The sequence below is a fragment of the Triturus cristatus genome, chromosome 4_2 (genome assembly GCF_964204655.1).
Source record: "Triturus cristatus chromosome 4_2, aTriCri1.1, whole genome shotgun sequence".
NCBI lineage: Eukaryota > Metazoa > Chordata > Amphibia > Caudata > Salamandridae > Triturus > Triturus cristatus.
The window spans coordinates 880340803-880484981 of record NC_140586.1 but is presented as its reverse complement, the minus strand read 5'-3'; positions in this window follow the sequence as shown (position 1 = coordinate 880484981).

The following is a 144179-nucleotide window of genomic DNA, read 5'->3' as shown; positions in this document are numbered from 1 at the left end:
CACAGCGTCTCTGACCCCCTGAAGATGCAGAAGTGCGCAGCGGAGCGTCCGGGCGTCAGGTAGGTGCCTCTGTTATCCACACAATGCCCCCGCTCCACCGAGGGAGCCTCTCAGTTTTAAGCGCCTCCGGGCGCGCAGGAAAGCGGAAGCAGGAGGTGCCGCTAGGGACTCTGGGGGCTGTAGTCCCCCTGCAAAGCGGCCAACAAGAGAGATTGCAGCGAGGGAGACCACAGCGTCTCTGACCCCCTGAAGATGCAGAAGTGCGCAGCGGAGCGTCCGGGCGTCAGGTAGGTGCCTCTGTTATCCACACAATGCCCCCGCTCCACCGAGGGAGCCTCTCAGTTTTAAGCGCCTCCGGGCGCGCAGGAAAGCGGAAGCAGGAGGTGCCGCTAGGGACTCTGGGGGCTGTAGTCCCCCTGCAAAGCGGCCAACAAGAGAGATTGCAGCGAGGGAGACCACAGCGTCTCTGACCCCCTGAAGATGCAGAAGTGCGCAGCGGAGCGTCCGGGCGTCAGGTAGGTGCCTCTGTTATCCACACAATGCCCCCGCTCCACCGAGGGAGCCTCTCAGTTTTAAGCGCCTCCGGGCGCGCAGGAAAGCGGAAGCAGGAGGTGCCGCTAGGGACTCTGGGGGCTGTAGTCCCCCTGCAAAGCAGCCAGCAAGAGAGATTGCAGCGAGGGAGACCACAGCGTCTCTGACCCCCTGAAGATGCAGAAGTGCGCAGCGGAGCGTCCGGGCGTCAGGTAGGTGCCTCTTTTATCCACACAATGCCCCCGCTCCACCGAGGGAGCCTCTCAGTTTTAAGCGCCTCCGGGCGCGCAGGAAAGCGGAAGCAGGAGGTGCCGCTAGGGACTCTGGGGGCTGTAGTCCCCCTGCAAAGCGGCCAACAAGAGAGATTGCAGCGAGGGAGACCACAGCGTCTCTGACCCCCTGAAGATGCAGAAGTGCGCAGCGGAGCGTCCGGGCGTCAGGTAGGTGCCTCTGTTATCCACACAATGTGTCTTTGTTCTTCCTAAATGCTGTCTTCTGACTCCTTCATAGGCTTGTTAGTCCCTCCTTAGTACGGCCATGTCGTCTTTTGTATCCTCCCATGGCTACTGGCCCCTTTACTTGGTTGTTACAAAGTGTGTGTACTATTTATTTTCAGAGATTCCACAACGGGTGGCTTTAACAAGGCTGTTTACGATTATGTGCGCTTCTGGGAGAGGTCAGGTGGCAAGGACTGGGGCTTTGAAGGTGTCTGTTTACAGCGCAGGGCTCTTGTTGTTCTTAATGAAGGGTCAACTTGCTCGGCTGCCTCCCACAAATGTGCATGATTATCTGTAATGGAACTGGATTTATTCTAAGCTCCACGGCATGTGCATTCAAGGTGGCTCCAGTAACCAGTGTTTGGTGCATCAAACGTACTTCACCCACCCGGACTGTACCTTAGCTTTCATACGTCACTGCTCCAATGCTAGCAGGGAAGCCACGCCTATGCCTCAACTTCGCTCGCCAGGGCTTTTGCAATGCTGTCGCCCACGCATCCAGGCAGCTGGGGAAGCCACTGATCGAGGACAAGATTTTTAACCAAATCCTCTACTACCTGCCCCAGCTCTACAAACTCAACCGGGATGTACTTGTAGAACTTAAAGACAGGATGGCCCATTGGTAAAAACACCGCTATGCTGATAAGTGGGCGTCTGTAAATTATGTTTAGTATTTCTCAAATTATAAGTGAAAACATCTCACCCCTCCTCCCAGTCGAGTGCTGCTTTATGCATTTTAGTTAAAAAATAAAACAAAAATCAAGAAAAGGTATGTCGCTTCCCTTCTAAGGAATGCTTTACTCCATTACATCCTAATTTATAGGACAAACACCATAAACGCCTCTGTATTTTCCTTTGCTCCCTCTCCCCTCCCGTTGTCCGCATTCCCTTTATTCCCGTCCCCCTCCCCACTTGCGGTGATCCTTGAGGTAACCACCCTCCTCCCCTCCCGTTGTCCATATTTACCAGGCTCCCGCCCCCTCCCGTTGTCCGTGTTAAACATGCACCCGCCCCCCGGTTCTGTCACGTTGACCCAAAACTCGGATTCAGCCACTTGACACACTACTAATTTATTTGCCCACCCCGGGGATCCTGAACCCAATGAATTTCTAATAATTGCAGTCTGGAAGAGTGGGGGCAGAGCTGTCACCCCACAGCTCTGTCATGTCCCCGGGTCAGCCTCATTTGACAATAAAGTGTGGCTCGGTGCAGGCCTGATGGCCGATGGGTTATTGCAGTGCAATGGGAGAGAGTCCATTTTGCCTAATTGGAACTGCGGCTGGAAGCTGCTTCACAGTCTCCAAAGAATGGCTGAGGTGGGGGGCATTTCACATGGTGAGGGTCTGCCCTTCTCCCTGGCAGGGCTTTAATTTCTTAACCGCCCGCTTTGTGTTAGCAGTGCATTGCAGTGATTAAAACAGCCTTGTTTGGTATCGAGCCTCAGTGGCACACTCAAAAGTGCACTGCGCAAACACAATGACCGCACTCCCACACCCACCTATGCACCCGTCACTTCAGACCTTGGGGCAGATTTACAAGCCCCATGCGCCACATTTAGGCTGCCGCTGTGTCATTTCTGTGACACAGAGGCAGCATAAACCATGCGCCACGTTGCGCCTTATTTACAACGTGACGCATCTAGGGACATGCGTCACATTGTAAAGCCCTGCTCCACATGAAACCTGCATTAGGTTTCATGTGGGCGTTCCGGCGCAGGGTAGGCGTTCCGTCGCAGGAACGCCTCGTAAAAGTGACGCAGTGAAATCTACAAGATTTCACTGAGTCACTTTTACGTCCATGCTCGTCAAAACCCTGCGCCTGCTTGAAGCAGGCGTAAGGAGTGACGCAGCATGTTAGGCATAGGTCGCCCCTGAGCATTGCTGGAGCCGCGTCGTGCTTGCGACACGACTCCAGCAATGCGCCGCCCTTACACCAAAGGATGCAACACGTATTGCCCTATCCTTGCGCCACGGTGCGCCGCATTGTAAATGTAGCACATTGGTGGTGGCGCAGGGAGGGAATTGCGTGTCGCATCTTTTCTGGCGCATCCCTGCTGATTTGCAGAGATGCGCCAGAACTCGTAAATCTGCCCCCTTGTCCCCAAGTGTTTTATTAGAAGGGATGCGCCTAGAATCCTCGCTTGTATCTAGCGAGCGATCCATTTTACTTTTGTTGCGAATAAAAGCAGAGTAAAAAACAAAAAAGGCTAAAATTGAGTATGAAAAATGCTGACATGTGGTGACAGCGTGGTGTGGTTATCCAGGTACATGCCATTTTTACTTCTTTATATGCAATCTTTATTTATACAATATTCACGTTGTGTGTGCGTGGACGCATGTTTAAATAACTGATAAGCTAGAACGTCAGGGTGCATGTTAAAGTCACGCTTGAAAACGTCATCTGAAGGGGACTGCAGAAGACAGCCGAAGCCTGGCCGCGAAGCTGTAGGGGTCATGCGGTTGCATGGGCAGGATCAAGGATGACAACTTTCTTAGTCCAGCACCTGTCTAGGATCACACAGCGTACACCGAGTGGCGCCTTCATTTGCGTGTTTCCACAGCAAATGGAGGTCTTGCGCCGTTAATTATTCCAAAGGAACTGCCCACAGGATTGCAAAGTTCAGTAGGTACAGCAGTCTGAGGATTTCCAGTGTGCTTTTGATATTTTCTTTTATATTTCACTTAAATGATTTTAAATTAAGGCAACTGAAAATTATCTTAAATTAAGGCCACTTTTGCGTTGAGTTTAAGCTATTGGCATTGTAAATGACAATGCCTTTTATTTATGTTTTAAAAACCAAAACCTAAATAAAAGGCATTGTCATTTACAATGCCAATAGCTAAAACTCGCGTAAATGCGAGACCTAGTGCATTGCAAATGCTTCTTTGTATTGGTCTGACCAGTATATTAATATCCCAGCATAAAAAAGCCTTCATTTTATCCTCATGTCAGTGCACATTTAAAACCCCAAACATAAGGTTAAAGCACTTTAAAATGTGTCCCAGGGCTGCTTTAATGGTCCGTAGCTATAAATAAATAAATTTAAGCAGGAGTAAGGAGTAACACAGTGTATTGGGAATAGGCCGCAACACGCATTGCTGGAGTTGCGCCGTGCTTTGGACACAACTCCAGCAATGAGTGACTTTTCCGTCAACAGATGCTTCAGAATGTCTGATGCATCTGTTAATCCTTCCGCCACGATGCGCCGTATTGTAAATGCAAGGGTTTTGCATGGTGGCGCAGGGAAAGTGACGCATCTCTACAGATGCGTCACTTTCTTGTAAATCTGCCCCTAAATGTGGGACTTATAAAAAAGAAACAGCATCAAACAAGAACAGAATTGACCAAAAACACTACTGCCCATAATTGGGGTGCTGTGGGCGCCCATATACTCCACCAGCGCCACTAATGATAGCTGAAGCCCTGAGAAGCAGGCTGTCTCCTCTTCTTTCACTCCTTGCCCACCATGTCTGACCACCGCATCAATCTCGAAACAAGTCTCCTTCTGAAACAAACTACAGCATGCTACCCCCTTTTCTGCTCCAGGAGCGCCATCTGCCCTGATACTAGCACGGAAACCTAGTCCCCATGTCTTCTTTTTATTGTAAAACATTCCTAATTGCGCTGCAATGGGCACCTGGGCAAAAGTGTCACTGCACCTGTTTCACTAATGATAGCTTCTGCCTTCCTGTCGCCTAACAACACGGGCTTCTATCTCACACCATCCCTCTCCTCTCTTCTATCATCATCCCTCTCCCTCCCTTCTCTCCACATCCCTCTCCCTCCCTTCTTTCATCGTCGCTCTCCCTCCCATCTTCGTGATGCCCAATTCAAGGTGTCGTCTCAGCTTCATTTTTCCCCTCCCTTGGGCCATTGCTGCAAGGCTCAAAGAAACCATGGCAGAGGAGGCATGCCCTGCGCTTCTAATGCAACAACAGCACCAATGATACCGGCAGCTCTGCGAAGCAGGCCGTCCACTCTATCTGCTCCACAGGGCGTTACTTTGAGGCAGCACCAATGATACCGACAGCTCCGCGAAGCAGGCCGTCTGCTCTGTCCACTCAACAGGGCTGTTACTTCAAGGCCAGATGCCCAAAGCAGGTTTTATGCCACTTTGTGTAAAAAACAACAAAAAAGCCCATTTAGGCCCCCTGTTGCTTGGTCCCTGTTCCGTGCGCAACAATGGTGCACCCCATTTTCTTTTCCATAGTGAGACTGCTATAACTGGGGTTCAGTGCCCACTCACAGAGGGCGGGGAGGCGGGATCATGTGCTGTGAAGCATATTAGACAACAAAAGAAGAAATGTCTTCTCACCTAGGTGCCCGCTACCTGAAAGAAATGTAAATATGTGCAATGGTTAATCAACAAATATAAAGGCTGCTTTCGAGCCAGTGTAGCTTTAAATTAATGGAGTTACTCAAGTTAATGGTGACAGATATTTAGGGGCTTATTTACAAGCCCCTTCTGCCGCCGGTGCGTCAGCTTTTGTGACGCACTGGCGGCGCATTTTCCTGCCCCATATTTACAAGAACAGGAAAAGCCACCCTGGGGGGCTTTGCCTGTCCTTATAAATACGGCCCCTTTATACGCGACACTTTGCGTGAAAGGGGCATTCCGTGAGTGTTGCTATTCGTTCGCACACAACACCCATGGAACCTGACACATTTCCATATTTACGAGCAATAATAAACCTGGAAATGCGTCTGAATGCTACACCTCCCCAGGGGAGGCGTAGGAAGGCACAACAAGGTGAAATGTATTCATTTCTCTTTGTTTGTGTCCTCTTTCTATGCATGCTGCATTCTGCAGTACACATCGAACAAGGGCATCACTTCTGGTGATTGTTAATGTGCAAGAAGGTGTCCCTTCTTTCACATAAACAATAATTTAAAAAAATTATGTTTTGCAACTTCTATGTGTGCTAATGGAGCACACATAGAAGTTTCAAAACGCCATTTTCAATTCTTTATGTGCAGGAAGGACCACCTTCGTGCACATAAACAATCATTCCCATGACGCAGGCATCTTTGCACCATGGTGCATGGGTGCCTGCGTCATCGCTGGCAGCTAAGTGTGCGCCAGCGCTGGGGAGAGCGAAGGGATCCGTCATATTGTAGTAGATATGACACATCCCTCTGCTTCTGGATTAACGCAGCGTGGCACAGCCAAATGGCTCGCAGCACCACGCTGCGTTCATTCTGTGTAAATAAGGCCCTTATTCTTCTAGAGAGGTAATATATGTGCCGTCAAAAGGAATGCAAGCTTTCAATGGATACATTTAGAAATATTTACACTAGGAATAGTCTAAATTCTTATCACTAAAATGTGTATTTTTAAAGCACTAAGGGGCATATTATCAAGAAACGGCGTTAAAATTATCGCTGCTTTAGCAGCAGAAAACTGCCGCTAAAACGGCGATAATGGGCTTGATACTATTCCCTTGAGAATTCCCATAGAAGCCAATGTTCTGGTGTCAACATGGGCTTCTATTGGAATATTCTGCGGCATATTATCAAGCCCATTATCGCCGCTTTAGTGGAGTTTTCTGCAGGCGATAATTTTAACGCCGTGCTTGATAATATGCCCCTTAGTTTTTCTTAAAACATTATTTTACAAATGTAATGAATGCACTGTATATAACAGGCTGCTGCACAATATTAACTTTCACAGGGGCATATTAGCAAGAGCGGCGATAAAATTATCGCCGTATTAGCGGCAGAAAACTGCCGCTAAAACGTCGATAATGGGCTTGTTAATATGCGCTCTAGAATGTCCTGCACATCTAACCTTGGCTTCTATTGGAATTCTATAACGCATATTATCAAGCCCATTATCGCCGCTTTAGCCTTGATAATATGCCCCACAGTGTTTTCTGTCACAGGCTCGGACCTCGTAGCTCTATAAACAAGTCACTGTTCCTCACTGCACCAATCAGGATGTAATTCTGTGACTCTGGTGACACAGACCATCTGCAGTGATTACATCAGCAGGGGCGGTGGGTGAGATTTTAAAGTGGTGGGGCGCAAATGAATTAGCATACAGCACCGTAGCGAGCGAGCGCAGCGAGCGAGCCCGAACCCCAAAAGGGGGGTTTGGCGGGGTTACCCCCCCCAAGAAAATTTTGAAAAAAAAAGAAGAAAAATCGTGCATTTTCAAGCAAATTTGAGAAAGCAGGAAGGTTAATAAAGCAATTGTGAAAGTGCAGTTATTACATTAATAGATGGCATAACATAGGTAGCTGCTTATTCAGTATTACCACAGAGCTTCATACATTCTGTCCTATTATGCTCAGGTGCTGAATTCAGACTATAAGACTCATGGAAATCTCAGCTCTAAGAGTAGAAGAAGTTGCACAGCAGTGTAATGGATGCCAGGCTCGTCCCGCAGGAGCGTCAGGAACTTGAAGAAAAGTCCACAGTCTTCCCCTACGGCCTTCCGACTCTATTAGACTCTAGAGTAACGAATGGCACGCAAGGGGAAAACAGGGAAACAAAACAAGGAAAGGCGGGGGAAGAAAAACAGTCTTACAACATACTGAATATTAGACTCTAGAGTAACGAATGGCAAGCAAGGGGAAAACAGGGAAACAAAACAAGGAAAGGCGGGGGAAGAAAAACAGTCTTACAATATACTGAATATAAAAGAGGCAGCGCAATGCGCTGTTACCGTGATTCTGGTTGAGCTGAACTTTGTACACACACTTCACATAGGTCCACGCAAGTACCCCAAATATAAATGGTATAAAGGTTTTCGCAATTTGCCAAGGGGAAAGGTTTGATAGGCAACACAAGCAACGAATCGTTCACCCTGCGGGAGACAGGTCCGGCCAGTGAACAAAGGTGAGCAAATCTGTGTAGTCTCCAAATAGAACAAACACTACAAAACTTTTAAAAACAGAGATAACAATGCATTTCTTACCTCAATCAGAATTTTTTGTATTCAAACAAGTAGCAGCATTCACTTTTTGTAGATGAAATCCGCACGTCTGTCTTTCAGTGTAGCAAACTTGTCAATTACTTTCATGTTGAAGTCCGGTATCTTTTGGACTAGCTTGCTCTCTACAGATAGCATCGCCAAAGCATTTAGTCTTTCCTCTAGCATGGTGTTCCTGAGGAATGTCTTTATGCGCTTTAAGGCTGAAAAACATCGTTCAGCTTCTACTGTTGTCATTGGAGTCGTAATCACAATTTTTAGTAAAGTCACTGTCTCTGTAAGTGAGTTTTCCATATGCAGTTTATGAATTAAACTCAGCAAAGTCAAGGCGCTTGTGGCCTTCCGGTACACAGGCATTCCGTAGAGTACAGTTAACTCAGTTCTCAGCTGCTCTTTTTTGAGCATAGGATATGCTTCCACAGCCTGATTCAGAGCACGCTCAGGGAAGGATTCATCATATTGTGCAAACTCTTTACTTTGCAATAAAGTCGCACTCACCAAATGTTTTGTGAACGAAAAACGTTCATTCGCCTGCACAATTACAATGTCACATATCTCCTTTCCAATTCGAACCAGAGAGGTGATGTTTTGTCTGCGGTTTGCAAAAACAGAATGCTGCGGCAGTTTGCTCTCTAAATCTTCAACCCCATCTCTCACTTTCATAATCTGTTGTACAAATGCAGATGTATTGGCTTTCACAGAGACAGTATCTAGGTCTTTTCTTTGCAACTGATCGTATAACACATCAACAGGAATCAGTATGTCATGAAATAAAAACAGTAAGAACTGAAACTCTTTGTCTTGTAGTGTTCTAATAAAGCCATGGGCTTCATTCTGACTTGTGTGATCAAAGTCTGCTCTGGATGCTATGGCGACAAAACATTTCTCAAGGCCCTCCCTCTGTTCAAAGATTAAGTTGACTGTACGAATGTGAAAGTTCCAACGAGTTGAGGATCCCCTTGGTACGCTTTTGTCCACAATCTCATGAAGGGCTTCTGTTCTTTTGGGGGAACGTGTGAAGAATGCTGCTATGCCTCCGATATCCTGAAAGAAAACTCGTGTCTCTCTGATCTTTGATACCGCCTGTTGCATAATAAGATTGAGTTGGTGGGCGTAACAGTGCACAAAATGAGCATTAGGGTACACATCTCGAATTCTCTTCTGAACTCCACTAAGGCTCCCACTCATTACGGATGCACCGTCATAGCTTTGTGCGATAAGCTTTTGTTTTTGAGGCAGGTCCGGGAAAATTAAGTCCAGTTGACACAGTATTGCTTCAGTGATGGTTGCTGCACTAGAGTCACTTAAATGCGTGAAGCCATAAAATCTTTCCACAATGTTTCTGTCACTGTCAAGGTACCGAAACACTAACACGGACTGTGTTTGAGTGGACACATCAATGGTGTCATCAGCCTGAATAGCCACAAAGTCTGTGTTTCGCAACTCTTGCACAATATGGCTTCTTATAATTTCAAGCATACAGTCAAGGAGTTCATTTTGTATTGTATTAGAGGTGCCCTTAAAGACTGTAGCATGTGCTAAATGTCTTTCCAAATCCTGGTCTATGGTTGACATTAAATCCACTAGGCCTCGGAAGATCCCAGGTTTTGAGGAAGTTTCTGATTCGTCATGGCCTCGCAATGCCAGTTCAAAAGCACCACAGAAACGAATGCAATCAATGATCTTGGATAGATTTTGTCTGTTCTTATCAACAGCTTCATTGTGTTTTTGAATGGATTTGCGATACGCATCATTTATCTGCTGCTCAATTGGTGCGTCTTCCCCCAACATTCCCAGTCTTGTCAGGTTTTCCAGATGATTTCTTGTGAGCGCATGCTTCTTTATTTTTTCAGCGATGTGCTTCAGGTCGACCATTCCTTGCCGTGTCCAAGAAAAGTCACCGCCAAACAGCAAGCAGGGGAAGCAGAACAGAGAATTTCTTATAGGGCACCCTGTAAGCCAATCAGCTTTTGTGTACCAGGCATTTGAGAATGTACGTTTTGACATTTTTCCTCTGTCCTGGTTAGTTTGCTGTAGGTTTATTTCAGGCTGATGAGGTCCCAATTGTTTTAACTGTAGTTTTTGTTCAAGTGGCCGTGACTGGAATGACTTTGTAATCAGCTCTTGTACTGTATTCATGATGGGGTGTTGCTGGCCTTACCAATATATATATATATATATTAAAGAAACCTGTCAATAATCAAAGTACAACGTATAAGGTGCAGTGCAATAATATGAAATTCCAGTATAAATACATTATACATATATCTTGTGCATTATCCTAATACATCTCAAATGACTGCTAAAAATAGAGCCGTACTGCCTCCTGCCTCTCTGTGCCATAGTGGTTGCTGGAGGCACTGAAAGACACTGCTTGAGGGCCTTGAGAGTGACCACATACATACATAGCCCTAACTCCCATGTAAAAAAATATATAGCATCAGTTTCCTTACCTTTAACACTGGTGTTTGCTGGGTTGTAGCCGGGGTCGGGTGAGAGAGCAGCAAAGGAGGTTGGGGTCCTCTTGTTGTTTGCTGGAAAATTGCCCCAAAAATGCGGTAATGTTTCAGGTTGTCAGGTGCTGAAAATGAAAAGATAACAATTTATTTTTGAAACAGTAAGGTAATGAAACAAAGACTGTGGGGAAAAAACATAACGCTCCAATTCTTTCCTTGCAGTTTGCATCCAGCTCTTAGATGACAGTTAATAGCTGTCTGTTGTATGTTAGGATTTTAACTTAGAAACTGCAAGTAACAAAAGGATCTCTCTGACAAAAGCAGTGCCTCACTGACCTATTTACATCATATGCATTTTGTGATCTGCATCAGGTATATATGTTCTTTGCAGCAGGCACATTAAGCTTCTGCGCTGCCGCCTGCTGCTAGTTCACTACTGGGACCACAAACATAGTCTGGCAGACTGCCAACGCTCCTATTGATGGCCTATATATGTAGGAGGCTCCTACATATATAGGCCAACAACTGATGTTTCTACTTTTTGTTTTATATAGCGAAGAAATTATTTTTGACTGATTTCCAAACAGGATTGGCCCGAGCTTACACCGCCCATCTTTAAATCTCCAGAAATCCCCCTCTTTTAGGAGGGGAAACACTATTTTGGCAAAATCCCATTCAATGGCAGTAACTCTTACATGCTGTGTCCTCTCCTCTGTAATCCCCCAGACTGCAGCTTCTTTCCTGCAACCATGTGGTTTACGCAATGTCCCACACTACACATGCTTCTATAAAACTACCAACAATACTGCCGTTTTTTTTTTTCGTTTATTGTGTCTTGCCACTCTGTCACAGAACGGAAACGAGACCGTATGGTCTCGTTTGATAAATCCTCAGGTGTGTTCCCCTGTCTCTCAGCTTCCACCTCCCTTAGAGGTCGCGTTCAGCCGCAGAAGGTGTTTGGGGGAGTTCATTGACCACGAGCCAAAACACAGCCGCGTTTTTCCACATGACCGAAGCTTCTAACTCGTGGCAAGTGTTCAAGAGCTCAGTTCAACCCCGCAATTCAACACAGAGCAGTCATTTTTCACTTCACAAACAGTGCAGAAGAAACCAAACCAGAAGCTAAGCCCGGGCCACACACGCATGCAACCCAACTTGCGAGTCATTGCAGCTCAAAGACCCATGCTGAAGCAGAAGCTAAAAATATAAAGCATTTTGTTTTACCTGGGACTCTAACCTAAGTGTGGCGTGTTCTGCTTGATGGTCATTTAGCCGCCAGTTGCAAAATGAAACAGAATCAAAGTGATATATATTAGCGCGAAGACAGCCTGTGTCTCACGGTGCAGCGGTGCAAATGTGGCATGGCTTCCGAAAGGGAGTTTAACTCAAGAAAGAAACGTTAAGCAAAGTGAAAAGGGGATGGAAGAGTGTTAGTCTAAGGTACAGAGTAGGGCACAGGAAATCATTTAAGTTTAGATTTACTTGCGGCTCTGGGAAAAAATAATGTATGTCATCAGCAACCGAGCGATCTGTTTCACTATTTGAATGAAAGGAGTGCCAATGACGTACAACTTTTAAATAACTAGTGTTAGGCGTTAAAAAAACTGACGTGGAACGGTTTAAGGTGGCGATTTGACAAACTGGATATGAAGGGTGGGTTAAGGACAGGTGATTTCTAGTATACGGCTTGATTGAAATGTTAGGTGGAAAGGTGCTGAGGGCACATACACAGATCGATGTGGATATTAGTATTACGCAGTTGGAGAGATGCGCTTCTATGACCAGCCCTAAGCACTATGGACTTGACAGCAGCATGTGGAAGCTGCAGCCTTGCTCCTACACCCACCCCACTGGTCCCTTCACTTCCGACTGTGTGATATAGGACCCATCGTTCCTAATAGCAGTGTTGCCAGACGGGGGTGGGTAAGACTCAAGTTCCCCCCCCCACCACCCACACAAGCCCTCCACCGCACATCATTCACCATGGCTTCTATTCAATGGAATGTGGGTATGACACCGAATGGACTTTCAACCAGGAGTCCTCGAGCACAAGTGGAAAATCAAGGCGGAGGCTTTCGCCTGCAGTACTGAAATATTTGCACCCTCTTCGCATTTGCTAATTATAGGAGACCCTACCACTTTCAGTTCCGGTCGTTGAGTTCAGTGAGAGCCCCCCTAAAATTAGCATAGGTGCGTTCCTCCTTCCCAACTAGTTGGCCCAACTTTCTCCTGATGACTCCGGGCGCTGATCTAATGCAACGTGATGCTGGTTTCATAGTCGGGATTGGCCGAATGTGTCACACAGAACACGAGGCGTAATTCAAAATACTGCCTCTACCGCCCCCACCTCCGAAACTTCCGTAGATCTCAGACTGAGTGGGCCCCTGAATGGTTGGCATGGGGAGGGTGTGAGGGGGGGGGGGGGGGGGGGATGCAGCAGACTGTGTTAGCCACTGGCAAGACGCCGTGTCACCCAGGAGCTAGGAAAATGAATTCTCTCACCCATGACTCCCAACACATATTGTATATCACAATCAAAACCTTATTTAAACGACAGCCCTTTGCGGCTCATCTCCCTGCTTTAAATAACTGCAAAGTGAGCCGAGCATGGAGTCGGCATCCATTCCATTACCGTGATTATTTCCACTCTGCTTCCTACTCCTCGCGCTTCCTGGGACGCCCCCAAACATGATGTACATACAGGGAGCGCACTCTGAGATAGGGCATTCCCAGAAGAACAGATGGCTATTGATTCCACACATCTCCTCAGACGGCTGCACCTCGGCAGCCTCTGTCCGCCTTGGAGCTGCGATTCTCACACTTCGGTGCTCAACGGCGCCGTCTTCCTGTTCACGTGGCTCTTGTGCATCTGCTATTAATTATGTTTCTATTTACTGACTGAGAGGATGTGTTTTCTGACCTGTGCCAGCTGAGAAACCTGAAATGAAGGCAGTGCAATAGACTAAAAAGAAAAGAACCAAGAAGGCCAGAGGCATGCAATAGACTGTAGTTGACGACTGAAAAACTATAGTATCTTTCCAAGAAACAAAAAATGAATGACCAACTAGCTAAGAGGCAGAGTGTGCGCTATAGAGAGAGAAACAAAAGGATTCGCAGAGAAGAATAAAGAAAAGACTGAAATGGAATCAAAGCATAAGCATATTAAGGAACACTTACATATAAAGAGCAACAATAATCTAATTGTGATAACGTATGGAGTGAGCAGTGTAGATGCAGAGAACGGAAGAATGAACCGATTTTTATTGGTAATGTACCGTTTTTTTAAACTTGTTGTTATTCAATACTGCACAGGTATCACGATACATATCGACCCATCAGGTCACGATGTGTCAAAAAAGGATAAAAAGAAACCACCAATTAACATACACTTCGGATTAGCAGTGCAGGGTGTCCCAGCAGAATAAATGAGTGACCATGTGCAGAACAGCTCCCAGATTATGCGCAGTAGAAGCCAATATAACATAACATAAGTATTTGTAAAGCGCACGTTCACCACTACGGGTATCTTGGCGCTGAATAACAGATGTAATGAAAGGTATTGTACAGTTCTAAGTGGATGTAGTGCTTTCAATGCCCTCAAGAGTCCTCCTTTCTGAGCATTTTATCAGTGACCACCGTTTGAAGGGGGGGCTGAATGCTATCTGCTATTTCGCTCCTGACCTACCCAATGGGGACCTCATTTTGAACATTTGAAAAATCAACCATTTAATACTCGCAAATTTAAGATTTCCAATTTAAATTCCGAAATTAGCAAATACTACTCATCTCAGTCAACCAAAAATATAAAAGTATAGCCCACGCATTGTTATTTCATAGATTGCTTTGTGTATAAGGTTATATATAATGTTAGAGCTCTGATCACGATTTGACTATGAATCTCGCCTGTGGCACAAACTCCTGTGTTCCCCCAAAATCGGATTGCTAATAGACCACAATTTGGGGATGTCTACACATAGTACAGGCGTTATGAAAACACAAATGCAAATCATTTTTCAACACAATCATGATCATGAATCGCAATTGGTTATAAACCTTGAAACTTTAAAGACCTAAATAATTTGATCACGTTTCTGGCCCCGCCGTAGAGAGTAGTTATGCAATCTACTAAATTAAATAGGGCATGGTGAAAACAATCTCCTTGGTGACTTCGAATCAGGGTTCAAGTGACTTTCAGGCCCTTAGCCATCTGCACAGGTGTCATACTACCGGCCCCATTTCGACTGATTAAACGAACCTCCCGCCGCCCCTCACGCATACGGTGGGTGATTTAGAGACCCCTTGGAAGATAGCGCTGCCCCTTCTTTTATCTCTGCATGCACTTCTCTGCAGGCCATGCAGTAATGGAGTTAGTTTTCAGGTCATCATTCCAAATGACTCCACTCACTGTGACGTGCGCCTGAAATGGCCGTCACTAAGGCAGGTACCTCTGAAGCACATTGCAAAGGCCTGTCAAGCACAGCGGAGGAAGAGTTTCGCATGAGGCCACAGATTTATTTCACGATACCTGGCGGTAGCACAGCAAAGAGAAAAATTCAAAAACATATTTTTGGTTTGATTAGTGAGGCTGGGCGGAAGGAATGAGAACACAGCCATCATTAAGGACCAGCAACAGTCCCAAGAGTACTGTTTGTAAGTATTGGTAATGAATGAGGAAATGGAAAATACATTACAGGGAGCTTCCAGAAATATCAAAACCGCATCTTATTATTTGAAGGTAAACAGACCGACCACGCAGAACATTGATATGTTGTACTTTAAGTTGACCTGTTTCCTAAGATTTGATCTGATTTTCCTCTCTGGAAAAGGTACTTTATTTCTATTTTTGCTGTCACTAAACTTAGGAGTATGCAGTGACTTACTTACCTTTGCTTGCTGGCAGAATCGAAGGACTTCAATCCACGAGGCGACTCAGGCGAGGAGTGAACCCGACCGTTACCTGTAACCAGGCAGAACCCGATCCCAACAGCGCCGCGCGCCGCAAATGGCCAATCACTGCATGACTACATTAAGTCAGAGACAGTGATTGGCCATTGTGCAGGGCGGCTGAACCACCCACGCTCGGCATCCAATATGGATTGCCCCTGCTGTGCTGCGCAGTGACCGGCCAATCCTGGCGCTGCATGCAGCGCCAGGATTGGCTTGGAGGGCACACTAACTGCTCGCCCTGTCACCCTTTTGCTGCCAGGGGCTGCCGCCAGCATAACCTGCACCCCCCCCCCTACTAGCTATGTAATGGGGCCGACTTTAATGCGCATGCTCGGGCAAGTTACTGCCTGAAGCATACATGCGGGAAACCAACTACCGCCCCCCGCGCACTCCCGATTCAGTCGGGTGCGCGCCGGATAAATATCGTGCTAAGCACGTACAAAGCACGCACGTACATTTATTTTAATTAATAGCACGTACATTTCGGCAGCCGCGGCTGGTGGGGCTACGCCCCTATGCCCCAATGGACGCACCGCGGCTATACATCAGCCAACTGAGGTTTCAAAAGGGAAAAGAATATATTTCCCTTTAACTTGCATTTTATTTTTTCATGAGGTGTGTGCATGCTTTTTTATATACAGTTACCTGAAGAAGAAACAATTAAGCGCCGAATTTGCACTTCTTTTTAGCCATGTCTTGAACACTGACCCTGTCCTGTTCCAGTTAGCGCTCTAGCCTTCGGCTAGAGCGCGAGGGACAATGCGTAGTTTGCGCTCACGTCGACGGACGTGAGCGCGCCTGTATAAAATAAAGGGGCGGGCGACCGGGAGGCAGTTCGCGCCCGACAGAGACACTGAGTCCGTGTGTTTATTGTGTGCTGCTCGCGCTAGGCCCCACGCACATGGCGCGCCCACACACCCCCCCAGTGTCTACTGCATAGCAGAGCCCAGAGAACACAACATGTCCCACGGCATCAGTCACACCATCTATCTGCTGCGTGACTGTGAATGAAGACCGCCGGAGGGCGCCTTTCGCACTTCCGGGCATCCATTCACCACTCAGATGTCAATCAATCATGGAACTTATATCGCGCACTACTCACCCGTAAGGGTCTCAAGGCGCTTGGGGAAGGGGGTCTGCTACTGCTCGAACAGCCAGGTCTTGAGCTGTTTCCTGAAGGCCAGGTGGTCCTGGGTCATCCGCAGGTGGACGGGTAGGGAGTTCCAAGTCTTAGCTGCCAGGTAGGAGAATGACCTTCCTCCAGCGGTGGCTCTCTGGATGCGAGGGACGACGGCGAGGGCGAGGTTAGCGGAACGTAGCCGGCGGGTGGGCGTGTAGAAGGTGAGGCGGCTGTTGAGGTACCCTGGGCCTAGGTCGTGGAGGGACTTGTGTGCGTGGGTGAGGAGTCTGAACGTGATCCTCTTGTTGACCGGGAGCCAGTGCAGGTCTCTCAGGTGGCACGAGATGTGGCTGCGTCGGGGGACGTCCAGGATGAGTCGGGCGGAGGCGTTCTGAATTCGCTGAAGTCTTTTCTGAAGCTTGGCCGTAGTACCGGCGTAGAGGGTGTTTCCGTAGTCTAGTCTGCTGGTGACGAGAGCGTGGGTGACCGTCTTCCTGGTCTCGGTTGGGATCCATCGGAAGATCTTTCGGAGCATGCGGAGGTTGTGGAAGCAGGCTGAGGAGACGGCGTTGACTTGTCTGGTCATCGATAGGGAGGAGTCCAGTATGACGCCCAAGTTGCGTGCGTGGTCCGTCGGTTCAGGTGCGGTGCCTAGTGCCGGGGGCCACCAGGAGTCGTCCCATGCGGAGGGTGATGGTCCCAGGATGAGGACTTCTGTCTTGTCCGTGTTCAGTTTCAGGCGGCTGATGTTCATCCATTCAGCGACGTCTGTCATCCCTTCGTGCAGGCTGGCTTTGGCGGTGTCGGGGTCTCTGGTGAGGGAGAGAATTAGCTGGGTGTCATCGGCGTAGGAAATGATGTTGAGGTTGTGTTGGCGTGCGATGGCAGCGAGGGGTTTCATGTAGATGTTGAAGAGAGTGGGGCTGAGCGACGATCCTTGCGGGACGCCGCAGATGACTTCGGTGGCCTCGGAGCGGAACGGAGGGAGGCGTACTCTCTGTGTTCTGCCTGAGAGGTATGAGATGATCCATTCCAGAGCCTTCCCTTGGATGCCGGTGTCGTTGAGGCGTTGGACTAGTGTGCGGTGGCAGACAGTGTCAAATGCTGCGGAGAGGTCTAGGAGGATGAGTGCCGCTGTTTCGCCGTTGTCGAGCAGGGCTCGGATGTCGTCGGTGGCTGCGATGAGGGCGGTCTCGGTGCTGTGGTTGGCTCTGAATCCGGACTGTGATGGGTCGAGGGATCCGTTCGTCTCGAGGAAGGCGGCCAGTTGCTTGTTGACGACCTTCTCGATGACTTTGGCGGGGAAAGGAAGGAGCGAGATGGGGCGGAAGTTCTTGAGGTCGGTCGGGTCCGCTGTTGGTTTCTTCAGCAGAGCGCTGAGTTCGGCGTGCTTCCAGCTCTCCGGGAAAGTTGCTGTGTTGAAGGAGGTGTTGATGATGTCTCGGAGGTGGGGTGCGATGGTAGAGGCTGCCTTGTTGAAAACATGATGGGGGCACGGGTCGGTCGGAGATCCGGAGTGGATGGTGTTCATCATGCGTGACGTGTCTTCGGGGGTCACCTCGGTCCATGTCTGGAGGGTGGCGGCGGGGTGCGAAGGTACGACCGATGGGTGCGGGGGTGAAATGTCGAAGCTGTTGTGGATGTTGGCGATCTTGCGGTGGAAGTACGAGGCGAGGGAGTCGCAGAGGTCCTGTGAGGGAGTGATGTCGTTGTTGCCGGTGCTGGGGTTGGAGAACTCCTTGACGATGTTGAAGAGCTCCTTGCTGTCATGGGCGTTCTTGTCCAGTCGTTCCCGCAGAGATTTCTTCTTGGTGGTGCGGATGAGCTGGTGATGTCTGCGAGTGGCGAGTTTCAGTGCTGTTCTGTTGTCGGCGGTCTTGTTGAGGAGCCAGGCCTTCTCGAGGGTGCGGCAGGCCTTCTTGGAGTCCTTAAGTTCGTCGGTGAACCAGGGGGCCTTCTTGCTTCTGGGCCTGGTGAGGGGGTTCTTCAGTGGCGCGAGGTCGTCGGCACAGGAGGTCAGCCACTGCGTGAGGTCGAGGGCAGCTGTGTTAGGGTCCGTGGTCCTGACAGGTGGGCTCTGGCTGAGGGAGGTGGCGAGCTGGTCGGCGGTGATCTTGCTCCAGTTTCTGAGGGGAGCCTGCTTCGGGTGATGGTGGACCGTGTTCTTTCTGAAGCTGAAATGGACGCAGCTGTGGTCGGTCCAGTGAAGTCCGGTGGAGTGGCTGAAGGTGACGTGCTTGCTGGACGAGAAGAGTGGGTCGAGCGTGTGGCCGGCGAAGTGGGTGGGGGTGTTGACCAGTTGCTGAAGTCCGAGGTTGGCGAGGTTATCCAGCAGGGCGGTGGTGTTGCGGTCATTGTTGCTCTCCAGGTGGAAGTTGAGGTCCCCGAGGAGGATGTAGTCGGCGGAGGGGAGGGCGTGAGGGCTGATGAAGTCGGCGATGTCTTCGCAGAACTGTGCGCGTGGTCCCGGGGGTCTGTAGATGAGGGTGCCTCTGAGGGTAGTCTTGGGGTCGGTGTGGATCTGGAAGTGCAGGTATTCGGCGGCGTTGAATACGTCGATGGAGTCAGTCGAGATGCGAATGGTGCTCTTGTGTACGATGGCGATGCCTCCTCCGGTCTGGTTGACGCGATCCTTCCTGATGATCTTGTAGCCGTCCGGGATGGCAATGGCGATGTCGGGGGCTGAAGAGTCGTTCATCCAGGTTTCCGTGAGGAAGGCGACGTCTGGAGATGCAGTGTCGAGGAGGTTCCAGAGTTCCACGGCGTGTCTGTGGACGGAGCGGGTGTTGAGCAGGATGCACTTGAGGTGGTTGCTGTTGTCCGTCTTGGTGGGCGTGGTGCTTGTTTGGAGGCAGGAGAAGTTGCAGGATCTGCAGGCGAAGGGTCCATGGGTGCGTTGCGGGGACGCTCGGTAGCATCCGGTGGCTCGGGCGGTTTTGAGTGCGATGAGCGTAGCGAAGTCGTAGGTCCTGCGGGGGGGCTGGCGGGCGCGGGGACCAGGGGGTCTGGCGCTGGGCGCGGTCCAGGCGCAGACGGGCTTACCTTTGGCGCACCTTCGGCGCTCCCGCTGCGCGCGTCCGCTGCGCGGTCGCTGAGGGGGCGTCATAAATAAGGAGCCGGGAGGGAGGGTCAGCGGGAGGCGGGAGCGGGGTGGCCAATGGGCAGGGAGGGGGGGCGGGACAGAAGGAGGAGGCGGGAGTGGGAGTGTGCGCCTGGGGCAGCGGCGCCGAGAAAACGGCGGGAAAATCGGCGGGAAGCGACGGAGCCCAAGGAGTGACCAGGTAAGTGGCGGTGGTCAGCGGGCGTGGGGAGTGAAGGTAGCGGCGTGGGTGGCGACCAGGAAGCAGCAGGCGGTACCTGGGAGGCGGCGGAGGCGAGATGCAGGCAGCGGCGTCAGGTAGGTGGTCAGCGGAGGCAGGTAGGTAGCAGCAGTGGGAGGGAGCGTCCGTCTGTGCAGGCAGATGTAAATGCAGGCAGCCCCCCCACCCTCCCCCCCCCCCCCCCCGCGAACACACCCACGGTGGGGAGGGGGTAAAGGACTCGTCAAAAAGACCCGTACATTTCATTTGTCTTTATTAACAATAGAGACCCCTAGCAATAGATAAAAACCTTACATGCCCCCGCCATCACATCGCAACGAAAATTTTTCCAATCCCATTACAATCACCTGAATGCACACTTCACATTATCATCCGCGCTCCCCCCTTGGAGTTTGAACAGACATCCATTTTTCGCCACAATAGTGAAATCTTTCTTCCTACTCAAATACAGATCTTAGAAATATCACTAAGATCTACAAAAATTACGTACAACGACGGCTATTATCGCCACACGAAGTACGATAAACACCGACATCAAATATACGAAAAAGGATAAGAAGGCTCAGTGTCCTGTTTCTTTGTATTATAAAAACACATAGGAAAATTACGGTGCATTTCCATCACAAGTATTAGAGGAAAATGTACGGCTGTCTTACCAAAACCCATGCACAAATAAAATATTTCTCAGTGTGAATGTTAAAAATTACTCTTTTACACATGACAATGAAAGAAAAATGTTTGGTGGCTTTGCAGTGGTTTCTGGGTATGCAAAATTCTGCAAAAGACCGCTGGTTGTTGTCGGGCAGACTGCCCTCTAGTAAAAGCAGATGGTACTGTACCTGATGCTTGGGGAGAGTTCAATTTTATCCCTCCATCCCCTCCTAACTCACCCTCCCACAAGCACACACACACTCTCGCTCTCTCTCTCTCATTCTTTCTCTCACACACACTCTCTCGCTCTCTCTCTCACACACACACACACACGCCCTCTCTCTCAAAAAGAAGCAGCGGCAAAGACCGATAGTTTGGAATTTGAAATGAAAAATTGTGGGGCATATCAGCAAGCTGGCGATGACAGATTATCGCCGCTTTAGCATCCGTTTTCGGACAAAAAGCGGCGATAATGTTATCGCTTAATCATCAAGGTCACGCTAACGCGTGATTCCTTGCTTTAGCTCCCTTTCCCATAATGCCCACCTTTGCATCTCTAATGAGATGCAAAGTGGGCGTTCCGTCCCAAAATAACTGGAGAAATGTCGCTAACCGACATTTCTCCAATTATCAAGGGAATCACTAACAGGCATAGCGATAAGAAAAGTAGCGTTAACCACAGTTAACGCTACTTTCCTTACGCCTGCTTTCACCCTGATTTAGCCATTATATCCAATGTATGGTGTATATAATGGCTAAGTATGCCCTGCTTTATCAGCAAGATAAAGCCAAAATGTGTGAGATTATTGCTGGATTTCCAGCAATAATCTCACTTTTGGCTGTAGCCGGCGATAAATATCCTAGCGCTAAGTGCATTTAGCGAATCGCCGGCCCAGTACGTCTCTTTTTCCCATATTAAAAATGACGCACCGGCTTGTGGAAAGACTGTCTCAGTAAGCGAGGGGGACTGTCAGGCAAAGCCAACTATTGGCTAAAATATCAGGGGCTTTATTTACAACAAAACGATGCAGCATGGAGCGCAAGCCAGATTACTGCGCAGCGCTGAGTCCTTTTTAGAGCACAGGGATGCGTCATATTAACAACAATATTACGCATTCCTGTGCTTTACCCTGCACAGGTGATGCAGCGTGGAATCCAAAATCCTCCCTTCGTCACAGACCGAATATCTCACTAACACATTGAATCAATGCATTCACTGGTGGGGCCCATAACACCAACATTCATACATCATTGGTCTGTTCTTTCCGAGAGATGATTGTCCCAAACGCTGACATGAAAGGAATACCTTATAACCTAAAGGAAAGTATATTTATATAACTATGCATAATATATATATAATCCAACACATCCTATACCTCAATTTCACAGATATCCCTTCCACGTAATCGATGGATCTAATTTAGTTGTATGGTAAGATGGATCTTCAAATCTTCTAATTTACATTTTAGATTTAAACATTCTCTATGAATAAACAACCCAACTCATTTGTCAGTAATCATTAACAAGCTTTATCTTAATTAGTGCAAATTAAAATGAACTATTATTCGAACCACAGATCACCATATTTACCTATTCTGGCTAATTGTCGTCCTCTAAGTCAATCAAGTCGTCCTGCAGCACGCTACAGTCCCATAGATTGGGTGGAGACCATAAGCGCATACCAGTCAATCTCTGCCCATTAAGTCAAAGATTTTCAGATCATCAGGAAATTGGGCACCAATTCAGTCCGTCAAAGATTCAGGGAAACTGCTGTCCTGCAGTGTCACCGTCCTCTCCGTCAGCATAACGTCAGGAAAAGAAAAAGAGCGCGCAACTCACTATTCTATCGGCTTTTTATAATAAAATCGACGTAAAATTGTAACAAATATCAATTTTAGACAGTTCTCATTGGTGGATTTGGGGTCGGTCGGTGAAGTTCTCACATAATTTATTAAGTTAGATCATCGCACTTGCTGTTTCCAGTTTTTAAACACAATCTTTTGTTCGGTGTCTCTGGCAACTCTCCCAGTATGTCCTTGACTAGAACAGCTTGGCTGGGGTCAGGACGAGGCCACTGCTGTCCTTTGTTGCGCAGGCGCACTTCACCCAAAACCTCGTGGAGTGTTGTCAGTCGTGTCGAGTCAAAGGAGCGGCCATCTTAGCGAAGGCCCAAATGGTCAACTTAAGTAAAACAAACACAAAACATAATTAAAACATGGAAATGGCTAATACAATGTTAAACCCTCACTAATTCCCCTATGTGTATGTAATTATCTAGCATAATAGCAACATTCAAAACGTTTATATTCACCCAGTGATGTCATCTGGTGCGACTTACAATTACGTCACAAAAGCAACATATAACATGCAATATTCTAATTTTCTAATATTAGTATGCGTACATATTTTAGTTTATGAATTATTTTGGCCATGCAAATGCAAATCCCACGTGTAATTCATACATTAATAGGATTGATTAGTATTCCACTTCAAACACTTAATATGGTTATAATTAATTGATTATTCTAATTAGTATGCACATGCAAATAGGGGGGGTATACAACATTTTGCATTACCTGCTCCAGCAATCCGCCCTTTGGTGATTTTATCACCACACCATCAAAATTTTGTATTTCTTGCGTACTTTTTAAAATGATTTCTTGCTCTTATTCATAATTCAGTTTCCCCTATTTCTTCTATTTTTGCCGATTCGTACATGCGTTCTTTAAACTTCTAATTCTATCTCATCAAATTCTCTTTCTTGTTTCTTATCTCTTCTCCTTAATTTTTCTCTTTTAACTTTTTCTGATTTTGATTGTTTTTACAACAGATACAACCTAATCTTATCACTAATAATATGAAAATTACACATGTTAATGGAAATAAAATTTTACCTAAAAACGTACTACCTCATTTTATTATGAAATTTTTAATAGCTGATATTTTCTTTCCGATCTTTTCCCAAACACCTTTAACCTCCAGTGGTGCAATTTCATCATGCAATTCTGTAATATTTTTAATATAAAGTTTAAGATGTTTATTTTCATCAGGAATATAAGTACAACAGTCCTGAACTTTCAGCATTCCACAGACTCCACCCTCTTTTGCCAATAGTATATCAAAGGCAAGTCGGTTTTGCATTACCATAGCACGCATGGCAACCATTTCAGTGTTTACTAATAAGAATCCTCCAGCGGTGCTTGTTGACAAGCGATCCACTACTGTTGATAATTTTCTGATTTTGTTTGCATTCAGAGATATTCCCACTGCTGGTATCAATGCTCCAAAAATGTCACCCACAATTTCTGTCCATGATTCTCTCTTACTACGTGCTAAATAACTACCTAATCTATGTAAACCGTCTTCTCCTCTATCCATATGAAAGATCTTTGGAAAAATCAGGCCTATGTAACATGTGCCATACCAATGGTCTGGTGAACGATAATATGCCCTGTTCCCACAGATAAAATATAATCCAGGGAAAACTGTATCTTTTCCACCTTTAAATCCCCATCCACCCATGATTCGGTATGTATCATGGCACACACTCTTACCTAAAAAATAATTATCATATGCAGTTTGATTCCTTCTAATACACAATTTCCCTTTCTGAGGCCAATCTAAAGCTATAGTTGGACTAGCTTCACCTCTTAAGTGTTTTTCCATTTCTACATCCCAGACTGTCTTCTCCACCTTTCCTTCGGATGCCTTTCTTTGCATTTTCAGTCTCCTTTCTTCAACCATATCTAAAAAAGTCTTTTCCTCTTTCTTTAAACTGCAAGTCAGATTGTTTTTAAATATGTATTCTAATGTCAGTTCTTTGGTTTCCAACAAGAATTCACCTAATACTTTAGCAGGTTTTACCTTATTTAGTTTGTTAATTGAAGGTACTTGTGCAAAAATGCTATCTACATCTGGAAAATAGTATTCTAATTTTCCTGTTTGATAAAATAAACTAGCTATTACGCTACATGTTATTCCATAATTTACTGGAAGGTGATGATAAGTCACTCCTTCTGAAACAGAGGCAGGTAACTGCATACAAACGTAGCAGTCCCTTACGTCCATTGTCTTTACGTATTCATACAATAATTTTGAAAACACGTTGTTAGAAAAATCTGTTATAGACCTATCTTTATGTAAATAATTTTTATCTACTTCAGTCGGTACTACCCTTTGAATTTTCCTTATATTAGTTTTGTTCTCACTATATCCTTCTAATGTATCCATAGTAACTTTAAAAGAGATAAAAAGAGCAAGTATGCTCCACAGAAGCATTAGTAATCCTGTACAACAGCAACACATTTGACACCATCTCCTCAAAAATGTACATCTACCTTTGCTATTATCTATGTTTGCCATCTTTGCTAAAATGGACCGTGTCTTTTGACTTAGCCTCTTCTATTTCACAACTAGTTTTCTAACCCAAGGCTCTAATCACCTACTTGGTTCTACCAGTTTTTATCTTTTTTGTCTTATTTTATTGTTTCTTCATCATCAGCTTTCTTGGTTTATTCAGTTCGGCATCTCATTGTCTTTCACTTTCCTCTCGTGATCCAAATACAGAATTTCCTGAATTTCCGTTTCTTCTTCCCCAATGTCGGACAAGAGAACTCTCTGAATTTCTGATTCTTCCTCTTCTTCAACCACTTTCAGTACAGCCTCCTCTGGATTTCCTTGACTATCTGCCTCTTCTCCTCTTTCAGGCAGAGCAACATACGTTCATTCCGGTGACTTATACTTCTGGTTCGGTTTCCTTGTTCTTTTGCTTTCTTTAATTACAATTGTCTCTTCTTCTTTTAATTTCTTCTGACTCGTCACTTCATTCACCTGTTCAGCCCTTGGTGAGTTTACTCGTGTCAGTCGATAGCTCAATTTCTTTATTTTATTCGGCCAAATATCATCTTTTGCAGCTCTTTTTAATTTACTTCCTTTGTCGTTCTTCTCAGTTCTCCAAGCTCTCTTTCTTAGAACCCGACCTTCAGGTATTTCATCTTCGCTTTCTTCAGACTCTGTCTCAACTTGCTTTATACTCTCAACAATTTCTTTTTCCACCACTTGTCTTGTTTTCCCTACATCTGTCCCTCCTCGAATCTCCGACACGTAATCTTCCTGCTGACTACTTATCCCTTCACCTAACTGGATGTTGCAGTTCCCTACGCCTCCTCGGGGGTCTTCCGCAGCAATCTGTCTCTCTCTCTCTCTGTACCTGTCCCTTGTTCACTCAAATTGGTTATTTCAGGTGGAAGTTCTCTCAATCTTTCATCTGGTACTTTCTTTTCACTAATTTCTTTTATTGTCTCTTCACTGTCTTTTTCTCTGTTCTTTCCCTGTTCTTTTCTGGAACATTGTGTTCCCTGTTCGTTTTTGGAATCTGAACTGGTATCAGAAATCTGCAATCTTCTTCTCAGAGAGCTACTTCTGGGGACTAACATTAGACTTGGTTCTGTTTCCCCCCTTTCAGAGTTTTCTCTTGTTTTTGACTCTCCGTCATCTGACTCAGTACTGGATTCTGATTCATCAAAATATTATTTTTCTGTGCTGTCTACTGGATTTAGAATTCTCAATGCATGACTTGCATGGATCCAGTTTTTCAGTCCCTCACACTTTACAGCTGTTGTCGTGGTCAGAATGACTTGTCTTGGTTTTCCCCACCTTGGAACCAAACAGTTTCTTCTTCTGTTTCTTCAGTTTCGAACTGAAGGACTTCGCAGGCACACGCCGGGAGCTTCACAGCGCGAACTTTTAAAAATTGAATATTGTGTGTTTTTTAACCTGTTTGCTGACAACCTACCCAAGCCCTCCTGAAACAGCCGTGAAGCGCTGCATAGCGCCGGCTGCAACGACCGCTGCAAACGCCATTCAGGCGAGTCCCTGGGCCACGCCCACATCGCAGGCCACACCCCCTTCCTCAGCTACATTATGTGTTACTTCCAGACGCGCAGCGGACGAGCGCAGCGGGAGCGCCGTCTACGCGCTGAAGGAGCGCCAAAGGAGGGCCCGTCTGTGCCCGTCCGTGTCGCGGATGCGGCCAGCGCCAGCCCCCTTGCAGCTGCCCTCCTACCCTGTAATCGACCACGTGTTCCCTACTCTCGTGAGTACCTAATTGCACTTAATACTAAACCATGCTCCTGTTCGAGTCAATGGGACCTGGCAGATACTGTTCAGTACACTTGTCAATCATGCACATTTCGCTTTCAACCCACTCTTCCAGCCCCTACACAGTGTGTTACTGACCCGTCATGTCTCCGGGCCGGCTTGATCAACGCCAGATCTCTGGTAAAACATTCTAATGAAATATTCGAGCTACTAAGCGATAACGAGTTTGACCTTCTCTTTGTCACAGAAACATGGCTCAATGACACATGTAACCCAGTGATCGAACTCGCCATCCCACGTGGCTTTAAAATTATCAGACAAGACCGCCCCCTAGGCAGAGGAGGCGGCGTAGCAGCCATTTTTTGGGATAAATGGACCTTTTCTCTAGACCCTATGGGCCCATCCATTGACGCTGAGGTACTCCATTTTTCTCTCACCTTAGGGGCTCATTTTACTTTAGGTGGATCTCTGGTATACCGACCACCTGGCCACGCAGGTAAATTTCTTGAGGCACTAGAGGACATGATAGTCCCACGCGCCCTGAAATACCCCACATATCTCCTTCTGGGGGACTTTAATATCCATGTGGACCAGCTTGATCTATCTGACACAGTTCGGCTAAACGAGGCGTTTGCAATGGCCCAACTGAAACAGTGGATCAAGGCTCCCACCCACTCAGGAGGTCATGCCCTTGACTTAGTATGTACCAACTTCAACATTAATATGTCTGAACCTGAGATTTTAAACTGGTCTGATCACATGCTAATAAGATTCTCCTGGCCCTTGTCCCGCCCTGCTGAGACCAACCATGTTGAGGCTCATACACAGAAAATTAATTTAGCTTTGCTCTGTGATCATCTCGATACCTCTCGCCCCTCACTGCCTTCAGAAATTGAACCAGCAGTGAGCGTATTCAATTCATGGATTGAAAAAGGGGTTGCTCTTTCCACCAAATTAGGTCGCGTCTGTAGAGTTCGCTCCTCCCCCTCTAAACCCTGGTTCTCCAACACCCTCCGCGATCTTAAATCAGGCTGCAAAAAACTCGAAAGACGTTGGAGACAAGCATACCTCCCTGAGGCCAAGAAATAACTCAGAACAGCTCAAAAGAAGTATTATGCTGCAATTAGAGTGGCAAAAAGCTCATACTATGAAGGGCGTATTTCCAAGGCCAATAACAACAGCGCAGAAATCTTTGCTGTTGTCAAAAGCTTTGTCTCTCCTAGCGCCGCTCACCCTCTTCTAGCCTCATCGGCAAAATGGTGTGAGGAACTCTCTGTGTTTTTTGTGGAAAAAATTGATAAAATCCAAGATGATCTACTTACTGTATGCAACAATTTTCCATCCTCCATGACTACTCCTATCCCCACTATGTCCGCTTCTACGGATCAGTTTGCCCTCTTCACTCCAGTGAATACAACCGAGGTCGTGAAAATTCTGGCTACCTTAAAATCGGGTTCCCCTGCGGACCCCTGCCCAGCCAGAGTCCTTGCGGGCCTGGCTAACACAGTCGGCCAAGAGGTGACACATATTGTGAACCTCTCTTTTTCCAGCACCACAGTGCCAGCTTGCTGGAAACAGGCAAAACTGCTACCACTCCTTAAGAAAAATGGCCTAGATCCAAAAACTCCCGCTAATTTCCGACCCATTTCTTTACTGCCAGCTCTAACAAAGATATGCGAAAAAGTTGCATTTTCACAGCTGGACCGATTCGTAGAAAACTCTCAAGCTCTCCACCCTGCGCAATCAGGCTTTAGAGCTGCTTTCAGTACAGAGACGGCCCTAGTTGAGGTCTCTGAGGCTATCCGTGAGTGCTTAGACGGAGGTGGCAGAGCGGCGCTGATTTTATTGGACCTCTCTGCCGCCTTCGATACGGTTCCTCACTCCCTCCTACTTACCAGACTAGCAGACATAGGCATAACTGGCCCTGCTCTCGGATGGTTAAGATCTTTCTTAGATGACAGGTCCCAGCAAGTGTGGATGCCGCCTTTCTCTTCTTCTCCCAAAAAACTTTCAACTGGCGTACCACAGGGCTCCACCTTAAGCCCTCTGCTTTTTAATGTCTATATGACCCCCCCTTATCTATCTAGCGGAACAGCTGGGGGCCAAAATTATGGCCTACGCCGATGATACCCAGCTCTTGTTTACATGGCCCAAAAACAACCTGGACACGACGAGAGTCCAATTCTGCTTATCATCGGTCTTCCGCTGGCTGGCCTTGGCTCAACTCAAGTGTAATGAGAGCAAATCGGAAATTCTGCTGTACGGTTCCTTCCCAGATAATTTCTATGATTCTCTCTGGCCCACCGATTTTCCCAGCCCCAAATCCACAGGTGGACCTGCAAAAAACCTAGGAATCTGGTTTAGCAATAATCTAAGATTTGAAGATCACCTGAAAAAACTTACCGGAATCTGCTTCTCCACTCTTAAAACTCTACGCAGATTCCTTCCTTTGCTCCCGCGAGCAGCTAAGGAGACGGTCATTCGCGCTCTGATATTATCCAGATTGGATTATGCGAATGCTCTCTACTGCGGACTCCCAGCCTATCTGATCCACCGCCTTCAAGTCATCCAAAATGCTGCGGTCCGGCTGCTGTTCAACATCCCCAGAAGATCTAGCGTCCGCCAACCTCTCCGAGACCTTCACTGGCTTCCAGTGGCTCAAAGGATCTTATTCAAGATCCTTGTGTTAGCATATCGTGCACTCCACCTAACAGGCCCTACCTATTTGAGAAAAAGATTTTCCCTTTATGCCCCCAACCGCCCTCTCAGATCAAGCAATCTTCATCAAATGACTGTACCAAAGTTCAAATATAGTAGGCTTGGTGGACAATCCATTTCTGTTAGAGCAGCGAGAGCTTGGAATGCCCTCCCCCTGCAACTGAGAACAGCCCCTTCCATCATGGCATTTAGGAAAGGCCTAAAAACCTACCTCTTTAACACCAACGCCTAATGGCTGTCCCTCTTTTGCATTTATTGTGATCTGCCCCCTTCCTTTTCTCTCCGCGCCAGGATACTATACTATTTAGTAGCAGAGCGCGTTACAAAAGCCTCTATAATAATAATAATAATTCTGTGGAGTTTTATCCTTACCCAGTCCCCTGGGCTCAGATCATGGGCTGGCTTCTTTTCAAGGGTGGTGGCATCCGCTCCAACCTGATGAAACACAGAATGAACTGCGTCAGCCAGGCTTTTACAGTATTCCAACACCATGTCATCAGTTATAGTCATCAGCTTGTTGACTGGTATAAACATGTGCCGCATGGCTCGTCCCATGATGATTACATGGGGGCTTAACCCTGTAGTTCTGTCTGGGATTGATCTAATAGTCATGAGTACCAGAGGCAAGACATCAGGCCATTTCATATCTGTGGCTAAACTAAGCCTGGGCAAAGCACTACGCTACGCTCGCGTAGTTTGCGAAGTTTGCGCTACTAAGCACTACGCGAATTGCACGTAGCACAGTGCGAACACGCATAGCATAGTGTTGCGTAGTGCTGCGGTCATTTTTTGCTTGCTCGCGGTCCTCAACGTCAAGTTGGCGACCGCGAGCAAGCAAAATGACATCCCGGCGAGACTTTTTCCTTGTTCGCGATCAGCAACATCAAGTTGGCGATCGCGAGCATGGAAAATAAACCTCCCGGCGAGATTCCCAATGCGAGGAGGTCAGGTTTCTCATTGCGAGTGGTCGTGTAGAAACTACCAGTTCGCGTTGAGAAAGCTGCCGCTCGAGTAAAAATCTACTCGAGCAGCAGAAAACTACAGCTCGCACTGTGCAAGATGCCATTTTCAATGATTGCACAGTGCCGGGTGCTTGTCCGCACTGTGCAATCATTGAAAACGACATCTGGCACAGTGCGAACAAGGTACTACGCAGTTCGCGAAGTGCTACGCGTAGCTCGCATAGTGCGAACTGCACTTTGCGTAGCTTCGCGAAGTGCTACTTCGCGAACTACGCCCAGGGTTAGGCTAAACACATTTTCCCTATCCTATTTTTGATAGTACCATTCATTTGTTCAACCACACCAGAAGCCTCTGGTCTATAGGTACAATGTAGTTTCTGTTGTACATTTAATGCTTCACAAATCAATTTTATTATCTCATTATGGAAATGTCCTCCTCGGTCTGATTCAATTGTCACTGGGAACCCAAATCTAGGGATAAATTCTCTCAAAAGTAGCTTTGCCACTGTCATCCCATCATTTCTTCTTGTTGGAAATGCTTCCACCCATCTGGAGAATAGGCAGACCATAACCAATACATATCTCAATCTGTTACAGGGAGGCATCTCAATGAAATCCTCTTGCATTCTGGTAAAAGGCCCTTCTTCTTGGCCTATTGTTCCTAGACTCACTACCGTCTTTCTCCCAGGATTGTATTGCTGACATATTAGGCATCTTTGACACAGACTTTCTGCTACAAGTCTGAACTTTGCATTGTACCAGGTCTGTTTAAATGACCTGATCATAGCGTCTCTCCCTATGTGTCCCTGACCATGATACATCCGTGTCAACTAGCAGTCCCTTGACTGTATATTCAAACCAATGTAATTCAAAAACATAATTTTCACACTCTCACGTTTTTAAAAAAAAATATAGTTACCATTTATTATTTGTCAAGCAAGTTATACATCACCATTAAAAACTCCATCTATTCTAGTCCCTACTTAACATTGATCAAAGCAGAGAAAATAATTCCAGCAATATATTCAATTTGAACAAAAACAAAGATAAAAAAGCTAAGATGTCATTTGATATTGAAAATAATCAAAAAATACAGACAGAACAAATTGTTACATTACAAACACCTCGTTATGAACCAGCATAACTGAGAAAACACAACAACAAAAGACAATACACTTTGTCATATATTCACACATCCAAAACCAATACTGGACTTTAACCGCTTTCGGGATGTTTTGGGTTCTTTATCCCTATAAGCATGTATCCGTTTCTATGGATTGTGTGTTTTCCATAAGCGTCGACGTGTTGCGATAGGCTATGTTTTATGCCACTATCTTCCTCAAGACCATAGATAGTTGTTTTCTCTCAATATTCTGTGCTTCTTTCCTGTTTACAGAAAGAAATATTGTTAGAGTTTTTTTGGAAAAAACCATTTCCCCTTAAAGCTGTTCTTTTATTGCCTCTTTTGGGATTAACCTTGTGGGAAACTTTGCCCTTATGTCCGTATTATATTTGATGCTACTTCTTTACGTATAGCGCAGGCATTTTAGGTCCTATTTTACTAGTGACTGATCCATGGGGATTGCCTACAGTTATATACCCATTGCCAGGTATAGGGGTTCTTAACCAAAGAGATAATTTTCTACTTACGTAGTTGATGTCGTTTCTATGCCAACATTATTCTTGTGATTCAAACTCCATCCGTTTATACAGCTAAGATGGTATTGGGGATCAAGCCTGTGTGAAATCCTTCGTATACCTTCCACCCCGTGTTCTGAAAATAGGAATTAAAGAGAGACATTTCTACTTCTGTGTCACCTCCTTAGGGTTTCTGTACCACCCTCCTTGCTAACATGAACATTTTTATGCTGTATCTTTGATTCAGCAGTGGTTCGTAGAGATAACATCCTCTGTATATTGCGTCTAAGAAAGAATCTAATGCATTCCTACCTTTCTTATGTTGCACTAATAATCCCCCGCGTTGTCCGTAGTATATAGATTGTCCTCAACTGCAACAGCGGAAAGCTTATAGACGAGACCGTTATGGATAAATAGTCCTTCGTATTATGGGCCCCCTATAGCCTGAAATAAAGGGGTTGAGAAGATTACTCTCCCTCTTGTTTGTCCATTGCCCAATCTCTCTACGGTACGGAATATAATCCGGCCCGTTATTTCTCCACCCTTCATCTTACCTTGAACACGCCGATAGTTGCATGGATGCGGGGAAACGTCTTGGTTCTGCTTACACTGTTCTACCTCCCGGCCTTTCTTTATTTCCTCACCTTTATGCCATGTGACCCATTTCGGCCAATGCCGAATCGTTATCCCTAACATCTAGTTTCTCCTTTGTGTAAGATGCAGTGCTATTGGTTAATCATTTATTTGTTGTTTTTTTCGTGTGTAACTTTATTATTTTACTTCCTCACGTAATTTTCGCACATAATTCTGATATAAACCGTGTATTATGATACTCCTACTGCTAATTGTTACATTTCATCGTTTCGGCCAGTACCAAGTCGATATTCCTCACATCTTACTCTTTCTTGTGGAGTCCCTTAATTTCCATATCATAAACTCCTGCGCGTTTGACTCTTCTTTTTTTATGTCAATATTTACTTTATTTCTTAGGTCCCTTGCATTTTGTGCACGGATGATACTACCATCTATTTTTATTGTGGTGCTCATGCACATAGTTGTTTTAACAGATCTTATATACCGGTTTTTCTAGTGCTCTTAGTTTACTTTTAATTTTATTCAAAGTATGGCCACTTTTTATTATTGAATGCCTAAGTTGAATTAAACAACTCTTTTGACAACCCATTCGTTACTGCTATGTTGGGGGTGATGTTTGTTTGGGAGCATGCTCAGCTTTCCAATGTGTGCCTAACTATAATTTGGGGCGCGTCATTTATCTGGAAATGATACTCATCCAATCTTCTTTTGAGTTCAGGCCCCTATCCACTGTGTTAAGGTAACACATGAACCACTGTTCTCGTTGTTTCCTTCTGGTATCTAAGTCTCCACCTCGCCTGTCTATTCTGATCTTCTCTAATACGTACCATTTAAATTCATTGCATTCATGTTTCATTTGTTCGTAATGTTCAGTTAGCGGAGCATTTAGTTTCTTATTTCTAATTGCTGATTTGTGCTCTACCAGGCGGGTGCGAAGTTCTCTACCTGTCTCCCCTACGTAACCTAGGCCGCAGGGACATATGAGGAGATAGATAACATTCTTGCTGCGGCAATTGTTTAGAGATTTGGCCCATATCTGTTTATTGTTATGCGTTATATTTTTTGTTTCAATACACTGGGGGCAAATCGAACAGGTCCCGCATTTGTAGTTGCCCTTAACTGTCTCACCTGTCAGACTCTTTTGGATATTGTTAGTTTGTTTGTAGGTCTTTACTAGGGAATTACGAATAGTCTTGTTACGTCTGAATGAAAACAAAGGTTTCTCCAGTGTCTTGTTGGCCTCATGGTTTAAAATTTTCCAATTTCTGTTAACTATATTTTTTATTTTGTTGCTCATATTAGAGTATTGTGAAACGAACACTATTCTATTAATTGCATTATCCTTTCTCTTTTTGTTAGTTTCCAATAGACTATCTCTGTTATAAAATCTGGCTCTTTTCAGTGAGTGTTTTATTAGTTTTTTTGGATATCCTCTGGCTTTCAGCTTACTAGTTAGAACCTCTGCATGATGATAAAAATCATCCAGTGTGGTGCAGTTTCGTCGCAATCTCAGAAATTCCCCGAAAGGAATATTATCTTTTTGAGATTTCGGGTGGTTACTGTCGTACGCTAATAATGTGTTTTTGTCGGTTGGTTTAGTAAAAAGCTCCATCTGTAGGACATTGGCCACATTCTTGATTTTAATATCTAAGAACTCAACATGAGAGTTGCTGAAATGCGCTGTGAATTTGAGGTTTGAATCACCCAGATTGATCCATTCCAAGAAGGATTCTAGATCCTGGGTGGCACCGTTCCAGATGAAAATGATATCGTCTATGAAGCGGTGCCACCCTTGGATATTCTCATAATAGGGGGCCATTTCATTGAATATATGTTTCTCTTCGAAGTTCCCCACATAGAGGCATGCCAGGCTGGGAGCACAGGTAGCCCCCATGCTGGTCCCTTTGACCTGGATATATGTATCCTCCTTGAACAGAAAAATGTTATTTTTGAGCACCATTTCAATACATGACATAATGAAGTGTTTATTGGCCCCTTCCAGATCTTCTTCTTCCAATATATCAGAGATTACCCTGATAGTATCATTCTGGGGAATATTTGTGTATAATGCTTCAATGTCTAGGGTGACCAGGATTTGGGTCACCCCATTGAAGCTCTGCCCTTCGAATATAGAGATTGCGTGGGCTGTATCCTTGATGTAGGATCTTTGTTTTTGTACTATAGGTTTAAGGAAGTGGTCTGCGTATCTGCTCAATGGTTCTAGTATTGAGCCTATGCTGCTAACTATAGGCCTCATCGGGGGGTTGTTGATATTTTTGTGAATTTTAGGTAGACCATATATCGCTGGTGTTATTGGGTGCATGTTTAATAGATATTTGTATTCATTTTCACAAATCCACCCTTCATCGCGCCCCTGTTTTAAGAGGGCAGACACTTCCTTCTTAAGTTTGTCTATAGCTGTGAGGTGAATTGGTCGATAGTGTTCCCTCACATCTAGAAGTTCCCTCATTCTATTGTCATAGTCAGAAGAATCGAAAATAACAACCCCCCCGCCTTTATCGGCGGGTTTGATTATAATATCATCACATTCTTGTAATGATCTTAAAGATGTTTTCTGATTTTTTGTCAAATTGTTATTATTATATTTCAGCATGTTGTTTCTCATGGTTTTAATCTCCAATTCCACAACCCGTTCAAAAATTTCCACATTCTTGTCTACCTGTCCCAAGTGCGGGGTAAATGTGGATTTGGGTTTAAGGCCTGAGACATTAGGTGGTTGTACATATTGTTTATCTTCAAAGAACCTATTTAGCCTTATCTTTCTGAAAAACAGCTTTAAATCACTTTCAAGTTCATATGTGTTGTGAGGGGCCATTGGTGCAAAACTGAACCCTTTTTGTAAAATCTCTATTTCACCTTTCGTTGGTGTCTTTTTGGACAGATTTATGATGGGCAATTCCTCTACCTTCAATATTGTCTGTTTCTGGTTGTCAAGTATTCCTGTCCTGCATTTTGAGGTTGATGGTATCTCGAGGGTTCTTGTCGGTTGAAGTTCCTGAACCCTCTCTGTCCCCGATTTTGGCGCCTGCCTAAAAAAGGTTCCCTCTCTGATGTTGGTGTAGTTCTATTGTTGTGCTCAACCTCTCTTTCTTCCTCACTGCTGGAGCCTGATGTTTCCGAGAATGTAACTCGTTTATTTCCCCCTCTAGAATATACAGGTCTAATTTGTTGAGGTCGTTCCCATCTCTGATCTTGTCTCTGTTTGTAATATTCTTTGCCTAAGTAAGGATACACTGTTTCTTCGTTATATCTCTCTATATCTTTTCTTAATTTTTTCGTCTTTTTATTGGTGAGATACTCTCTGTAACTATTGGCTTCACTTTCCAGTTCTTCTAATTTTTTCTTTGCCTCCTCCAGACTGTTGTTTTGTCTGAGTTGGGTCTCTGAGTCTTCAATTAGTTTTTTTTCTATTTCTAATAGTTCTTGGGCTACTAAGCACTACGCGAATTGCACGTAGCACAGTGCGAACACGCGTAGCATAGTGTTGCGTAGTGCTGCGGTCATTTTTTGCTTGCTCGCGGTCCTCAACGTCAAGTTGGCGACCGCGAGCAAGCAAAATGACATCCCGGCGAGACTTTTTCCTTGTTCGTGATCAGCAACATCAAGTTGGCGATCGCGAGCATGGAAAATAAACCTCCCGGCGAGATTCCCAACGTGAGGAGGTCAGGTTTCTCATTGCGAGTGGTCGTGTAGAAACTACCAGTTCGCGTTGAGAAAGCTGCCGCTCGAGTAAAAATCTACTCGAGCAGCAGAAAACTACAGCTCGCACTGTGCAAGATGCCATTTTCAATGATTGCACAGTGCCGGGTGCTTGTCCGCACTGTGCAATCATTGAAAACAACATCTGGCACAGTGCGAACAAGGTACTACGCAGTTCGCGAAGTGCTACGCGTAGCTCGCATAGTGCGAACTGCACTTTGCGTAGCTTCGCGAAGTGCTACTTCGCGAACTACGCCCAGGGTTAGGCTAAACACATTTTCCCTATCCTATTTTTGATAGTACCATTCATTTGTTCAACCACACCAGAAGCCTCTGGTCTATAGGTACAATGTAGTTTCTGTTGTACATTTAATGCTTCACAAATCAATTTTATTATCTCATTATGGAAATGTCCTCCTCGGTCTGATTCAATTGTCACTGGGAACCCAAATCTAGGGATAAATTCTCTCAAAAGTAGCTTTGCCACTGTCATCCCATCATTTCTTCTTGTTGGAAATGCTTCCACCCATCTGGAGAATAGGCAGACCATAACCAATACATATCTCAATCTGTTACAGGGAGGCATCTCAATGAAATCCTCTTGCATTCTGGTAAAAGGCCCTTCTTCTTGGCCTATTGTTCCTAGACTCACTACCGTCTTTCTCCCAGGATTGTATTGCTGACATATTAGGCATCTTTGACACAGACTTTCTGCTACAAGTCTGAACTTTGCATTGTACCAGGTCTGTTTAAATGACCTGATCATAGCGTCTCTCCCTATGTGTCCCTGACCATGATACATCCGTGCCATGGTAGATATCATGTTATCAGGCATAACTGGTCTTCCATCTCGATAAACCCACACATGATCCTTCTCTCCCGGTGCACATCCTGCTTTTATCCACTGTTTCATTTCCTCATCTCCTGCCTCTTTCTGCAACTGTCTTACTTCTTCCCATGTTCCCACAATGTTAGTAAACATCAAAGAGCAAGAATTCATTTCCCTTTCCTTAGCCCCATTTTTGGAATTCTGATTACGTGCACAATACTGTGCACGTTTGCGTACTTGTTTCCTGTAGCGATATAATCACCACTGTGACTGTGGGCAGCACACTTCACAACAGCCAATTGCCTAGGCAGCTGTATCGCCTCAAGCAGCTTTCCAACCACTTCAGCATTCTTAATGGGAGTCCCACTTGAGGTTAGGAAACCTCTCTGTAGCCATAGTTGGCCAAAATCATGGACGACTCCAAAGTCGTACTGGCTGTCAGTTATCACAGTCACTCTCACACTTTTCCCAATCTTACATGCTCTAGTTAGGGTCACTAGCTCTGCTACTTGGGCTGATTTTACTCCTTTCAGATAGGATGCTTCCATTACTGCTGCGACTGTGCATACTGAATATGCTGCACTTAACACTCAGTCATCCGTTCTCAAACAAGACCCATCAACAAACATCACGAAATCACTTTCCGGTAAAGGTACATATTTTATATCTGGTCGTGGTTTTGTACAAAAATCAAGTACATCCAAGCAGTCATCATCTGCTTCATCTCTGACTTCCACATTCTCAGCATCAGGCAACAACGTTGCAGGATTCACATTCAAGCATCTCACAAGACTTACATTTGTTGCACCTAATATGACCTTTTCATACTTAGTCAGCCGACTATGTGTCATATACTGAGTACGACTCCTTGTTAAAAGGATCGCCACATCATGAGGTACAAACACTTTCACTGGATATCCCATCACAATTCCCTCACTCTGCTCCAAACTTCGACATATAGCAGCTACTGCTTTCAAACACCCAGGTAAGGCCACAGCTACTGGGTCAAGCACTGATGAAAAATATGCAATTGGTCTCCTCAGCTTTCCATGCTTCTGTATCAACACAGAAAGTGCACATCCTCACTGCAACTCTCACTGCAGTACAACTCAAACTCTTTCTCATAATCAGGCATGCCCAATGCAGGTGCTTCACACAGTCCATCTCTCAATCGTTTAAATGCTGCCAATTCTTCCTTGTTCAAATCAATGGGATCTTTCACATCACTTCTCGTCAGTCGTACCAAAGGTTCTGTGATCAAAGACAAATTACGACTCCACTGACGACAATATCCAACCATTCCCAGAAACATTCTCACCTCTCTTTGGGTCATTCCTTTTATGATCCTGATTCGGTCTATCATTATTTTTTTCTGTCCTTTCTCAATGTTATGTCCTAGGTACTGTACTTCCTTCTTACAAAACTGCAATTTTGATGGTGACACCTTCAGTCCTCCATCTGCCAAATTTTTCAACAATGCTATAGTGTCTATTTCACACGCTTCACGTGTTTTCGACGCCACAAGGAGATCGTCGATGTATTGAACCATCTCCGAATTTTCGGGCATTTCTAGACTTTCCAAAGACTTTTTCAATAGCTGATTAAATATTGAGGGGCTTTCTGTATACCCCTGTGGAATTCGGCACCAAGCCAAAATACGCTTGCTGAAACGAAATGCAAAAATGTGCTAACTGTCATGGTGTAATGGGATGGAAAAGAAAGCATGGCATAGATCAATCACTGTATACCATTCTGCATAATGAGGAATATGATATAAAATCACTGATGGATTTGGTACAATGGGACAACATGACACAACAATTTTATTGATCTTTCTCAGATCTTATACTATTCTGAATTTCCCATTAGGCTTTTTCAGTCCCATTATAGGTGAATTACATGGAATACTCATTATTTCTCTCAAAATTCCTTGTCTGATCATTTTCTCTATCACAGGAGTTACTCCTTTAATTATTTCAGGTGTCAATTTATATTGAGGGACATTTGGATAGCTTACTCCTTCCTTTACTGTTATTTTTACTGGATATACATTCCTCATTAGTCCTACATCTTCTCAGGAGAAATCCCAAACTTCTGCTTTTACAGACTGTTTCAATTCTTTAGGTAATTCATCAGGGTTAAATACAGCATAGGTTTCAATAACCTCATTTTCCCTGTTAGCTATTGTCATTTTATACAATACATCATCATCTGGAGTTTAAAATGCTATCCCATCCAGGGTACAAAATATCGTGCAGTTCATTTTGCACAACAGATCCCTACCTAATAAATTCACAGGACTGGTATCGAACACGACAAAGAGGTGCATTTCCGAAAATTTCCCTATGCTAACTTTCACTGGTTCTGTAAGGTAAGTTTTAATCTGTCTGTTGGATACACCAACTACTTGGATCGTTTCATCCGAGAGAGGAAGGTTCTTAACATCAGCTGACCTGACAGTTGATCGAGTAGCACCAGTATCGACTAGGAAAGTAATATTTTCATCATTAACCTTCCCATCTACAAATGGGCCTGTCTGGTCTACTTCTAGAGTTGCGCCAAGTACGCACTCTTCTTCCTCCCTTCGGCACCGTCAATAGCTTTCTTCTGAGTCACTCTCATCGCGTTGTAGCCAATACTGCGAGACAGCGCTAGCGCGTGGCAGCTTATTTACCTGTTCTTCATCGTAGAATCCTGTTTCACTACTATACTTCTGGTTTTGGCACCTGATTCTGGGGCGTAACAACCCGTTGCTGTTGCTGCGGTTGACCACTCACCTCATTCTGCACCTGTGGATTCAATGATGGATTTCCATTGTTAGTACTTGGGGGAAATTTACACTCAGATTTCCAATGCCCTATTCTACCGCAATTATGGCATGGGAACTTCTTCTTAGCTTCTTCTATATTTCCCTTTCCTTTCCCAGGACCAAATTGTTGTCTTGTTCCTGTATTATTTGCTTGTTCTGCTAATTGAGCTTCCTGCCTTTCCGTTACCTTTACCTTGGCCCACATAGCCTTTTCTTTCAATTTTCGCTGTTTTTCTTCAATCTCATCACTAAAGTATTTAGCATGTCTTAGTACTTCGTCTATTTTATTATTTTGCCAATCAACAGTATGTTGTTTTATCATTTCACTGATTTCTGGACGCAGACCATATACAAATCTGTATACAAAATTACTCAAATCCTTTTCACTCAGATTCTCATCTCCACTAAACTGTTTAAAAGCTAGTGTTAGCCTTTCATAATATGCATGCACTGACTTTACTTTCTTGATGTGTTCGGTCAATTTTTACCCAATCTGTCTCTTTAGGGGGTACCTTGTTTTTCAGAAATGTAATAACCTGTTCATATTTCTTCATTACCTCAGGGGTCTGGAGCCCCTGTTTTTGGATCCCTAGGATATTCCTGAGTTGGCCAATTAATTATGACCTTGCACTCTGTCCATAAATCTGCTGGTACTATTATGTCAAATAGACTATTCAGGTCAATTCATAATACTTTAGATAATTTTGCAAATCTATCCACCTGCCTGTGCCACTCGACAGGCTTTTCGCACAGTCGAGGGAAATCATTTGTAAAGGACAAAATGTCCTGTGTCGTCCATGGGACATGTACGTATCCTCCTCCTGGGATCTCTCTCATAGGGCATTCTGTTACTATCTTTTCCTTTTCTCTTACAGGAAATGCTGCAAATGTTTTATCTGAGGCATCATCTTGTTTCCTATACCACCTGCTTCTCCATTTTTCCACATCTCCCCATTTTCTCAACAAGACAATTATTTCCTTAATCTGACTTATCCGTCCTGTGGTATTCAAATTTTCAATATCTTTTTCAGTGAAATCAATTCGATATGGTTTTTGCAAAGCCTTTACATTTTCAATGTCTATTCCCATTTCATTTGCTACTTCTTCTAGTCTCTCATGTAGGTTTTTCGCTCTCCATGTCACACTTTTGCACAAAAATAGTAATTCCTCATCTTGGTAAGTTTTTAATTTCTCTGTGGGGTAGTTCCTACTATTAACTCTTCTAGTACCATTCGTAATTTGGCCACGTCTATTGATTGGGATTCTTTATTTTTTCTCTGCAACCTTCTTATTCATTCACTTAATTCTTCTGTAGATGGTCCTACTGGGTTTTTTATACTACCTTGCTCCGAATTCTTTTGTGTTTCCAATATCGGCTCCACTGTCGTTATACTTTTCTCAGTAAAATTCTGGCTTATAAACGGATTGCCTGACACATTTGGTTCAATCATACTCATTATCTGTCTCCATGGATTTTCATTTTGGCTCGGCTTTGGCTGTTCAACCGGTTTGTGGCTTTTTTAAGGAACTGTTAAACAATGTTCACTATCTTTTTGTTATAGACATTACTGGACCTATCGTCACTGGAACCGTTACAGCTTCCAAATTTTTAGTCAGTTCTCTTATTTTCTCTGTTAATTCTAAGGTTGTCTTTGCTAACTCCGCTGAATTTTCACCACTTATTCTACTCTCTGACTTCTTTTCTACCTCTCTAATGGATTTACTCTTCTCTAGATCTGGTGACATTGGTTCTGTCTTAATAATTCGTAATGTTTCTTTCATTGGGGCACTTGGTGTCAATATCTCTGGTTCTGGTCGATACGGTGGTGGATTTTTATAAAACATGTCATCAAGAACATCATCCTCTGATTCATTCACTCCATACCCTCTCAATTCTACATTATGTCTTTTCTCTGCACATTTTCGTCCTCCATTATCCTCTGCAGTTCTTACAGGAAACAAACCGTCAGTCATACTAGCATTCCGCCACCTTCTCATCCGATCCACATGACTTTCTTGTCCGTACTGTCTACCAAACATATACCTATATCTTCCACCACTCCTCTGTCTCTCTCGTTCATGCATCTTATCTTCCCATTCTGTTAATGCTTCAAATTGTGTTGGTCTAGGTCTTGGTTCTAAATTCATCATTTTCTCTCTTAAATTTCTCAGAAAGGCCAAATTAAATGAACCATGTTCTGGAAAATCCAAGACTCCGTCATTTCTAGTGTACTTTACCCAATTGTCTATCCAGATACAAGTGTGATATCCATATTTTGCAACCATAAAGGATGCGGGGGGTTTTGGTGGAGGAAGTAACTGTCCTTCCCTTGTCACAATCGGTTTGTCGTTTCTAAACCACTTTTTAATTTTTCCCAATCAGGACTTTTTCTCCTTTTCTGGTGGATCATAATACATTTTCTTGTCTTCCGTGTATCGCTAGTCTCTCCTTACAACTGTACTGTTATTTTGTCCAATCGTAGCGTGACTCACCCTAACGTACCAATCCGGAGCGTCTACGTCACCTGTGCAATTCTCCAGTCCCAGCGCGACTCTTTACTATCGCACCAATCAAGAGTGTCTACGTCACCCTGCAACTCTCCAGTCCTAGCGCGGCATACACTAACGCACCAATCAGGAGCTTCTATGTCACTAGCTAACTGGCCAATCCCAGCGCGGTCTTTCTGACGTCAACAGCCGCTGCTCCTACTCCTGCTTCTACTGACCCCTCCTTTACAAAATTTCTCGGTAAGCTTCCAAACTTTTCAAATTTACAAATCTGTTAGTAACTACATGAAAACGCCACCATTGTCTGCTTCACTAACCAAAGAATAGTAAAAAGACCTTTTTCACAAGAATTCCGTCTTTCCCGAGAGCAGCGCTTACCTCTGCCCTACTACGGAATCGTTACTTCCGTTGATAAAAGTAGCACATCTCTCTACTACACCCTTCTAACAAGCATCGATTAATCGCTTCTCTAGAATTAAGACACCTAGTTGGAGACCCAATGCTCCTGAGAAATAAAACCAGAGTTTCGCAATTAGCCGGAATGCCTTTTCGTTCACGCACTTTCACATAGAAAATGTAGTTCATTCACACAGAATCCCGTCTTTCCCGAGAACAGCGAACAGTCTGTCCTGCTACAGGATTATAACACTCGTTAACAAAGTAGCACTTCCCTCTACTCTGTCCTTCTAGCAAGCTCAGAGAACACCTGCTACCTTTTCAGTGATAAGCGTTATCAGAGTACCTTCTGGCCTCCTGGTACCTAAGACCAACATTTCACAGGTAACCTTCGCTATCATACGCACTTCTCTCATACAGGAAATGTCTCTAATGGCAACACACGACGATGCTACCGAATCGAACCCAGACAATGCGTCGTGCAACTTCACTTGTTACACGTTTTCCCTACGGGCAACAACAATTCCATCTTTCCTGAGAGCAGCGCTTACCTCTGCTCTACTACGGTACTGTTACAAACTTCCGACTTCTTACATCCCAGAAGCCATGCAAACAACATAGAACTCGCCGTAACTCAACATAGAGTGTTAATACATAAATCAATACCAATCAATAGTCAATAAGCAATGTACAAGCAAATATCACCAAACCAAATTAATAAAAACCATCATCCTGCTACCAGAAAAACTGATGCAGATGGAATCCAAAATCCTCCCTTCGTCACAGACCGAATATCTCACTAACACATTCAATCAATACATTCACTGGTGGGGCCCATAACACCAACATTCATACATCATTGGTCTGTTCTTTCCGAGAGATGATTGTCCCAAACGCTGACATGAAAGGAATACCTTATAACCTAAAGGAAAGTATATTTACATAACTATGCATAATATATATATAATCCAACACATCCTATACCTCAATTTCACAGATATCCCTTCCACGTAATCGATGGATCTAATTTAGTTGTTTCGTAAGGTGGATCTTCAAATCTTCTAATTTACATTTTAGATTTAAACATTCTCTATGAATAAACAACCCAACTCATTTGTCAGTAATCATTAACAAGCTTTATTTTAATTAGTGCAAATTAAAATGAACTAGTATTCGAACCACAGATCACCATATTTGTAAAGAAGCCCCTTGGCTTCTTAGGCTTTCCTGAATTGAAGAAGATTTCTCATTTCCTTTAGTTTTAGGGGCATTCCATAATTTGGCTGTACAGGCGACAAAGCTTCTGTCTCCCCAGGAGGATTTTGTGAATTTAGGAACAATTACGTTGTTGTGTTACGATTTAGATGCCCGCACATAGGTTTCCATGAATCATGTCCTTTTATAGACTCAATTCGCATTGCCCTTATTTAGGCATAGAATCCCAGTCCTTATTTAGGCTTTAGCCATGCTATCCAAATACAGGCATGGTCACCGACATCCGTCCATCCCAATGTCACAACGAGTTCCTAGAAACCAGACCCTTAAGCCATCAGGACTTTCCCTAGCTAGGATGATTGATTTCTCCAAGAACTCATCTATTATGCATGAACTACTATTCCTTAGGGGTTCATTCATGACGTCTTCCTCTGCCCGACTTTACGTCAATGCTAACATTCCTAAGGACCTTCCAGGTATAAATATACCTTCCCTTACCATGGCAAGTACAGCTCGGCACGGCTCAGCTCGATACGGCTCGCCATGGCAAGTTCGGAAGGAATTTGAGTTCCCGCCTGACGCACTGACCAGACGCTGTCATCCCTGCTCACAGAGAATCCAGCTTCCAGTGTTCTGACTCCCTTCGTGGGGTGTTGGAGTTTGAGATTCGGAAAGAGATTCCCACCTCTCTCATTCTCAGGTATGGAGCTGACTAGAACCTAGAGGGACTCTTGGCATATAAACTTAGTATATGCCATACTATAGAAAACAGCACCTACTTCTTACCTTGTACTACACTTAGGATAGGTACACTGGGGTAGAACTATTTAGAAGCATCAGACGAGTATTCACTTTTTAGCCTGTGTTATTTATGTATGTATGTATGAATATATGTGATAGGTAAAAGATAATGCTCTTGCAGTATTATTTCTTCTTACTGCTTACGCTGTGCGTATTATACCTTGCATACTGTCGAATGATTGTAACAGCTCATATCTCTTACACGAGAAACAAGACTGTTCAATAAATCCTTTTATTGAAATGCCCGTCTATCTATTTCTGTGTAACTCTGGAGAAACTAAGCATGCACGATTGACTGAGTGAAACTGGTATCTATTGTTTCCACGATTCTGAGACACGTTCCGATTCTAAGGGAAACAAAGTTGTCATGTTTTTTGCGGTTATCAGAAACTTCTCCCTTCTTGTTTATTCGAGAAGTTTCCAGTGACCACTGAGTTAGCTGGTACACAAGTAATTAAGTTTAATGTACTCGATAGAGGCATACTGACCGTAGTCCTATGCAAAAACTATAGTGTATATTATTCCAATGCGCAGAGCCTATAATGGATATAGGAACTACACTACAACGTTCTTGGCTGCAGATGAGCGCAATGGCCTATAGAGGCTGTACCAAGAAAAAACGGCATTTATGATACTCAGGGTCTGAATAATGAAGTGCTTTAAAGGCAATGCACAATTAGGGCGGATTCCGTGCTATGTTCGCTTCTTAAGCAAAACTGAGTGGTGTCAAGCAAATTATTTGCATTTATAGAAGAAGCCAGCTCTAGATTCATGGCTTTCTCTGCAATCAGCTCACAGCAACCTCACAGCAAAAGTACTCTACCCTTTTACTATAAACAAACCCTACACACATATTAATTCCTTAGTACCCATTAAAAGTCCACACAACCCACACCTTTATACCCTTCTACCCCAACTACCTCATGTTTGTACCTTCACACATGGACAAAACACCACTCTATCCTATACCACTAACCAATCCACTTATCCAGTGCTTAATGTCTAGTGCCAGGGCCCTCGTCAGGAGGCCACTGGTGCTTGCACCACCCATTGCCCCTGCTACCGCTGCCAATGACAGTACAAACACAACTTCTGATCATCACACTGCTACAAGTGTGACAATTCAGACAATCCCAGGATCCCTAAGCTATAGGAATGGCTTGGGAGGCAGGTATTAGTCATTGTAAACACATATTGTAATAATAACCAGCAGTTGTTGTGTTGCCTAAATTAGATAAACATCACCACCATGTTGCAGCCTCTCATATGCGCTGGTGCTGACAATTATGTGCCGGTACCGAGCACCGGAAACCATCGGCTCAAATAAAGCACTGCACTTATCACAAACACAACCCAAATCCACACCATATTTTACTATATCCCATCCAGATACACACTCCCTGCTCTAATTTATATTAATAATCCCCTTGCTGTCACCAACAAACCTATACTCAGCCTTCCATCTTTTCATCCACCAACTCCCTTCTCCTCTTTTTGCCACAAAAACACAATCACACAACCCTTATACTCCACCAGACATATTATCTCTTTTACCAATTAAATCTAACACAAACACTCTTAACTCTTGTTCATCCACTCGCACACACCCCATACACTCTTTAAACACACCTCCACCCCCATTACTTTGCAACCTCCACTGGCTAACAATACTTTACATACAAATTCTTCACAGAAAACAAAAACATCATCACCTCCTCTCACTACTTCTCAAAATCAAAACAGAACACACACACCAGCACAACAAAACATCACACACAACACCCATAATACTTTCTGTCACAAACTACAAACATATACCACTCCCACCTTCCTGACTAAACAGATAATACACACCATAAACCAACTCAAATGCCAATCTTTCTCTCTTTCCCCACACCTATCACCTGTCACATATACAGCAGCACAGCAACTCTCTTTTAACCGTCTCTTATCCATTGGACAATTTAAAACCTTACAACATGACCCACATGCTGCACCACCACCCCTAACTCATACACCTTCCACCCTAAATACACACAAACAAAAAAAGCAACATGCCACTCTCCACAACTTCCCTTCTCCATGTCTACTGACAACAAGCCTACTCTTCCAAAACAACACAGCTCACCAACTCACTCTCAACCACCGTCTCCATCACCTACACACGCAGACCCATCAATGTGCCTTCTTGGCCTGCTGGACGAGAAACACGGTACAGAACAGCGACACTATTGCTATCTGCATACAGTTAATACCAGCACTAAGGGGCACACTTGCTACAAGTCCACAAAATACTGCTCATTCTTCTACAAAGCAAAATCACACCATCACTAAAGCACATTCTCTAAACTGCCTACTAATAAAGGCTCGATCACTCTAAGAAAACAAGCATCACATCTACAACCTTCTCACTGACACACAGTGGGCGCACCCAAATACGTAATAAAGAGACTTCAGACTGCAAAATGCGGCAGCAAGGCTCATTCTAAAGGTTCCTAGCTATGTCTCCACAAGAGAACCCCTCAAACAGCTGCATTGGCTCCAAATTGAGGCAAGGATTAAGTTTAAATCCCTCTTTATTACTCATAGGGCCATTAATAACAAGGGCCCAGTAAAGCTCAGAGAGTTGGTAACCATTTATGTTCAAACTAGACACCTGAGATCCTCGCATCTTCATTTCCTCAGTGCAACCAGGGTAAAAGGATGCGATGGGGGGGAAGATCATTTGCACACGTAGTACCGAAGTTGTGGAACAATCTTCCACCCAATCTCAGAGCACTGGAAAATGAACTTGTCTTCTGGAAGAAACTTAAGACACGGCTGTTTACCCGTTAATGTACTAGAGCCCCTACTCTCAGCACAGCACTCACCAGCACGGGGAAGCCTTCGGGTAGCCATGCGCTTTACAAAACATAAACATAAACAAAGTGACCTACTCTTCATAACTGAATCATGGTTAGGAGATGACATGTCTCCAGTGTTCCATGAAGCTGTTCCTCTAGGCTATCAAACTATCACACAAAATCCACCCCTAGAGAACAGGTTACTTGAAGAATACATAACTCAAAAGGCAATCTTGTTAACATACAAAATGCTGGTAAACAATGCAGATAATTGATGCAACATGCTGCTATGTTTTCCGAAATGGTGATGTATCAATATGTGGTGTGTATGTATTCTTGCAACAATGCTGAAATAAAAAGAAGATAAAAAAAAAAACTATCACACAAAATTGTATAGGCAAAAGAGGAGGTGGCCTAGCTGTTGTATTCAAGCAAACATTAAATATCACTAAAGCTGACGAAGTCTCCATACAAGGTTGTGAGACCCTCTTCACCAGATGCAACCCCACACCATCTTACTCCTATAACTTCCAGCTCCTATAGGCCTTCACCTAGCAATGCAACATTCCCAGACACACTTCTGGACAAACCATATGACACTACACTCCAACCTATGCATTCTGGGTGACCTAAACATTTGCTTTGACAAATTCAATATGCCCCATCCACAAACAATCATCACTGGTCTAGACACACTGAACCTACTTCAGATCGTCCACAAACCCACACACATCGCTGGACACATCCTAGATGTCATTTTTGCAAATACTGAACTAGTTACCTTTCAAACATTAACTCTAGTCACATGGTCAGACCACCATTTGTTTGCTTTCCAACATAAAACAACACAAAGCAACACACCTAAAACCACCTTCCATGCATCCACCTAGTGACCCCGGAACAAACTCAGGGGCATATGTACGAGGAAGTGGCAGAGTGAGGCGTTAGCTGTCATGGGTTAACGCCTCACTCCGCCACTTCAGAAACGCAAGGCTGCACCATATTTACAAGGATATGGTGCAGCCTTTCAGTTACCCCTGCGCTGGCGTTACACTTAGCAGTGTAGTGACAACACAGGCACCCTTGCACCATAGTGCAAGTTTGTATGCGTGTAGGGGAGGATTGTTTACGTGTAGGAAGGTGTCCCTTCCTGCACATAAACAATCCTAAAATGCCATTGTTCTGCTTCATGCAGCACACATGAAAGTCACAAAATGGCATTTTTTTTACAGATTGTTTATGTACAGGAAGGGGGACCTTCCTGTACCTAAACAATCCATGGCAGTTTGCATTTTCCAGGTGTGCTGCACAAGGCAGCACACATGAAAAATCAAACACCAGGAGAAATAATGCATTTCTCCTCATTTCGCCAAGTTAACACCAGGTTTTCCCTGGTCTTAATTGTGGCACTGCCTCCTATGTACGCTGCCCTTGTACATAGGGGCAGCGTCAAAATAAATGGGTGTTGCAGTGGAACGTCCACTTCAACACCCACTGCCCACCCTTTTCACACTAACCATAGCGTGAAAGGGTGCCTTATTTTCAAGGCAGCGTTAAGCCACATTAAGTGGCTTAACACTGCCTTGTAAATAAGGCTAAGCCCCTATCGCCACAACAACATTGGAAAAAGTGACGTTGTGGTGGCACCGTGGCAATAGGCGCTTGTACATATGCCCCTCAATTTGGAACACTTAGAAACACAACTAACATCCAGTACAAATCTAGACAAAATAAATTCCATTCAAAAACTATGACTGGCTACAGGAAGGAACACAACAGAACAAAAGAAAACAGACACCTGGTAGAAATGCAGAGCAAAAGGAGATAAAACAGCAAATTAGAAAGCTTTAATGTACCTGAATAATGACAACCATCAATCAAGACAAACTTTGCCTACAGAAACTTAGCAGATTTTATAAGTCAGCAATTAAAAAAAGCTAAGAAAAAATACTATTCACACAGAATTCAAAATGCTAAATGTGCAAATAAAGATTTCTATAAAATTCTCACAGAATTTCGTAAAACAAATTGCCTAGAAAGAGCTAATCCCATTACCCAGGAATTCACAGAAAAATTGCTAAATCATTGCACGACCAAAGCAGGTACGTTGGACTCCTATTTAAAATAAAGAAAAACTGCCAGCACCGTCTCTTTTCCAAAAAACACTACAAGGGTAAGCTAACCCAGCTTCTCCATTCCATCTAATAAATATCACAGAAGCAGGCCTGCCGGCAGCCCTTCTGACCCGTGTCTACCACAAATCTTTGAGAAAATCTTTCTAACTACATCTGCTGCCACACCAGTAAGAAGAATCATTAACAATTCCTTTACTACGGGAATATTTCCAGAATATCTAAAAAGTCATACATATGCCTATTACTAAGAAAACAAACCTGGATCCGCTTAACCCCAACAACTACATACCGATTAAAAAATGGAACTTTCCTAGGCACACTGATCCATACCCTCCCTTTCTTGTCCAAACTGTACTTCACAAAAGCAGGTGTCCCTCAAGGCTCTATCGTCTCACCCATGCTTTTCAACATTTACATGAAGTCAGTAGCGGCACTGATCAATCAGTTTCACCTCATGTGCTTTAACTATGCAGATGACACACAAATACTCCTTCAACTGGAAAGCATCAGCGACATACGAAACTCACAAATTTTCAGTTGCCTCAAAGCCGTGGATCAATGAATGATATGAAGCCGTCTCAAATTGAATGCTTACAAAACGGAAAAACTCACGTGTGGTGATTGGAAAGATCATGACCCACTTGCCGACTGGCCTGACAATCTGGGACCAACACCCAAAGTATCAAAGGAAGTAAGAAAACTTGGAATGACCATGGACTCCAAGCTATCAATGAATGTCCAAGTGGACAAACTAGCACGATCAAGCTTCATTACTATAAAAACTCTGAGACGCACCTTCCCCCACCTGGGATATCCACACAAGGTCCAGGCTATTATCTCTCTTGTTCTGTCTAAACTTGATTACGCCAATAGCCTCTACCAAGGATCATCTTTAACAACAACCATGAAAAGACTTCAACGGGTTATAAACTCTGCTGCCAGACTACTCTTACATATAAAACCACAAACCCACATCTCCCCTGCCTTGAAGGCCCTACATTGTTTACCGGTTGCCAGAAGATCCACATTCAGGCTGCTTTGCATCACCGACAAAGCGAAACACTTAACATGACTGCTCTGCATCAAGAATAAAATCACCAAATACATTTAACAAAGGAACCTCCGCTCAAGATCGGCACCTTACCTCAAAATCCCACCATGCAAGAAAAAACACATAGGTGGCACATCCTTCTCTGTTCAAGTAGCCAAACTATGGAACTCTTTACCCCCAAACATAAGATCCACGGAAAACACCCTTAACTTCAGAAAACTACTCAAGAGTTGGCTCTTCCCACATAACCACCATACTCATTCATAAATATACAGCATATCCCTCTGTACATAGCATTTATTTGCACTATCCATGTGTACCCACATATGTGTATTGCTTTGTATAAATGTGTATAATAATTATGTTTTAAATATATAGATATTCGTTAGATCTGCTTAACAAATGTACACATTACTTATAGTTACCTTATTCTATGTTTAACATGTATATAAGTGACTGCATAAATAAGTAAATCTGTTATCATAACCATTTATCTACAATTGCTTCACTATTGAATTACAAAAACAAACAACTTAAAGTACAGCAACACTTGAAAGTCTGAGTTTATTAAATACAACTTAAATCTATATATATTACCTTCCTTATACATTTATACCTCCCATGCACTTATGTAACTTTATATTTATAATTTTACTTATAATTCAGCATCTCCAATGCACTACCCTATATCTCATCCTATACCTCTCTCAATATATCCTCTACCTCCACTCTCTGACTCATCTCAAACCTTATTCTACTACTGTGATCCTCAAAATAACCCTCTCTACTCTTCCCTCCTGTACCCCTCCTTGCAACATCTCATACCTCTTTTACTATTCAGATCTCCCAAACAAGCCTTTCTAAACCTTATCCTCTGACTCGTCCCCCCTCCACCTCCCCTCTACTCATCCCAAACTTCCTCCCACTGCTATGAGCTAAAAAAAAAACTCTTCCTAGACCTTCCCTCTTCTATCCCTCCACTGTCTGGTTCAATTCAACTAACAGACTAACATGCCCACCACTAAAATCTATTTCATATCTCCCTATACTAATTCCCCACTAATCAAATTTGGGCTCCGGAGTAGCATGCTACCTGCCAAAAAGCACTTCAACACCTCATCAGGGAAAGCAAGCGCTACATAAATGCAAACTCTGCCCTCTTCTATCCCTCTACCATCCTTTTCAATCCAAATTACAAACTCATATATCCACTGCTCAAACTAATTTCATATCACCCTATACTAATTCACCACTAATCCTTTTTGGGTTCCGGAGTAGCGTGCTGCTCACCAATAAAAAACTTTGATGTCTCGTCAGGGGTAGTAAGTGCTACAAAAATGCAATTACAATCTTGGCTGGTAAAAGCAGACGAGATATAGGCCCATAGTTGCTAAGATCTGCAGAGAGACTGCCCTTTGTTACTGAGAGTAGGATTGAGGGTTTTTTCCAACCCTTAATAAAATAGCCTGAGTTGAGCATTCCGTTAAAGATGTGAACTAGGTGATCAGATATTGTTTCCGGGACCTGCTGAAGAGTTTTTGGAGGGCATGGGCCGAATAATTCTTTGGTGGTGTTTTGTTCACTGAATATCTCTGTTAATGACTCTACAAGGCAACCTATAACCCGTTGGGGGATTGAAGCCTTACAACTGTTTTCAGGAAAGAGAAAATTAAAACAAGCATTGGCAAAGCCAATAGGTCTCAGCTTTGCAGGGTCTATTGGCCTTGTCAAATAATTTTTTTGTGCTGTGCTGTGCTGTGCTGTTGTGTGGTATGCAAAGGCCTGTCATTGCATAGTGTTGCATAGTGTTGTATTGTATTGCCTGCCATTCTATAGTACAGTGCCATTGTGTAGTAGGGTATGGTATGGTATGGTATGGTATCGTATGATATGGTCTGTTATTTCATTATGTGGTATAACATGGTATGGCTTGGCATTGTATAGTATGGTATGGCCCATCATTTTATGGCATGCTATGGTAAAGCCTGTCAATGTATAGTATGGTATGGCCTGTCATTGTGTAATATGGTATGGAATGATATGGTATGGCCTGTCATTGTAGAGTATAGTGTGGTATGGCCTGTAAATGTATAGTAAGGTATGCCTGTTGTTCTATGGTATGTTATGGTATGGTATGGCCTGTCATTGTGCAATATGATATGGCATGGCCTGTCACTGTATATATAGTATATTGTATATATAATATGGTATGGTAAGGTCAGTCATTGTATAGTATGTTATAGGCTGTCATTGTATAGTATGGTCTATCATTGCAGAGTTTATTATGGTATGATATGGCCAGTCTTTGTATGGTATGGTATGGCTCGTCATTGTATAGTATGGTAAAGGCTGTCATTGTGTAGTGTAGTATGATATGGTCTATCGTTGTAGAGTTTATTATGGTAAGTTATGGCCTGTCATTGTATAGCATGGCATAGCATAGTATGGTATGGCCTGTTATTGGTTGGTAGAGTATGGCCTGTCTTTGTATGGTATAGTATGGCATGTCATTGTATAGTTTGGCATGGCCTGTCATTATATATATAGTATATGAAGGTTACCCTCGCATGAAAATGCATTCACGGGTAGGAATTCCACTTTATTGGAGACAGCAACGAAAACAGCAACCGACTTTGCCTCAAATTCAGGGGGGCCTTATGAGTTTTGGACTCACTAGTCCTTGCTCACAGGCCAGTTCAAAGAGGAAACAGAAACCATATTGTAGCACACCTGCTTAAATACTAAAGTTCAGCCCCCAGTGGGCATTTGCATTTGAAGTGCATTCTGGTACTCGCAGTGCTGCAACATTGTCAAATCCCAAGTGGGTGTTGCCGTGTCTCTAAAATACATAAAAGTTCAATACCCTCAGTGGGTGAAATCAAAGTCCGACATACTGGATTCGTTGCCAATACTGTGTGAGTCAATGTGGGCCTCCCGTTCCGACAACGTCACCAATTACGAGTTGCTTCAGATCCGCTGTTTGTCCTGCGGCGGTGCGTCTTCGTGGCTGGACTAGCCACTGTACATCCAAAATGTAAAGCGCAGATAATCACCCGACAGGATATCAAGGCGCATGCAGGTCCCAGCGGCTCATTTGAACTGCCAGGTCTTGAGGGCCCTTCGGAATTCGGAAGTGAGGGGAGGCTGCACAAAAAACGAGGGAAAAAGCAAGGAAAAACTGTGAAAATGAGGGGAAAGCAAGAAGGCTCCCAAAAAACAGGAAACAGCAATTGGAATGATCTGTCAATGTACAGTCTATTATGGCATGGCCTGTCATCTTATAGTATAGTATGGTATGGCATGGCCTGTCATTGTATGGTATAGTATGGTATGGTATGGCATGGCCTGTCATTGTATAGTATAGTATGGTATGGCCTGCCATTGTATGGTATGGTATAGTATGGTATGGTATGGCCTGCCATTGTATAGTATAGTATGGCCTGTTTTTGTATGGTATGGTATGGGCTGCCATTGTATGGTATAGCACGTACAGTCAATGTATGATATGTTAAGGCCTGTTGTTGTATGTCTCAGGCGAGACTTAAAAAAAGTCAATATGATGTCTGAGTCAGGCCCAGCTCTGAATCACATGATTCACTGAATCAATCAATCAATCAATCAATCAATCAATCAATCAATCAATCAATCAATTTGCAAGGCGCACTACTCACACGTGAGGGTCTCAAGGAGCTGGGGGGGGGGGCGGGGGTGCTGCTACTGCTCGCACAGCCAGGTCTTGAGAAGTCTCCTGAAGGTTAGCAGGTCCTGGGTCTGCCACAGGTGGATGGGGAGGGTGTTCCAGGTCTTGGCGACGAGGTGAGAGAATGATCTGCCACCGGAGGTTGCTCTTCGGATGCGGGGGATAGTGGCGAGGGCGTGGTCGGCGGAGCGAAGCTGGCAGTTCGAGGTGTAGAAGGTGAGTCGTCTGTTGAGGTATGTGGGTCCGGTGTTGTGGAGTGCCTTGCGTGCGTGGGTGAGGAGCTTGAAGGTGATCCTCTTGTTGACGGGGAGCCAGTGCAGGACTCTCAGGTGGGGTGTGATGTGGCTGCGGCGAGGGATGTCGACTCGAGGATGAGGCGTATAGAGGCGTTCTGAATTCGTTGTAGTCTTTTCAGGAGTTTGGTCAAGGCTCCTGCGTAGAGGGCGTTGTCGTAGTCCAACCTGCTGCTGACGAAGGCCTGGGTGACCGTCCATCTGGTTTCAGTGGGAATCCATCTGTAAATCTTGCAGAGCATGCAGAGGGTGTTGAAGCAGGAGGATGAGTCGGCGTTGACTTGCTTGGTCATGGAGAGTGCTGAGTCGAGGATGAACGCCAGGTTGCGTGCATGGTCGGTGGGGGTCGGTGCTGCTCCCAAAGTGGTTGGCCACCAGGAGTCGTCCCAGGCGGAGGGTTTGAACCAAGGATGAGGACCTCCATCTTGTCAGAGTTCAGTTTCAGTCGGCTGTCCTTCATCCATTCGGTGATGGCCTTCATTCCTTCGTGGAGGTTGGTTTTGGCGTTGGAAGGGTCCTTGGTGGGGGAGAGGATCAGCTAGGTGTCGTCGGGGTAGGAGATGAAGTTGAGGTCATGTGATCGGGCTATGTGGGCGAGCGGTGCCATGTAGATGTTGAACAATGTCGGGCTGAGGGATGATCTTTGGGGTACGCCGCAGATGATCTTGGAGGCTTTGGATCGGAATGGCAGGAGGCGGACACTCTGGGTTCTGCCGGAGAGGAAGAAGGTGGTCCATTCCAGGGCCTTGTCTCGGATCCCTGCGTTGTGGAGGCATGTGCGTAGAGTGAGGTGGCAGATGGTGTCGAAGGCAGCTGCGATGTCCAGGAGGATGAGGGCAGCGGTTACTCCGTTGTCCAGCAGGGCCCTGATGTCGCCGGTGGCGATAATGAGGGCAGTTTCGGTACTGTGTTTGCTCCGGAACCCAGACTGGTATGAGTCCAGGATGTTGTTCTCCTAGAGGTAGCGGGTTAGCTGTCTGTTGACGCTCTTTTCGATGACCTTCCCCGGGAACAGGAGTAGGGAGATGGGCCGTAAGTTCTTGATGTCCCTCGGGTCAGCCTTGGGTTTTTTGAGTAAGGCGTTGATCTCTGCGTGCTTCCAGCTCTCTGGAAAGGTCGCAGTATCGAAGGAGAAGTTGATGATCTTGAGAAGATGGGGTGCGATGGTGGCACTAGCTTTGAAGATGTGGTGCGGGCATGGGTCTGATGGTGAGCCAAAGTGGATGGTTTTCATAATTTTGGTGGTGTTGTCGTCGTTTACGTGGGTCCAGGCGAGCAGTGGGTTGTTGCGGACGGTGTGTCTAAGCCAGTGTTGGTGGCTGTCGGGGGGTCTGGTAGTTGAAGCAGTCGTGGATGTCTGCGATCTTTCGATGGAAGAAGGTGGCTAGGGAGTCGCACAGGTCTTGCAATGGTGGGATGTCATTGGTGTTGGTGCTGGGGTTGGAGAGTTCCTTCACGATGTTGAAGAGCTCTTTGCTGTTGTGTGCGTTGTTGTCGAGGCAGTCTTTGAAGGAGGTCCTTTTGGCGGTTCAGATGGGGTGATGGTGCCTGCGGATGGCATTCTTGTGGGCTGCATAGCTGTCCGGTGTCCGTTGGTGGTGCCATTTCTTCTAAAGCTTTCGGCAGGTCTGCTTGGAGGCCTGGAGGTCGGCAGTGAACCAGCTGGCTCTCCTGTCAGTGCATGTGTTGGAGGGTTTTTTGATTGGGGCGAGAATGTGGGCGCAGTCGTTGATCCATTGTCTGAGGTTGCAGGCGGCAGTGTCGGTGTCAATGGGGTCAAAGGGTGGGTTTCGGGCGAGGGCGGTGTTTAGCTGGTCTTCGGTGACTTTGCTCCAGCTGCGGCGGTGGTCCGTTGAGTGCGGTGGTGCGTGGTGGGTTTCTGGAAGGAGAAGTGGATGCAGCGATGGTGGGTCCAGTGGAGTTCAGTGGTGTGGCTGAAGGTGACGTGGGTGCTTGCAGAGAAGATGGGGTCGAGTGTGTGCCTGGCGGAGTGGGTGGGCGTTGTGACGATCTGTCTGAGTCCGAGGTTGGCGAGGTTGGCGATCAGGGTGGTGGATTTGCTGTTGTTGTTGTTCTCGAGGTGGATGTTCAGGTCTCCAAGGAGGATGTAGTCTGCGGAGGCGAGGGCGTGCATGCTGACGAAGTCGGCAATAGAGTCACTGAACTGAGGCCGGGGTTCGGGGGTCTGTAGACAAGGGTTCCTCTAAGGGTGGTTATGGGGTCAGTGTGGATCTGGGAGTGCAGGTGTTCGGCGGTGCTGAGGGTGTCATCGGTGCTGGTCGAGACCCTGAGGATGTTGCTGTGGATGATGGCGATTCCTCCTCCTATTCCGTTGGTGCGGTCCCTACGGGTGATCTTGTAGCCGTCTGGGATGGCTATGGCGATGTTGGGTGCCGAGGAGGTGTTCAGCCAGGTCTCAGTCAGGAAGGCGACGTCCGGGGAGGATGTGTCGAGGAGGTCCCAGAGTTCGATGACGTGCTTGGGGGCGGAGCGGGTGTTGAGAAGTATGCATCTGAGGTGGTTGCATCCCGTCTCGGTGGGCAATTTGGCAGCTCGGAGGCTGGTGAAGCTGCAGCGCCGGCAGGAGAAGGGTCCTTGGGTGTGCCTTGGGGCAGCCAGGAAGCAGGAGTGTGATCGTCCAGCGTTGAGCACGTGGAGGGTGCTGGCATCATAGTGGCGGCGGTTGTTGTGGCATTCGTGGGGGCCAGGGGTTCTGGCGCTGGGCGCGGTCCAGGCACGGATGGGCGCAGACGGGCTTGCCTTAGACGCGCTTTCGGTGTGCCAGCGGCCACCATAAGAAGGGGAGGTAAGAGGGAGGAGCAGCTGGGAGGCGGGGGCGGGACGAATGGGCGAGCGGAGGGTGGTGCCGCAGGGGACGCAGAGGCGGGAAGGGGGGAGAAGGGCACAGGGTACAGTACAGCAGGGGAGACACAGGCGGAAATACAGTAAAATATAGTAAAAGGGCACAGAATCTAGCAGGAAAACGGGCGGAATACATCTCAGGGCACAGAGTACAGCGAGGAGAACGGGCGGGAAACAGAACACAGGGCACCGAATACAGAACAGAAAAGCGGGCTGAAACAAACTAAGGGCAAGAATACAATACAGAAAAGTGAGAAAACTATTTAAACAGCTGAGCAGGGATAAAACAACACAGAAGGCAAAAGGGGCAGAGCGAGCAGACACATACTTACCGCTAACCACTGGGCCACCAGGGATTAGGTGCAGGTGGCATCCTGCGGGTGGAGGAGGTCCTCAAACTCACAGCAGCAGCGGTCAGCAGCAGAGACACGGGCACACAGGTGGTGCTGTGGGGTGTGGGGAGCGACCTGCCTGAAAACAGGGTCAAGGGTCTCTCCGGCTCAGGCTTCACGCAGACATGCATCAAATTGGAAAGTTAAAAGCTGGCTTCAAATGATACTTACTGCTTGATGGCTTTAGTAGCAGCCCCAGGACAGTCAGACTGTATTGAAGTACTGACCTCTATTAAGCTGTGTATCTGTCAGAGCTCGAGGGCCCATTTAAGCGCAGGTGAGCGGGAGCTTGGAAGGGGCTTTCCGTGGATGTGGGCACATAGGACGGGGTGAACTAATGGTGAACAGCTTGAATAACAGCGAGCTCGGTGTGGGGTGGGGAGAAAACAAATCGAGCCAGGCTCACTGATAAATAATAATATGGCAACAAGTATTAATGGTGGATGTCCAGTGCACTATTCTCTAACTGCTTAGATTTTTCATGGCTTTTAATAAAAAATGTGCTGCAATTGAATTTGTGGAACTCCTGTTTGGGTGATTTTCGCTCTTCACTTCTCGCAGGGAGGGTTAGAGGACAGCCATTAGGGTATATTTATGGCTGTTCATTGTTTCATCAGCGGGGTTTCTGCTTCACAACAAAGTCTATTTTTTGTGCAGTTTTCAACAGCGTTTGCTCGACCATGTTAAGAAGTCATTAGGAGATTAAGAGATTTGCCCAGAATCACGGGATGTTGTGCCAATGCCGAGACTAGAACTTGGGGCAGTGGCATAACAAAGGCCCATGCAGCCCCTGCAATGTAATTTGCAGGGGGCCCCCCTCAAGTTTTGTTACTCCACTGACTGGGGGGCTCATTTATGAGAACTGACGCACCGCTGTGGTAGTGCAGAAAAGAGTCAGAAAAAGTTGCACTACAGTACAACATTCGTACGTGCCATGGAGGCGCTGGTAACATGTGTCTGTGCCGCCTGCCCAGTTTCCTAGTGGTCCTGTGTTTATCATCATGCCACCTCCTTTGTCACCTGATACTGTCCCTTTTTGTTTGAGCACCTGTTTATCTAATCTACTTGTGGACTGTTGATGAGTCCTACCTTTCCCTATGGCTCCTCACTGGGATTCTCCCCACCTCTACATGTCACATGACATGTATCCCGTATGTGCTCATATTTGGGCATCCTTTGGTCACCAACAATGTTGGTATGCTTGCCCCAAAAACTGCACATATGTTCACGCTGACCCACACACTTGTAGATTACAACACTCCTATGAACCAGCATGTTGCATGTCTGTTCTTAGCACCTCAAGGAGAGTGAGCCAAAGTCACTAGCACCCCCCCCCCCCTTAGATTCGCACCAACGACAAGTGCATCCACTACAGGGGCATGATGAGGAATGTGTTGTCTCCTAGTGGACCGTCAGGGTGGGAAAATAAGCTGCAGCTACATGAGTGACACACAGTGCAAAGCCCTACGAAGCACACAAATGCCTACCTGCTACAAAGGGGGTCTGTGAGGCATGTGAGCCATTGACACTGTACCACTCATCCACATATAACTAGTTCAGTGACTATGACTAGTTGAGCAAACACACACGACAGCCTCAATGCTCTCACTGAAGACATCCAAAATGTTATCATGGCTGCACTGATATTAGGCAGACACTCATGCACATACGCCTTCATAATTGGCATCATACCTGTGCCACACGAGGATGTACTAGTGCAGTCCTATACCTTGGATGTCAGTATGCAAGAAATGCAAGGTATCATTGTTGGGGTCCTGTGTCAACTAATATAGTGTTTTGAAAGGTACATTGAGATACGAAGCGTAAATGTGTTCCTCTGCCCCTGAGAGGCCTCCCATGTTTTGAGGGTGAGTGTAACCACACATGATAACTATTGTACAAAGTACCCACATATTACTGCACAGGCGCCAGACCACAGAACCAGGAACAAAGCAATGTCTCCCTAGGGGAAGAGGACATGGGAGACTCATATGCATGAAACATAGCAAGTACTCAAACAAAGTGACATGCATGAAGTGCCACACTGAAAGATTTGTCAAAGTCAATGATGATGGCATCTCTCCAGGCAGGAATGGACGCATCCATTACTTGTGACCGGCCAACAACAATGACCCATTTCCACAATGGTGTAATGGTGTGTGCGGTAGTGGCAGGCACTAGTGTGCGGCCCGGCACATCCAGGAACGTGCAATCTGTGGAGACAAAACTATCCCTACTATACATGCAGCATCTCTTACACACACAGTGCTACAGCAGGTGACGATCTGTGTTGGGCTGTGTGTCAGTTCACACAAAGAGGACCACTTACAGTGCCTAAAGAATGGTGACTCAATTGTGAGGTAAGCTATCTCTTGTGCATAGGCCACCAAAGAAGTAACATATATTACAAAGAGTGCAGGGAATTGCTATATCATGGACTCAACTCAACCTAATCATTTATGACAACTCTTAAGTAGGAGATGATTGTGATGTTGTGGAAGTACCTATCCTACACTGACTAACCTTAACACTACCTGACAGTATCTAAACTAAGCCTAAATTACCTTATTCTACCTGCCCTACACACACTAACCTTAACACTACCTTACTCTAACTTAACTTTATCGTAAACTATCTTAAACATTTAACACATATAGCATGTTAATCAAACCTCCCACCCCACTTAGCACACATAGATTGGCACAATACAAACAGCAACTCCACCTAGACATAGATACTAACTACGCATGTAAAGCTAGACAAATATATATTTTCGTATTTTTTTATTTTTGATATATACACTACACATGAACCACCCACCAACTAATAACCATAAAACCCTAAAAATATTTCCTATACATATACCTATCAAAATATCTAAAAGCTAAAACCCAACTACACTAAACCTATTTTAATCATGAACTTAACCTATGCCTAAGAACAATAAATGGTAAAAACAATGTACAATAAGGGAAAGGTAATGTCCACAGGGAGAGTTCATAACAGTTGGGCAACCTGTCCTAGGGCCTCCTCCATGTTTACTACACGTTCCACAGGCTGGCATGCTCCTGCCGGAAGCTGTCCAGCCTCTGGGTGATCTTCCTTAGCTCCCTCACAATGTAGTACTTGAAGACCGAGTCCCTGTGTTGGCTCTGTCTCCTGGGCCGTGTGACTGGGGGCTGAGTGGCTGCTGGTGTAGCCGGGGTGGCCACTGGGGACTGTGGTTGGGGTGGCAGCTGCTGTCTCCGGAGGCCTGTGCTTGCCTTTCTAGCAGCTGTGGTGGCTGCTGTCTCCTTCTGGCCATGGATGTTTCAGGATCCCAACACCTTTTTCTGCGAATGGGAGCTTGCCCATCTTCCGGAATGTCAAATGTCCTGGCATCTTCAGCTGACATGTTAAGTAGTGTGGAAATGAAAAACTACTCTTAGCTCAAGCTGCACATGTACATGATGTGTGTAAATAGGGAGACATTGTAACACAAGCATATGTGCCTGTACAGACCAACTCCAGATTGTGAGATGCAGATATGGACAACCTACTGTAGTTACAGCACCTTGACACCCTTGGGTATAAGTGCGCTTTATTGCAATTAAGTGCACCCGCACTGCGATTTCTTTGGGACTACACTGAACATTTGACTAGTCCACTATTTGAGGCCTGCTACTGCCGCGGCTTGTAGTCACCACGCGGGCGTGACTGGGCCTCCGTGCTGCTGCACAGGTCTGCAATGCGACACTGCACTGGACGGCTGCGCCGGTGTCCGTACCGAACCGAGCTCCTTGTTGTCGCCAGAAAGCAATAGGGGGCACATCTTCACCCGACTCGATGTATGTGTTCGTCCATTTATTCGCACTGCCAGAGCCGATATCGTTGCCGCTGCAAGGTAGCTGTCCACACCACGCTGGGACGGCCTACGCTTCATCCTGCGAGTTGGAACCCTGGCTACCCACAGTACACGGAATTCTCCTCGCCTCCTGTCGCGAGTCAGAGCACCCCTCGCCTCCATAGCCACCTGGGAGTGCAGCTGCAATTGTGGTAATGCGTCTCTCTCCTCTGAGTACATCATGGGCAAACCAGAGAAAAACCAGCCCAGACTGACATTCGACTTACGCAGGGGTGGTAAGTCTTCACAAACTGCGGCTTTGGACTCGGAGCTGGACGCTGCTGCTGCTGCTCCGGCCCCCTCAGCGCTGGAAAAGACCTTGTCCGCCATTCAGGCCAGTCTACAGGCCATTGATGGCAAAATCGAGGCCCTTTATGGCCGGATGGACCACTTTTTATCAAAACTAGACAAGCATGCAGCGAGAATTGGTGAGGCTGAACAGAAAATTTCGGATACCGAAGATGGCCTGCAACAAGTGGCAACAAGTGGCCGGCAAAATCACGGACTTCTGGTGCAATAATGTGTGCATTTTGGGCCTGCCGGAATCAACGAATGTTGGACGTTTGCAGGACTACGTCGAGACTCTGCTTCGTGAGGACTGTGGCGCTGAGAACCTTTCCACTATGTTCGCCATAGAGCGGGCTCATAGATCACTGGCGGTGCGTCCACCGCCCGGAGCCCTACCCAGGCTGATCATTACCCGTCTATTGAATTTCAGAGACCGAGACACAATATTGCATATCACTCGCCAAAAGGGCATCATCAACTACCAGGGTAATGTCTTATCATTTTATCCTGACTTCACGGCCACAGTTCAGGCTGCGCGGAAAGAGTTCCAGGGTATCTAAAAGCTGCTCATGAAAGAGCAAATTCAATATGCTATGCTCTACCGAGCTCGCCTACATATCAGCGCGGAGGATATCGCTAAGATTTTTACAAATCCGAAGCTGGCTCTGGACTACGCCAAATCACTACGACACCAGTGGCACAATGCGGCCACCACTTCCGATGTGGATGACTGATCAGCGAGAGCTTTCAGTGTTCTTGATGGCTTATCCTACTTCCACAGGCAATGTGCTAGTAAATGTTCTTATGATATATTGCTGCATTATGTGTTAAATCAGACGAGCCAGCACAGGGCGACTATAAGATAGTTTCTTGCAATGCATATTCTGTACTATGGTTTCACAATGTTGATTCCCTATCTTGGATCCACTTTTTTCATGTTCATCCACCATGGACCAGCGGGGTGGGATCCCCTTCTGTTACAGGGCTGGCTGCGCTCAGTATTCCTGGTTTGATGCAGTTTCTTATCTCACTGCTATGTTCAATGCCCCTGCTCTTAATGTCGTCTGACATGTTGTTCCTTTTAGGCCCAGCTAGGTGGTTCACAAGTAAATTGTAAATTGATACTTGTATAGCGCACTACTCTCCCACAAGGGTCTCAAGGCGCTTGTACGAATACCGCTGTGGAACCCATCCTGGCTTTCCCTGTGAGGTGTCCACTCCTGGGCACCCCCAAGGTGGAGGCCAGGCATCCTTAGCGTTGTGGGGGCCGTTGTGGAGATTAAGCAAGCTATTGCCCAGAGTAGCAGAGTGTTACTCCATGATTGGAATAGGCACCGAGGCGAGAATTATCAGGTCCGTGGAATTTTGAGCCCAAGTTCCGCCGAGGCGGGGAATTGAACCCTGGTCCCGGGCCAAACTTCTGCATCAGGGTCTGCCGCTTTAACCATTGAGCCACACTTCTCCACAAGTGGGAGATTTCCAAACTACATCGGCGGCCCCCTCCCGCCTTCATCTGGGAGTGGTCTTTGCCATCACGTCCCCCAATGGTTGTACCCCACACTATATTCTGTGGTATTGTTTCAGTTTTGGGACGGTTCATGTTAGTGGGACTTTTCTTTGGCAAATTGGGGTTGCTAAAGTGGGTGGGGGGAGGATATGGGTTATTGTTGTTTACAGTTATAGGTACTGTGATTGACTGACATGCTACAGATAGTGTCCTTATCAATACTCGCACTGACCACTCACAATCTAGCACTCAGGGTGGTGTTGACTATTCCTGGTATTGACAATGAGTGAAACATATAAATGTATAACGTGGAACATACGTGGTCTTAACACCCTCAAGAAAGTCCGCCAGGTGCTGACATATTTAGATAGACATACTGTACAAATCGCTTTATTGCAAGAGTAACACCTGAGTAAATTCACGGAAACCAAAATAGCACACAGGTGGGCAAGTTTCCGCCTGGCGTCATCTTACTCTAACTATTCCAGAGGAGTGCTCATACTAATTAAAAAGGGAGTATTGTTCCGGCCCATACATACTTGCACAGATACGGAGGGCTGATGGGCTATGGTACAAGGCAAACTGGGAATGACCCTACTGATGATTATTAACATGTACGGTCCCGTGGTTGACAACCCAACACCCTTTCTACACATGCTCAATGTGTTGCGGTCATGGTCTGAATCTGCAGTCCTCTGGGGAGGCAACTTGAATACACACCTTAACCCACAAGTTGATAAATCCAATCCATCAGGCGCATGCACTATTAAGGTCGCCCGGTGTGTTCGTAAGGCCATGGCGGAACTGGGTCTGGTTGATGTCTGGCGTTTGCGCAATGCGGGGCTTCAAGTGGGAACGCATATTGCACCTGCATATAATAGTTGGTCCAGGCTAGACTACTGGCTGCTGAACGAGGAAGCTAACGGATGGGTCACGCACGTACATAATTTGCCACGCACTTTATCCGATCACAACCCTGTCAGCTTAAGCATTTGCATCCCCACAAACCCCCATCATCCCTTCATCTGGCGGTTCCGGGCTGAGGCATTACTTGATCCTATCTACAATGAAGCCGTCAGGATGGCCATTTTACAATATTTCGAACTGAATGTGGGCTCAGTGGGTAGTCGGGCCACACTTTGGGAGGCATTTAAAGTGACGATATGGGGGTATGTATCAGCATCACAGTGGGGATTTTGAGAGACATTAGAGGCCAACTGTCGAAAACAGAGAAGGCCTTAGAGGAGCTGGAGAAACAGTATTTGAACACACCATCTGTAGAATATCTAGCTCACGTCCACAAACTTCTAGAAGAATACTGGCTGACACAGAGGCAAAATACATAACACGGCGTCGTGTGGCCCGTGCGTATGGGGAAGGAGGGCGACCTGGTAGGAATCTGGCCTCTAAACTGCGTGCCCGGTCCGAACACCACAAGATTGACCAAATAGTTGATACTCATGATAATGCACATTTCACTTCACAAGCAATAGTTGGTCAGTTTAGGCAATACTACTCGGATATGTACACCACGCGAGGTGGAATGGATGATGCAACACTGGACGACTACCTATCAGACATAGGCTGAGCATGGTTATCGGATACACACCAAGAGTATCTGAGTCAGCCCATAGATGAAACCGATGTTAGAGACGCTATTCTCTCTCTCCCTAAAATTAAGGCCCCTGGGCCAGATGGCCCAACGGCAGAATTCTATAGATCCTATGCGGACCTCCTCGTACCCCATCTTTTGGAAATGTATGCGGAGGCTCACGAGTCCGGGATCCTTCCTCCCTCCCTCAGACAAGCTCTGATCATCACTCTTCTTAAAAAAGATAAATCTCCCACATTGTGCGAGTCATATCGCCCTCTATCACTTATTAATCTAGATGCAAAAATATTAGCGAAGATACTGGCCATAAAATTCCAACCTCTGATGCCTCTCCTTGTGCTCCCTGACCAGTCCGGGTTTATCCCAGAGCGTTCCACCTCCCACAATCTGCGCACCATCTTTGCCATGTTCCACATTCTTAATCCTGAATTAGCTGCGGCTGCGGTCATGCTTGACGCGGCTAAAGCGTTTGACTCCATAGAATGGAGTTATCTGCTACCCATATTACAAAGAACAGGGTTCCCACCTGTCTTGACGGGATGGATACAGATCTTATACACAGACGTGTTGGCAAGGGTGTGGGTGGGTGTACTCACCTCGGAGCCTTTTAATATCGAATGCGGCACCATACAAGGATGTCCCCTGTCCCACCTCCTCTTTGCTCTTGTTTTGGAGCCGTTGGCTTGTAAAATCCGCCAACTTCATAGAGAGTCTGCTCTCAATTTTAACCACCGGCCGGTCGGAATTTCCATGTACGCGGATGACATGGTTTTGTTTATCCGTGATCCTCAACAGCATCTGTCCCCAGTCATCCGTGACTATATCAGATTTGGTCTATTCTCTGGACTCATGATCAATTGGGAAAAATCGGTTATTATCCCTTTGACGTTGGTCACGACTCCGCCCCAGCATTGAATGCCCATTGGTGTGGACAGCAGACCCGGTTAAATATCTTGGTGTCTGGGTGAATCGTGACCCCAACACTGTGTTCCAGGAGAATTATGGCCACGCCTACAACACTTTAGTGCAGCAATTAGATAGGTGGTCACATCTCCAGTTGTCCCTGGCAGACCGCATTCATCCTTCCACGTTTATTATATCTTTTTTGTAACATCCCGATCAAACTCACTAAAGCATTTTTTAAAACAGTGCAAACTCATCGCTTGAGACTAGTTTGGGGTGAAAAACAGCACAGAATTCGCTGGCACACATTAACGCTCGCCTACGACAAAGGGGGTTTTGCTGCTCCCGATTTCTATGTGTAATATTTGTGCACACAGGCCCAATACGCTTATTATTGGTTCCGGACACACGACTTTATTCCGCACATTGCAGTAGAGGACGGAGATGCGCACCCAATACCGCTTGCAAGCGTCCTCACATATACTCATAGCCACACGCCAAGACTTGAAATTAACATCATTGATACCACCATTGCAGCCTGGCAGGCTATTGGCAAACGCGCACACAAACTCCCTTTATATGCACCTGCCCTGCCCCTGGCCGGTCATGCGGCCTTATCCGTCACTCAAGAACCAGGGCCCATAAAAGCTCTAAAGGAGGCTGGCATCACACATATGCGTGACCTCTTTCCTGGGGGTAATTACATCACGGGGTCCGACATGGAATACATTCCAAATCCCACTCTACTCTTCCAGTATTCCTGCTACCGCCTGAAACGTGCACTTAAGGACCATTACCCCGATTTCCCTGTTGAGCCCACTACACTTAAATCACTTCAATTACTATTAGTAACCAGGGAAAAACTGATTACCAAGTTATACAGGTCGGTCCAAGAGGAAACTGTGCGTGGGCCAGATAACAGTCTAGGCGATGGAACGCCATATTGAATCCCCAGATTACTCTGAAAGAATGGGAGCAGATTTGCATGTTAACTGGTAGACTCACACCTAATAGTAATCTGCGTATCATTCATTTTAAATTTATCCATGAAATGTATCCTACCCCTGTTAAATTGCACAAAATGGGCTTGAGAGACTCTGACCAATGTAAGCGATGTGGACAATCCAATGCTGATTTCATCCACCTTGCGTGGCAGTGTGAACTTGTGTTTAAATATTGGCAGAGGGTGCCGGAACGCACACACATTATGACAGGAATTATTCTACAATGCACACCTCTGTTAGTGCCTCCTTGGCTATGTCCCCCAGTCGAAGGCCACCTTGGGCAGGTTTGTTAGAGTGGCCCTCCTACTCGCCAGGCGGCGGATTATGTTCACTTGGGAAAGTAAATTTGCTCCGAAAATTGATGAATGGATTAAAGATCTGGTGTACTGCCGTGAACAATTGGAATTGTATGCCGAGAACCTGCCTGTAATGTCCAGACCCAAAGATATTTGGACACCGCTTAGAGAATATTTATTACTCCAGACCCATAATGAAACGGTCTGACCCGATTGACTATCCGGAATATTGTATTATCATATCACTCTGAATGCATGTAATGCTTCAATTGAGACAGGACCGTTATATTGCTTGTATTGTAACATCTGATCACAAATGTACCCTTTAATGTTTTTTGTTATTATTGTTTTGGTTTCTACTGCTTGGCACGGCAGTATGGTATGGTATTGTGAAACTTCAATAAACAGATTTTTTTTTTAAAGTGCGCTTTATAAATACTATCCTATCCTAGCCTACTGTCACTACAAAGACTTTCCCTACTTGAGAAAGGAAAAGTGAATCAGGTGCCATCTATGTAGGGGCACAATACGGAAATGTAGTCACAATGAGGTTACACCATATCATCCTAAACAATGAATCACACTCATGATAGGCAGATTTTAATTATGACACAAGGTCCAGAGATTGGAACTTTGGGTTTTGAGATTGCATCATGCAAGTGGGCAGAGACTTCCTCATCAACATACGTGAAAATGGTTAGGTTGATACTGTCCGGGTACTGTGCCTCTGCATTGCAGACCCCATCTGGAGTCACACAAGGCAGCACACATTGCTGACTACACCTATTAAGTGTCAGGTAGCCAATACATGCATGGGAGTTGTCATTTATCTCCTACAATGCATGACTGTAGTACCTTTCAGCCCTCAGACAAATGTACTTCAATGTAACATAATGCTATTGGTTCACACCTCTAGCAACAACAAATGTTGAGTCTCAATCAAACATGTACGTGTGCACACATAATCCCAGGGCTGCAGTTCTTTGCACACATTTACTATTACACAATGCATGTCAGTAGAGTGTGTAAGCATGCTGGAAAACTCATCTGAACAAGAACTTTGTGGCATATAATTCAGGGACCCCTGCACCCTGATGCAGGTTGGCTACGTTGTTGGCACCCACGTCTACACAGAGCTGCAACAATACAGATTACCTTGCAGTGTATGAATACCTTCCAGAAACAGGACAATAGTCACTTAATGGCCAATCCATGTGCAGACTAATGTGTTTGTCCAGCTGGGCTTCCGATTAGACTAAATCCATGCATTGAGGCCAACTGGCACTCCATAGTCTTCACAGCAATTGTAAATTGCACAATGAGCCTTCACAATTATAAACTGCACAGAGATCAGAAGGCTGACATCCAGTGGGGACCTGGAAAGCAACATGACCGCAACATTGCCATTTGGACATCCACATCCACACTGTGCATCAGTCAGTAAGTCAGGCTATGATCTAGACAACACCTTTGTTACCTAGAGCAGCAGGCCTACATCCCCACAGCCTCCAGGCCACCAGTGTGAATGTTCCTGTGTCACAGCATTTCACATAGTGATGACATGGCCTACTCTGAGGGAGGCTCAAGTACCTCTGCTGCTGGATTGCAACAGCCATAACTCGTGTAGGATAAGAAACGGAAGATCTGGAAGTACATATGATAATGTACACACACCAGTACAGACACACATGTAGACATGTCTCTTTTGTTAATGTCATAGGTAAAATCCATTGATGAAGACAATTTGAGCACATCACAACAACATATGCAGCTTCTTCAAATCGGTTCAGTTTTGATGGCTACCCTGCTGGCACTGTCATGCAGGTTTCTACTATGTTGCTTTCGGTTTGACATAGTGCTGCATGGACAGGTATGCGTCTACAAACAAATTAAGTGTAACACCGCAGGTATATTTGGCCACACTTATGGCCACTATGCTAAAATGGTGTTGCGGGAGAGCTCAAAACTATGCTGTATGTATGAGCATGGTATGCTGCGTGTTGATGGAACATATGTGGCATATTAGCTACCAGTTTGTGTGACCTTGATTTCATGATTCCCACCTGTTCATCTTTTGTACGAGGGTCTGTGTATTGAAGTTGCACATCATCAGCACCTGTGTCATACACAATTTTGTACATATGCAGCATAAACCTGCCCAGACAAGCTCAGCAACAGGCATTTGATTGTGATGCTACATAGGTAGAAACAAGAATCATTTGGCTCACGCCATTTGTTGTCCAACTTAATGTGTTTCTGTTGGACACTTGCAGATGATGGCCACTTTGCCAAAAGCAGCACGACGATAGATGTGCTAAGATAAACACAATTGTAAAGATGCCTCGATCCTGTGAGCCTGCTTACATTCATCTGACATTCACAATGAAATTCCTCCTTGTTCATCCCAAATTAATCAGGGGCAGGTTCAGTTGTGTAGGTACACCGACTACAAAATGGTAGTGGGTGATCATCACCTCGCAGAACACATCACATTGTTACAATTCACATACATCACACACATATGATCAAATGCTTCATACATGTACTTATGGCACTTACTGGTAGAATTGGGGTCCTAGAAGCTGTCCACCTCACCACGCATGAATGGGACCTGTCTATCTACAAGACAAAAAATTGGACATTGCATTGTAAATAGTTCAGTTGTATCTGCTTATTTTCATATCTTCCAATCTATGTCATGATAGTATTTCAGTTATACACAACAGCTTTGACACACATTCTTAAATAGTACATTCATTTGTGACCTAGATTTTCAGCTTCCAGGCATCAACTGGTTGGATGATGAATGTCCCATGTATCCTGCATCACATGCCTAGAGCATGCTTCAGGCATGTGATGTATTCGGTTATGCTGGTCAGCAACATGTTAGACTCCATTCTACCATGACACATGAGTGACACCATTGACCCTTGGAAGAACTGAGTAGTACTTTGATGGGAAAGCACAGGCAGACACCGTATGTGACAGCATAATGACACTGGTGCACAGAGTGCTGACTAGCAGAATATCTTGGTACCTTCCTACTTTGTGCAAGGATGTATCTTGTCTGCAGGTATGATATGTCATTGTTGCCTTGTAAAATCGGTTCAGTTTTGATGGCTACCCTGCTGGCACTGTCATGCAGGTTTCTACTATGTTGCTTTCGGTTTGACATAGTACTGCATGGACAGGTATGCGTCTACAAACAAATTAAGTGTAACACTGCAGGTATATTTGGCCACACTTATGGCCACTATGCTAAAATGGTGTTGCGGGAGAGCTCAAAACTATGCTGTATGTATGAGCATGGTATGCTGCGTGTTGATGGAACATATGTGGCATATTAGCTACCAGTTTGTGTGACCTTGATTTCATGATTCCCACCTGTTCATCTTTTGTACGAGTGTCTGTGTGTTGAAGTTGCACATCATCAGCACCTGTGTCATACACAATTTTGTACATATGCAGCATAAACCTGCCCAGACAAGCTCAGCAACAGGCATTTGATTGTGATGCTACATGCTACATACTCTTCTGCGCGTGTATATTTTAAATATAGCATATTAATCCGTGTAGCTGTGTAGTTCAATACAACACATGTGGATCATTTTTCAGAACTGGAGGTTGGACATACATGTTCTGCTCAGCCATCAACAGTGCTGCTCTGGCAATCTTGGAACATACCCTGGTCATTTACAAATGTTACATGAGGGAATGCTCATAATTCCATGTATTTACATTGACAACAACTGCTGCAAACCATTGAACAGCCCCTTGTGCCAGGATATGTCAACGCAGTGATCGGCACTGTGCTTGTGTGTGAGGCACACAAATGTCACTTAGGTAGTCAGATTCCCTACACTAAGTCATTTGAATGTACTTGTTGGATATTGCAAAGTGAAGGTACAACAAAACAAATGATGAACATTCCATGTTTAAGTTTTGCAGTACAGCTATGGATACATTACTAGATGTAGATGGTGCTTACATGCATACCTACTGGTCGTCTGATCTCCAGTCCCAGATGGTCCACGAGATCGGCCTCCTGTAAGAATCTGGCTCATTAATATAAGGTACCAAAAAGAAGTACACTGTGCAGTGAGTCTAGAGAACCCCCAAATGGTACACAGAGGTAAAAGCAGATAACTTAAATGCTCTTTTTGTGGTAGTGTGGGCGAGCAGTTAGGCTTATCACAGGGTAGTGCTGATGAAGCAAGGTTCCGAGTGAAACTTGCTTGTATGCAATTCTCCCGATAGTTAGATATAGTAAAAGTACTAATATAAGTGTGGTGTGAGATTAACAAGTGCATTTCACAACTCTACACCAGGAAGAAGACGCTTGCAAATGACTAAACGCATCTAATAGACACTTAACATGAACCCTGTCGCTTTAAACAGCAAATTCTGTCTGCGCATGACTCAGTCTCACTGACGTGTGTCTGACGTAGTAAGTTGGAGGGAAAACCTGTGCATGAGCAGTAATGTTCAAAATGGCGTCTTGCCGACTCGCATGCATGGCACCTTGCTTTCTTTGCTAAAAGCCTCTGCTTAACGAATAAGATTAACTTGAGGTAGAGTAGAGGTGGGTGGTGAACACTGTGAAACTAAGTATGACATTTTAACGTCTTTCTTTTCTGCTGTTTATTATTAGTATTCATTCGGACCTCTAAAGCTAAGGCATACGAACTTGGGCACATCTTGCGCGCGTGCGCAGTCGGGAGGATTTTTTCACCCCGTGACCTAACAGCTGCACTCCTGCCAAGGAGTGAATGACATGACATCGCGGGAAAGCTGCCTGCCAAGTTCTTCGTGAAAGTCGTCTATTGAAAAAGTTGAAACAAATTGTAGCAAATGTGTGAATTAAAGTATACTAAAGGGATGTACGGAATAATGAATTAAGGGGCGTATTAAAATGACAATTAGACATTGAAAAATTGCAAACTCAGCAGTAGCGTGATCTTGACACCCCTAACTGGTCCAATCAGAACCCAAGCGTGGTGTGAAAAGGTACTTTAGAGGGTGGGCCATGGGTAATGCAAGGTATAACCAGGTTAGTTTAGAAGTGAAATGAAGGCAGATGATCGATGATGCAGACCATGCTGACTATATTCTAAATTGCTGATGCTGAATTAGAAGGAGATTACCGGAAGAACACTCGAGGAGAGATCGAGCCTGTAAGAGAGGGTGCGACGCAGGTCGTCGGAAGAGTAGAGGAGGTCCAGCTGTCTTATCCTGTCCTGATCCTGTCCTGATTCATTTGCCCCCTGAATCCTGTTCTCGGGAGCCCCACCAGTCCCTAGGCCTGGGGGTTGGTTTTCCAGCATCCTACTTGGGTACTATATTTTCTAGAATTAAGATAACGGTTTTATCAATATGTACTTTTGTCTTCTCTTCTATCCACTCCATATTTTCAGGTGACAAGTATTGACTGATGTGATGAAAATCTGCTAACCAATTTTTCCTTCCTTGAGTATTTGCACTTTATTATTGAATTTTTACTTTTACAAAAATTTAGATAAAGATTTAAACGACAAACAGAGTCTGTGGTTATTAGCGTATAATAGCCGAAAAAACACCTCGGCAACTATTTAGGATTTATCGACCGGAAGGATTGTTCTATTTGATGTAAGGATTTGGGGGCATATTAGCAAGAAACGGCGTTCAATTTATCGCCGCTTTAGCGGCAGAAAACTGCCGCTAAAGTGGGGATAATGTGCTTGATGATATGCCCTTGAGAATTCCCATTGAAGCCTATGTTCTGATGTCAACATGGGCTTCTATTGGAATTCTCTGCGACATATTATCAAGCCCATTATCGCCGCTTTAGCTGCAGTTTTCTGCCTCTAAAGCAGCGATAATTTTAACGCCGTGTTTGATAATATGCCCCCCGGTAAGTAAAGTAACAAAGTCCTGGATAGGTAGTAGAAATAGATCAACCCGAGCAGGAAGGCAGGGAAGAAGAGTGCAAATCATCCAGGAGATGCTTAGGGTTTCGTGTGCAGGGAAAGAATAAAAGAGAAGAGGAAATGGCCCAGGTGAGTAGCTGTCACACCAACCATTAGTGTCTGGGTTAAGTTATTAGTTAACAGTCAACACCCCTGATTTCTGCTCCAACCAGAATGATGGTTAATATTGACTAGGTTGGCGGTTGTTAGTAACTAGGTTAATGGTTTTTTATATAGTTGAATTTGCCTGTTTTTGAAATTAGTGCTTTTTATTGTTTAACTTGAAAAAGTAGTGTCTTGTTTTTACGTTGTCAAGAATAAAGACAGGGTACGGAATAGCGGGTGGTAAATGGAAGCCACACTGCAGGAGGTTATTTGTCTGTTGGAAGAACACTGAGAAGCTACGCAGGGCTGGCAGTGTTGCATTAGGGATCATATATCGTATAAAAGTGAGTGTGAGTGACAGCATAAGGATTTTACCTGCGAAGTAACTGGCTCTACCAGAGGGGTATCCAAGTAACAGGTACTATCTCGAGCTTACATGAAGAGTAAACAGGGGTTTTACTCGTAGTGAAGCAGAGGTACTTTTACGCAAAAGAAGCGGAAGTATAATTTCTTGTAGTGAATGAAATAGAACTATCTTTTGTTAGTGGAGCAGACAGAGTAGCAAATGTTTTTACTTTGTTATTAATAAGTTGGTATGTAAAGAGATTAAAGAAACAAATTGTTGATTTACCTTGTAAAGGGAGGGTCAGTTTCAGGAGCAGAGATTGACGACACAGGGTGCCGCGATGGGATTGGTCGAGGCAGCGGGCGTGTGTCAGAAGCTGAATTATAAAGGTAGGAGCAGATACTGATGTCACAAAAGCCGCGCTGGTAAGTCTATTATTCTATTATTTCGATGCTCCATCTCCCAAACCCTGAGACAGTGACAGAAACCTCCATTAGAAGTTTGTCTGCAAATTCAGGGAGAAAGGAACCTCCTGTTCTTATTGATACAGGAGCATCGACATTATTGACACCAGATGATTTGGAGAGATGGGTACAGGGAAGAGACAAACCGAAATCCCAGCCAAAGGTCTTGGACATTGCAAAATTAAAAGTCGATTTAGAGGAAATTATTATTGGCACGGTAAATTTGGACAGACTAAATATTTAGGACAATGAAGAATTATTATTCTTATGTAAAAGTTTGACATGGAAAGTAGGGAATTACCATGATCAATTATCTGCACTTACTCAGGAATTGGAATAGATATGGAGAAATCTAAAACACCACAGAGACCATATAGAGCAGAATTTACTGATAGTGATCTAGAAGTCATGAACGCTTCAGGAAAGAAAATGCAGATAAAACAGTTGCTAGCTATCCTGAAAAGATGAGGAGATTTAGAAAAATAGAAGATGAAATGGTCATAAAAGAAAGGAGAGACACGCCCCAAAGGAGCTATTAGTCTCATACTAAGGGAGGTTGACGATGCAGAGAGAATGTGCCCAATGAGAGAAGTCCCGGGTGAAGGTTATGTTCTATGGACTCGACAGGACATACTGTCATTTACAAATGATTTCCCAAGATTAAGAGAGAAACCTGTCGAGTGGTACAAACAGGTAGAGAGGTTTGTAAAAGTGTCCAAAAGCCCGTTGAAAGACTTAGGCGCATATTTACAACGAGGCGATAAAAAATTATCGCCGCTTTAGCGGCCGTTTTCAGCCGAAAAGCGGCGATAATTTTATCGCTATATTAGCAAGTCACGCTAACGCGTGAAACCTTGCTCTAGCGTGGGGATTTCTAACGCCCAGCTTTGCATCTCTAATGAGATGCAAAGTGGGCGTTCCTGACCTGACATGATAGGAGAAATGTCGCTAAGCGACATTTCTCCTATCATCAAGCCCCACGCTATGAAGCATAGCGTCAGGAAAAGTAGCGATAACACCTGTTGTCGCTACTTTCCTTACGCCTGCTTCAGGACTGATTTAGCCATGATATCTATGGAAGGTGGATATCATGGCTAAGTTTGTGAGACCTTATCAACTAGCTAACGTGAGATTATCGCTGGGTTTCCAGCGATAATCTCACGTTAGCCAGTTAGCGCTAGGATTTTTATCGCCGATGAGATAAGCGTTGCTAATAGCACGCTATCTCAGCGATAAAAATCGGCGCTAGCCGGCGATAATTATCCGAGCGCTAAGTGCGCTCAGCGATAATTATCGCCGGTTGTTGTTGATATGCCCCCAAAATGGGTAATTCGACATTGTAGTCCCAATCTGACTTGTGGACAGAGCGCAAGATTATCATAGATTAGCCTAAGGATGTGTATCCCAGGGACAAGAAAACAGGAGCCCCATCAGAACAAGTAATAAGAAAATACGATCAAGTGATCACTTTCCTGAAAACAAAAAAAACCCCTAAAGAAACAGACTGGTTAAAAATAGATAGAACAACCCAGGGAGCAAAAGAGTCAGTGCATGCTTACTATGAGCGGTTGCTTCAAGTGTTCAAGCAGTACAGCTGATTTGAGAGTTTCGGTGATAAAGACATGGGACATTTTGTCTACCGATTTGTATATGGGCTGAGACCGGAAATCAATCACATGATACAGAAGCACATGTTGTGCTGGCAAAACAAGCCCATCGATGATATTCTCAAATATGCTAAGTACTGTAGTGATGACATTGACACAAACCTGAGGAAGTTAAACGAGACAATGATGTGGGCACAAGTGAAATTAGCAGGACAACAGATAGGAGACAGCACTCCTCAGAAAGGTGACCAGGAGAAAGGACAGAGTCAGAATGGGCAAGCGGTAAATGGTGGAAAGGGACGAGGATGGATAAATACAGAGGAGGCAAAGAAGAAATTTCCTTGCCATGGGTGTGGAAAGCTGGGACATTGGAAGAACGAGTGCAGGAGTGTTCAGGCAAATAATGGGGTGAATCAAAATTTGAATCCACAGATGCAGAATGAAGGGGTTGTGAATCAGCAACAAGAGGTAGTCAGTCCACAGTTACAGGTGCCACAACCTCCTATGCCCAACAGTGTGAACACTCAGAGATACAGTGCAAATTCTGGATTTCATCAAGAAGGTGGTAAGAATAACTCATTGAATACGCAATATTTCTTGCTAGATGGAGATTTTATTCAGATCAGTCACTATGAAGCTGCCTGAGGAGGGGGAAGAGTGCGTTCTTGGCACATCCTTGCCTGTAGACCAGTCAGGTCCCTTTATTGATGGGAAAGTAGAAGGTAATGATGGTTGGATACTGGTGCTACACGTTCCACTGTGAGAACAGCGGACATGCCAAACCTACCCCTCTCGGGAGAAACCATCCAAGTCTTAGGAGTTTCAAATCGGCAGATTAAAACCCCAGTTACAGAACCTCTTGAAGTTCCTATTGGAAACTTTAAAGAAATGCATAGATTTGTAGGATGCGATTCCAGTCCTGTAAACCTGTTAGGAAGAGACCTGTTGTGCAAAATGAATTGCACAATTTTCTGTACCCCTATTGGTGTTACAATTCAAACACCTGATGAGGATGTAGTTTACGAATTAATGTTGGCCCAGGAAGGAACAGAAACAGATATAATGTTTTCACAATTAACAAAAATTGATTTACCTGAAGAATTAAGAGACTCGGGGAAATCTGATGTGTGGGATTTTACTGGGAAAGATGTAGGTCTAATGGCAAATGTAGACCCAATTAAGGTTACTGTGAAAGAAGGTGCAGTCTATCCAAATACCAAACTGTACAAATTGAGTCCAGAAACAAAAGCAGGAATCACCCCAGAAATTGATAAAATGATCAAGCAAGGTATCCTGAAAGAGATCATGAGTAGTTCATGCAATTCACCAATAATTGGACTCAGGAAACCCACTGGCAAGTACAGGATAGTACAGGATCTTAGGAAAATAAATAGAATTGTTGTACCCTGTTGTCCAATTGTTGCAAATCCAGCAGTCATCCTGTATCGGATACCATGTGATGCAAAATGGTACACAGTCATTGATTTGTGTCGGTACCTTTTTACGTTTAAATTTGAAAAACTTATTTTGGCATGGTGCGAGTTCCTCAAGGCTATACAAAAAGTCCATCAATCTTTAATCAGATCTTAAAGAAATGTCTTGAATCATTAATCCTGCCTGGAAGATCAGTTCTAGTTTAGTACATCGATGACCTATTGGTGGCATTGAGAACTCGAGAAGCTTGAGTCACAGACATGATTGCTTTGCTGAACCATTTGGCAGACGGAGGACATAAAGTGTCTCCTGAAAAATTACAGTTTTGCCTGCAGGAATTTAAATATTTAGGACATCAGATAGAACAAGGTTCTAGATAAGTGACTGCAGAAAGAAAAAAAATAATTCGGAAAATGTCTACACCTGAAACAGAAAGAGAGATCGGAATGTTTCTACGAATGGTTGGACACTGCAGACAGTGGATAAATGGATTTTCAATACTTGCAAAGCCATTATTCCAATTAACCAGAAAGGGAAAGAAAGACCAAATTGAATGGGATGAAGAGAGTGCAGAAGCTTTCATAAAGTTGAGAACTTGTCTGCGCGAAGCACCTGCATTGGGTATTCCAGACTATTCTAAAGACTTTGCATTATTCAGTTGTGAGAGGGAGGGCTGTGCACGTTCAGTCCTAACACAAAAACATGGATTGGATAGGAGTCCAGTGGCATACTTCTCTGCCATATTGGACCCAATTGCTTCGGCTTTACCTAGCTGCTTGGAAGCAGTAGCTGCTGCATGTATGAGACTGGAGCAAAGTGAATCAATTGTGATGGGACATCGCCTTTTAGTGTATGTATCACATTCAGTTGAAATTGTTTTGACAAGAACTCAGACCCAGCATCTTACCCCTATTCCGATGACTAAATATGAGACGGTGATTCTTGGAGCTGAAAATGTGACGCTGGTCAGATGTACTACACTAAACCCAGCTACCTTATTGCCAGATCCAAACTGTGAAGTAGTCAAAGATGAAGTCGAGCATGACTGCCTGGAATTAACAGAACTGAGTACCAAGCCATGTCCAGACCACTTGGATGTTCCTTTACAAATTTCGGACCATGTACTGTTTGTAGATGGTTCTTGTCTACGACAAAAAGGAGAATTGAGTGCTGCCTATGCAGTATGCACAGTGTCAGGAGTTCAGGAAGCTTACTATTTAAAAGAGGTAAAATCTGTTCAAATCTCTGAATTGGTTGCTTTAGCGAAAGCGTGCAAATTTGGGAAAAATTGGCGAGTAACCATATTTACGGACAGTCAATATGGTGTCGGGTGGTGCATTATTTTGGGCAATTATGGATGCATAGGGGATTTCTGACTTCCTCAGGATCCCCGATTAGAAATGGGAAATATGTGAAAGAATTACTTGATGCAATAGAATTGCCCAGCCAAATTGCAGTGGTTAAATGTTCTGTGCATAAGTCAGGAAATGATTATGTGACAGTGGGCAATCGATATGCGGATGAGATTGCACAATTTTGTGCCTGGCACCGTGTATCATTGAGCAAGAAACCGGGGGGGGGGGGAAGAAGTCGGTTGCCAGCTTATGTTCTTTTCAGCTTTTGAAACATGAAGAGAGGTAAGACAGCTACAGGAAGGGGCAGATGAAGAGGAGAAGGAACTCTGGATTGAGTCAGGAGGTGTACAGAGGGAAGATGACCATGTGTGGGTGTGTACGGATGGCAGGCCCATAATACCAGACCACTTTTTATCACAGATGGCACGGGTATACCATGGAGACACTCACATCGGGAGGGATGCCATGATTTTTTTTTTAAAACTCTTTTTATTAACATTTTCATTTGTAACCAAAACTGCAATACCATATCGTGTATTATCAAGTACATCACAGTTTGCTCGTGTCAGCCGCTGCCGCGCTCCAAAGGTCCCATTCTGTCTCCTCAGGACCCCAACACCCTCTTCCCCCACCGTGTCAAACATCCCATGTCATGCCACCCCAGACACCCCCAGTTAGTCTGAGTCATCCGTTAGGGATTCATTCTGCGGGGGTTCACAAATGTTCCCTCGATAGTCATTCCACTTCCCCCATATCTTAGTCCATTTTTTGGGGCATCTTCTGTGCACATAGACCGATTTCTCCGTCACCATTAGGTCATCCATACCATTGCACCATTTTTGGAGGGTCGGAGCCTGCCTGGCTCCCCACTGTTGCGCAATGTCTCTTTTCGGCAACGCCATCCCCAACGCTACCCATGTTTGCACTGTCTGCGTAATATCCGCTTCGTCCCAAATATTCAAAATGCACCCCCTGGGTTCAGGGACTAATGTTGCCCCCGTGACCTGCGCAATTGTACGCATGACTGCTTTCCAATATTTCTGGATGTGTACACACTGCCATATTATGTGCCAGAACGTGCCTGGCTCTCCGCACTGTCTGACGCAAAGTGGTGTGTCGGCTCTATGTAGTATATGTAGTAGTGTCCTGGTATAATAGGTACGGTGTAGTATCTTAAGTTGTATTAATTTAAATCTGGATGAGATCGCCACTTCTCGTGGCGATGCCAGCGCGTCCTGCCAATCCGTCTCATCCAGCTCCCCCACGTCGGCCTCCCATTTAGTTTTGAGGGCTTGTGTCGGGTCTGGTTGGTTGTTTACTAGTTTTTTATATGTGAGTGAGATAGCCTTCTTCGTCATATGATCAGTAAGGAGCCTATCCTCAAGGGGTGTGGACTCTGGGAGCCTAGTGCCTTGTGGTATAAGCGCCGTAAGGGCATGCCTTATCTGTAAGTAGCGAAACGCCTCAGTGTCTGCCATCCCATAGCTACGCTGCAACTGCTCAAACGGGACGGGGCTCCCCTTTTTCCACACATTCCCTACCTTTGAGATACCGATCAAATCCCACTGTTTAAACCCCTTCGTGTTCCGTAGCCTGCCCAGTTTATTGGTGTCCCAGAGTGGCGTCGCCTGCGTGATGACTCCTTCCCATCTCATCTCCTTCTGTACTGCGTGCCAGATCTTAATTGTATGTGCTGTAGGGCCTATAAGATGCTTGTGTTGAGTCCTATTGTACAGTATTCCCATAAGGTTATCCTCCCCCAGTAGGTGTCTGTCCATACGGTAGGCCGGGTCTCCCTGATCAGCATGAAGCCATTGGTTGATTACCATCAGGTGGGAGGCCCAGTAGTACAGCTTAATGTACGGGAGTGCTATCCCTCCATCATACCAACCTTTCACTAGTTTGTGCATCGCTATACGTGTCGCCTTGCCATCCCACAGCAGCTTACTGAGTTCACTATTCACTTCCCGAAAATATGCTGGGGCTACCGGGAATGGTGTATTTTGTAGGGCGTACAGAAACCTCGGGAGCACCATCATTTTAAAGAGGGCTGCCCTGCCCAATAGGGTGAGCGGTAGGGACCGCCAGCACTGCACATCCCTGCGTAGACGCTCCAGTGGTTTTTTAAGGTTTTCAGCTATGAAGCGGGGTTCCTGCGCCGTGATGTAGATGCCCAGATACATGAATCCCTCAGTCACTATTTTAGCAGCACAGTTACGTGGGAGTCGGGGCCTATCGCCTGAGAGTATATAAATATGTGATTTTCCCCAGTTTATGGTATACCCTGAGACCCGGCCGAACGCCACACAAATATCCATGAGGCAATTGAGTGATCGGGCCGGCGAGGCCAGATAAAGGAGTATGTCGTCCGCGTAGAGTGATATTCTGTCTTCCCACCCCAGCGCCCATTTAAGCCCACGGATTACCTGGTCTTGTCGTATCCACGCCGCCAAGGGTTCTCACACTAGTGCGAATAGAAGAGGGGATAATGGACAGCCCTGCCGGGTCCCCTTAGCCAGAGGGAAGGTGCCCGAGATCCTCCCATTAGCCACAACCTGCGCCATGGGTTTCGTGTACAGCAGCTCCACCCATTTTATGAATTTGGGACCGAAACCTAAGTGGTGAAGTACCGCGAATAAAAACGGCCATTCCACCATATCGAACGCCATTTGCGCGTCCAGGGAGAGAATTATGGCGTCCTCTTGGATGAGGGGTTTGCGCGCCATGACACTATTCACTCGCCTCAGGTTCAGCGCCGTGTTCCGCTGCGGCAGAAACCCCGATTGGTCCGGGTGAACCACCGACCCCAGACAAGGCTGGAGCCGCCTCGCTAGCACTTTGGCTAGTATCTTCGCCTCTGCGTTGATCAGGGATATGGGCCGGTAGGACATGCAACTGGTTGGCGGTTTCCCGGGCTTGTGTATTGCTACTATCGTGGCCAAGCGCTGGTCTCTGGGAAGCTCCCCCCGTTCCAAGCTGTCATTATACATGTTCAAGAGGTGGGGCGTTAAGACCGTAAGCAGGTGTCGGAAGAGCTCCACCGGGATACCATTAGGCCCCAGAGCCTTGCCCGTGTGGAGTGCGAGTATGGCCTGAGTCGTTTCTTCCAGCGTGATGTCCGCCTCAAGCGCCTGCACTGCCTCGGGAGCCAACTTTGGCATTTGAATGTCGTGCAGGAAGGCTATGTTTTCTACCATGGTGGCCGTTGCAGTTGGTGTGTAGGTGCGTTCATAATGTGCCGCGAGCTCCTCCACAATGTCTTGGGGGTCTGTGATTGGCGCGCCGTTTGGTGCGGCCAGCTCTGCTATCCACCTACCAGCTTTGTCTTTCTTATCTAACCAGGCCAGTAGCTTTCCCGCTTTGTCCCCCTGCTCGTATACTGTGTGTCTTGTGGTCTGTAGTCTAGATTTCGCCTCCTCCCATACAAATGTCTTGTATTCTTGTTGCGCCAGCTGTAGCCCATGCGCTGCCGCCTCTGTAGCATCGGCGGCGTAGTCCGCCTCTGCCCGTTGCATGTTCTCCTCTAGCGCGTGGAGTTGTTGGCGCTGGCGCTTCTTGTGGTGCGATATTGAGGAAATGGCCTGGCCTCGCAGGACCGCCTTATAGGCTTCCCAGAGTGCCGTTGGCGACTCCACCGAGCGCTCATTCTCACTAAAGTATTGTTTTGTGGTGGTGACCAACGTTTTCTTGATCTCTTTAATCGCTAAATAATGTGGGTAGATTGGGTAGAGTCTGCGCCTTCCCGGGATGTCTGATGAGTATGTGAGCATGATTGGGGAGTGGTCCGAGATTCCCCTGGGCAAGTGCGTCACCTCCGCTACCTGTTCCAATCCCAGCATCTGGGTAAACATGTGATCTATCCGCGACTCACTGTTGTGCACCCCTGAGTGAAAGGTATACTGCCTGTCGTGTGGGAATTTCGCTCTCCAGGTATCTGTGAGGCCGACCGTATCTACAAAATCTTTAAGTTTCGAACTAGCGCTAGAGGGGCCTCTGGGGGGTCGCCTATCCATGGCGGGGTTAACTACGGCGTTAAAATCCCCCCCTATAATCGTTGCACCTTGTGGGAGCGACAACAGGAATGCGCCCAGGTCCGGGAGCACGGTGCCATGCAATGCTGGTGGGATATATACTGATACGAAGTTGTATCGTTTCCCTTCCCATTGGCCCGTCAAAGCAGCGAATCTGCCCTGCGCATCGGTCCATGTCTGTTGTACTATCAGGGGGCAGCGCTTATGAATTAGTATACCTACCCCCTGGGATCCAGAGGTGAACTCCGAGTGTACCCCCATTTTATACCCCCACCTGTCTAAGGCTTGACATGCAGTGCCCACCAAGTGCGTTTCCTGCAGCAGTGCTACCGTCGGCCCCTTTCGTTTAATGTATTGAAGCACCAGTCCCCGCTTAATCTTGTCCCCCAACCCGTTGACATTCCAGGACAGAACCACTAGGTGTTTGCCAGTACTGGTGTGATCAGTGGTGTGCGGATTGTCGGTCGTCCCTAAGGTCTGTTCCGCGTCCAGCCCCATGTGCTATCGTATGTGGTATATGCGGTGTATAATGATCGGTGTATGGAGAGTCTATGCAGGTGCTGACTGAGCTTGCGGTATGCAGATAAAACCTTGTGAACCAAAACCCCCTGTAAACCCCTCAGCCCCCCCCCTCCCTGCTGCCCTGCCCGGCGGATTCCAAACTACCCACCACCCCCAACTGAGCAGAGTGCTTTGTCCCCATAACTGTGTACTTGCGTGCCAGGGGGGGAGATGCCCGTTGCACCCGGTCTTAGTCTCCCCCTCAGAGCTTCATCATGTCCACGGCTGTGAAGAGGGCTCAGGCTCCGGCCGTGCAAGCCTCCTCCTCAGCCTTCTACAGTATGGCGCCGTCTCTAGACTTCGTAGGGCTTCTGAGCCATCACCGGCGAGAGTCCCCGGGGAGACAGCCAGGTCCAGCCCCCACGGCCTTCCCCCAGGAGCGGCCGAGGTCGTCATTCCATTCTCGTTGCCTGGCGAGCACCTCGTTCATATCGTACTTGGCCCGGTGTCATAGTCGTTCGTCCGCCTCCTCTTGCAATGGGTCCGATACCTCCGCCCTGCCCGCGGACTGTCCATGTCTCTGCGCCGCTCCCGTGTGTCCCGTTGGCTTCCGCCAGCCCTCCAGACACTCCGTGGCTTCCGTCGGGGACATGAAGAACCAGGTTTTTCCCTCCGCCTCCACCCGGAGCTTCGCGGGGCAGAGCATTGCATACTTCAGTTCTCTCTTTCGTAGCTCTTTCTTCACGTCCAGGAAGTCTCTGCGTTGCTTCGTTACCAGCGCTGTGTAGTCCGGGTATATCTCGGTTTTGCTATTCTCCACTCGAAGTGGGGGAGCGACTCGCGCTGTCTGCAAAATGGCGTCGCGGTCGCGGAAGTTGAAGATTCTTGCTAGTATCGGTCGTGGTGGGGCTCCCGGCTTGGGCGGCCCACCTGGCACCCTGTGCGCCCTTTCCACCGAGAAAAACTCCGACAAGCCTCTAGGTTGGAGTTTATTCTTGACGAGGTCTTCCACATACAAGTCCAGCGCCGGACTCCCACTAAGCGGATGTTATTGCGGCGGGCGCGCCCTTCTTGGTCGTCCAATTTCGCCTCCAGTTGTTTCTGCGCCAGTTCCAGTGCCCTTACTTTGTTTGTGAGCAGCGTTGTCTCCGTGGACAGGGTGGCCGTCGTGTCTTCTACCTCCCTCAGCCTGTCGTTGATTTTTGACACGTCTGCTCGTAACAGTGTAATGTCCGTGGAGATCGTGCCTATCGCCGTTTGCATTTGTGTCAGTGTGCGCATTATATCCTGCAGGGTAATCTCCCCTGGCTGACCGGCCTGCGTCGTGTCCTCATTCTTCCTGGGAGCCTCTGGGGTTTGCGAGGTCTCCCTGCGGTAGGCATATTTATCCAATTTGCCAGTCTGCGGCCCCCGTTGGCCTTTACCCCCATGGTGCTTACTTCGCCTCGCGGTGTAGCGGGCAGGTCGGTAGTCGCCGCTGCCAGACTGCGCCTTACAGGTCAGCGCTCGGCCTTTCGGTTTTCCCTTCCCTCCTCGCCTCCGCTCGTGCAGGAGGTCGTCGTCCAGAACTCTCTCACTCTCCTCAGGTCGCGACGGGGAGCACCATATGCAGCCCCCGGTGTGTCGCGTCCACTCTGTGCAGGGGGGGGGGGGTTTAGGCGCTTGATCCGATCACCAGTGTTGTCCCCGCCACGCTCCGAGGGAGTTCAGGCTCATCAACCCTCTCTGCTGTGCGTTTCGATCATCCCGGGGCACTTCCAGACCGGTAGGCAGCAGGGCCCTTTATCCGCTGGTGCCGGGGTGGGGGTGGCCAGGACACCTCTGTGACTCGTGTCTGGGCCGCGCGACCGCATCCCTATTCCTCTGTGTGTGCTCCGTCCCGCAGTTCGACCCCGTCCCGCAGGGCCCTGAACGCCACGGGGCCTCGGTCCACGCCGGTCGGCGCCCCCACGTGTCGTGCTCCGCTGCCGCTTTGTTTCGCCCTACGCGGCGTCCTGGTCCCCGGAGCGGGCCCACTCCGCGCGCCACTTCCTCGGCCGCGCCCTCGTACTCCAGGCCCCGGTCGTGGTCCCGGAGAGCAGGCCGCACCGCCGGCCTCGTCGATGCCGACCCTGCGGCTGCACCCCCAGCTCCCAGACGGCACTCGATCAGCACCGGAGCCTCCCGGTAGCCAGAGCAGCTGGTCCTTGTCACCGTGGACGCGGATAAATGTCAGGATTTTGGGGGAAAGAGACTAGTGACCGCGGAGCTCTCCTAGGCTGCGGCCATTGCTGTCGGCTGCAAGCCACGCCCCAGGGATGCCATGATTAGACATTTCAGACAAACTTGGTTCAATCCTAAGTTTAGTGCTGTGGGATAGAGCCTCTGCCAGAGATGTTTGATATGCCAGCAGCAAAATCCTGGTAGGAGAACTGTGGTAGGTACAGGAAGAATTGGGAGAGCAGAAGGACCTTTTGTCCGGCTGCAGTTGGACTTCATTGAGTTGCCACCATGCAACAATGTGAGGTACGTACTTGTCGTTGTGTGCCTGTTTTGCTGGGTAGAAGCATACCCCACGAGAAGAAATGACAGTATGACAGTCGGCAAGTTACAGTTGAGAGAATTAATTCCTCGCTTTGCTTTTCCAGTCACTTTAGAATCAGATAGGGGAACTCATTTTAACAATTAAATAATCAAATTGATCTGTGAAGCATTCAAAATTAAACAGAAATTACATTGTGCTTACTGACCAGATGCTTCTGGTGTGGTAGAACAGATAAATCGCACAATTAAAGGCAGACTAGCAAAGCTTTGTTGATCCACATCACTGAAATGGCCAGACGCTTTACCCCTTGTATTAATGAGTCTAAGAAGTATTCCAGACAGGAGAACGGGACTGAGCCCCCGATGAAATCCTCACAGGAAGGGCTATGAGGCAGCCACATATCCCAGGAAATAGATTATTGAGCATTACTGATGATCTAGTGCCGTATTGCTGCAAGGGATTGGCTGATGTGGTATGTTCTGTGTCTCATCAGGTTGGAGGAGATGCAGTTCCAGTCCAGAGAATTCAAGCACATGACCGAAACCCAGGCGATTGGGTGGTCATAAAGAAGCATACCAGGAAATCGTGCCTTGCACCCAGGTGGAGTAAGCCGACTCAAGTTATATTGGTCACAACTACTGCAGTGAAATGTGAAGGGTTTCCAAACTGTATACATGCCAGCCACACTAAGTGGGTCCCAGCTCGCCCTCAATCGGAAACCCAGCCATTGACCGAGCCAGAAAGAGAGTCAAGAGCTGAAAGTTGTGAAGTCGAAGAATCTAGAATAACAGATTCTGAAGGACGCATAGACGATGAACAACCAAGTACCAGCCAAGTAGGGTGGGCACCAGAAAGTGAGATTCCTGATATTATCATTATCGAAGACTAAGAAGAGGAAAATGTAGAAGAAGGGAAAGAAATGTTAGGTTTAGAAGAACATCCTCAGGCAGAAGATTGTCACTTTGAAGTAAGACCTGAGCAGGATCAGGTAGGGACAGAAGGACACACTCAGGAACAAGAGACATACTCTGAGGAAATACCTGAGCAGGAGCCGACAGGCAAAGTAGAACAAGTTCAGGCAGAAGAGATCACAAGTACAGAGAGACCAGAACAGGAACAGATAGAGGAAAATCAGGGCCAGTCAAGTAAAGAAATACAATCAACAAGTTCAAGTAAGGAGGACGAAGAAACTGAGATCACAGATCAGGATCTGTAAAAAGACAAAGAAAAGAAAAGAGCGTTAGAAGTGGACAATAAAGATGACAAAGTAATCAAATCCAAAAGACTGAGGAGAGTTGATCATTGAACTTGTGGAATAAAAAGATTGAAGTATTTCCTCGAAAAAAGTACTCAACAAGAATTAGATCAGGTAAACGAAGCTGAGAATCAGATAGATCAAGAACCATCTGCAAGCAAATCAGCTCGTAAAAGTTCAAGGTTGAGAGTTCAGAATCGAAAATACAAAAGTCCTGAGTGGATCTACATAGTGGTACTACTGGATTTCGAAAATTTGCAAATAAATGACGAGTATCCAATAACAAAACCTTCTTCAAGTGGCAGGGCTCTCCCTGCTCAGCTGAGAACTAATACTATAATATTCACTGCACTCTAGAATCTCGCCCCATAATGCTTTTCTGGGCCTTTGGTTGGCATTGTAGTTTTGCCCATAACTTTGCTTGGGGTGGTCCTAGGAGGATGGGACCACCGCCAAATCGTTCAGCATTATATGCTCTGTGTGTTCAAAGCATCTGCTTGGTCTTCCCCCTAGGTTAGGGGTGACCCCAAAATCATCACCTCTCTCATTGTCTGATATTTTTTTAAGTTCACTTTTGTGAATATGTTATTTTCTTTTTATTATGTAAACATAAAGTTGTGTTATCAAAGGGTTGTGGGTGTAGTAGCTAACTGTTTTGCAATTCTGTAGTTAGGCAGGAGGCATACTTTCCAGATGCCTTCTACTCTGCACCAGATGCAGCTTGACAGGTAAGTGACTACAGCCTTCCAGTAAGAAGTAAGAGCAGTACAGCTCCACAGCTAATGCAGTAGATCTGCGTCTACCAGATTACACCAGTGGCGGTGGACGGCTGTGCGCCCTGTGCATTATAAAATATTATTTTAGGTGAAATCCGGCATTTCAAGGGATGTGTGTTGCCCGTTCTCGGTTTCTTTACACGGCCGGTGAAGATCAGTGTCCCAGTGTTGCCTAAGGGATGTCAGAGGTTTTGCCGCGTGCATCCTTAGAGAGTGAGCAAACAACTTTTTAATGTGTCTCCCCGTGCCCATCAAATGTATGTATTGGATGGTGAAGTGTGTTGTGAGTTCTTGTGATATGTCCCCCCACAGTGCTCGCAGCGCCGTTATCAGCAAAGTATGTAGTAGGAATTGGCTCCGCAGTAGGCCATCCGCAACTACTAGGACATCAAAGGGTGCTATCTGCCCATCACGATATAGGTCTCCTAGGGTCTCTAATCCTGGCTCCACTCAGGAGAAAAAATTCCCACCCCAGTAGTGGTGCGCTGCCCTCTTGGCCTGTCCTGTATAGGCAAGGAAGGTGCATATGGAATTTTGCTGCCCGTGAGGCGTAAACTACAATGAAAGCATCTGTAGGCCACTTCTAGCATCAGCTGGGTAGGTATTGCCCCCCTCCTCCTGGGTGAAATAATCTCATAAATGACAAGTGTGTCCCCGCAGGCAGTTGCGTGGCCATGTCTGCCAAACATCGTCCACTGATCCATCTGGCTATCCATTGGAGCTGTGCCGCCAGGTAGTAAAGTTCCATGTTGGGCACTGCAAGCCCCTCCTGACCGGTTGGTATGAATAGTTTGGATAACGCAACTCTGCATCATGAGCCATGCCAAATAGATTCTATCATGATGTGTTCAAGTGAACTAAAGATTGGGGGCTGAATATAGAGCGGCAGATTAGTGAAGAAGTACAGTAGCCATGGGAGGACCACCATCTTAAGGAGCGCTAAGCGACCCATGACTGCTAGGGTGAGGGTGTGCCAGAAGGCCATCTGTGACTTAATTGCGCTAATCGTCTGCATGGGGTTGCCCTCCAATAGTTCCCCTGGTTGGTGATAAATCCTGACACCTAGGTAGTGAAACGCCATTGCACCCCAACACCATTAACTATCAGTGCTGGGTCAGGGGTGGATGAACTGAATCAATCAATCAATCAGGGTTTTGTAAAGAGCACTACTCACCCGTGAGGGTCTCAAGGTGCTGGGGTTGGGTGTTAGCAGTCCAGCTGGGGTCATGTGAAGAGCTAGGTCTTGACATCCTTCCTGAAATGGTGCAGTGTCGGGCTCCATCGGAGGTGAAGGGAGAGTTTGTTCCAGGTCTTGGCTGCGAGGTAGGAGAAGGATATTCCACCTGCTCTGGTGCTGTAGAAGCGTGGGAGAGGTCGGCTGAGCTGAGGCTTCTCTTGAGGGCATGGAAGGAGATTTGGTTGTTGAGGTATTGGGGTTCAGTGTTGTGGAGGGCCTTGTAGGTGTGCGTGAGCAGTTTGATAGTTTTTCTTCTTTCAATGGGAGCCTGTTGAGGTCGCGGAGGTGTTGGGTGATGTGGTTGTGCCGTGGGATATTAAGGATTAGTCTGGTTGCGGCGTTCTGGACGGTCTGGAGTTTGCGGAGGAGTTTTTTTGTTGATTCCGGCATAGAGGGCGTTGCCGTAGTCTAGTCTGCTGGTGATGAGTGCAGGAGTGATGGTTTTCCTGGAGTCAGGGGGATCCACTTGAACGTCTTGCGTATGAGTGGGTATAGGCGCGATTTTTCCCAGTTTATTCGCAGCCTAGACAGGGACGCAAAGTCAGATAGTGTCTTTGTTATACTATCGCATGGTTCCCTTTTGTCTCAAAGATATAAGAGCAGATCATTGGCATATAGGGGGACTGTGTGTGTCTCATCGCCTAGAAGGATCCCCCATTCCTCCCCACCTGACCTAAGGGCTTCTGCCAATGGTTCTATTGCTAGGTAGAACAGTAGTGGGGAGAGCGGGCATCCATGTCTGGTGCCACGACTGATTGGTACTGATTTCAACATGTAAGAGCCTACCTTGATCTTAGCACTGGGAAGGGTGTATAGTAACCTGACAAGGTGAAGAAGGTGGGTGCCCGGTCCATACCTGGAGAGAGTGGTGAACAGGAACTCCCATTCTAGTGTATTGAATGCTTTCTCCAAGTGGAGCACCAACCAACCCGAAGGCGACCAGCGTTCTGCAGAGTATTTAGCTACTAGGTCTTAGGTGTCTTGGTGTCCTTTGATGGGTGCTTGCTTCTGGTACTTTGGGGAGACTGGAGTGAACTTTTCTCTGTGTTTGCCGTTTGGGGTCTGTTACCCTGGGTATTGTTAAGTGTAGTAAACTTATACTCCTCGCAACATGCCCACCTTTGGTCATTAGACCTTTCTCTATGTTCTCACCTCTTAAGCCTTCCAGAATACCTGTGTGCCTTCTACTCTGTACTTGAATGTTCCACACTTGTCAGTTGATGGTCTGGTCGGCTGGTGAGGTTTACTGCTCTGCTGTGTCTTAATAATTCTATCTTGTAACTTAACTAGAAGTATCTTGTGATCCATCTACCTTATCTATTTACATCATTGAGCCATGGCTCTGGTAGGCCTTGGCGATTCCATACTTGGAGGGGAGACAGATCTGATCCTCTGGAGCTTTTCTTGCTTTGGTGCTGTGTCTAGGTGGTCGGGGAGCAGCAAGTCAACAAACCGGACTTCATGGGATTGGTGCCTGCGAAGTGCAGGGATGTGATACCTTCACTCCCAGGTAGCTTCTAGGCGATTTCTTCTTGAAGGCTGGAGGTGCTCTGGGGTTTTTGGAGTCCTTTCAGGTTTCAGGAAAATACAGCACCAGCGATTGTTGATTCCTGGGAGCAGCAGGCAAAGCTTGTCACCTTTTTCTTCTGGAGCGGGGCTTCAGTTGTCATGCAGCAGGTCTTCTTTGTCCTAGTCTTTTTTTGTCCATCGAATCTGATGTTCCGGTCTCGGGGTGCCACCTAAATACTGAATTTAGGGGCGTTACAAGGGAAGACAGCTAGTAGTCAATGGGCTACTTACCTTTAGAGTGTCTACACCCTCCTGTGGGAGAGGGCACTACCTTAGCCCTGATAAGTTGTTTTTCCATCATTCCAAAAGTGGAATTTCAGCAGAGGCATTCACCTCACCTGCCCCGCCCTAGGGGTAGTTTAGGCTAAGTGGGGACCCTCCTCCTAATCTAACTAATTTTCCCACCTTTCCTCCCAGTAACGTGGAACAGGAAAGGTATCTTGGCTTTCCTCACTATTTGGAGGTTCCTGGGTTAGATTTCAAAGGCGGCATCACCTTTGAATCTTCCTGCCTGGGAAGGCCATCCTATCCTGGGTAGGTGTGAAGCACCTCTGCCCAGAACAGGCTTTTTCTCTGTCCTCTAAGAGCGCTGGCTCTCAGCCCATGGGGTCAGAAACATGTCTGCTAGTGACAGGCTGGTGAAAACAAGTCCTGCAGTGCTTGGTAGGTTTTCAGGGAATCCTCTAAAAGGGCCACCTGTGTGAATTTATTAATAAATTCAACACTTGCATCAGTGAGGATTTATTAAGATGTTTGGTACCAATGGAACTAGGAATCTTGTGTTGACAGTATCCAGCCCATGTACTCTTCATGGCTTCCCAGTGCACTTACAACATCTCAGAACAGACAGAACATTGTACGGGATTATCTGCTCATGATGATATGCCCTCACATAGGAAATAGTGCACCCTATACCTTATGGAGTGTTTGGGTGGCATGGCACACAGGGCTGTGTGCCATTTCGACTCTTCAGATTTCTATGCACCAAAACACAGCCAGCCTGCAGTGGAAAAGTGCATAGCCTTGGAGAGGGGTGTCTGGGGAGGCACAACCAGTGCAGCACCCCCAGAGGACTCTCTTCAGTACCCATGCCCTAGGTCCCAAGGGTATCCTTTACTAGGGACTTATAGGGATAGTTGCGAATTGTGGTACATTTTTAGGGGTACTGGGAGCCTGGTTGGCAGGTACACCTCAGTCAAAGTTGCATCATCTGCTGAGTCTGCCTGAGGTTGGCAAAATAAGCAGAAATATATCAATTTATCCTTACTCTTTGCATGTATGCTGCATTCTGCAGCACACATAAAAAGAGAAAATGTCCTCATAGGATAGATTTTGTCTTGCTTTGGGGACAAAAAAACACAGATAAAATATGCAAGGCACTCCATTGCGCTACCTTGCGCTACCATTTGTCAGGTAGGTTTTACATGGGTGGTGCATCGGTGTTCCAGTATAGCCACCCATGTATATTGTGTGCAAATAATGTATGCAGTCATCTAAAGGATGGCACCGAAGATCTCCAGGCGTCCTTTTGACCAAGTCACAGTGTTCCTCGTCAAGGATAGGAACGTAGAGGACTGCCAAAGTTCAACTAGTATGACTGAAAGAGAAAACAAAGGACACCTATTCCCAGTAGCTGTAATATGGATACTTTGGACCTTTTCGCATGAGAACTGTCCCAGTAGATGGAATGACATCTTCAGTAGAGCATAGGAAACAAGGAACTTTTCGAAAACCATCTGAATTTGCAAATTTGATGGCTCGACCAATCAAAGACACCTCCAAAGTAGCAAATGTAGCAGGATTACACACATTTATTATAAAAGGGGGGATAGTAGATGGGTGTTGGGTTGTTGCGTTCCAAGAGTGTGATCCGAATCCCTTTGAACGATTTGCTTGCACGAGGGTCAGGTCCCCGGAGATCTTTGGGACTGTGTCGTGCGGGACAAAATAACTTTCTCCGGACTGATTGGATCTTAGCCTGCATTCGATTGGAGGGCTATATCGGAAGAGCTTTGATTTATGCAGGGCTAATAAATTGCTGGAGAATGGTCGCTAAAATCCAAGATTAGGTAAATATAAATGTCATACTGAATTATGCTAATGTGATCAAAATTCTGATTGATAATAATGATGATTATGCCAATGAAGGTGAATTTATTTAGATAAACTAAACAATTATTAGCAAAGAGCGAGTTTGTGGTTCTTTAAAAGATTCTGAGACTTTAAATGTGTTTTAGCTGGTTCTAAATCACCATCAACCAGTCCAACTAATTGGTCCATCGACCAAGTGGTGGAGTGCCTTGATGTTAAAGTTAGGATTCTACAAGCGCAGATGTATCATGTTAAAATAATGTATATATTTCTTCCTATAGGTAATAAGGTACCACCACACATGTCCAGCGCTTCTTTCCTCTTGTGTGCAAATTCAGAGTGAAGTCGTATGAGTGTTGGTGTTATGGGCCCCACCAATGAATACGTGCGTAAATGAGTTAGTGTGGTGACGGATCTGTGACGCAGGGAGGATATGTAAATTTGTCCTTTTCCCGCTGGAGCAGAGTTACGGTTTTATTGTATTGGTTTGGTGATTATTGATAATTGATGATTGATTGTTGATTTATGTTCCAACATTCTACGTTGAGTCACGTTGCGTTCTATGTTGTTTTGAAGACTTCCGGGATGTAGGAAGTTGGATGCCCTGTAGGTACACGGGGAAAACGTGTGGCAAGTGAAGTTGCACGGTGTAAAGTCTTATTGCCCTGTAGGTACATGGGGAAAATGTGTGACGATTGGAGTCGCACAACGCATTGTCTGGTTTCGAGTTGGTAACATCATTGTGCTGCTCTCGAGAAATACAGAATTCTTGTGTAATTGGGCACAACTATCCCTTTGGTTTAGCAAAACAGGCAATGGTGGTGTTTTTATGTCGTTACTAACAGATGTTTGAGTGAAGACAACGGAAGAGAAATGTTACCGATACATTTTGTAAAGGAGGGGTTAGCAGAAACCAGAGTAGCAGGAGGAAAGCTGACGTCAGTAAGGCCGCGCTTGGATTGGCCAGCTGTGGAGTGACGTAGACGCATAGGATTGGTGCGCTGGTGTGTGCCGCGCTAGGAGTGGAGAATTTCCAGTGTGACGTGAACGCTCCCGATTGGTGCATTAGTGTAAGTCGTGCTGCGATTGGACAGCATGCAGAATAGTTGTAATAGACCGATTCAAGAAGACTAGTAAACCGAGACTACAGATTCAAGAGTAAATGATGTACTATGATCCACCCGAGAGGGAGAAAAGGTCATGGTTTGGGAAGATCAAGAATTTATTCAAAAAGGATAAGCCGATTGTGACTAGAGAGGGACAGTTGCTTCCCCCACCGAAATCACCCGCATCCTTCATGGTTGCAAAATATGGGTACCACACATGTATCTGGCTAGATAATTGGGCAAAGTACACAAAAGATGATGGAGTTTTAGCCTTTCCAGAAAATGGTTAATTTAATTTAGCTGTATTAAGGAACTTAATGATGAGATTAGAACCGAGACCTAGACCTACTCAGTTTGAAGCTCTAATGGAATGGGAAGATGAGATGTACGAAAGAGAACGACCGCGGAGTGGCGGAAGGTATAGTTATATGTTTGGTAGACCGTATGGACAGGAAAATCATGATGATAGGATGAGGAGATGGCGGAGTGCAAATATGGCTGATGGGATGTTTCAGTTAAGAAATGCAGAAGAGACCAGTGGTAGAAAATGTACAGAGAAGAGAAACAATACAGGGTCAGAAGGCTACAAGCATGGTGTGAATGAATCAGAGGATGATGTGCTTGAAGACATGTTTTATAAAAATCCTCCCCCGTACCAACAAAATTCAACGTTGCTGACGCTTAGTGCACCAGTAAAAGAAGTTCCATGAAGTAAACCTTTTGAACAAACACCCCCTGATTTTGGGAAAAATAATCCCTTTAGAGAGTCTGACATATCCCAACCCGTTAGGATGGTAAATGAAAATTCAACAGAATTGGCTAGGACTACTTTGGAACTTACTGCGGGAATTGACTAGAAACATGGAAGCTGTAACTCTGCCTGTAACTATAGGACCAGTGATGCCAGTCTTTGATAAACAGAAAGATAGCGAGCATTGTTTGACCGTTCCATACCATAGTAATAAACCAACAGAAGCAAGAAGTTCGGGAGAAAATCCATGGGGAAAATTAGTAGGAACCTCAGGATTAAGTACTCCTAAAAATTTGACACTGAATCAAAGTCCAGCAAGTAAAACGATAATGACTACAGAATCAACCCCAGAGACCCCAGAGAGAAGCGTAGAGCGAATAAGGAATGAAACGATTCCTGTAGGTCCCACTTCTGACGAATTGAGTGATTGGTTAAGAAGTTTACAGCGAAAAGATACAGAACCTCAACATTTTTGATGTGGCAAAACAAAAAATAACACTGGAAGAATTGATAGTAGGGACGATTCCAACTGAAAAATTAAAAGCATATCATGACGAAGAGTTAATGTTTCTATGTAAAAGTATAACTTGGAGAGCTAGAAGTTTGCATGAGAAATTAGAAGAGACAGTAAGCGAAATGGGTAATGATTTTGAAAAAATAAGAACGTTGCAGAAACCATATAGAGTAGATTTCTCCGAAAAGGATATCGAAAATTTAAATACTGCAGGAAGACTAACTCAAATAAAAGAACTGATTGCCTTACTAAGGAAATGGGGTGATGTAGATAGGTGGAAAAGTAGGTGGTTTCGGAAAAGAGATGAGACTACAGATAAGACCTTTTTAGAGTTTCCAGTAAGAGAAAAGGAAATGGTGCTAACAGAATGTCCTATGAGGGCTGGTACCGGCAGATTTATGGGCAGAATGTAAAATTACAATTGGTTGGCCCACTCAGGAGCATCCTAGGGACCCTAAAACAGGTGCCCCTGACCCAGAAGTAATGAGAAAGTACGAACAGGTAATCACCTTTTTGAAGAATAAAGTGCCTCCGAGAGAAACGGATTGGGTAAAGATTGATAGAACTCTTCAGGAAGTAAAATAATCTGTACATGCCTATTATGAGAGATTACTGTTGGCATTTAAGCAATACAGTGGTGATGAAAAACTAAGTGAGAAGGATTTAAGTCATTTTGTATATCGGTTTGTGTATGGGTTAAGACCTGAGGTAAGTGAGATGATTAAGCAACATACAGTTGATTGGCAAAATAAAAAGATAGATGAAGTACTGAGACATGCAAAATATTTTGGTGACGAAATTGAAGCAAAGCAACGCAAGTTTAAAGAAAAGGCCATGTGGGCTCAGGTTATGGTAGCGGAAAGACAAGAAGCCCAACTGATTGAACAAGCAAATGGCATGGGCCATGTAAAATTAAAACCTAATATTGGGAAATGAAAGGGACAGATTAGTTTAGAAGAAGCCAAGAAGAAGTGGCCATGTCATAATTGTGGAAAGGTAGGGCATTGAAAATCCGAGTGTAAATTACCCCCAAGTGCTAATAGCGATAATGCCTCATTGAATCCACAGGTACAGAATGAGGTGAGTTGTCAACCACAGCGACAGCAGCAGGTTGTTGCCCAACAGTGTCAGATGCCAAAGCCACCTTTTCCACAGAGCGTAAACCCTCAGAGATACAATAATGAGACAGGATTTTACACCGAAGAATAGGTAACAAAGCTACCGCGCACTAGTGCTGTTTCGCAGTATTGCCTGCAACGCGATGAGAGTGAGTCAGAAGAGAGTTATTGACGGTGACAAGGAGAGGAAGAAGAGTGCGTGCTTGGCACAACTCTAGAAGTAGACAAGTCCCTTTTGTAGATGGAAAGATAAATGATGAAAATATTACTTTCCTGGTAGATACTGGTGCTACTCGTTTAACTGTTAGATCAGCTGATATTAAAAATCTTCCTCTCTCGGATTACACAATCCAAGTAGTCAGAGTCTCAAACAGACAGATAAAAACATATCTTACTGAACCAGTTAAAGTTAAAATAGGGAAATTCTCAGATATGCACCGCTTTGTTGTGTGCGATACCAGTCCTGTAAATTTGTTAGGGAGGGATTTGTTGTGTAAAATGAATTGCATGATTTTCTGTACTCCTGATGGCATAGCTTTTGAGACTCCTGATGAGGATGTACTGTACAAAATGACCATGGCCAATTTGGAACCCGAGGTTACTGAAGCCTTTGCGGTATTTGATCCAGAAGAATTGCCTCAGGAATTGAGGAAAACTGTGAAACCCGAGGTATGGGATTTCACAGGAAACGATATGGGGTTAATGAGAAATGTAGACCCTGTAAAGATTACTGTAAAGGAAGGAATAAGTTACCCAAATATTCCTCAGTATAAATTAACACCCGAGGTAATTGCAGGAGTCATTCCTACAATAGACAAAATAATTGAACAGGGTATTTTGGGAGAAATAATGAGTAGTCCATGTAATTCACCAATCATGGGTCTGAAGAAACGGAACCTTCAGAATATTGCAAGACCTGAGAAAAGTGAATAAAATTGTTGTACCATGTCGTCCCATAGTACCAAATCCTTCAGTGATTCTATACCAGATTCCTTACGATGCAGAATGGTACACGGTCATCGACCTGTGTCATGCTTTCTTTTCCATCCCATTGCACCCTGACAGCCAACAGATTTTTGTGTTCCGGTTCGGCAAACGTGCCATTGCATGGTACTGAATCCCACAGGGGTATACAGAAAGTCCATCACTATTTAATCAGATTCTAAAGAAATCCCTGGAAGATCTAAAAATGCCCGAAAGCTCAGTGCTAGTTCTGTACATCGATGACCTACTGGTGGCATCGAAATTCCGAGAAACCTGTGTAGTAGATACAGTTGCATTGTTAAATCATTTGGCAGATGGAGGACTTAAAGTATCTCCATCAAAATTACAGCTTTGTAAAAAGGAAGTACAATACTTAGGCCATAAAATTGAGAAGGGTTTGAGGAAAGTGACTACAGACAGGATCAGAATAATAAAAGGAATGAGAGCACCAATGTCTCAAAGAGAAGTGAGAATGTTGCTTGGAATGGTTGGATATTCTCATCAGTGGATCAGCAACTTTTCACTGATTGCAAAACCCTTGGTGCGATTGACGAAAAGTGATGTGAAAGACCATCTTGAACTGAACAAAGAAGAGTTGAAGGCTTTTAAACAATTAAGAGACAGTTTGTGTGAAGCCCCAGCTCGTGGAATGCCTGACTATGAAAAGGAGTTTGAGCACTATTGCAGTGAGAGAGATGGATGTGCACTTTCTGTGTTAGTACAGAAACATGAAAAATTAAGACGACCTATTGCATATTTTTCGGCTGTCTTGGATCCTGTAGCTGTGGCATTGCCTGGTTGTTTGAAAGCAGTGGCTGCTACCTGTAAGAGCTTGGAACAGAGTGAGGGAATTGTGATGGGATATCCTGTAAGAGTGTTTGTACCACATGATGTGGCAATCCCTTTAACCAGGAGCCGCACCCAATTTATGACGCATAGTCGTCTAACTAAATATGAGAAAGTAATTTTGGGAGCGACAAATGTGAGCCTTGTGAGGTGTCTTAATGTAAACCCCTCAACGTTGTTGCCCGATGCTGAAAATGTGGAAGTAAAAGATGACGTCTTTGGGCAAATATGGTCCCAAAGGGTGTCTTGACATCAAATGGGACCCCTATAAGAAATGCTGAAGTGGTCGGAAAGTTGCTTGAGGCGATACAGCTGCCTAAGCAATTAGCAGTGGTAAAGTGTGCTGCCCACTCGAAGTGACTGTGTGTCGTCGGGAAACGAGTATGCAAACGACATAGCTCAGTATTGTGCGCGCAATCAGAATTTGATAAACAGAAATCGGGAAAAGGAAATGAACTCATGTCCCTTACTTTTTACTAACACCGTAAATATGTGGGAAGAAGTAAGACAATTGCAGGATGAGGCAGGAGATGAGGAAAAGAAACAGTGGATAAAATCAGGATGCGAACCCAGAAAGTCAGACAGAGTTTGGGTTTATCGGGATGGAAGACCAGTCATGCCTGATAGCATGGTCTCTACCATGGCACGGATGTACCATGGGCAAGCACATGTAGGAAGAGATGCTATGATCAGACTTTTCAAACAGACATGGTACAATGCTAAGTTTCGGCTTGTAGCGGAGAGCCTTTGTCAAAGATGTCTCACATGTCAACAATACAATCCAGGAAGAAAGACAGTGGTGAGTTTGGGAACATTAAGACGGGAAGGAGGTCCTTTCACCAGAATGCAGATTGATTTCATTGAAATGCCCCCATGTAATAGACTAAGATATGTCTTAGTAGTGGTTTGTCTGTTTTCACGATGGGGGAGAAGTGATGAGTAGAAGCGTACCCAACCAGAAGAAGTGATGGGGTTACAGTAGCTCAACTCCTATTGAGAGAATTCATTCCTAGATTCAGTTTCCCAGTTACGATCGAGTCAGATAGAGGAAAGCATTTTAAGAATGAAATCATAAAATTGATTTGTGAAGCATTGAATGTACAACAAAAACTGCATTGTGCTTACCGTCCAGAGGCTTCTGGTGCGGTGGAACAAGTGAATGGCACCATTAAAAACAGATTGGGAAAAATGTGTTTGGCCACAGGATTGAAATGGCCTGATATCTTGCCTCTAGTGCTCATGACTATTAGAGCTATCCCTGATAGGAACACAGGACTGAGTCCTCATGAAATTATTATGGGTAGGGCGATGAGACATGTTTTCATTCCTGTCAATAAACTACTGCCTATAACTGATGACTTTGTGTTGGATTATTGCAAGGGGTTGGCTGATTCGGTTCATTCTGTGTTTCATCAGGTTGGATTGGATGCCACCACCCGTGAAAAGAAGCCAGCTCATGATTTAAGTCCAGGAGACTGGGTAAGGATTAAAGTACATAGAAGAAGAAATTGTCTGGTCCCACGATGGGGAAAACCGCGTCAAGTAATTTTGACCATGACAACGGCTGTGAAATGTGCCAGAGTAAAGAATTGGATTCATGCAAGTCATACTGTGCGAATTCCTAGTCCAGTGAATAGACCTGAAGAAGAATATATTGGAGAATCCGATACCAGTTCAGAGTCGGACTCAGAAGAAACCAGAGCAAGACCAAACCCAAGAAGGGAAGAGTTGGAACCAAGTCCAGAGAATTTACCATTAAGAAGGCGGTTGGAGATTTCTGATACCAGTTCAGAATCAGATCCAGAACAGGAGAAGATATCAAAAGGCGTAAAGGAGAATATTGAAGAGACTGTTAAGGAAATTCTTGAGAAGGAAGCTCCAAGTGCAAGTACAAGAGAAATTCTACCTGAGATTGTAGAAGTAGAAGGTGAGGAAATAGATACAGAGAGTGAGGGTAAGATTGTTGCGGAAGAACCCCGAGGAGGTTTAGGGAAACCACACATCCAGGTAGAAGAAGGGACAGTTAGTCAGCAGGAAGATTGCGTGGAAGAAACACGAGGAGGGACAAAATTAGATAGAGAACTGGAAGTTGTGGAAGGAGAATCTACAGAAGGTAAAAGTCAAGTTGAAACTGAATCTGAGGATAGTGAAGGAGAAGTACAAGAAGGACGAGTCCTAAGAAAGAGAGCCTGGAAAACCGAAAGAGGTGAAAAGGGAAATAAGTTGAAAAGGCCAGCGAAGGAGGAAATTTGGCCAAATAAGGTAAAACGACTGAGGTATCGATTGCTACGAGTGAAGTTATCGAAAGCAGAACAAGTGAATGAGGTGTCTAGCCAAGAAAACTCAAAAGACACTGATCAGACACACCTGGAGAAGGAAAAACGAATTAAGAAACCCAACCAGGGTATAAGTCGCCAGAATGGACGTATGTGGCACTTCCTAAAGTACAAGAGGAAGCAGACAACCAAGAAAGTCTAGGGGTGACTGTACCGGAAGTGTTTGAGGGGGAAGAAGATTCGGAAATCCTGAGAGTTATCTTGTCCGATATTGGAGAAGAGACGTATGTTCAGAAAATTCTGAACCAAGATTGCAAAAACAAAGTGAAAGACGATCAGATGCCAGACTGAAGTGACAAGGGAATTTGACGAGAGATTTAATTATTGGATAAGGCATTGACCGAAAGGAGCCAAGTAGGCGCTCAGAGCCTTGGGTTTAGACAAAACTAGTTGTGAGTGGACGAGGCCAAGTCAAAAGACATTAATCATTTCCGAAATGGCAAACACAGAAGGTAGAAAATCTACATTTGTGTTCCTTCGAAGATGGTGCAAAGTGTTTTGTTGTTGTACAGGATTACTAATGCTTCTATGGAGTGTATTAGCTTTAATAGTTTCATTTAAAGTAACATTCGAAACGATAGAGGGTCATGCTGAAAATAAGACTAATGTAGAAAAGATTCATGATACTCATACAACTAGACTGATAGATAGAACTGATTTACATAAGGATAGGTCCATAACTGATTTTTCAAACTAAGGGGCATATCTACAAGGCGTCGATATAAAATTATTGCCGCTTTTGCGGCCGTTTATTCGTCCGAAAAGCCGCGATAATTTTATCGCTATATTAGCAAGGTCACGCTATCACGTGAAACCTTGCCTTAGCGCCTGAATTCCTAACGCCCATCTTTGCATCTCTAATGAGATGCAAATTGGGCGTCCCTCCCCAGGATAACGGGAGAAATGCCGCTAAGCGACATTTCTCCTATAATCAAGCCTCACGCAAAGCAGCATAGCGACAGGAAAAGTAGCGATATCCTCTGTTATCGCTACTTTCCTTACGCCTGCTTTGAAACTGTCTTAGCCATGATATCCTATGTAAGGTGGATATCATGGCTAAGTATGTGAGACCCTAACAGCAAGCTATCGCCAAACTTTGTGGGACCATCAGTGGGTTTCCAGCGATAATCTCACATTTGGCAGTTAGCGCTAGGATTTTTATCGCTTTTGAGATAAGCGTTGCTAATAGCACACTATCTCAGTGATAAAAATCCACGCTAGCCGGCGATAATTATCCTAGCGCTAAGTGAGCTTAGCGATAATTATCGCCGGTTGTTGCTGATATGCCCCAAAGTTTTTTCGAAGTTATTGTATGAATATGTAAAAACTATGGACGTTAGAGACTGTTATGTCTGTATGCAGTTACCTGCATCAGTGTCAGAAGGTGTTACATATCACCACCTTCCTGTAATTCATGGAATAACATGTAGTGTGTTAGCAAGTTTGTTTTATAAGACAGGGAAACTGGAGTATTATTTCTCCGACGTAGATAACATTTTTTCACAAGTACCTGTCTTTCCTGAATTGAATAAGATAAAACCTGGTAAAGTTTTAGGTGAATATTTCTTAGAAACTAGAGAATTGACTTTAGAGGCAGTGTTTAAAAATAATCTTACTTGTAGCTTAAAGAAGGAAGAAAAGACCTTTTTGAACATGGTGGAAGAAAGGAAAATTAAGATGCAAAGAAAGATACCTGAGGGAAAAGGAGAGAAGACGGTTTGGTACGTAGAAAGAGAAAAACATTTGAAGGGAGAAACCAGTCCAGCTAAGGCTTTAGATTGGCCTCAGAAAGGGAAATTGTGCATCAGAAGAAATTAAACTGTGTATGATAACTATTTTATAGGTGCGAGTGAATGCCATGATACATATAGAATAATAGGAGGATATGGATTTAAAGGAGGAAACAATCCGGTATTCCCTGGGTTATATTTTATCTGTGGGAACAAAGCTTATTATCGTTACCGGACCATTGGTATGGCACGTGTAACCTAGGCCTGGTCTTCCCAAAGCTATTTCATGTGGGGAGAGGTAAAGATGGTGCGCATGAGATAGGTAGACAACTAATACGTAGAAGGAGGGAAAGTTGGTCAGAAATCGTAAGGGATATTTTTGGAGCACTGATACCAGCCGTTGGAATATCTCTGAATGCACATAAAATCAGAAAGTTATCTACAGTAGTGGATCATTTATCGACCAGCACCGCTGGAGGGTTTTTATTGGTAAATACCAAAATGGTTGCCATGAGAGCCATGGTGATGCAAAATCGACTTGCCCTTGATATTATTTTGGCCAAAGAGGGAGGAGTTTGTGGAATGCTGAAGGTGCAACATTGTTGTTCTTACATTCCTGACGAAAGTCAAGATTTAAAAACATATATTAAGAATATAACCGACTTGCATGAGGAGATTGTTCCATTGGAGGTTGAAAGTGTTTGGGAGAAAATTGGTAAAGGGTTTTCTACTATTAAGAACTTCTTAGTTAAATTAGGCAGTACATTTATAGGCAAGATTCTAATTCCAGTGACTTGTGTGGTAGTATTAGTATTAATATTGAGATTAGGTTGTGTATGTATAAAAAGAAGAAAGTTACAAAATAAAATAAAAAGAGAAGTAATCAGAAAAATAGAGAAAGAAAGAAAGGAAAGAGAAAGTGGAGATATAGAACTGGAAGAATGGAAAGAAAGTATGTATAACAAGGCAAAGGAGGGTGAGATGGGAGAAACAGTGATGTAACATAACATGTTGTAAGGGAACTGAGGCATCATTTCCATAAAAATTTAAATTGAAATTTAGGGGGATTTGTGGTGATATTAAAAATCACTAAAGGGGGGATTGGTGGAGCAGGTAAAACACAATTTTGTATACCTTCTCTATTTTGCATGAAAATACTAATTACTTGATCATTCTAACTACTAACCTGTACTAATTGTGTGGAGAATTGGTTTTAAACAACAGTACACCTTAATAAAAACGAATTACACGTGGGACTAAATGCAAATTGCATGGCAAATAATCCTAATAAATAATTATGGTACGCATATTAACGGTAGATTGTGTTGATATAGAAAATTGCATGGTTATATTGCTTTTTGTGATGTTTTGCGTTCCCGCTAGGATGAAATGGTGAGTAATATTGCTTTAAATGTTGCTATAAGCTAGGAAAATGCTAATATATAAAGGGATTAGTGTGGGTTAAACATTAGAATCTTCATTTCCGTATATTAATTATTCTTTATGTTTGTTTCGCTTAAGTTGGCATTCAGGCCTACTAGGCCGCAATATCCAAAATGGAGTTCGGAAGTGGCCACCGTCGTGTGAGCGCGATGTCTACTGCATAGACTCGGATGGCACCGAAGATCTCCAGGCGTCCTTTTGACCAAGTCACAGTGTTCCTCGTCAAGGATAGGAACGTGGAGGACTGCCAAAGTTCAACTAGTATGACTGAAAGAGAAAACAAAGGACACCTATTCCCAGTAGCTGTAATATGGATACTTTGAACCCTTTCGCATGAGAACTGTCCCAGTAGGTGGAATGACATCTTCAGTAGAGAATGGGAAACAAGTAACTTTTCGAAAGCCATCTGAATTTGCAAATTTGATGGCTCGACCAATCAAAGCCGCCTCCAAAGTAGCAAATGTAGCAGGATTACACACATTTATTTTAAAAAAGGGGGTCAGTAGATGGGTGTTGGGTTGTTGCATTCCAGGAGTGTGATCCGAATCCCGTTGAACGATTTGCTTGCACGAGGGTCAGGTCCCCGGAGATCTTTGGGACTGTGTCGTGCGGGGCAAAAGAACTTTCTCCGGACTGATTGGGTCTTAGCCTGCATTCGATTGGAGGGTTATATCGGAAGAGCTTTGATTTATGCAGGGCTAATAAGTTGCGGGAGAATCGTTGCTAAAATCCAAGATTAGGTAAATATAAATGTCATACTGAATTATGCTAATGTGATCAAAATTCTGATTGATAATAATGACGATTATGCCAATGAAGGTGAATTTATTTAGATAAACTAAACAATTATTAACAAAGAGCGAGTTTGTGGTTCTTTAAAAGATTCTGAGACTTTAAATGTGTTTTAGCTGGTTCTAAATCACCATCAACCATTCCAACTTATTGGTCCATCGACCAAGTGGTGGAGTGCCTTGATGTTAATGTTAGGATTCTACAAGCACAGATGTATCATATTAAAATAATGTAAATATTTTTTCCTATAGGTAATAAGGTACCCTCACATGTCCAGCGCTTCTTTCCTCCTGTGTGCAGATTCAGAGTGAAGTCGTATGAGTGTTGGTGTTATGGGCCCCACCAATGAATGCATGCGTAAATTAGTTAGTGTGGTGACGGATCTGTTACGCAGGGAGGATATGTAAATTTGCCCTTTTCCCGCTGGAGCACATGTATACTCGAAATGCGCTAAAATGTACATGCAATGTCACGCACCGTGATGTCACGTGCCGGGATGTCACTTGCATACTCTCTAAGTAGGTTAGTCTCCACACTTTGTTTTTTAGTACTTGTGCCCTGGTTATATAACCCTTCGTTCTGTCGTCTCCTTTTACCTTTCTTACCACGGCTCCCCTGAGATATGTGTCTACGCCTCCTTTTGCTTCTCTATGCTGCCACTACACTTGTGGCGCTCTCCCCACCATCATCCCAACCATATCCTCTCTACTCCATAACAATATTGACCAAACAAGTGAAAGTTGGAGCCACCTGCTTCAGGTTCATTTACCCCAATCTGTCCAAAGCATTGGAAAAAAGGTTCAAACATAACACCCTTAAACAATTTCCTGATTCCCTTTTCGCCAACCAATACCACAGCGGCAGATATGGGAGGCTCAAATCTGACCTAATTTCCTTCACCAACATCATCTCATCTTGGACCAATGCCTTCAACAACTTATTTAACGTTGCTTCCTCCTCCTCAATCCCTCAGGGTACTGCCTAAAAATTTCCCCTTCAGCTTGCTTCAATGGATCGCTCACTATCTCCCTTTACAAAAGAAAGGTCATGATTCAAGCTAAAGACATTTGTCTCTCTTTCTTTGATCACCTATTTCCTTTCTGCTCACCGTCCTTCGCACTCTGATCCCTCCTGACTCTCCAATGGACTCCTCCCTCACTTCACACTCACCTTTCCCTATCCACCTGGACACCAGAAGGCAGCTTCCCTAAGAGGAACAGGATTTCACTATGGCCAACCCGCTCCCCTCTTTCCCTCCTGCTTCCCCACCTCCCAATCTCTCCAGCCGGGATGTTTTCCTCAAACCCTATCCCAACAAATGGCCACCACTCTCATTTGCCCCCATGTACTATCCCGGGACTTTGAAGAAACCCTCCCCCAACTAGGCTAATTACCCCCTTTTCCAGTCCATCTTTTTAACAGTCAGACTACCCAGCTTGCATAGCGACCTCTCAACCATACACTCCTCCTTCTTATCCACCCCACCGGTCTTCCCATGCTTCCTATCCCATTAATCTGAATCCTTCCCACACCCCATACATCTCTCCACACCCCACCCTCATTCCTGTACAGCTGCTCGACCCATTACTCACCTATAAAACAAAATGGAAATGAGTTTTATAAAGCGCTCGAATGCAAGAGGGCATCTTGGCGCTTATAGCACAACAGAAGAATGATTATGACACCTAGTTATGGAGCTGTGAGTTGAAAAGCCGGGTCTTAAGATTCTTTATAAAATCTAACAGGAAAGAACTGTTCTTTAAGTGGAGGGGTAAGGCATTCCACCGTTTGGTTGTACCATACACGAAGCTTCTAACCCCAAACACATTCTTCTAAACTTGGGCACTTTAAGGTTGGCTGCTGAGGAGGATCGAAATGGCCTAGCCGTAATATATCTGATCAATTTATTTTTTAAATAGTGTGGGCCTTCTCTATATAGGTCCTTAAAGGTGATAAAAAGCTCCTTAAAGTCCATCTTTTGCTCAATTGGCAGCCAGTGGAGTTCCACTAAAGCCTTAGCCACTGAGCTTGTTCTAGGTATTCCCAGCAATAGGTGAGCTGCCGAGTTCTGCAGAATTGGTAGTTTACTAAGGAGCCGTTTCTGTAACTTAATATACAGACCATTAAAGTAGTCTATTTTGGATAGGGTGAGGGCTGCTACCACTAGTTTCTTCAGCTCCAAAGGAACAAAAGGTAAGATCTTTCTTTCTATGGCAACCTCTATATTTCTCCTCCCCTTTTCTCTAACCAAGAAGAACCATCCACATTCTACTTCTACCCTCCTGGACAATTCTCCTCATCGTCCATGTCTCTGGCCCCAACACACGCACACTACCTAGCTCACGTGCCATCACCCCTCCCTCCTCTCTTCACCTACCCCGACGCCTTGCCATTCTTTGAGTCCCATCTCTCCCCTCCCCTCATACCATCATCCCACCACAGCCTTCACCCTTCTTCACCTCCTTTAAAACACAACACATTTATCTCTTCCACTGACTACCCTGAGAATTGCTTCTTCACCACAGCAGCACCCACACTTATTTCCAACAAACACCACTTGACTCTTACCCTCCACTTGATAATCCTATACCCCTTCACATCTTCTTCTCCCTCACTCTACCTCTCGAGTTGAACTCTCCTCAGAACCCGTCACCCTACCAAACATTTTAACATTCCGTGCTCAGCTCGGGTCTCCTTAGAAAATAAACTAGGCCACCTCATCTCCTCAATCTTTCAGCTTGAAGCTACCATCTCCCACCTAAGTTCTAAAATGTCTACTTTACCCAACTCCCTAGCTAGAACACAATTCCCCAAACTCCCTATCCTGAGGATTATTCTCCTCCTACGCCCCAAAAGAGCTGCACACAATCTGTCCCCAACAGAAATGTCCAATTCACTGACTAGCTACAATACTTCTCAGTCCCCCACCTTCTCTTCCCCAGACAACACAAATCATTGCTCTATACCCACCATCTCCCTGGTCTGAACCAAATGCCAGCCCTTTACAACCTAGGCACCAACCTAGGGGAACATCACCCCTATCACTTCTAAAATCCCCGACACCCCCTTCACCAAAACAGTCGTATCAGAGAGGTGCTGTTTGCCTCACAACCGTAGATCTGCAACTAAACACAAGCTTGAAATCTCAGACACAAACAATCAATACAATCTTAACCTCTTCTGTGCCCATGACGAGATAGTCTCGTCATGGAGCACAGTCGCGCTGTGCCCATGACGAGACTATCTCGTCATGAACCCCACCCACTAATGTAACGCCCGGCACAGGAGGGGGAAAGGGCGTGGCACAGAAGGGGTTAATGCACTTTTCCTCACAGGGCCCTGGTTCAATGACACCACTCACACTACTTTCGATCTTCTGCTCCCCCTGGGCTATTCCATTATCAGATATGAGAGTGTTGGGTAAAGTCGGGGGAGGTGTTGAAGCAATCTTCAGAAACACCCTTCAATTCAAGGAACTTCCCAATAGCTCTTCGCTCACCTTTAAATGCGTTTCTCTGGAACTTTGTGTACAGCACAGCTCTTCTTTCAGGTTTTATGCCATTTATCACCTGCCAAGTACCACACATCAGGTGTTAGACTAACGCATTTCAGTGTGGTGCTCTGCATCACAGCACTGAAAAGCATTGTCATGCATTATAGGCATAGCTTCTGGCTGTCAAGACGTTAGACTGCTTAGTACTGTTAGAGCAAATTGGAGTAGCAGGCAGTGGGCTGCTCCCACAGGCCTGGGGCTCGTCACATCAGTGCACAATTCAGTGTTTGTTGGAGGCTGGCTGGTTTTGCAGCAAATCTTGGCAAAGCACTGCTTGCTCGCACTGGCCGCTGCAAATTAAGAATCATTCCCATAATGAATGTTATCATTGCAGCAGTCAGGAATTTATTACTGGACTCTCAGGTGGGTGGCAAACCAAAATTCCCGTGGCTCTCGGCCTGAACCTGCTGCAAATTGAAGTAAGTGACTGTACTCGCTGCAGTGCATAAGTGTGTGTGGGATTTTTTTAAAAAATAATGTCCTTTTTAGCTGCAGCTCCGCACGATCAGGCAGCCCCATACTTCAAGCACAGGCAGCCTGCTGTGTGCCAATAAGGCACAGTCTGTGCACATACAGGACGCGATAATGCGAGTTATCCTGTTCCATGTGAGTGAGACATTCTGCCCCTTTATCTTATCTAGTGCCCGGGCCGCAAGTACATAACGGCGAAGCAGAACTGCATGTCTTAGGCAGTGCTTACCCACCCAGGCCCCACCACTGTTTGAGTCCCATTATTGCAGCTCCAGGACCCGCTAGAACAGGTCGGACTACCCGGTTGGCCTCCACCGCTTTCGCTGTGTCAGCCCCTCTGGCTCCGGGCTGTGCCTGACATGGAGCCAGGGAAAGACCAGGCCAGCTGAGGCCTCCTCCACCACCTTGCCCCGCATGCCCTCACTTGCCATTTTGACCCTTGACACCCCAAGAGCCGCTGTCAGGTAGGGTGAAAGGCAGCTCTGGGGCTAGGGTTGCAGACTCGGGGTGTGAGAGGCAGCCCGCTCAACCATCATTTTAGGGGGCTCACGTTAAGTCATCCCTGGCCCTTTCTTGCATTCTGTAGTAATGTAGTCCAGACAGGTTGAGGTATTTCAAGGGGATTTATTGTAAGATGTTAAGTAGCCTGGGATAGGCCCCACCAGGAGCAGCCAGCAGGCAGCTCAGCCCCATCATAACTGTGGCTTATCTTCAACCAGCACCCAACATTCCGTAGTACATCATAGTGCAGAAGCATTCCACTAGCAGGGCATTGAGTGGGTAAAAGCAAACATAGAAATATGCAATAGATAGAATACAAACAGCGTCAACGAAGGATCGCTCAGCTGACACCCGGTGAGTGAGGACACGAGCATACAAGAACAGACACACCAGCAAATGACTCACGGTTAAATGAGACGAGTTTGAGTACAAAACAGGAACACTGAATGGCAACAGCTGGGCTGATTCGTTTGCAGCTTGATTAAAGTTCGTTTACAGCTTGATTAATGTCAATGTCAATGTTCCTTCAGTCTTGAATATTTTACCGCGTTACTTTGTAGGCAGCTGTAGTAACTGGGCATCCGCTGGGCGTTGATTATCTTGTTCATAGAATGCCCCTTAGATTTCCATGAATAGTATCTTGGAAGCCAAATATTTAAAATGGTGAAGCGCAGCATTTGTATATAGATTTGTTTTGCTCTGGGAACCATTTACTTAATATTGAAATATTGTAGATTCTCGTGCAATAGATAGAATACAACACATTCCTGCCCAGCACTAGCTGGCAAGCACCGTCTCCCACTCACTCTATCTATGTCTTTAGTATCAGTACTGTCCACCGCTACAACCCTGCCACTCCTCCAACTCGGACCGATGGCTGGCCTTCCCTTCGATGGCGCTGCAGGATCCCTGCAACCTCTACTCCATAAATGACTATCAGGAACATCTGCTCCCTCTGTAATATGGTGAGTACATAGGGTCATACGTGCACGGTTTTTCCAGGCAAGCATTACTGTGTCCAAACGCGAAAAAACACTTTTTATAGGCAGACAAGTTATTTTTTGCCTGTTGGTGAGGTTACCCTGAGACCTCTGTGGCTGGTGCAAGAAGTTAGCACCATTACATTTCATGATTTTGCTCATGAGAAAGAGTCACTCATAGTTGTTGAAATGTCACTCATAATTACTCTGAAATTATGTAAATTTCACACATAGCAATCTGCCGGAGCTCATAGGAGAGGGGGGACCTAAACTATCTGGCAGAAACTTGTTCCTGAAAAAATGGCTCATCTACTGCCCCTGTGAAGTGAAGGCTGAGCATTTCCACCCTAGCGCCTTTGTCAACTTTAGCTCTTGCGGCTGCCGCACAGCACAGATTACAAATCAGACACCACCTCCATTCCAAAAGCGGGGATGCCTAATTTTGTCTACCAGTTCAGGCAATGAAGATGGGATACAACGAGTGGCTAAATTTAGATTTTGAAAACATGAGGCACATAGGAGAGGTGTGGTGCAGCGGCCAGAGCAGCTGACTCCAGAGCTCAGCACCACGTGACTCTGGGCAATAGCTCACTTAATTTCCACAACGGCCCCCAGCGCCTTGAGACCTGTAAGGGTGAGTAGTTTTCACTTTACAAATAACGGATTTACGATTTTATAGGTAGCCAAAAACCTTTTGGAGTTTTAATATAAATACAAGCTGGGTACCTTCTTGTGAATCTAACTACAATAGCAGATTGGTGCTCCCTGCATTTTAAAGATACAAGTGAATGGCGTATTCACTCTACAATTTTCAAAAAGCTTTTCACCAAATTTAGACTCTTTGCAATCAAATGATTTTCTTCCTCATTAAACATTCAACTTCCCTCATACCTCAACTTCCCTAATTTTACAGTTGCAACTGTATACCCAAGCTTTGACAACACAAGCTTTTTCTCAGTATTGGTGTCTTGTTATGTTATGTTACTGCAACTTATAAAGCGCTACAGCTGCCCCAGCAAAGGGGCGTCCGGGCACTAATACCAAGAAAGACTGACATAAGCAGATGGAGCGGACACGGACTATGGTGCATGGAAGATATGGGTTTTGATGGCCTTCCTGAATTATAAATAATTACTAAGGCCACGAATATGCACAGGAAGTGCATTCCAAAGGATGGCCGCTCTACCACGAACAGAGTGGCCACCAGCATGAACTCTTTACGTCCGAGGAACCATCACCAAGTGCTGACCCTGTGAGCGGAGATGTCGTGAGGGGACATATGACAGAAGGAGGTTTGCCAAAATAGGGGGGTGGTCAGTTTCAAAGCTTTGAAGGAGATACATAAGGCTTTGAATTCAATACGCCTGGCCACAGGTAACCAATGAAGACTGCGAATGGCATTGGACACAGAACAAGGCCTGCGTAGACATAAAAGGATTCGTGCTGCCGCGTTCTGTGCCCTTTGCAGCCTCAGAACCTCCGCCTTGTTGGACCCCAGATAAAGAGAACAGGCATACTCAAGTCTGGACAATACAGACGCTTGAATGATAACCTGACGCGTAGGTGCATCAAAGAAGCCCAACAGGGGTCTAAGCCCCGTAGGAGTCCAAAACAGGTCCCTGCCATCTTTTTAGTTTGGACTCGATCGTTAAGAGATGAGTCCAGCCATACCTCTAGATTTTTCACTGCCTGCTTGGGGGAGGGAGCCCTGCCCAGGCTAGCTGGCCACCAGAGTTCACTCCACTGACCATGGTCCTTTCTCACTAACAATACCTCCGACTTGTTAGAATTTAGCTGGAGACAGTTTGCGGTCATCCACCCATCCACTGTCGCAAGGTCGCCCTGAAACTTAAGGGCGTCCCGCTCGGTGTTATTCGAGAGTGCCACCACCAACTGTGTATCGTCAGCGTAGGAGACCATGGTCAGACCCCTGCTATTGGCTACTGCAGCCAGTGGTTGGACATAGATAATAAATAGCAGGGGGCTAAGGGAAGAACCCTGTGGCACCAATTGTTTAACAGAGTGTTCGCTAGAGGCAAACGGGGGGGGCTGTTACCAATAATGACCTCTCATGGAGAAATGAGGCAAGCCACTCCATGGCCGAGCCAGTAATTCACACTTCCTCCAGGCGTCTCAGTAGTATGTCATGAGACACAGTGTCAAACGCTGCGCTCAGATCCAACAGGATCAGCACCAATGTTTGCCCAGCATCCATTGCTGACCAGAGATGTTCTGTCAAGCCGACTCCGTGCTGTGACCAGGTCGAAAGCCGTTCTGGGAGGGGTCCAGTATGCTATTCAAGGTCAGGAAATCCAAAAGGAGAGAGTTCACATATGCCTCCGTGATCTTTGCCGCCAAAGGGAGCAAACGAATAGGACGGTAGTTCTCCGATTTGGCCAGATCAAGTGCAGGCTTTTTAAGCAGAGGAATTACCTTGGCCTGTTTCCATGCCCTGGACACGGTGGCCGTGGCAAGGGACCTGTTTATCACCTGACTCAGGAAGGGAAAGATTGTAAGAAGTACTTTCCTGAATTGGTCTGGTTTAAGCGGGTCGGCAGGGGACCCTGACTTGATCCTACTGCAAAGTGCTACCAGCTGATCGACCGGGATTGGCAGAAAGGTATCTAGGGTATTAGCCTTTTGACAGCACCGTGCCACCGGCACGTTACTGTGTGCGGCCGGGAAGGACCTGTAGATGTAATTCGTCTAACTTACACTTTTCTTCTGTTTTTCATGATAGTACACGTTTTACACAGGTGCATCACCAAGAAGCTACTTTACGGTTGACACCTCTCCTGTGGCAGAGACAACCATGGTTCTCTACCGCCTGGAGTTGTGAGGAAATCTCCCCACTCTGATTTTGTCTTTGTCCAGTTTGCTTCTAAAGCCTCATGGTCAACATCACACAAAGACTCCCAATCACTCCCTGGTATTGGTGGCATGGATAGTTTCATGTCAGTCAATTTCTACAGAGGCTTCTCAGTTCAGTCGCCAATGTTATTGCCCAGGAACTACCAAACTTTAAACATCCGCTTGGATGGTCTGGCCATGCAGTTGCTGGGACAGGGTTACATATCCCTTTTCAGCACATGTGACTCTGGTCAAAAATGTCTTAGCATCCTTAACTTCTCAAGGGAAAGCGTATAGGACTATAAATACATACAGAGAAGCAATTTCGGCAGAACGTGTAAGAATGGATGATAGACATATCAGAGAACCTCCTCTGATTTAACCTTTGGATCGACTTTTGAAGGGAGTAAAATGTAATAAACCTCCATTACTTAAATACAACCAAATGTGGGATGTAAATTAGATTTTTAATTTGTACTTGAATTGGTCTGACAATGCTTTTTTATCCCTTAACATTTTGTCTGAATGGTTTTGGTTTCTTTGAAATGTCTTTCTGATATTTAAGATTTAGATGTGTCTTCAATCAGTTTTCTATCCTAATTTTCCTCTTCAACCTAAGCTCTGTTTAGGAAATTGTTTAAAAGAGTATGTTCTAAAAACAAATGTCCAATTCATCATCTAATTGAGAACTCCTTACATATCAGTTTTTCTCCAAGTTTGGCTCACTTGGTTAAAATAATCATGAATTTAGCGGGCATTGACTCATCTGCTTTCGAGGCTCACTCAACAAGGGAAACTATGGCCTCACAAGCCCTTTGGGCTAGAGCTGTATTGATGGACATTCTCAGACCCACTGATTGGTCTGTTTCCATTTTTAGGACCTTTTATTACAAATCCATTCCTCACGTTGCTAATTTTATTATATCTATTCTTTAAACAAGCATTATGTGATCCTCTGGCTTTGTAAAGAAATTAAGATTTTCTTAGCTTTAACTTAATTTTCATAAATGTCATCCCAACAGAACTTTTCTGCTTCCAGAGGCAAAAATAGACCCTCCAACAGCCACGATGACCAGCCAGCGTCCGAGGGGGAAGAGGAAATGCAGATTCAGTGCTCCACATATTTAAAGAGGCGCATCGCTGGGGAACACCAGTGATGCATCACATTACATAGCGCTTCCCTTGTGACACCATGGCAGCCAAAGCATGGAAGCGTGGATAGCCCCCGGGGCCTGTAGACCTAGCTGTGCCTGTGCCTGAGACCCAGAGTGGGAGGCAGAGGTGCTGTGGAGTTGCTGCGGCCAGACGGTGAAGGCGGGCCACGTCGGGACCAAGCCTTTGGGCCTTGGTGGTAGGCATTGAGGTATCTGCGATCACCCTTACCTGGTGGTGAAGTTTGGCAGGTTGCATGGAGACATGTTGCTGACCTATATGAGAAGACAGCCTGACGCCCCTTGGAGCTGTGATCCGTAGAGGCACTCCTGTGCACCAACGAAGGGAGCTCTGCAGTGCATAACACATGCCAACACAACACCGTGGTGCACAAAGGAGATTGCCAATGGTGGCTCCCGCCTCTCTGCACGTCCACTTCCAGATCCAGACCAAGCCCAACACCACCCTCAGCAGGCACCCTCGTTTACCGGCCCCCCGGCCTTTGACCCCCCCAATTCACTGCTGGCATTGTAGACCTCATCGCACCCCAGGCTCTCTCATCCACCGACTGCATTCTACTTGGAGACCTCAACTTCAACCTGGACAACCCTACTGACCAGAACATCACCACCCTGCTGGAGAACCTTGCCAACATCGGACTCAAGCAGCTAGTCACCACACCAGCCCACATAGCCAGACAAACGCTCGACCTCGTCTTCTCTACCAGCGAGAACATTCAACTACAGCCAGACCACCAAACTCTCCTGGACCAACCATCATTGTAGATATCATGCCTTCACCACACCTACTGTACACCACCGCCATCATTTCCCCCTCCCCATCTCAGCAGGATCAAGGCCACAGAAGCACTTCTCATCATTCTCCTCAGCACAACCACTCTGCCAATGCTTACAGACACCAACACCGCAGCACACAACCTCCAACGTGGATCTCTAAGTGCGCCAACACCCTGACACCCCTCAAGGAGAAACCGGGCAAACAACACTCCAAGAAGGCCAACTGGTTCGCTACCCCCTCCACTAGTCCAGACACACCTGCAGACGTCTCGAGAAGAGATGGAGCCACAACATGAATCAACTCCGCAACACAGTCACCCTTGCACCAAGACGCAAGGGTGCCTGCGTTGGCGCATGGCAGCCAATGTGCGCCATCGTCAGGGAAAAAGACAGGGGGGCTTATTCCTGAGCCCCTTTCGACAGTTTAACACCGCTGGTGCGTCATTTTCTTGACGTACTTGCAGCGTGAATCTTACACCATGTTGTGTCGTTTTTACAAAGTGACCCATCTAGGCATACGCGTGCCCTTGTGAAGCCCTGTGCCACATTATACCTGCGTCAGGTATGATGTATGCAGGGTGGCCTTTCCCACGCAACAAAGCCTCATTGGAGTGGCGCAGAGAAGTATCTCAGATTTCACTGCGACAATTCTAGGATGCCACTGCGTCAAAACCTTAAGCCTGCCTCATGGCAGGCGTAAGGGTGACACAGTGCCATAGGGATAGGCTGACCCCATGCATTGCTGGAGTTGCATCATGCTTGCGACACTACTGCAGCAATGCGTGACTTTAGCGCTGACAGATATGTCAGGATCCCAGACGTACCTGTCATTGATTTCAAGATTGAGTGCCGTACATTGAATACGGAGCATCCATGGTCTCGCAAGGAGGGCACAGTGAAAAGTGTCGCAACACTTTTGTCGCAGGGATGCAGCACTTTTCATGAATGGGGCCCAGGAACGCGCCCTATCTTATTGATAGGGCGCATCCCTGACCTTTTGTTTTGGTGCAGGGCAGCGCAGCAATATTCCTTGCAGCGCTGTCCAGCACCCAAACATCTTATATGTGGACCCAGGAGATTTCACAATTTTTAAGATCAGCTATTTGTTGGTCTTAAAAAACTGCCTCTAATTTTACTTAGCAGCAGTTTTGGGGGGTTATCACCAGATAGGGATTTAAATATCGCGAAATGGGGTTACCAGAAGTTTTTGCACAGGAACGCCCACCTTGCATCTCGTTTTCGTTAAGTTCCCGCTAACACAAGTGGCGATCTTGAAAATTAATGTTTACCCTGGAAAAGTGCTGCTAACTGCAGTTAGCGGCAACTTGTGAATAAAAATGGCGATAAAAAAAAGTCGCCCTAACATCAACACATTCACGCTACGGCGTCGTTAAGTTCTTGTAAATATACCCCTTAGTATGGATTATCCGAGGAATCATGTCCCTGGTGCCAACTGCCGTTCAATACTGGATCAGTTTTGATCCAACCAGAATATTCCTCGCACTGTTTTCTTTACCTTCTTTCACATGTAACACAGAGGTGCAGATTTACAAGCCCCTTGCGCTGCCAGGACGTCACTTGTTGTGCGTATTCATCTGCCCTATATTTACAAGGACAGGAAAAGCCACCCTGCGTGACTTTTCCTGTCCTTGTAAATATGGCCCCTTTACACGCAGCACTTTGCGTGAAAGGGGCGTTCCATGGGTGTTGCTGTGGGTGTTCCCACGCAACACCCATGGAACCTGACACATTTCCAGATTTACGCGGAATCGTAAATCTGGAAATACGTGTGAATGCTACGCCTCCCAAGGGGAGGCGTAGGGAGGCGCAACGAGGAGAAAATTATTAATTTCTCCTCGTTTTTGTTTCCTGTTTCTATGCGTGCTGCATTTTGCAGCACACATAGAAAGAGGAAATCACCTCTAATGATTGTTTTTGTTCAGGAAGGTTTCCCTTCCTGCACATAAACAATCATTGAAACAATGCTGTTTTTCAACTTCTATGTGTGCTAATGCAGCACACATAGAAGTTGAAAAACGGCATTTCAGATTGTTTTTGTGCAGGAAGGGAACCCTTCCTGAACAAAAACAATCTCCCCACGATGCAGGCATCCTTGCACCATGGTGCAAGGTTGCCTGCATCGACTCATGGCAGTAGTTTGTGCGCCAGTGCAGGGGGAAGCACAGAGAAGCGACATATTGTTGAAAAAATGTCACATCAGTGTGCTTTCCAAACTAACGCAGCACGGTGCAGCAAAATGACTTGCTGCACAGCGCTGCGTTAGTTTATTGTAAATCTCCCACAGCATATTTATTACGGACATATAACTTTCTAAGGGAATCCGCAAGCCTTAGAATCCCCAAGATGTGTGGAAAAGCACAAACATTTGACCTGTATACCTTTTGTAAAAACAAAAAAAAAACAGTAATGAAGGCCTGATCGCAAAGTGCTCCAAACATCAAAAAAGGCCTCCACATTGAAGGTGGAAAAGGCTCAGCAGCTAAGGGGTTAAGCTGTCAGAAAATTAAGAGGCACATGTACAAGCCCCTATCGCTACGGGAATGTAACTTTTTCCAGCATTCCTGTGGCGATCGGGGTTTGGCCTTATTTACAAGGCAGCGTTAAGCCACTTAAAGTGGCTTAACGCTGCCTTATAAATAAGGCCCCCTTTAACGCTATGCTTAGCGCGAAAGGGGTGGGCAGTGGGTGTTGCGGTGGGCGTTCACCCGCAACACCCATTGATTTTGACGCTGCCCCCTATTTACAAGGGTGGCGTAAATAGGAGTCAGCGCTAAAATAAAGACCAGGGAAAACCTGGTCTTAAGATGGTGAAACAAGGAGAAAAGCTTTATTTCTCCTCGTTTTTGCTTTTTCCATGTGTGTTGTCTTGTGCAGCACACACGGAAAAAGCAAAACGCCTTGGATTGTTTATGTGTAGGATGGTGTCCCATCCTGTACAAAAACAATCTTAAAAAAAAAAGACATTTTGTAACTTCCATGTGTGCTGTATAAAGCAGCACACATAGAAGTGACAAAACGGCATTTAAAGATAGTTTATGTGCAGGAAGGGACACCTTCCTACACATAAGCAATCTTCCCCTGCACGCAGACACCTTTGCACTATGGTGCAAGGGTGCCTGCGCTGGCACTAAGCTGCTAAACTTAGCACCAGCGCAGGGGGAAAAGCAAGGCTGCACCATATTCTTGTAAATATGGTGCAGCCTTGCGTTTCTGAAGTGGCGGAGTGAGGCGTTAAGCCATGACGACAAACAGCTCACTCCGCCACTTCTTTGTACATATGACCCAAAATGTGGTCCATTTACATTATTTAGAGCCACTGTACTAGCCACACATTTATTACTGCTATTTTCCTATGTGCTGCTGAGAAACTGGAATGTTTGCCGCTATCGGGTCGAAAGGTCGAAACCATCTGTGGGAGGGCGATTGTCTACAGAGTTTTAAATCCCAACATTAACAGACACTGGTTTCTGTGCTAAATTTAGTAATCTATTGACCCTCACTGTGTTACCTGCACTGTACATATCCTTTGTCACTCAGGTTTTTATTGTGCACACCCCCAGCACTTGAATGCATTTTTTTATGACTACATACTATTGAATATACATATTTGACAAGGCGAGGCTTCTTGTCTTTGCCATTGCTTGTTCATATAACTCTGCACTAATAAATAAGCTGCAGAGGAGATAGAGGTGTTTTTTAACTCAACATTTAAAGTAACATTTAACTGTGGAGTTGGCAGTACAAGGGTGCAGTGCCGCAGGCGGTTACTAGATGTCCCTATAGAGTCAGGCGTACAAAGGCGCAGTAACGCAGGTCGTTACAAGATGTCCCTGTAGAGTCAGGCGTAAAAGGGTGCAGTAACGCAGGTCATTACTAGATGGAAGAGGTGTGGTGCCGTGGCCAGGGCGACTGACTCCGGAATCTGGGGATCACGGTTGGATCGCCGGCGGCAGATTACCCCAGCACCATGTGACTCTGGGCAATAGCTTGCTTAATCTTCCCAACGGCCCCCAGCGCCTAGAGACCCTTACGGGTGATTGTTCGCGCTTTACATATGTGGATTATTATTATTATAGATGTCCCTGTAGAGTCAGCGGCACAAGGGTGCAGTACCGCAGGTTGTTACTAGATGTCCCTGTAGAGTCAGCAGCACTCAGAGTATAGAGCCACGAAACGCTGTTAGATAGTTTACTGATTTTAAACACCCAGAATTAACTACTTAATGAATGACAAAGTTATTTATATAATAACCATTTGCTAAGACCAAAGCCTCCCAAAACATTTCTATATACATCTCTATTACGCGAAATAACAAGTGATATGAAGCCATCTGTACAAGGTGGGCTGGAAAACGGTTTATTTAACTGTAAGAACGCAAATTCAACACATTCTCTAAGGCTTGACACTGACAACGTGATACCCGATCATGAATGACAAGGCTTTGCTGTAGGCATTGTGGGTATGTATCTGTTGCGCAAAGGACTGTGGGTATAACAGTGCTGGCACAAAGGATTCTGGGATATGTTGACTTCCTGTTCAAAGCTCCGCCCTCTCTCCTTCACTTGAGAAGCTACGGGTGGTTCAAGGTTTACCACGGACGTCCCCGAGTTCTTGCGGATGAACATACCCAAAATGAGCCTTTATGGCAGTTTCATCAAACGAAAAATAAAACGGTGTGTATGATTCTATGGCAGGACCGGAGGCTCAGATTATGCTTCTCAAATCTTTACTACTCAAATAGCAGCCAAAAACGGTAAAACATATGTAAAACACTACATGTCCCATGAGGCTTTGAACCACGCCTTCTTCATTAACCAATCCACAAGGTCCATAGTACATAAAATAGCGAGGCACCATCTTGACTCCCTCTTTCTTTGCTGCTCCGCAGTAAAGATAAGTGCCTCGTTATTTTGTTCATTAATAAGGATTGTAATGTCTTTATGTGATTGTTAACAATTATCGTGCCTTTGAACGTTATTTACAAAGTAGCGCTCACACTGCGTTCTACGCGCGATACTCCTTTGATTCGGATTCCCCCAGCACGTGTTGCGCTGTTCATAAAGCTTCAATTCTGTCAATACTTATTGCTTTATTGTTATAAAATATGCTCGATTAGCCTTTTCTGATCCGCTTCTGCGATCGGCTGTGCCGGGTTCTCGCACGCTCCTCACGCTACCGGCAGAGACTGGCCCCCCACTTCTGATAGCGAGGTCGCGTACAGGAGCCCTATCGGGCTGCTTGCATGTGCCTCGCGGGAACCTGCACACGTCTGCAGACTCCCACACGCATGCTGGTTGACGCCTCTCCCCGGGCTAGTAGAATTGAGGGACTGCAGCTCGACAGTGTTGTGCCGGTACCAGTCCTACGATCTTGATCTTTTTTGAGCACTTTTGAGCATTTTCCTGCAATTTCTCCCTAAACTCTGATACTCAGCTTATATCAAAATAATTTTTGGAAAACCCTAGGCAGGAGGGGCTAACTACCCTCCCTTAGTCCTAAATCAAATGGGTTTGTGGTACCTTCTGTGGCCTCACTGTCTCAGCATTGGCTCCCATTTGACCCTGTCTCTCTAGCTGGTCAGGGTCGTCAAATTAGCTTCCCACTGGGGATTTGGAGTAGAATGTAAGTTATATTAACTAAGATGTCAGTCTGTGAAGTCTATGGGGAGGAACTAGCTGCATATGGTCCTGCAGAAGATGAGTACTACTACTATGATGAAAACGAGTCCCTCATTGAAAAAAAACTTTAGATAAAAAGGTAGATAAGGTCTTTCCTCTGCCCTCCTGCCCATCTCCCTCCACCTGGACCAGTTTGTAGGTGCCACCCATAATATCCCATCTGGTAATCCAACCCCTTCTCCTCCCCTCCTGCCCTTTGAACCTCAAGGCCCGTCTAGGCCCAATGTTACCATTTATTCCAAGGTACACAAAGCCAAAGACCACGATTACAATGTGGACCCTCTGACCCCTTCGCCATAGCCTAGTGACCTTCCCCCGCAGACCGACACAGACACTGATTCCTCCCAGGAATCGCACCCACGCAAACACATCAAGAAGCGCAAGCACTCTGTCTCCCCCAGAAGTCCTTCCCCTTTCACGTTTGACCCTTCTAGCATCGTCCATCCCAGCTCTTCAGAGTGGGCTCCAGTCCCAGTGGTGGTGGATTATATGCAGACGAACCTGCGCAAAAGCTTGGATAAAGAGGTTCGTGCCTGTTTGAGATCAGAGTGCCCTCGCCCAGATTTTCCGAACAAAACTGCCTTAACCCCCGAAATAAAAACGTCCAAGCAGACCTTTCTAAAGAAATAAAAGAAAGATCCCAAGAAGGGTATAGATAGTGCTCTAAGGGCATGTCAGGACAAACTACTAGATGTATCTGGTCCACTGGCAAAGATTTTGGAATTAGCATTGAAGGCACAAGAGACGGGTGCAGCTATCCACTTGGAGATCCTAGCTGGGAGGACCCAGAGGGCGATCTGCCTCCTTGGAAATGCGAACTGCGCACTTTCTTCCGAGGGACGCAAGTTGGTCCTCCTAAGAATTGACCCGCAACTAGTGGATTTGGCCTCAGCTGAACCAGGTCCTTTGGCAGAGGGCCAGTTGTTTTGCAAACTTTTTGTGAAGGATATTGCAAAGTTCATTAACACCTTCACATCCCTGGACAAATCGCAATCCTCCCTCAAGAGAGTATTCCATCCCCTCTCTGGCAGGGCTGCTCGTGGCAGAGGACGCTCGGCCAGCCGATACAGTCAATAAAGTCCTCAACGTGGCTTCGCCCCTAGACACAGGGGTTACACTCAAGAACCCGACCAGGCCGGATTCTTCCCCACCAGATCCCGGGGTTTCCGTGAGCGATATAATAGAGGGATCAACCGAGGGTTAAGAAACATTGATGCCCAATCTTCAGGTAACAACCCCTTTTCTCCCTTAGATTCCCTTGGGGGGGCAGACTGATGCACTTTGTGTACAATTGGGAAAAGATCACCTCAGATGCAGGGATCATGAACACTGCTCAGGGGTATCAAATAGAGTTAATCTGTGTCCCCTTACAACGAGCTCCACCTGTTCCCCTCCATTTTTCCTTACAAGAACAGTCTTTTATAGACTAAGAACTACTAGAACTTTTGACAAAGCTGGCTATTGCTGCGGGACTCTTCATTCCCGAAGGCTTTTGCAGCAATGTCTTTTTGGTTCAAAAGAAAGGAGGAGGGCAGAGATTAGAAAAAAATATCAGAGAATTCAACCCCTTCATTGTCTACAGGCATTTTAAGATGGGAGGGATCCATCTTTTAAGAGACCTGTTATTAAAAAAGTATTGGATGGTTCGTTTGGACCTAAAAGATGCTTATCTAACAGTGCCAATTTGTCCCTCATACCAGAAAAATCTCCAATTTCAATGGAAGGAGCAGTGGTTTCTATACCAATTTCTCCACTTCGGCCTCTCATCAGCCCCTTGGGTTTTCACGAAACTGTTAAAAGCCCGTAGTCACTCGTCTACGAGAAATGGGAGTTCGCATGATGGTTTATCTTGACGACATGCTTCTGTTAGCTCAGGATCAGAAACAGTTGTGCACTCAGTTAGAATGGACGATCTCTCTACTGCAAGAGTTGGGTTTTGTAATCAACCTCAAAAACTCCATGACGACATCGTCCCAACAGGTGGACTTCTTAGGTTTTCAAACAGACTCAGTCAAAGCTCAATTGCTCCTCCCTGCAACCAAGATAAAATCCATCAAAAGGGAAATACGAACGACTCTGTTGAGAAAGATGGTTTCTTTGAAGTCCCTGGTGAGGATTGTAGGTCTTCTGGCTTCCTCGATCCAGGCAATTATACCCGGACCTCTCCATTACAGACCGTTACAACGTCTCAAGATTTATTATCTTCAAAAAAAGTTCAGTTACGATCAGTTGGTTGCTCTGTCACAAGACTCTCAAGAAGAACTGCAATGGTGGTTAACACACATGGAGGCCTGGAATGGCAGGGCCAATTTTGGAACTTCTACCGATGTAGTTATCGAAACGGACACCAGTCGATGGAGCTGGGGAGCAAGATGCGGAGATTTTGCTACAGGCAGCCGGTGGTCAGCAGAGGAATTAAAGTTACATATCAATTGTCTAGAGTTGTTAGCCTGCTCGTTTACCATCAGGTTGATCTCCCCACTGAAGAGCAATTGTTGCATCCTCCTCAGGATGGACAATGTGTCAGCGGTGAGATATATAAATTGCCAAGGAGGGACGAGATCCCGTCTGTTGGCCAACATTGCCCGAGAATTTTGGCACTTCTGCCTGGCACAGAAGATCAGGATAGTTGCGGAATACATTTCCGGCAAGAACAACCAGGAGATTGGAACTCCAGATTTCTGAGGGACTTCAGCGACTGGGGAGAGAAGTTGGCCTAACGGCTAGGGCGGTTGACTTCAAATCTGTGGAACCATGTTCGAGTCTCGGCAAGGACGTGCAACATCCTGTGATTCTGGGCAAATTACTTAATCTCCCCAACAAAAATGAATGTATTCTCATGTAACGTAACTGGTGCTCGTGTTAAGCGCTCTGATACCCAATAACTTTGGGTCAAGTTTGCGCTATATAAAACTTCGTAAAAAAAAAAAAAGACTGGAAGCTCCATCCGACCAAGAGATCATGACTATTCGAGGCCCATGTCAGATAGATATTTTTGCCTCTCGCCTCAACACCCAACTTCCCTGCTTCTACAGCTGGAGACCGGACCCAATGGCATTGGGAACGGATGCGTTCTTCATCACTGGGGATCTCAGAAGAATTATGCCTTTCCCCCCTTCGCATTAATCCCGAGACTAGCGGCTCAGGTCCAGTATTAGTCACACCATTATGGAAGACGCAATCATGGTTTCTGACTCTGCTGTAGTTGTCAGTGGATCTGTCATTTCAACTGCCCGTTTTTCCACTGCTGCTCCAGGACCCAGCGGGCTCCCCGCATCCTCTGGCCTTCAGAATCAGCTAACATTCATGGTTTGGACGCTCTTGGGAGACGTGAACGAATTGAGGGCCTTTCATCGACGGCTGTCGAATTTATACAACAGGCTTGGGCTCCATCCACCCGTAAGAGATATTCTGCAGCATGGAAGCGCTGGATGGGTTGGTGCCTTCAACGACAGGTGGATCCTGTGGGATCTAATTTGAAGGAGATTTAGAATTTTTTGTCCGACTGTGCAGTTTCAGGTCTTTGTTATAGATCAGTGAATAATTTCAGATAAGCTTTATCAGATGGACACGATCACATTGATGGGAAACCAGTGGGATTCATCTGATGGTGTGTAAGTTAATGAAAGGTATCAGTGTCGCTCGTCCACCGAGACCCAGATACAATATGGGATGTGTCTAATGTTCTCTCATGATTAGAATCCTGGCCTGACAACAAAGATTTATCACTGAAACAATTATTGGCAAAACTCACTATGGGGCATATCAGCAAGGGCCGGTGATAATTATCGCTAAGCGCACTTAGCGCTAGGATAATTATCGCCGGCTATCGTGGAATTTTATCGCTGAGATAGCGTGCTATCAGCAATGCTTATCTCAAAAGCGATAAAATTCCTCGCGCTAACAGCCAAAAGTGAGATTATCGCTCGAAATCCAGCGATAATCTCACACATTTTGGCATTAGCTTGCTGATAAGGCAGGGCATACTTAGCCATTATATCCACCTTACATTGGATATAATGGCTAAGTCAGGGTGAAAGCAGGCATAAGGAAAGTAGCGTTAACTGTGGTTAGTGCTACTTTTCTTATCGCTATGCCTGTTAGCGATTCCCTTGATAATTGGAGAAATGTCGGTTAGCGACATTTCTCCAGTTATTTTGGGACGGAACGCCCACTTTGCATCTGGATTGGTCATCCGACTCAATGTTTAAAGTATTTTATTATAAACCCATTGCACATGTTTCTTCTGTTGTTGTTGGTCAGCTTTGAACTAGCATAATCTGAGCCTCTGGTCCTGCCACAGAATCCAAAATTTTCCAGCATTCACAACAAGAATTTTAGATTCTATTAAGGACAAGGAGGCAAGGATTATCCCACCCGTTGGGACAGATGCATAAGACATGTTTTTTCTCCCCCCCCCCCCCCCCCCCTTAAGTACCAAACCTTTGGTTCTGTGGTTTTCGAACTTGTTTCTGATTTCAGGAACAGATTCCAAACAGAGCTAAACCTGGAATGTTTCTGGGCGACAAACAAATCTTCGCTGGTAGTGGATAAGCTATCTCATCAGGGACCTGTTATTGGAATTACTCTCCGTTGAGAGCCAGAACTGTATTCTGTTCTTTTTTTATTACTTTGAGGAACACCACACTCTAGAATCTCGCCCCATAATGCTTTGCTGGGCCCTTGGTAGGCATTGTATTTTTGCCCATAACTTTGCTTGGGGTGGTCCTAGGAGGATGGGACCACCACCGAATCATTTCAGCATGATATGCTTCTGCTCGGTCCTTCCCATAGGTTAAGGGGGACCCCCAAAATCACCACCTCTTTCATTGCTGTCAACAAGTGTTTTAATAGAAGGGATGCGAGCAGATGCGACTGGACTCCTCGCTTGTATCTAGTGAGCGATCTATGTTACTTTTGCTATGAATAAAAGCAAAGCAAAAAAAACAAGCATTTGCAATGCTATTGACATTGCAAATAACAATGCCTTTTATTTTTGTTTTAATTTTTAAAACATAAATAAAAGGCATTGCCATTTACAATGCCAATAGCTTAAACTTGCGTAAATGCGAGACCTATTGCATTGCAAATACTTGTTTAGTGGGCCTCCAGGCATGGGTAAATGCCACACCCCATTAAAAAAAGTATTGTGCCCGCACCCTCTCCTGACTACCCCTTCTACCCCATGAGATCAGATAGACTACTGATGCCAGGGAACAACAAGAGGGGTCAATTCCAAGTATTATTATAGTCGGTAGTTTTCGAATACACGTGCCTATATAGCGTACATTCTGCCAGTGGTGTGGCTTCGCAGCGCTAATAGGAAAATAGGAACATAGGTCTTTGATGCGGCAAATGCGCTGTGTGAAGCGCTATATAAATAAGTAATTTTAAAACCTGTGAACAATGTGGTGGCATTAAAAGAGTGACCGATGTTCACACTCCTATAAACACCAATCTCTTGGAAATGCGCCCACATACTGCACCGATGAGAGGTAATAATGCAGGATTTTCAGTATTTTAATAACTAGGAATTATGAATGAAGCGGGATCAATTATGGAATTTAATAGAAAAAAACAAGTGAAGCAAGCGAGCAGCGAAAGGTTTAACAGAGTCACTGTTGTTAATAAAACTTGCTTGGGACATCTTTATATTTTTAAGAACGAAAAATATAGATTAGAAACTTCCCATAATGGGAAAAGTTAACAGAGGTACAGACAAACAAATATTCATAATAAACGTCCTATTGAAGAACAGCTCTCGGTCTTTGTGGGTGTCGGGAGCCGAACCGCTCGCCTCGTTTGGGTGGAAGCTAAGTTATTTAAAGTTTTTGTAAAGCGCTATGCGGAGCGGCAGTCACTGTTCCGACATTTTTCAGTCACAACTCCTGAACCAAAATCAATTTCTTTTTCTCAGCTATAGATTCGTACAACTGTCGAAGCGATTTTAAGCAAAATATGGGACGTGCTCTTGTTCCCTCTTGTAAATCGCTTCCCTTAAAACGTCCCAAAAACATTTCCCACGGAGTTGCAAATGAATAGTTGTTGCTTCGTTTTTCAATGACTCCAGTAAAAGATATTACACTCTGGGGTGTTTGGCGCGAGATCCTGCAGCAGAAGTAAGGACGTGACTGTCTGTCCCACCCATAGGCTGTCCTATGCCGGAGACCACAAAACTTACCGGGCTAATGGACACATCCGCCTCTTCGGCAGCCAGGTCGTCTTTCGACAAAAATATGAATGCATTTACTACCTCCTTAAGTTTGTTTACATGTGAACTCTACTGGCTTGCTTATTGAAGTATTCGCTTTTCACATAGCGCTACATATCACATATGTGCCCTTTCTAAGCGCTGCGTGTAAACAAATAATGCCCTATGGGCGGTGTTGCGATCCCGGCGCTTACAGCCCTTCTTAAACATGGCCGCAACTGCACATGTTCATGTGGGCTTTGGATACGTGTATCGCTAAGGGTAGTTACTGTTAAGCACAAGGAGTTATCCAATTAGTGACCGCGAACTCAAAGGGGGGTGGGGAGAGAACAAACACGCTGACACACACACACACCACAACTTGTGCACACACTGACTCATGCTTACATGCACACTGACACACACACACCTTACGGGGACACACACAACTTGCACACAGGCGACACTCACACCCACCACTTAATCATACGCTGATACACTTATGACAACACCCATACTTACACACAAGCTAACTTATGCTCGCACATACACACCGACGCGCTCATGCATGCACCCACAACTTCACACACACTGACTCATGCTTACACATACGCTGACACACCCACATTTTGCACAAACACAGACTCATGGAGGGCACTCGAACTACTTGCTGCTTTACGTTCTAACACTTTGAAATAATGAAAGCAGCGATCAATAAAACGGCAGCAGTGTCCATAGGTGGAAGCACAAGGAGAGCTTGATAGCCAATTATAAATCAGCGCCGGCATTGCTGAACAATTAAACATGAAATAAAATACAATTCTGTGTGTTAAGTAAGAGCAGCAGTCAGGACAAGTCTGTGCTCTGCTAACAAGAGGCTCCTGGTTCTCTGTGAAGGCAGCAAGTGTGATAATAAGTACACGAGGAAAATAAATAGGATAGCGCAGGCGGGCTTGCAAAGGGAAGCTCTTGTACACCCATGCATTATTGATAAATTCCGTCTACAGGATCTTGCATTGGGGATAGTGGGTGTGTCTCTGTAAACAGTGCTGAAATCCGGCCCTCAGCAGAAGTGGCAACGACTTGTTTTAGCAAACCAGTTTTATGGCCCGGTTCATGTACCAAGAAGCTGTCCGCGGGCCTAACGGGTGGAGCACAAATCAATAGTTTGCCAAATGTGTCGCATTGTTGAGCGTACTAAACAAGCGTGCTCGCCGCGCGAGTGGTGCGCGCAACTGCAAAAGTAGGCTGGCGAGTGGTGTGCGATGCTGTGCACGCAGGCAAAGGAAAGCCATGGGGCTGAAAGCTGGCGGTTGCGTGCGTGAACGCAAGCTTGTCGCCAGCCAGGAGCACTTTGAAAACTCACCTACTAAATGTCTCTCCGAGCAACGCATGCGCGCTGACTCAGCGAGACCTAAAAAGGCTAAAATTGTGTATGAAAAACAAACAAACAACTGCTCACATGCGGTGGCAGAGTGGTGTGGTTATCCAGCTGCTTAAGAGTGGTCAAGACTTTCCACGAGTAGGTGGTCGTCCGATACCTACCCTATTGTCTGCGGACGACGCAGTTTTGATCGTACTCACGCAATATGGTTTACTAAGGGTTTTAGACAGTTTTAATGTTTTTATGAAGGGTCTGGGTTTATCTATTAATGTTTCTAAAACCTTTATTATGAATAGTGGAAATAAGAAATACAGAGGGCAGGGAAAGGGTATTTTCCTGGAAGGCAATAAGGTATCATAAACAACAAGTTTTTCATATTTGGGTATGTTATTTAATGATGAGGATACCTGGACAAAATCCATAACTGCGAAAAAACTTGCATTTATGAGAACCACCAGTGTACTTGCCACTTTTTGTAGGAAACTGGGGCGTAAACCACCAGGTGAGATCCTACAAATGTATAAGGTCAAATGTCTTTCAGTGGCCATGTATGGTGCAGGAGTATGGGGGTTTATGAACACACCCCAGATACAATTGCTGGAAAATGCCTTCCTGCGCTTTATTCTGTCGGCTCCTCAAAGCACGTCGACCTTTGCCTGCCATGAAGAATTGGGTTTTGCTTATGTAACGGATCTTATTAAATTGGAAACCATACTCATCTGGCACCGGATTTGGACAAAGGAACAGACGGTACTGAATAGATCCATTATGTCGGATGTAATGAGACTTAATAGGGCCCGTATGATCCCCTGGTTGAAGTATGCTGAGTCCTTCTTTTCATTATTAGGTAACCCAGAATTTTATTCAAATCCTAGTTCATTGATAGTCATCTCTAGAAAGGAGTTAAAATCTAGCGGCCTTGTGCTTCTAGCAGAAGAGAGAGCATTAGGTGAACTTGCGAAACCCAGTGTGTTGAAACATCAGTTAACAATTACAACTGGCGGGATGGAGCCATACCTGTCCTTTGTTACAAGTGGGTTCGATAGAATGCTGCTCTTTAGATTCAGGTTAGGATCCATTCATAGACTATTGTCATTTCCCACTATGAATGAATGGTCGCATAATTTACCAACATGCCCATGTGATTCCCAATGAACTCAGACAACATTACATATGATGTTTTTCTGTAAATTCTATGCGACACAAAGAAAAGCACTACTTGTACCTGTATTAAGGGAATTTGGTTTGCAATGCCTAGAAAACGAACACATTGCTTGGAGGATTGCTGCGTACATTAAAAGAGTGCTTCGAATTAGGAAAATAATGTAACAGGATAGTAATGGAGCAGAGGAGGTTAGACCTTGATTTTATCGTGCCTCAGCCTGTATCTTAGTCTTGGCATAAGGGGGTCTTTTAGTTTTTGTAATGTTTTAGTTAACGAAAATTGTATAAATACAGAGAAATGGAATTGTCATGAACTTGTTTTAAATAACTTTGCTTTTGTACCTGTTTTTTATTGTGCTTTTATGATTGCTTTTCTACAATCGAATAAAGCTTACTTTGATTGATTGATTGATATCCAGGGACCTGCCATTTTTACTTATTTATATGTAATCTATATTTTTAAAATATTCATGTTGTGTGTGTGTGTGGAAGCATGTTTAAATTACTGATAAGCGAGAACGTCAGGGTGCGTGTTAAAGTCACGCTTGTAAACGTCATCTGATGGGGAGTGCAGAAGACAGCCGAAGCCTGGCCGCGAAGCTGTAGGGGTCATGTGGGTGCATGGGCAGGGTCAAGGATGGCAAGCTTCTTAGTCCAGTACCTGTCTAGGATCACACAGTGTACACCGAGTGGCGCCTTCAATTGCGTGTTTCCATAGCAAAAAGTTAATTATTCCAAAGAAACTGCTCACAGGAATGCAAAGTTCTTTAGGTACAGCAGTCTGAGGATTTCCAGTGTGCTTTTGATATTTTCTTTTATATTTTGCTGCAAGTACACTTGGTTCATGCTTGCCACCTTCTTGCCTCCCTGACCGTTCACTTAAAATGATTTTAAATTAAGGCAACATTTTCATTGAGTTTAAGCTATTGGCATTGTAAATGACAATGCCTTTTATTTATGTTTTAAAAACCAAAACCTAAATAAAAGGCATTGTCATTTACAATGCCAATAGCTCAAATGGGAGACCTAGTGCATTGCAAATGCTTGTTTGCATTGGCCTGACCAGTATATTAATGTCCCAGCATAAAAAATTAAAATCACTTAAAACTGAGTCCCCATGTCTTTTTTTTAATTGTAAAACATTCCTAATTGTGCTGCAGTGGCCACCTGGGCAAAAGCGTCACTGCACCTGTTTCTCTCCATCCCATCTCTCCACATCTCTCTCCTTCCCATCTCTCCACATCCCTCTCCCTCCCTTCTCTCCACATCCTTCTCCCTCCCTTCTCTCATGGTCCCTCTCCCTCCCATCTTCGTGATGTCCAATTCAAGGTGTCGTCTCCGCTTCATTTTTTCCCCTCCCTTGGGCCATTGCTGCAAGGCTCAAAGAAACCATGGCAGAGGAGGAATGCCCTGGGCCTCTAAGGCAACGACAGCACCAATGATACCGGCAGCTCTGCGAAGCAGGCCGTCCACTCTATCCGCTCCACAGGGTGTTACTTCGAGGCAGCACCAGTGATACCGGCAGCTCTGCGAAGCAGGCCGTCCACTCTATCATCTCCACAGGGCGTTACTTCGAGGCAGCACCAATGATACCGACAGCTCCGCGAAGCAGGCCGTCTGCTCTGTCCACTCAACAGGGCGTTACTTCGAGGCAGCACCAATGATACCGGCAGCTCTGCGAAGCAGACCGTCCACTCTATCCGCTCGACAGGGCGTTTCTTCGAGGCAGCACCAATGATACCTACAGCTCCGAAGCAGGCCATCCACTCTGTCCACTCAACAGGGCGTTACTTCGAGGCAGCACCAATGATACCTACAGCTTCGAAGCAGGCCGTCCGCTCTGTCCACTCAACAGGGTTGTTGCTTCAAGGCCAGATGCCTGAAGCAGGCTTTAGGCCACTTTGTGTAAAAAACAACAAAAAAGCCCATTTAGGTCCCCTCGTTGCTTTGGCCCTGTTCCGTGCGCAACAATGATGCACCCCATGTTCTTTTCCATAGTGAGATTGCCATAGCTGGGGTCCAGTGCCCACTCACATAGGGTGGGGAGGGGGTCTACTGTGCTGTGGAACAGAAGAAACATGTCTTCTCACCTAGGTGCCAGTTACCTGAAAGAAATGTAAATGTGTGCAATGGTTAATCGCCAAATATAAAGGCTGCTTTCAAGCCAGTGTAGCTTTAAATTAATGGAGTCACTCAAGTTAATGGTGACAGATGCTTAGGGGCTTATTTAAAGCCCCTTCCGCCGCTGGTCCGGCAGTTTTTGTGACGCACTGGCAGCGCATTTTCCTGCTCCATATTTACAAGGACAGGAAAAGCCATCCTGCGGGACTTTCCAATCCTTGTAAATACGGCCCCTTTACACACGACACTTTGTGTGAAAGGGGCGTTCAATGAGTGTTGCAGTGGGTGTTCCGACACAACACCCATGGAACCTGACACATTTCCATATTTACGAGCAATCATAAACCTGGAAATGCGTCTGAATGCTACGCCTCCCCAGAAGAGGCGTAGCGAGGCCCAACGAGCAGAAAGTTTTTTTCCTCTTTCTATGCATGCTACATTCTGCAGCACACATAGAACAAGGACATCACTTCTGGTGATTGTTTATGTACAGGAAGGTGTCCCTTCCTTCACATAAATAATCATTTTAAAAAAATGATGTTTTGCAACTTCTCTGTGTGCTAATGCAGGCAGCACACATAGAGGTTTTAAAACGCCATTTTTGATTCTTTATGTGCAGGACGGACCACCTTCCTGCATATTAAACAATCATTCCCATGACGCAGACATCCTTGCACCATGGTGCAAGGGTGCCTTTGTAGTCGCATGGCAGCTAATTGTGCGCCAGCGCAGGAGAGAGCAAAGGGATCCGTCATATTGTAGTAAATATGACGCATCCCTCTGCTTCGGGATTAACGCAGCGTGGCGCAGCCAAATGGCTAGCGGCACCACGCTGCGTTCATTCTTTGTAAATAAGGCCCTTATTCTTTTAGAGAGGTAATATATATGCCGTCAAAAGGAGTGCAAGCTTTCAATGGATACATTTAAAAATATTTACGCTAGGAATAGTCTGAATGCTTATCACTAAAATGTGTATTTTTAAAGCACTATGGGGCATATTATCAAGAAACGGCGTTAAAATTATTGCCGCTTTAGCAGCAGAAAACTGCCGCTAGAGCGGCGATAATGGGCTTGCTAATATGCCACAGAGAATTCCCATAGAAGCCCATGTTCTGGTGTCAACATGGGCTTCTATTGGAATTCACAAGGGAGTATTATCAAGCCCATTATCGCCGTTATAGCGGCAGTTTTCTGCTGCTAAAGCGGCGATAATTTCAACGCATTGCTTGATAATATGCCCGTTGGTTTTTCTTAAACATTATTTTACAAATGTAATGAATGCACTGTAATTAACAGGCTGCTGCACAATATTAACTTTCACAGGGGCATATTAGCAAGACCGGCGACAAAATTATCGCCGTTTTGGCGGCAGAAAAATGCAGCTAAAACGGCAATAATGGGCTTGTTGATATGCGCAATAGAATGTCCTGCACATCTAACCTTGGCTTCGATTGGAATTCTATAACGCATATTATCAAGCCCATTATCGCCGCTAAGACGGCGATAATTTTATCGCCGTCCATGATAATATGCCCCACAGTGCTTTCTGTCACAGGCTCGGACCTCGTAGCGCTATAAACAAGTCACTGTTCCTCACTGCACCAATCAGGATGTAATTCTGTGACTCTGGTGACACACAGACATCTGCAGTGACCACATTAGCCAACTGAGGTTTCACAAGGTAAAAAAGTATATTTCCCTTTAGTTTATCTTGCATTTATTTTCCATTTGAGGTGTGTGCACGTATTTATATGCAGTTACCTGAAGGTGAAGAAAATACAATGAAACACCGAATTTGCACTTATTTTTAGCCACCATGTCTTGAACACTGACCCTGTCCCATGGCATCAGTCACACCATTTATCTGCTGCGTTTGAATGAAGACCGCCCCGGAAGGCGCCTTTCGCACTTCCGGGCATCCATTCTCCACTCAAGAGGTAAATGCAGGCAGCACCCCCTCCCCCGCGAATACACCCACGGTGGGGAGGGGGCAAAGGACTCGTCAAAAAGACCCGTACATTTCTTTTTGTAAGTATTAATAGAGACCCCCAGCAGTAGGTAAAAACCTTACATGCCATTTTAGTGAAATCAACTTATACTTGAAGAATTCCTCCACACATTTAAATCGTTTACCACCTGCATATATTATGAGTCAAAATAATTTTATATTAACCTTTTCTAAGCCTGTTCTTAGATCTCCCAAAAAATTATCTAGTTTGTCAAATTCATCGCCAAACAAAGTACGATGATGAACGACAAAATAAGTTTTCAACAACACAAATTGTGAGTCTCCATTCTTTATATTATGAAGAACACTTTCGAAAATTACGGTGAATTTTCATCAGAACCACTAGAAGAAAATTGAGGCTGTTGTAGTAATCTTGTACTATCTAACTTCCTCCTGTTATCCTGACCACCTGTGATGGAACCAAGCTACCATTAAAGAAGTATCTTACATGAACTGATGGACTCCCGTACTTCTTTATAACAGCTGTCTTACCAAAATACGCGCACATGTGAAATATTTCTCCCTCTTGATGTTAAAAATGACTCTTTTACACATGACAATGATGATTGTGGCTCTGCAGTGGCTTCTGGGTATGCAAAATTCCCCAATAGACAGCTGGTTGTTGTCAGGCAGACTGCCCTCTAGTAAAAGCAGATGGTACTGCACCTGCTGATTGGTAGATAGTTCAGTTTATCCCTCCATCCCCTCTTAACTCACTCTCCCACAAGCACACACACACTCTCTCTCTCTCTCTCCTTCATTCTTTCTCTCACACACACTCTCTCTCTCTTTCTCTTTCTCTCTCACACACACACACACACTCTCTCTCAAAAAGAAACAGCGGCAAAGACCAATGGTTTGTAATTTGAAATGAAAATTATGGGGCTTATTTACAAGCCCCTTGCGCCGCCTGTACGCCTCTTTTTCCCTTATTAAAAGTGACGCACTGGCAGTGCAAGGGGAAGCACTCGAATGCCTGGAGGCGTCTACTTAAGTCAATGTGGAAAATGTGGAAAGACTGGCTCAGTGAGTGAGGGGGACTGTCAGGCAAGGCCAACTATTGGCTAAAATATCAGGGGGCTTATGTACAACAAAACGATGCTGCGCGGAGAGCAAGCCACATTACTGCGCTGCGCTGAGTCCTGTTCAGAGCACAGGGATGCATCATATTAACAACAATATTATGCATTCCTGTGCTTTCCCCTGCGCTGACACACAATTGGCTGCCATTCACCCGCGCAGGCACCCATGCGTGATGTTGCAAGGGTGCCTGTGTTGCGGGTATGATTTCCCCTTCCTGCCCTAAAACAATCATTGATGGTGTTTTCCTCTTTCTTTGTGTGCTGCAGAATGCAACACTCATAGAAAGAAGAAAAAACGAGGAGAAATAAAAGTGGAGAATATTTACAAGCACCTATCGCCACCACAGCGTCACTTTTCTCGATGTTGTGGTGGCAAAATGGGTTTTGCCTTCTTCAGAAGGTGGCGTTAAGCTACTTAACGTGGCTTAACACCCCGCTGCATCCCGAGTCATCTGGAAGCCGCTCATTATCTCTGCCCACAATGCAGCTTTACACTCCCTCCTTGTCAACCCCGTCTCTCCCCTTGCTCACCACCGCATCCCTCTTCCCCTAATCAGTACACTTTACGTGCAGGACTGATCAATTGCCGATCTTTACCCCGTCACGCCAACGACATCTGGATGTCCATTTCGTCTGAGGAATGGGATATTCTTTTCCTAACCGAGTCCTGGATCACTGACTCTTCCTCACCTGATATCTATCTGGCCATCCCCCCTGGTTATGACATCAAATGCCTGAATCGGACCGGAGGTAAGTCTGGTGGTGGTCTTGCCGTCATACTTAAATCCTCTTTCCAGTTGACTTTCACTAGACTCAGTGCAATAGGCACAATCGAAGCTATGTACTTCTCCATCTCCGACAATGCATCAGCAATCCTAGCTGGCACACTAGTCTACTGTCCCCCTCCTGTCTCCACGCCCTCCCTCAATGCCCTTGTCCACTTATTGGCTGATCTTTCTATTAAACATCAAAATTTCATTGTCCTGGGCGATTTTAACCTCCACATCGACAACCCGCTATGCGCTAAGGCTACTAACCTGGTCGACACCATGGAAAGCCTCAATCTTAAACAATTGGTTGCAGGTCCCACCCATGTGGCAGGCCACACCCTGGACCTTATCTTTGCAAATTCCTCGCTCATCACTGCCCTTCAGCCTCTCCCTCTAACCTGGACCGATCACTTCCTCGTCCCTTTTCTTCTTACATCAGGACGCAAACCTACCCAACTGGCCCATAGAAAGGAATTGGGAAGAAAGTGGCATAAGGTCACCTGCGCTACCCTGGATCCCATATTCCACTACCATTCGGAGTACCTCTCCCCGGACATTGATGAAAATGTCTCCAGGTTAAATTCTACTCTCCTTAAGGCTATTGATTCTATTTCCCCCCAGATAACCATCTCCTCCACCAGGTCGCGGCCCTCTGCTCCCTGGTTCTCCACCTCCCTTCGGGAGGAGAAAAGCAAATGTAAGGCCCTTGAGCGCAAGTGGAGGCTCAACTACGACTCTGAAGCCAAACATCTTTACAGAACGGCACTTAAACAATTTCTCAAACTTAAAAAAGGCGCGATGAAAGACCACTTTGCCGCTCAAATTAATAAAGCCAAAAACTCTTCAAAAACGCTCTTTAGCGTCGTCAAAGACTTTATTAACCCTCCGGCTAGAGCCCCCCAGAACACCGCCAGCCAGGCCCTTTGTGAGGGACTCTCAGATTTTTTTCTAGAAAAAATAAACAAACTGTGTGTCTCCTTCCCCACTGAGTCAGTCACTCCATCTCCTACTTCTAGCCCCCCTGAGTCTCCATCTTTCCTTGCTTTCAACAAACTAAACATGGACGAGGCTATTAGACTGCTCATCGCCTGCAAATCTGGCGCCCCCTCTGATCCTGTTCCCGCCAAAATCATGGGAGAACTGGCAACCTCACTGGCCTGCCCTTTCCTTACCGTCTGGAATGCCTCCCTTCACCATGGCTTCTTCCCCTCCACCTGGAAGGAGGCACTGGTGATCCCTATTTTGAAAAAGGCAGACGCAGACCCCACTGTCTTCTCTAACTACCGTCCCATCTCCCTCCTTCCCAAACCTGCCAAAGTCCTGGAAAAAGCAGTACAGCTCCAACTTACGGACTATCTGGAAAACCACTCTCTGCTTCATGGATCCCAATCCGGTTTCAGAGCAGGATTCAGTACCGAAACGGCCCTGCTGGAGGTATCTGAGACCATTCGGGAGTGTGTGGACAGGGGCGAGGAGGCCATGCTGGTTCTCCTCGACCTGTCCGCAGCTTTCGATACGGTCTCTCACCCCATCCTCCTGGACCGCCTCAGGCAGATAGGCATCGGTGGCTCTGCCCTCGGATGGATTAAGTCCTTTCTCTCATCCAGAAGCCAAAGAGTACTACTACGCCCCTTCAAGTCAGAGGAAAAACCTCTGTCATGTGGGGTGCCACAGGGCTCCGCCCTTAGCCCCCTATTCTTCAACGTCTATCTGGCCCCCCTGGCTGACGTCGTTGAGTCCTACGGAGTCAGGGTGGTATCCTACGCCGACGACACACAGTTGGTGTTTTCTTTCCGGGACCACTCGGACTCCGCATTCCTCAACTTTCGCCAATGCCTGAATAACATCAGCGGCTGGATGACTACGAACCACTTGAGATTAAATGCAGATAAAACGGAGGTCCTGTTTTTCAATCAGAACACCTCTATTCCCTCTTCTTGGTGGTGGCCGACAGCTCTCGATCCTGCCCCTACCCCGGTTCGCTCGGCGCGGAATCTGGGCTTCCAATTCGATGACTCCTTGTCATGTAAAACCCAGATCAATAAGGTCACCTCCGCCTGCTTCATGAAACTACGGATGATAAAAAAGATCCTCCCGTACCTTCCCACGGATTCCCGCCGCACAGTCACCCAGGCCCTTATTACGTCCCACCTGGACTATGCTAATAGCCTCTATGCAGGGGCTCCGCAGTACTTGATTGGTCGACTGCAGATTGTCCAGAATGCTGCAGCCAGACTGATCGGTAACATCCCTTACCGTCAATCTGTCTCTGCATATCGAAGGCAACTCCACTGGCTCCCTGTGGCTAGCCGCATCCAGTTTAAGGTTCTCACCCTTACATATCGAGCCGTCAACAACTTCGGCCCTACTTACCTGAAAAATCGGGCTTCGATATCCTGCTCCACCAGATCCTTGAGGTCCAATGACCTCCGCCTCCTGATCTCGCCCCGTTTTAGACTGTCCAGAACCGGAGGCAGAGGTTTCGGTGTCATTGCTGCCAGACTTTGGAACTCCCTTCCACTTGAGCTGAGGTTCTGCCCCTCTGAAACCATCTTCCGAGCCAAACTCAAAACCTGGCTCTTCTCCGGACTTTAGATTCCCTTGCATCACATTTTCTTCTCTCCCCTTTTCCACTCAGTAACTCCTGGATTTTAGCGCCGGGACACCCCTTCGGGGGTAGCTGCGCGCTCTACAAATTCCATAAAAAAATAAATAAATAAAAAATAAATAAACACCGCCTTGTGAATAAGGCACTCTTGCACGCTGTACTTAGCATTAAAGGCGCGGGCAATGGGTGTTGTGGTGGGCGTTCCAATGCAACACCCATTGATTTTGATGCTGCCCCATATTTACAAGGGTGGCGTAAATATGGTGCAGCCCCAAAATTAAGACCAGGTAAAACCTGCTCTTACCCTGGCGCAGCAAGGAGAAATATTTAATTTCTCCTTGTTTTGCTGTTTCCATGTGTGCTGCATTGTGCAGCACACATAGAAACACCAAAACACCATTGATTATTTATATACTGGAAGGTGTCCTGTCCTGCACATAAACAATCATTTAAAAAAATATGTTTTGCACCTTCTATGTGTGCTGCATTAAGCAGCGCACATTGAAATTTCAAAACGCATTTCAGATTGTTTACGTGGAGGAAAGGACACCTTCCTGCACATAAACAATCATTCCCCTCAATGCAAGCACCCATGCACTATGGTGCAAGGGTGTCTGCATTGCCGCTAGGCAGCTAAATTAGCGCCAATGCTGGGAGAAACGCAAGGCTGAACCGTATTCTTGTTAATACGGTGCAACCCTGCGTTTCAGAAGTGGCAGAGCGCGGCATTAAGCCAAGGAGCCTAACACCGTGCTCCGCCACTTCCTTGTAAATATGCCCCAAAAGTATTTATTCTCACTGTGCCTCCTTACGCCTCCCCAAGGGAGATGTAGGATTCTGACGCATTACCAGGTTTACGAAACGTTGTAAATCTGGGAATGCGCCAGGTTCCATGGGTCTTGCTTGGGAACACCCACAAAAAATCCCATGGCACACACTTTTCATGAAATGTGATGCTTGACAAGGGGACGTAAAGCCAAGAGCATGAAAAGCCACGCAGGGTGGCTTTGCATGGCCTCGTAAATATGGGCCAGCACACTGTGCTGCGTCAAAAAAAGTGATGCACCAGCGGCACAAGGGGCTTGTAAAGAAGCCCCACGGTTGTTTAGGCTTTCCTGAATTGAAGAAGATTTCTCATTTCCTTTAGTTTTAGGTGGAGGGTATTCCATAATTTGGCTGTACAGGTGACAAAGCTTCTGCCTCCCCAGGAGGATTTTGTGAATTTGGGAACAATTACGTTCTTGGCTGCAGATGAGCGCAATGGCCTATAGAGGATGTACCAAGAAAAGCTGCATTTAAGATACTCAGGGCCTGAATAATGAAGTGCTTTAAAGGCAATGCACAATTAGGGCGGATTCCGTGCTATGTTCTCTTCTTAAGCCAAACTGATTGGGGTCAAGCAGATTATTTGCATTTATAGAGGAAGCCAGCTCTAGATTCATGGCTTTCTCTGCAATCAGCTCACAGCAAACTCACAGCAAATGTACTCTACTGTTTTACTATAAACAAACCCTACACACATCTTAAATCCTTAGTACCCATTAAAAGTCCCCACAACCCACACCTTTACACCCTTCTACCCCAACTACCTCACATTTGTATCTTCACATACAGACAAAACACCACTCTATCCTATACCACTAACCAATCCACTTATCCAGTGCTTCATTTAAAAAAAAGTAAGTGCCAGGGCCCTCGTCAGGAGCCACTGCTGATTGTGCCGCCCATTGCCCCTGCTACTGCTGCCAATGACAGTACCAATCAATCAAAACATTTATAGAGCACACTACTCACCTGTGAGGGTCTCAAGGCGCTGAAGGGGGTAGGGAGGTGCTGCTACTGCTCGAACAGCCAGGTTTCGAGAAGTCTCTTGAAGGTCAGCCGGTGCTGGGTCTGTCGCAGGTGGATGGGGAGAGTGTTCCATGTGTTGGCAGCGAGGTGGGAGAACGATCTGCCGCCGGAGGTCGTTCGGTGGATGCGTTGAACGGTGGCGAGAGCGAGGTCAGCGGAGTGAAGCTGGCGGTTCGGGGTGTAGAAGGTGAGTCCTTTGTTGAGGTATGCTGGTCCAGCGTTGTGGAGTGCTTTGTGACCGTGGGTGAGGAGCTTGAAGGTGATCCTCTTGTTGATGGGCAGCCAGTGCAGGTCTCTCAGGTGTTCAGTGATGTGGCTGTGGCAGGGGATGTCAAGGATGAGGCGTGCCCAGGCATTCTGTATTCGTTGGAGTCTTTTCTGTAGTTTGGCTGTGGTTCCTGCGTAGAAGGCGTTGCCGTAGTCCAGCTTGCTGCTTACAAGGGCCTGGTGAACGTCCTTCTGGTTCCGGTGGGGATCCATCTGTAGATCTTGCGAAGCATGCAGAGCGTGGTGAAGCAGGAGGAGGAGACGGCGTTGACTTGCTGGGTCATTGAAAGTGATGAGTCCAGGATGAACCCCAGGTTGCGTGTGTAGTCGGTGGGGGTCGGGCAGCTCCCAGTGTTGCCGGCCACCAGTCGTCGTCCCAGGCGGAGAGGGTGGAGCCAAGGATGGCTGCCCGTCAACAAGAGGATCACCTTCAAGCTCCTCACCCACGGTCACAAAGCACTGCACAACGCCGGACCAGCATACCTCAACAAAACAGAGCAGAACAATAGAGTAGATGCTAACACAGTCCGATTTTACAAAAATTACAGAAGGGCAAACACCATGAGCCTGAGGGAGACCTGACCCAGGGTAGTCTTGAACCCTGCAACGGAGAGGGGCTGGCTGGCTGCAAGCGGAGCAGAACACCGCGGCGCTGCCGGGGAGAGGAGTGCGTGCCTTAGACCAAGGTCTGGGACTCACTCCCAGTCCCAGTCCAACACAACTACTGACCATTACACTGCTACAAGTGTGACAATTCTGACAATGCCAAGCCCTCAAAGCTAAAAGAATGGCTTGGGAGGCAGGTACTAGTCATTTTAAACGCATATTGCAATAATAACCAGCAGTTGTGGCAGCCTCTCATAAGTACCGGTGTTAACAATTATTTGCCGGTACCGAGCACCAAAAACCATCTGCTCAAATTACCCACTGCACTTATCATAAACACAACCCACATCCACACCATATTTAACTATAAACCATCCAGATACACACTCCCTGGTCTAATTTATATTAACAAACCCCTTTCTGTCAGCAACAAACCTATACTCAGCCTTCCATTTTTTCACCCACCAACTCCCTTCTCCTCTTTTTACCACAAAAACACAATCACCCAACTCTTATACTCCACCAGACATATTCTCTCTTACCAATTAAATCTAACACAAACACTCCTAACTCTTGTTCATTGACTCACACACACCACATACACTATTTTCTAAAACACATCTCCACTCCCTTTTCCTTACAACCTCCACTGGCCAACAATACTTTACATACAAATTCTTCACAGAAAACAAGAACATCATCACCTCCTCTCACTACTCCTCAAAAACAAAACAGAGCACACACACCAGCACAACAAAATCTCACTCACAATACCCCATAATACTTTCTGTCACAAACTACAAACATATACCATTCCCACCTGTAGGAGAGTAGGATCTGCTTCACATGGGCCCCCCCCACGTTTTGCTGGTGTTTCACTGTTTTTCGACCTTAGTCTGGCTGTGGCCCTGCTAATCACGACTCCAGCCTAGCTTCTTCCTCTCCAATATGGTTTCCATGTACATTAGGTACATATCTAATTGGATTCTGGAGTGCCTAGGGCATAGGTACCTCAAAGGCCTACCAGGGGCTGAAGCCTGTGTTATGCCACCCCTGGGAAGCACTCCAAAATGGCACCACAGGTCTGCTACTGCAGCCTGGGTAAGGTGGTGCTTGCACCCCTTACAGTGGTATAGGCTACCTATATCACTACCATTGCACACACATATAAAACCTATAAGTCACTCCTATGGCAGGCCTTAACAATCATGAAGGCAGAGTGCTTGGTTTTTATGTGAGAGGGTGCCCCTGCATGAGCAGAGCCCCTCTGCAGCGTTCGGAGTACCTCCTCTGATGCTGTTTGTGGTGCAGCCTTACAATATACTCTTAAGTGCATTATAACCTCGCGGTAAATGCTAACTTTGGGATGGCTGCGCGGAAACTAAGCCTGGGCAAAGCACTACACTACGCTTGCGTAGTTTGCGAAGTTTGCGCTACTTCGCACTATGCGAATTGCACGTAGCACAGTGCAAACACGCGTAGCGTAGCGTTGCGTAGTGCTGTGGTAAATAAAATATCACGCTGTCATAATTTTTCAGATATCAATAAGATCATGCATAAAGCAAGAGGCTGAGTCTGTGGTATCAGATTCATAAAGGGCTTTATTCCAATAACTCGAGTCAAAGGGAGAATATCTCCATCACCAAAAAGGATCTGGACGGGGCTGAAAAGTATTCTCAATATTCTCAAAACATTATTCACAGAGTACAGTATATATACATTTCTCAATTGTACGTAAGCAAGAGAGCAAGAGAGAATGAGATAAGAGCATGTGGGCGTGTAAGTAGGCGTGAAGGTGGGCGTCCATGTGGGCGTCCACTTGATGATAATGGGTAAATTGTCATGTGTGGGTGGATACCTGGAGATGATTTCGCAATGTCAGCAGAAATACTTGGCAGAGATGCGCGCGCAGCAGCATGACGTGTGATTGACGCGCAACTAGAGGGTGAAGGGGACTTGACATTTAGCTCTACATGTGGAGACAAAAAGTCTGGGGTTATGTCAACCTAATCCCAAATCATATCTAATATCCTATGTTTAAAGAACTATGTTATCCACAAGGGAAGGGCTCTCGGACAGAATCTATTCTATACTGACTGTGTGCGTGTACAAGCGTCTAAGTGTCTATATGAGATGCAAGGGGGTAGGAATATTCCATGGTAACAGGGCTATGAATTACTTGCATGAGGACAGAGAAACCGGGCCCTTTGCTTGGTAACTGGAGGAATGTTTACTTAAGCTACTAGGCAGGAATGCATCGGCTGAGGAGCAAAGTAGATAATTCGAAGGTGAAATACAGCTCTTGGCAGAGAATAGGCTGATGTCAGGCTTCGTGGGCCGCGCAGAGAATGAGACAAAGTTCATGGTCACAGATGCAGGCTCAGACTGGAGCTTTCAGAGGCAGAAGGCAAGAGGAGTTTCGATGGCAGAATCAGGGCCTACTTGCCTGGACTGTAAAAATGGCATAAGTGAACCATATAAAGCCGGTGGCCTTTCAGATTTAGGAATGGAATATCCGGCCTGTTCATGGCGGATCTGACAGAGGACATGTTGACGGTGGACGCACATGTATTTGCGTCTTCATAACTGGAACTGGAGGGAACATACATGTACTTGTGACATGCACATAGAACCGTTGGGGTCCAAGATAGGGGACATAACTGACCAGGAAAATCCACATTTCCACATTCCCTCCTTGTCCCCTACTTGCCCTTCAAGAGATATCAATCTTCATCAATCCATTGATCTGTTCATATAGCATCATTTGTTCTTCTTTCTTCTTCCGTGATCTTGAATGAAATCTTGGTGGTGGAATACACGATGTGGCACACAGACCACAGATCGCTGGTCCACATTGTAGACATAGACAGCAACTGAATAGTATGAGAAGGCCAATACCTAGGAAGGATAGGACCCTCCATCCAAAGGTAGATAATACACTCCAAAACCAACCGGACCAAGTCCAGGTGCCTGGATTCTGGTGTATCTGGCTTACAATCTTATGAAGGCGAGTTATGGCTTTATATACAGATGGCGAATTTTCTGGTATGAAAAATGCAATAGCTTGATCCGATGACCCTACAAGCTCCGCCCCTATCGGCCAGGATAACGTCAAGGACAAGACTATTTTGAAGCACAACAATCCGCATAGCAGACTGCTCTTCTGTTAAATTGCCTAAGGCGGAAATAGTTTCGTTCACTACTGCTTCAAGGGTTCTGGTTAATCTACGTATCAGCTTACTATTGGTAACTGTACCTATATAGGGAAAGAAACCTTTATTGAAATCTGTGTATTTTTCCCATGCTGTTTCAGTGTAATTGACAATTGGGAGATCTCTCTGCTGTCTATTGTGTACTAAATGAGTATTTCTATGAGAATCAGGAGGAGCTAGGAAAACAGGTGCTAGGAGGAATGCTATGTAACAGGTACCATCCCAATCTAGAGGTAAGCGTATATATGCGGTCTGGCCACATATAAAGTAGGAATGACGAGAAGCTCTAAATGTAGACTTGCCTTGATCACTGAATTTTATTACAGTGGTGCATTTACTATGGCCCATGTGTATGGAGCCATTCTTTCTTATACATAATTCCTCTTTTACTGGGAATACGGACATGGTGGGCAAGATTGGTGTAGCTTCAGATTCAACGTTCAGGATCATGAGGTTAAGTGTAAAATTACCTAATCCATATACTTCATTTCTTAGATCAGTTCCTGTTCTTTTGGGAAGTCCCTCCTTGTTAGGGTAGC